Below are 119,413 nucleotides of genomic sequence, written 5' to 3'. Positions count from 1 at the left end.
ACTGTTCGTCAGTTTTCACCAACTCACTCTTGCAGTGAATATCCGCATTATACTAGCTGATGCTGTTGTTAAGCAGCACTAAATGGAAGACACTCTATAAACACCACTCTATGCGGCATCTGCTGAAGCATTGATAAATTTGTTCTAACCATTGCTGCATTGTACTAAATTCTTCCAAACTTTTTCTAACCCTCACGAACCTGGTAAGACAAACGAATTTTGATTTTAAACACACATTACCAAACAGTTTGCTAAAGTAACTTGATTCCAACACATTGAATTTTGCAACATGACAGTTTCTCAGGTACTGTATACAATGGCAAAGAGCCATCATACCACATACCTCTTTAGAAAATAACTGCTTTACTTATTTTTAGAAAAGCTAGATGCAAGCACATTGAAATGACGATACATTTAACAACATACCCATGTTCCTGGCAGTACATTAAACATCACTAGTGTTGATCACCCATTAAAACATTGCCAAAAAAAAAAGACGAAGAAGGAGAAAGATGCTCTTTAAATTTGGAATTGCATGTGGGTATCCAGCCAGGTAGCGATGCCACTGCTATAAAACTCATAATTGGATTATCACAGGAAATTCCATAGTCAAACCAGTCCCATTATCAGAAAACAATCAGTGGCTGCAAACATTCTCAGATTCAAATAATGCACACATGTTATAGAGAGGATGAGTTACAGTATGACATTGCAGGTAGCACTAAGAGGTTTACATGCAGCTCGGTGCATGCTTCAGCTGCATATTACTGTGTCGGTATTTTTACTGTGCTGTTTGGGTACTTCAGGAGAAACATTAAGGAATTTAATCCCTGTAGTCATTAGAAAGATACATATCTTTTATACAAAAGCATCTAATTAAAAGGAACAAATGGGGAAACCCCTTTGGATAACACACCTACTTTTATAAAAATTTTGATGACTTTGAGGCAAGTTCTTTGGCAGAGTAATTGTCATTCTCAGCTTCCAAACCAGACTCTTATGTAGTTTAAAGTGGTGGTTTTAAATTACACAGTTTTGCTTCACACGTGTTTCCCTTCAGGCTCTTGAAGTTCTTTTATTTATCCTTCAGTACAAATACAATCTATACACTGAACCAGCAAAAATCTCAAATATCTATCAGCTACAACATCCTTCTGATCATTTTCATGGCCCTCCTCTGAACCTGCTCTAACAGGTCCATGTCTGTCTTGTGCTGGAGCCCCCAGAGCTGGATGCAGTACTCCAGGTGGGGTCTCACCAGAGCAGAGGAGGCGCATCACCTCCCTCGACCTGCTGGCCACACTTCTTTTGATGCCGCCCAGGATGTGGTTGGCTTTCTGTGCAGCAAGTGCACATTGCCGTCTCCTGTCCAGCTTTTCATCCACCAGTTGTTCCCAAGTCCTTCTCCACAAGGCCACTCTCAATTCATTCATCTCCCAGTCTGTATTGGTACTGCAGATTGCCTTGACCCATGTGCAGGACCTTGCACTTGGCCTTGTTGAACTTCATGATGTTTGCATGGGCCCACCTCTCCAGCCTGTCAAGGTCCCCTGGATGGCATCCCTTCCCTCCAGCATGCCAACCGCACCACACAGCTTGGTGTCATCTACAAACTCACCGAAGGTGCACTCAATTCCACTGTTTATGTCATTAATGATGATATTAAATAGTATTGGTCCCAAAACAGACCCTCAAGAGACACCACTCAGTGCTGGTTTCCATGTGGACACTGACCCATTGACTGTAACCTTTGGATGCAACCATCCAGACAATTCCTTATTAATCTAGTAGTCCATACATCAAATCCATATAACTCAAATTTACAGGCAAGAATGTTGTGGGGGACTGCATCAAAAGCTTTACAGAAGTTCAGATAGATGACATTCCCTTGTCCACTGGTGTAGTCATTCCATCATAGAAGGCCACTTGATTAGTCAAGCACGATTTACCCTTGTGAGCCATGTTGGCTGTTTCTAATCACATCCCTATCTTCCATATGCTTCAACATAACTTCCAGGAGGATCTGCTCAAAGATCTTACTGGGCACAGAGGTGAGGCTGACTGGCCAGTAGTTCCCAGAGTCTGGGTGTGACCTGGGTGTGAAATTCCTTTTTCTCCAGTAACTGAGAACTTCATCTGACTGCCATGGCTTTCCAAATATGATGGAGAGTGGCTCAGCAACGACATCTGCCAATTCCCTCAGGACCCTGGCGTGTTTCTTAGACTAGGTTCCTTAGACTATATGTTTTTCAGACTAAAAATAATATCAAATATATTCTGAATCATCCTTGCAATTCAAATCTATATGTACATACTCACTATCCTTTTCTTTTCCATTTTCTTGCTGCTGTTGGTAAACAAACTTTAGTAAGAAAATTCCTCCAAAACAAAAGTACTCCGCAAGTTACTTACAGTCTTAATGCTTATTTTCACAACAATTTTGATGCAGCAGAAAAAAAGGTAGGATCAGAGGCTGGAAGATGCCAGGGGCGTAAGGTGTAATGGTTCTACAACTGCAAGACAACCAATAACTAAATCTTTGTGCCCTGAAACTACATTTTTCTCCTGCATGTGGGTGGATGAAGGAGACCACCACCCTGGCAAAGCATCTCTCACGCTCCCTTCTAGCACCTACGACGCTCCACCACCTGCTTGTGCCCCTGTCTGCCAACAGCCCCAGGGCGAAAGACCTCTCTGGAGGTCTGGACAGCTCTGCTGTTAACACAGCTGCTCCCAGTATGATCTCATGTAACTAAAGTTGGGGTTCTCAGTTTTATTTTAAAGTAGGATTATAAGTTATAAAGTCTTCATTTTAGATACGACAGAACTTTAGGTGGGCTAGTATATTACATTTTCCCCTTGTGCACGTGCACAGTATTACCTCAATTACTATGAAATCATACGTGATCAGTGTAATTTATGCGTGCATTGCAACATACATGCAGAAAGGTTGGAGAGGGTCCAGAGGAGGGCCGCGAAGATGATAAGAGGGCTGGAGCACCTTTCCTATGAGGACAGGCTGAAAGAGTTGGGGCTGTTCAGCCTGGAGAAGAGGAGGCTCCGGGGTGACCTTATAGCGGTCTTCCAGTACCTCAAGGGGGCCTACAAGAAAGATGGGGAGAGGCTGTTCAGGAGGGCCTGTTGTGATAGGACAAGGGGTAATGATTTTAAAATAGAGGGAGGTAGATTCAGATTGGATATTAGGAAAAAATTTTTTACCATGAGAGTTGTAGAACACTGGAACAGGTTGCCCAGAGAGGTGGTGGATGCTCCATCCCTGGAGACGTTCAAGGCCAGGTTGGACAAGGCCCTGAGCAACCTGATCTAGTTGGAGATATCCCTGTTCCTTGCAGGGGGGTTGGACTAGATGACCTTTGAAGGTCCCTTCCAGCCCTAACCATTCTATGATTCTATGATTCTATGATTCTAAGGGTTCTGAGTTTGTGTATGTACTACATGTTTGTGTAGCACATGTATATCCTACACGTACTTTTACTAAGTCCTTTCCTACAGTGACCACACAGCTTGTATGAACCTTGAGTTACAATCTTAGTGTTCCTCTGTATGCACAATTGCTGTTTGGACATACACTACCTTAACTCATTGTCTGGGAAAAAAACTTCACAGCTGTTGAAACAACAGCCTACTGAGACATGACGCTTAGAAGACATTTTCTGATGCACGATTTATCGTTGTCATCACAGTGCACAACAACTTAACAAGGTAGATTGCACTTGTATATGGCAGAACAGTTGTTCTCAACCTGAAAGAGACAACGTCAACTCATAGTTGTATGAAATTATTAGGAGTTACAGTAATCTTAAAATCCTTCTAAAAATAAAATCTATGCATGCTAATAAGAAAAAATAATCAGCATAGAAACTATTACCTGCCAGCTTTATAACTACAGTCATTATAGCTAATTATACATCTGTGGCAAGGGAATACTTTGCTTCCCACAATGATTTGGGAGTCTTCAAAACACTCTCAGGTAAGGAGAAAGAGCAAGGCACAGATTAACTTTGTAAGCTCTACAATTATAAAACATCTCTTCCAGCAATTTGTAGAAAGAGGGATGCCACCTTTTTCTTTCAGTACTTGCAGTCCTTCCTTTGATTTAGGCCTATCACCTGGCACTTTGTAATTCAGGAATTTTGGTGGCAGGTACAGATTCCGGTTTATTGTTAGCACCCCAAAATGTGTAAAGGATACTGAGCTGCTGGAAGCGTAGCACCTGTGAAGAAGGCAAAAGCAAAAAGCTTCAGTATGACTGGGAATTGACATTTAGCTCAGCTTGTGAATAAAATAACATGTGCTTCTGTCTGCTGGGTTTTAAGGAGCTTCCAGAACACATCTGAACCTCGGAACATAAGATACCAGAAATACTGAGACACCATAATGCACAATTACAGCAGCACAGAGAGTAATGTCTCTCCTTCAAGAAAAAAGAAAGAAAAGGAAAGGAGAACGTGGAAAAAAATTTAAGTCATTCAAAGTCTGGTACTAAAACTGCTTCCCAGAGGAATATGATTTAAATGCAGCTTGGCTGTCTCCTCACTGAGAGGCATCATTCACAGCTGAAAAACCCTAGGAGAAAGAGGATAGTTGGAAAAACACTTGAGAAAGGGCTGGAAGACATCAGTAATGGTGAAGAGGCCAAGTGAATTTAACTATTTAACTTGCTGTTCCTGCAACATGGTAGAATGTGGGACATTCAAGTCTTATCATTCCCAGCTTTTTTTAATGCTACAATTTTACTTTGTGATAATTAAATCATGGGAGCTTACACAAAGGAATGGGTGAGTAACCTGTGTGGAAAAAAACCCAAACCAAGAACAAATAATGAGATAAACCTGTAGCTTTAGTTAGGTCCAAGTTAAAGTCTGTCTTTAACTTGGTTAAAAATATTAACTTGGTTAAAGTCTGTCTTTAACTGTCACAGTCCCATACAACATCTTCGTCTCTAAATTGGAAAGACATGGTTTTAATGGATGGACCACTCGGTGGATAAGGAATTGGCTGGATGGTCACAATTGAAGAGGTGTGGTCAATGGCTTGATGTCCAAGTGGACACCAGTGATGGGTGGCATTCATCAGGGGTCGGTATTGGGTCTGGCGCTAACATCTTTGTCAGCGACATGGAGGGTGGGATTGAGGGTACCCTCAGCAAGTTCGCTGATGACACCAAGCTGTGTGGGGTGGTTGACACATTGGAGGGAAGGGATGCCATCCAGAGGGACCTTGACGGGATGGAGAGGTGGGCCTGTGAGAAGCTCATGAAGTTCAACAAGGCCAAGCGCAAGGTCCTGTACGTGGGTTGGGGCAATCCCAAGCACAAGTACACACTGGGTGGAGAACGGATTGAGAGCAGCCCTGAGGAAAAGGACTTGGGAGTGCTGGTGGATGAGAAGCTCAACATGAGCTGGCAACGTGCGCTTGCAGCCGAGAAAGCCAACCGTATCCTGGGCTGCATCCAAAGAAGCGTGGCCAGCAGGTCGAGGGAGGTGATTCTGCCCCTCTACTCTGCTCTTGTGAGACCCCACCTGCTGTGTTCAGCTGTGAGGCCCCCAGCAGAAGAAGGACATGGAGCTGTTGGAGCGAGTCCAGAGGAGGGCCACGAAGATGATTTGAGGGCTGGAGCACCTCTCCTATGAAGACAGGCTAAGAGAGTTGGGATTGTTCAGCATGAAGAAGAGAAGGCTCCAGGGAGACCTCTTAGCAGCCTTCCAGTACCAAAAGGGGGCCTACAGGAAAGCTGGAGAGAGACTTTTTACAAGGGCATGTAGTGATAGGACAAGGGGCAATGTTTTTAAACTGAAAGAGGGGAGATTTAGATCAGATCCAAGGAAGAAATTCTTCACTCTGAGGGTGGTGAGGCACTGGAACAGGTTACCCAGAGAAGCTGTGGATGTCCCATCCCTGGAAGTGTTCAAGGCCAGGTTAGATGAGGCTTTGAGCAACCTGATCTAGTGGAAAGTGTCCCTGCCCATGGCAGGGAGGTTGGAACTAGATGATCTTTAAGGTCTCTTCTAACCCAAACCATTCTATGATTCTATAATTCTACAGAAGTCAATGTGTCCTGTCTGCTATTTATTTTTTTTAAAAAAACTCCTTTTATGTTCTGAAGCTGTAAAGACAAATTATCAGTCTGCATAACAACAATATAAGGAATGGCTAGAAGCTTTCCACGGAAACTTCTTACATACTTGTTGTGATAATCCTGCTTTTTTCAGCACTTTTAAATTATTATTCTAAATGTGCATTTCATGGTTAATCACAATTGATTTGGACCTGCTCTGTAACTGACAAATCTTACACGTTGGCCTAATTACTGACCTGATTCTGTAGATGTAAGAGTTTAATGTCAGATGAAACTGTAAAATGAAGATTAGATTAAAAATAAAAAGGATAATTGCAGTGTAAGTTATTTCTTCACAAACACTTGCATGTTTTGTTACCACAGCCCTCCCTTTTGCTAATCAATGTCAATCCTCTTTTCACTAGCATAGCTATCGGAGCAGCATTTTTTTCGGTGAGATTGATCCCCTTACCTATCTTACCACGAAGTTGCATAAACATTCACAGCATTACTGACACCAACATTTCCGTGTTTTGTTGTGTTTTGTTTCGTTTTTAAAAAAAGGAAGTTGTACTTTTTTAGAGCATTAAAGGACTGTTTAAAGACAACTCTGTTTGATACAAACTCGAGTGCTGTCTCGGAAACGTAGAAAGTATTAACAGGCTAAGAAATGACAGCAAAAAAGACAAAGATGCCAAACTGTATAAAATGGCTTAGTACGAAATAAGTCCGAGATGTTAAATTGAGCCATCATGCATCAATTTCTAAGTCCCAAAACCGAGGTAACACGGGCCAGATCTTCCACTAGCTTTGAAGATTTTGCTTTCTCGGGTTTGCTTTCAGCTAACCTGAGAGAAAGGGCCCGTAAGCACAAGCAAGAGAAAGCACGCTCCGCCTGCAACCAGGCCGGGGCAGCGCCCCGGGCCCCCGAGGCCCCTGCGGCCGCCCGCAGGGAACACCGACGGGCAGCTCGGGGCGCCGCGCTGCCAGCTGGCAGAGAATCAGCCCAGCACTGGGCTGTTCCCTCACAGGTTGGTAGGAAAAACTGAGGCTTGGGGTTTGTTGTTGGTTTGGGGTTTTCTTTAAATAACCACCCCCAGGCCGAGCTTCCCACCTCCGGCCCCGCTCCAGCACCCACCGAACCGCTCCCCCTCGGCGGCAGCTCGGCCTCTCCCAACCACCAGCCTCCGCTTCCCAACCAGCAGACAAATTCGGAGACAAGAGAACTCAACTCGCCCCGGCCCGGCCCGGCCCGCCCCGCCCCGCCGAGCCCGGGCCCGGCCCGAGAACGCCCGCACGTCGCTGAGGCGGCGACGCCTGCGCGCGCGGTCGCCAGGCAACGCGAAGGGCGCCGTTAAGCGGGAGTCGAGCACCTACACGACCGATCGGCGGCTCTGCGGCCCCGCCCGCCGCAGGGCGGCCGGCGAATGGGCGGCTCGAAAGACGCGCCGTTGGCGCCGCGGATGAATTCGGGGCTCGACCGGCCGCGACTGGAGCGCGGGGGCTTTGATGGGCCGCCGCTCCGCTCCGGCAACCGCTGCCGCGGCGCCGTTCCGCCCATGGCCTCCGCGCTGGTAAGGGCCCAGCCCCGGGCGGCGCTCCGGCGGGCAGGCGAGGTGCAGCCGCCGGCCTGCGAGCGGGCACCGCGGCCGGCGGGTGTCGCCCGGTACCGAGGGCTGCGCGGCTGCAGCCGGTGCGAGCACCGCAGCCGCCGGTGGCAGCGCCCAGCCCGGGGGCGGCGGAGGGTGCGAAGCGGAGGGCGGCCGTGCCTCCGCCGCGCGGACACTGCCGGCGCCTGAGGGGTGGGCGGGGGGGGGGGGCCGCCCCCGCCCGGAGCCTGACGGTGCGCACCCTCTCCCCCAGGAGGACCCCGTCCTGATCCGGCCTTTCCGAGGCCACGGAGCGGCAGTGACCGGCGTCGCCTTCAGCGCGGACGCCGCGAGGCTGGGTGAGTGCCGGGGGCCGGCGGCGGGGCCGGGCGCCGTTTGCTTTCCGGGCGGGGCGGCTCGTTCGCTCCCTCCCTCCTTCCCACCTCCCTCCCCCGGCAGCCGGCGGAGCCGCCGGGCGCGGAGGCGGGGCGGGCTCCCGCGCCGGCCGGCCGGGCGGGCCGAGGAGTCTCTGCCCCTTCCTTAAGCGACAACTTTTTGAGCAAACCACAAGGCGGGAGGAGGGGTTTGTCCCGCGGCGAGAGACGAGGAGGAGGAGGAAGTAAGTGAGGGGAGCGCTGAGGCCGGAGGGGCGGGGGGCTGCTCCGTGCCTCCGCTGCTGCCCCGCTCCCGCTGGGAACCTCCGGGCCCGCCGCGGAGGGACTGGCTGCGACCTCGGCCGGCGGCTCGATCCCGAAGCTGGGAGTGCCTGCAGCTCCCTCCGTCCTGGGAGCGCGGCGGGAGCCAGCAGTAGTTCGCGGAGCTCCTCTCTCTTAAGGGGCTGCTTTTAAGCGCCTACCATGAGGATCCGCCTGGCGAGAAGATGGACGTGGGTCCGCAAAAGCTGCATGTTCCTCGGCTTCTTGACGATCGCTTACTTCGTGGTCGAGCTGTCGGTTTCTTCTTTCGGTGCCTCCCTCGCTGGGGAGAGCATCACCAAAGGGAAACGGGAGAGGCGCTTTTCTGACAGAGCAGAAGACGCTGTGAATTTGGCTCGTCCAGTTTATGACAAATCCCCGCCTGATCCTTATGCCCCTGGAGAATGGGGTAAGCCTTCTCGCCTGCAGCTGTCTCCTGAGGAGAAGAAACAAGAGGAAGAGCTGATTGAGAGGTATGCAATTAATATTTATTTGAGTGATAAAATCTCTCTCCACCGGCACATTGAAGATAATCGACTGAGTGGCTGTAAAACTAAATCTTACGACTACAGAAGACTGCCCACGACATCTGTTGTGATTGCTTTTTACAATGAAGCCTGGTCAACGTTGCTGCGGACGATACACAGTGTTCTTGAAACATCACCTTCAGTGCTTCTAAAAGAAATTATACTGGTGGATGACTTGAGTGATAAAGCGTATTTGAAGACTGAGCTTGAAAAATACATAAGCAGTCTAAAAAGAGTTCGTTTGATAAGAACCAACAAACGAGAAGGATTGGTTCGTGCACGCTTAATTGGGGCTACCTTTGCTACTGGTGATGTCCTCACGTTTCTAGACTGTCACTGTGAGTGTGTCTCTGGCTGGCTGGAACCACTGCTTGAGAGGATTGCTGAGAATGAGACTGTTATTGTTTGTCCTGTCATTGACACCATTGACTGGAAAACGTTTGAATACTACATGCAGACGTCAGAGCCCATGATCGGGGGCTTTGACTGGCGGCTGACGTTCCAGTGGCACGCGGTGCCTAAACATGAACGTCTTAGGCGCAAATCTGAAACCGACCCAATCAGATCCCCGACCATGGCTGGTGGCTTGTTTGCTGTCAGCAAGAAGTATTTTGAGTACCTGGGTACCTACGATATGGGAATGGATGTTTGGGGAGGGGAGAACTTAGAATTATCATTTAGAGTTTGGCAGTGTGGAGGCATGTTGGAAATTCATCCATGCTCCCACGTAGGCCATGTGTTTCCAAAGCGTGCACCCTACGCTAGACCGAATTTCCTTCAGAACACGGCACGTGCTGCTGAGGTGTGGATGGATGAGTACAAAGAGCACTTTTACAACAGAAATCCTTCAGCAAGAAAAGAAAACTATGGAGATATTTCTGAAAGAAAGATACTAAGAGAGCGTTTGAAATGCAAGAGTTTCAACTGGTATTTACAAAACATATTTGCCGAGTTGCACGTACCAGAAGATCGACCTGGCTGGCATGGTGCTATCCGCAGTGCAGGAATAGCTTCAGAATGCCTCGACTACGTCTTACCAGAACATCATCCTACTGGGGCTCACCTTTCTCTCTTTGGATGTCATGGTCAGGGAGGCAATCAATTTTTTGAATACACATCAAATAAGGAGATTAGATTTAACTCCGTAACTGAGCTATGTGCTGAAGTCCCTGAGCATGAAGACTTCATAGGTATGAGGAATTGCCCAAAAGATGGGTCTCCCATCCCAGATATTATTATATGGCATTTCAAAGAAGATGGGACTATTTATCATCCGCATTCGGGAAAGTGCCTTACTGCTTATCGTACAACAGAGGGGCGTGCTGATGTGCAAATGAGAACTTGTAATGCTGCGGATAAAAATCAGATTTGGAAATTTGAGAAATAATCGCTGCTGGAAGTACAAATCAAATGGACTGTGATCTCCAAGGTTTTTACATACGTGAGCAGAGAGCAACGTTTGATTGTATACCTTGGAATATCTTCAGATGCATCTGTAGTGGTGTAGAAACTGTATCTGCTGTGGTGAACTGTATTGAAAGTAAAAGTAAATTACTGGGGTTTAGTTTCTAAAATGTTGAATACAGATCTAATACCTTTTATTTTTGTAAAATTTTGATCTCTTATTTTCTTACTTTGGTCTGTCTTGATTAGGGTAAAACAAAGCCTTTTGAGTGGACGGAGGAGGGATTTTTTTTTCCTTGAAAAATATATTATTAAACTTGCAAGACTTTGTTACATGAAGTAAAGAATCTTTACTTACAGAAACAAAAGTTAAGGTTCTTGCAGTGGAATTAACTGACTTGCATTTCAGATACATATGTTATAATGTATCTAACACCCTAAGTAATGCTATAGTAGCATGTGATTGAATTGTCGTTGATATGGAAAGTTGAATCTTAAGCCTTGTAATATTCTGCAGTTTTCTGGGAATTTATGTACTCTTAAGGGTTTCAAGGTGACAATTGGCTATATTACATTGAAGTAAAGGAAGGGTTTTTTTTTTTAGTAGATGGGCTTTGGCACTGTTTTGCAGTCTTGTGCCTATTCTGGAAAACTTGCCTCATGAGAGTGAGTCAGGAACTCTTGTGCCTTTAAAGAGTGTGGTAGCAGTGGAACCAAGGAAATGCTGGTGATACTCCAAATGCGAAAAAAATAGTGATGGTTACAAGTAAGGATTCTGTTTAAAGGTGATGAAGGAGGAGAGAAAGCACAGAATTGTGTTAGCTACTCCTGTTTCTTAGCTATATATTTAATATTTATGTTGCCTCTGTGTAAACTTTTCCATGTTAACCCTAGCATCATAGGGACACATAGCTTATGTGACTATACCATGTATCCTTTTTTTTTTTTTTTTTTTGACTGGCAGTGGGGTTAGAGGAAGGAGACAGAGGAAAACTTGAATTGTTTTATTTTGCATCATGTATTTTGGCAACAGCCGGCATGTATCAGTCCTAGGTAGAGTTTTGAAATAATGCAGCATATGCTGCCTCTTTCTAGTCACAATAGTACTATGGGAGACCTTGGGTAAGGTTGGGAAACTGGAGTTCCTGAAGTGAAGGGAGTTGAAAAGGCAAAGGGCAGCTTGGAGGAAACCAAGATTTGTTGGTTAGGTGGTTCACAGAACATCTTATTTAGAATGTCTTCTATACCCTGTTATGCTGAGTTTTGAAGAATGTTGATTCTTGAATCATGTCACTAATCTGTTTTGAGTGTGATTGTAGACAGTAATGTGATACATATATTGTGTACTTGAAAAAAAAATCTTATGTTAGTATTTGTGTTTTTTAGCTTTAAGTTGAACACTTATCTTAATGTTTTGGACATTTCAGCTTTTTTTTATTACTTTAACTGAAGTGATAAATATCCTTCAGTAGCCACAGTATAGTAATTCTTGACATGGGGCTTGGTAGGTAGGAACTTGAGCTGGTGAGCAGTAAGAATCTGCATGCTTGAGGAATTTAGGTGTGCATTTGTTGCAGGTGTTAATAGGAAGAAGTTTTAAGAGGGAGCAAGTAAGACCTGAAAGAAGTGAAGATTTGCCAAAAGTAAAGTAAGAGTAAATTAAGATGTATTCATGAATCTTAGTGGTTTTAAAGAGTTGAGAGGTTTGGATGGAAGCGAGCTAAGATAGAAGGGAAACAGGAGGAGAAAATTTGGAGCTGGAGATGTGACGTTGAATCATGTTAAAAATACTTGCCACTGTGTGGCATGGGTTGTTGTAAGTCTTAAACTTATTTTTAGGAGGTTACTTGCAATTCGTTCCCCGCCCCCCCCCGACCCTGAGCTGATTTTCTTTTTTTTTTTCCCTCTCAGAAAAAGGGAACTTTTTTTACTATAAAAGGGAGACATTGCTGAAAAATTACATTCCACTTTGCAGTGAGGAATTCTTTTGTGGACCTACAAGTTATGAACCATTTATCAAATTTTCAAAGGCAGCCAGTCATTATGTACTGGGGCAATAAATTATACAAAGTATGTGCTTTTGTGAGAAGCTTGTTGTAGACTGTTACATTCAGTAGAAAGGACAGGAAAAAGGCCTGGGTTCTCCTACATGGCAGAGCATAAGTTGTATGTGCAATACATGTTTCCTCAGATGAAAGTACTTAAATGATGTGAATATAGACTATGCAACTTTTATGTGATTAACTTTTTTACGACTTGGCAAAAACTACATTTCATAAAGAAGTACTTTCATGTTAAAACTGACATTCAAAGTGTTCCTTATCTTTTTAAGTAGTGAGTCTAAGGGAATCTGCCTCTTAAAGTTTGAAAAGTTATTCTCTCTATATGTATCTGAACCCTTTCCCCTTCCCTCCACCATCTCTCATTTTATTTTGTAGTTATTTAAAACTAAAAGAAAAAAAAAAAAGGCAAAAGCAAATAACCTGGCCCTAAAAAATAAATAAAGGCTGGGAGAGGCTAGAGAGAAGAAAAAAAAGCTCTTACCATTTCCAGTTCCGCTAGTTTTGAACTGGGTTGCAGAAATTCTACAGAAATGCTCTAGTCCAGTTGTTTTTCAGTGTGTACAGATTTCTAGAAAGTCTGAAACTCTGAAAGATTTTCTGTTCTGTTAGACTTTGAAAATTTGGGGAACACTCCTATGTATTTTAAACTACTGATTTTAAGTGACTTAAAATAAATCGAATGTAAACTTAACACTGAACAAATGTGAGAGGGCTTTGGGGTTTCTTTTGAAGAAATAAAATCCAGAATGATAATTAAGTTTTGGCTCGTGTGCTGACTCTTTTCAATTCTCTTCCAGTTGTACATACAGCATACAATAAAAACTGCCATGAACTTAAACTTAATGAGACTTATTAAGTTTCTTGTAATGTATCCACTGTGCTTAGAATTCTAGATGAGTTCCCTTGACAGAGGTTCAATTAGTCATTTTTTTCCTTCAAGTAGGAAATCTTGCAAATCACTGTTAAATGTGTTTGTATTGTGATGTTGCATCTTATCGCTTTAAGATTTGCAGGGCTAATGTAGAGTGTGTGGCTTTGTGGTGGTGTTTAAATATTCACATACGTCATGCGTACAGCCCTGTACTCCATCTAACCTGTAATTCTTGCACGGAGTGAGTTAACTATATTGGAGATGCTTCAGGATTTGAGGGGGAAAAAAAAGGGTGACCAAGGGCCTGGCTGTTAAAGCCTGGCTGAGTTTGTCTCTTCTGATCTCTTGCACAACTTGTAGATACTAGTGTGGTGTTCTGGGAAATGGGAGTGTAATGTTTTATTCCATGTTGCAGCAACTTGTGTCTTCATATGTACACGCGTATATATGAAAATGTACACCATCAATATTCACAACTTATAAATTGAACTTGGTTTCAATGCAAATGCCATAAAAACTTTTTCATGGCATATGTGAAGCCTGGATACCTGTTTAAGAGAACTGCAACAAAGTGGTGTGTAAACTTTGCATGAGGCCAAGTCTTTTTTCTTTGGTATTATGACTCATCATCAGAAAAGCAAATTACCTAGAGGTGTGTCAGCTGTACTTAGGTGTGTATACGTGTACAGAAAGCACTGATGTTCAAAAAAAAAAAAAGGCACTGAGACAGCATGAACTTGAGGAGAGAAAAATGTGTAAAAGTGGAGAGAAGCCATTTATAAGATAACGTGCTTGAGTAAATTGGAGAACTATTGTTATACAGTAGGCAAAATCCTGTAAAATGGAATAAAAAGAAGTTTATTTGATAATAGTAAATTATACAGTAGATTTTTTCATGTATAAAATTGTTTTTAAGATTAGTATTGATCATGGAAATTATTACTGGCAACATTGTTTACACTCTAGACTCTTGTGTTTAGTGCCTGTGGCTGGCTAAGGTAAAATGTTTACTGTTACAGCAAAATGCTTAGGCATTGGCCATATGCACCAAAATTGATTTCAGCCTGCTTGAATAGAGAATGACTTGGCTTGGCTGAGGCTCCTTAATGGTGAAGAAACTTTGTTTTCTTGGCAGGATAGGGGACAAAGCTGAATATAGATTCAGGGTTTTGGCTTAGAGGTTCTTTGTCTGGATTTATGGCCCTCCCGTGCTGTTCAGATAGAGTCATATCAGCCTGTGTGCCTTAGGAAAATAAATCTGCAATGGGTCTGTCAATTACCCTTTCCTGTGCAGGTCCTGAACTTACTCCCTCCTTCACCCCTGGAGTGATGTCAGTTGGGCTGGAACTACAGCTTCAGAGGGAATAACAGCTTTTGAGTGTCATGGTAACGAGCAGGTGGCTTCGAGAGAAATCTACCTAAGGATGGGGAGAGGATGCTGTGTGAGCACAGGCAACAGAGTCCAGAGGGAGAAGAAGGAAGATGCTTATCCATGTCCCAGCGAAAGGAGAACTTTAGGTCACTGCTTGTATCTCATTAACCTTGGGATAACCCATCTGTAGGAGAGCAAGCTACAAGAAACCAGGCTTTGAATTTATTGTACTGTCATCTTTAAAAATATTTCTTTCACTTTTGAGAACTGAAAGCAAAGAGGGATGGTATTACATGGCCTTTGTGCAGTTCTTAAGGTACCACAGGTACTTGGTAGTTCGTGCATTATTTGTTTTAGAATCTATCAGTCTTGTCTCTTCCATTTTTCCAACCTGATGCCTTCAATTTCTATTTTAGCTTACATTTCACTTTTTCCTTTCTGTTTTATGCCACTCTAGATAATATTTTTCTGAATCAAAGGGGAAAGAAGAAACCATTCACATACAATTAGAGAGAGCCTGCAGTGAAATAGTTCTGAAAAGTAGGAGAGGGAAAAATATCCTGTACTTTGTCAAATTTAGGCCTATTTATATGGGCATAGGGATAACGTGATCCCACATTCTTTTACCAGAAGCTAATCTTTTGGGAGTAAAAATAATATCTCTGTGCCAAATCCCTCAAGAGATTTTAATATCTAATATTTTGTTCAAGTCTTGCCTTGACACGTGCTAATAAACAAACTCTATTCCTTTGTGCTATGTTGATGCCTGAAAGAGGTTGGGGAGAGAAGAGCAGTCCTTTTCATGTCCTCTTCAACTTCTAGGAGGTCCATGTTCTTCTTCTCCCTCCTTTTCTGTACTAGGGGTAGGAATTTTATAACTGAGAGGTGGGATTGTGTGAATCTCTTGTTTTTACTTATGTCCTGCATAGTAGCACTTAGCGGAGGTGAAGATAATAGGGGTGTAGGAATATCACAGTTGTCAGTTTAATTCAACTGCTCATTGCTTTTGTTGCTTATAGCTTCCTGAAAATGATCAAGCTCTGGTAGAAGCTGTGTCTGCCTTCTCAAGTGTAGATAGTATGGTCCACCTGTAAGTGACTGCAAAAAAAAAAAAAAGAAAAATCATGTTCTTTCTGTTATCAGACCAACAACTTCACGTTGTGTTTTGAACAAGATAAATTTAGTATTTTAAAAAATTGGTACTTAAATAGGATTATAGAATTATCATATTTGGATATTCACTTTAGTGTAGATATTTGAAGTGCTAGAAATTGTATCTTGAGTTTAAGTTGGATTGTCTTTTCAGAATTAAACACTTGATGCTTGAAACAAATTCCATCTTGGAGATCAAAGTGAGATCACTGAAGAATTTGTGAAGAATTTATTCTTAGTATTTTGTGTCACCAAATGCGGATTCATACTTAATGACATGTGCATTATGTTTGGCTTTTGATTTTTTGTTCTATATCTTTGAAGTACTTGTAAGCCAGCCAGTTTGTTTAATGTGTGGGAGAGCTACCTGTTAAGAATTAGTCTTTACTCCTCTCAGTCTTCTCATGTCCTTCCAAAAGCCTGGTGTTGGCACTGCTGGCTGCCAGACTTCTGCTCAGGCCAAGTATCCATTAAAACCCAATAACTGCACCCTCTCCCTGATACCCGCTAGATTCACTGGTGAATCCAAATCCATAGTCATTAGCTCTAATTTTTCTAAAAATACTGAGTGGACTCAAATACCTTTTATTTCTTGCCAGCTACTTCCTCTTTGGATAGGTTTCTTATGGTGTGGAAGCTGAAGACACAATGCAGAGCTTACAAATTTGTAGGCCATGTGGAAGCGGTGACCAGCGTACAGTTCTCACCAGATGGGCAGCTACTTGCCTCAGCTTCTCAAGACCGTACTGTCAGACTATGGATTCCTTGCATGTGAGTATGACTAGGCGATGCTGGCTATGCGTTTTATTAAAGTGCAACGTGAATATTGGAGTCTCTATCCAAGAAAAGCTTCTCTTTCCTTCACGCGTCCCTGGGCTTTGACAGATATTGGGGAGCACAAGCAACATGGTTCTTTACTGTGTTACTTTGTTCTTTACTAAGTATTCTGTAGTTTCAAAAGAAAAATATAGCGATACAGAGGTCATGATTTCATGTGTGTAGGACTATATTTGGTAGTGTTTCTCTGGCTTAAAGGATATATTTATTTTAATAAAGATCGCATGGCTGCACCTCATTTTGGGGAGGCAAGTGATGAAGGAAACAAAAAATAGCATTTTTGAAAAAAAGAAAAAAAGCCATTTGAATTGACTGGCGTTTTTTAGACTGTTCTCTAGTAGTAGTGTTTATGAGATATTCAGAATGATCTTAGAAACACTGGTGAGAAAGACTAACTTTTAAGCATTTTGTAGATTACTATATCAAAAAATATAATAAATTCTCTTTCAAATACTACATGGAGGCTATTGCTGCTAGTTAATTGCACTGTTATCTAAAATTGGTCATATCAAATACAATTATTTTAAAGTCTGTTAGTCTAATTATTAGTATTCAAAAAATGTTGGTGACACTAAGGTTTAGCCTGTGTAAGTTGCTTTTTCATTTGGATGAGATTCCAGATATGTGAACTTTGAGGTTTTTATGGGGTTTTAAACTCTTTCAGTTTAATATAATTGTTTTGTGTCTTGTTTTTCTCCCCACCACCTCCCCGCCCCCCCCCCCAAGTCATGGAGAATCATCAGTACTGAAAGGCCATACAGCTCCTGTTCGTAGCGTGAACTTCTCACATGATGGCCACTTTCTAGTTTCAGCATCCAATGATAAATCAATAAAATATGGAGCGTTCGCCATCAGCGCCTTTTGTTTACCCTATTCCAACACACTCATTGGGTTCGCTGTGCCAAGTAAGTGTTTTTATTCTCTTTGTAAAAAAGCAGAACTCCTAACAAAGAGTTTTTGTTTCCCAGGGCAGAACTAAGAAGAAAAAAAAATCTGTGAATGATAAATGATGATCTATCACTAATAATGCAATTTTAATAAATGAATCTTAGGCACACAAGTTCTATATAAATCTCCTAGTTGAAGTCTGAAAGCTCTGTGTTAATATGTGTGCATGTTAAATCTGTTGCTGGGTGTTAATTCTTTTACTTTAAAGGACAAATAGGGTCTTCTGTATTTATTTCCAGTCTGTATCCTGTCTTTCCTCAGTCTTGTATGGTTTTCTGCTGTATTAACTTATTTCTCAGCATTCGCTTGTTTCTAGATTTATTATGCATGGTAGGGGTTTTCTTGAGTAATCTTGGAACAGTCGTGGCATAAGAATGGTCATGAGTCAAAATGAGTTAAACTTAATTGGAAAAGGTAAAGAAATGGCCTTTGTACTGCAAGTTAAGATTCACGCTCTATTTAAAGGCAGATTAGCTCTTCAAAGACAAGAAAAGATTGTTCTTTGAGTTGGTGTGTTGTGTTTTTTTTTTTTTTCCTTCATGTTAATGGAAAGTCTGCAGCTGAGAGGCCCGATTTAAGCCTCTTGAGGAAGAAATTTAACACTGGTGAAGTTCAGAGCCTTACAAAGTTCCAAAGTATCTGATTGTTGAAAAGAAAAATAAAAGCTCTAGGAAATTGTATGCGGAAGTTCTTGAAGAGTGTTCTGATGTCCTTGTGCAGTTGCTCAGTATGAGAAATAATAATGATTGGTGAAATTATAGACAAATGAATTTTCCTGTTTAAAAACCTAGTCTGCTACTCTAGGAATAATCATGAATGTTTTGCTGGCAGTTGTAAGTCTAGAGGGAACTCACAGGAGAATATATGTAGGTTAAAATTAAACGCAAGGTTGTACTGTGTCCTCTTTGTCTTTTTGCCTGTAGTTTTTTTTATAATAATCTCTTTGGCCTGTGAAGTGACAACCTCAGGCTGCTGTTACCTCCTCCCCTCCACACCTGCTCTTGCTTGTGGCTCTGTTTTCAATTGTAGTTGATTATGAAATGGAGAGAGGAGGAGTGAGGGGAGAAATTTTTCTTTGCGGTTTTATTTTTCTGTGACAAATATAAGAAATTCAAATGTCTTTTAATTGTTACACATTTTAATTCTGAACAGGCTTTCCGGGTTCTGGTGTTTTTGCTACTTATGTCTCTAATGCTAATCTACGTAGTATCAGTTGTTTAATAATGTATACGCTTGCATGTTCAAGATTCTCACCTGATGGAAGACTAATAGCATCTTGCAGCGAGGATAAATCTGTTAAGATCTGGGATACAAGAAATAAAACTTGTATTGATAACTTCTTAGATTATGGAGGGTAAGTGTTTCTAGAAAAAAGGATAAATGTAAATGTGTAATTTTAATGAGAATAAATTCATGTTTTGTGGTATTAACATCTATATATGTTAAAGCTGAAAATAGGTCAAACTTCTACCACCCATGTCAACTAAAAGAATTAATTTCATGTTTCTCTAAAGAGATTAACTGTCTGCACTTATCTAGCTGTTTTCCAATAGTCAAGAAATAAGCCAGAGACAAGTCAGGTTCTTCTTGGATTTTTGAACATTTTCATGTTTTTCCTCCTTTTCAATAATGCTATTTGATAATGGATGCTTCAACAAGAAGAGGAATTTAAGAATTCACTACTTGTTGATGAAACAAGTATTCTGTTAGCTTCAGTGACCTGCCTTGTTTAGGTTTAGAAAATACTTGCTTTTCTTTATCTGTGGTTTTCTTAAAAATCTTGGAACCAGAGTTTTAATTATCAAATGCAATGGAATATTAATCATGTGTATGTTCTTCGCTAGTTTCATGGCTGCCATCTCTTTCCCAAACTGAAAGGTTGTTATAGCTAGATATTCTGTTCTTAGACAAAATTATTTTACTTGCTGCTTGTAAAGCCTTTGCAGCACTTTCTTCTAGGAACTTTGTACTCCAACACAAACTGAAGGTTTGAGTCAGAGCAATTATACTACCTTTTTAACAAAAGCCAGGTTATACAGTCTGATTTTTCATGCGCATCTTGTTTTCTTATGCTTATTTCTGCTGCTTGAAATACCTTATTGGAGTGTCCATACATGTGGATTCTACACAAATTTGTGGCAACTCAGTGTTAGTATTGCGGGTTTTATATATATGTGTATATATGGTTTATATATATATATATATATATATAAATGTTTGTATTTTATATATATATATGTATACACCCCCCCAGGTATTTCCATGGAAACATGTAATCAATCTATTTTCATTTATTATATTTAGATTTGCAAATTTTGTGGATTTCAACCCAAGTGGTACATGTATAGCTTCTGCAGGTTCCAATCATGCGGTGAAACTGTGGGATATGCGAATGAACAAGCTACTGCAGCATTACAAAGGTAAAAACAATGTAGATTGTATCTTCTTTAGAATAGAGCTCTTTACAATGAAATGTGATTTATTTAGATTATATGATTTATTCCTTACTGGGGAAAGTGGACAAACAGATTATATTGGCATTTTGTAAGTAATCTTTTTGTAGTCTAGCAACCCTAAAATCCAGTCTGAATCCTTAATATTCCTTTGCAATGCTTTTCTTAATTCTTGGAACAGAACTAAGCACGTACTTTGGGGAGTCTGGTATGCCCCAGCACTTTGGTTGTTTTTCCCATAAATGAAGTAGGTTGTTCTTTGGGAAGTAGAAAAGAACAAAGAAATGTACATTTCCTGTTAGTAGATATCTACAGTCTTTGAATATTTTCTTCTGTAAATTAGTTCACAGAGCAGGGGTTAATTGTGTATCATTCATCCTTCTGGTAACTATCTCATCACTGCTTCTACTGATGGTACCCTTAAGATTTTGGACCTCCTAGAAGGAAGACTTATTTACACTCTCCATGGACACAAGGTATGCACAATAATCCTCTTTAAATGGAGATCTTAATAGATTATTCAGTGTCTTTTCAGAGGGAAAGTAACGTTTATGCCACGTTGTCTTGGATCTTGCAACTTGCAGATAACCTTTAGTGGACAGCCAAAGTGTGTATTAATACACCTTGTCACAAGCGCGTAACGAAATGCATCAGTTTTACCTATGACCATGCAGTTAATCTGTCAATATTGTACACATGCTTAATGTTAAGTAATAGATCGTGTTCTGAATTAATAGTTCACCATCTTGATTGTCAAAGTCAGTTATTTGGTACATTAGCCTTTTTGTGTACTGAAAAACAGTGCTTTCTGAGGAGGGGGAAGCTTATGGAAGATAACTTTTGTGAGGAATGGCAAATGTTTTGTCCCTTTCCTCTTAATGCAAACAAACCCTACTTTTGATAATTAATCACTCAAACACATTGTCTTGAGTAATGTAATATTCGATAATTTTTCATTGCAGAGTTAAAGCATAAAATCTAAGCAAAATGCCACTGTTTTCCTAGTATTGATTGTAGTAATTTTAATGCAGCATCTTCTAAAGATGTGCAATATTAACTCTTCAATCAAGTTGTGTTGCAATAATTTCACTACAGTTAAATTGTTCCTTATTTTATTAAAATTGCAAAACTTATTTATATTAGATAACAATGAGTTTTTCTCTTTGGATTAAAATACCATGATTACACTAATAGTGTAATTTTACTGCATGCTATTTTTTTTTTTTTTTTTTCTTTCAGGGACCTGTATTTTCTGTGGCTTTTTCAAAAGGTGGTGAAAAATTTGCCTCAGGTGGAGCAGATGCTCAGGTTTGTGATATTGCCTCTTTAAATTAAATGTCTTAATGTTTGTTACAGTGGATGAGAGTTAAATGTAGTATATCACAGTGTTGTGGTTTAGGCTGACTGGCAACTAAATGCTACACAGCTGCTTGCTCACCCTCCCCCACCACCAGGGGATTGGGAAGAGAATTAAAGGGGGAAAAGGAAAGAGACCTGTGAGCTGCCATAAGAACAATTTAATACTACTACTACTAATATATGAATATATATATATGTATAATGATAATAATATACAAACAAGCAATGCAAAGTGTAATTGCTCACCACCCCTTGACCAAGGTTCGGCCTGTCCCAGTCTAACAATCCTGAAACAGGTAAGTCCTGACACTGCAATCCTGGATGAGCGAGAGGCCCAAAGAGAGAGAGAGAGAGCACTCCAAGAGTCCGAGAGTGAGAACCCCCAGAAGAGCAAAAGCCCTTCTTTCTGGTCAACCCTCATCTTCATACTGGTCATGATGTTGCATGATGTGGAATACTTTGTTGGCCAATTTAGCCCTCAATCCTGAATCTAAGATCAAACCATAAGGGGAGTTGTGGACCCTCTGTCCCGGCTATGCTCCCCCCTAGCCTGTTGTGCTCCTGTGCACTGTCGAGAACATGGGAAGCTGAAAAGTCCTTGAGGTCTCAGTGCCAACTATAAACATTAGTGTTACCAGCATTCTTCTCATAACAAGTTCCCGACTAAAACCAAAACACAGAGCTCCTCTAGCTGCTAAAAAGAACAACTAACTCTGTCCCAGCTAAAACCAGGACACGCAGTAACACACTAATTACAGTATACTGACATGTGTTCTGTCTAGTAGTGTATTATATAGACTTTGTTTAGCCTAAAGTTAAATTTGAGGAGAAAAATGTTAAATACATAATTTAAAAATTTCATCTTAACTACTTTCAATTGGATGTTACAATGAGAAGACCACAATACTAGCCACTTCTGGTGGCTAGTCATTAAAAAGAAGGAATGACTTTTAAATAGAAATATTCTAAGTGTTGCTATTTAGTGTCAACAAAGTAGTGTTGCAAAACAGTGTTAATGCCTACATGCTCTGTTAGGTTTTCACTTCTCTTAAAGTCACTGCTCTGTAATCATAAGAATCAAGTTGTACTACTGGGAAATCTTTGGCTAGAATTGGGGAAAAAATAATATTGTGTTAGCTTTGTTAATTTACATTGGTGAAACAGCAAAGTACTGGATTTTGTACAGGGAAGAGTTGTTTGAGCATTTAAAACAAAATTATTTTAAATTCAACAGCAAATCATGTAATTAATCTTCATCTGCTGTGATAAATCTCATAATTACAAAAATACTGTCAAGCTTTGAATCATCTCTATCTTTACATTCTCCAAAAACTTTTGTAGCCTGAGGCTTAGATTCAGAGTCTGAAATGTCTCTTAATATTAGTTGTCTTTTTCATTTTTTCCTGTTATAAAAGCTAAAAGCTCAATGTAGACACAGAAAGCCAAGCTGTAGAAATGAAGATCCTTGAACTTACCATGAATCATGTTTATATTCTGTTTTGTGGAGTTTGAAATATGTTTCAGCTCGTAACAGAGACAGTCTTAGAAAATAATAAATATTTTTTAACTAAGAAAATCCAGTGTCATTAGAAAGAATACAGTCTGTTTCTGGTTTTCACTTCATGCTTCAGGTAGCACACTTTCTAGAATGACTTGAAAGCACTCAAAGAAATTAAAACTGCTTTCTATCACAAGGCCTTAGTAAGAAGCCTCAGTTTTCACTGATAAAGCCTCTTGTCTTACCACCCAAGCTGTGGAAAGAACTAGCAGGGACTGTGAGGATGAACCACCGCCCACTGTACTTGAAGAGCAGGTTCGAGAAGATCTGAGGAACTTGAAGGTGCACAAGTCCATGGGACCTGATGAGATCCATCCGCGGGTCCTGAAGGAACTGGCGGATGAAGTTGCCAAGCCACTGGCCATTGTATTTGAGAAGTCGTGGCGGTCTGGCGAGGTCCCCGATGACTGGAAGAGAGGGAACATAACCCCCATTTTTAAAAAGGGGAACAAGGAGGACCCGGGCAATTACAGGCCGGTCAGCCTCACCTCTGTGCCTGGCAAGGTCATGGAGCAGATTCTCCTGGGAACCATGTTAAGGCACATGGAGAGCAAGGAGGTGGTGGGTGACAGCCAGCATGGCTTCACCAAAGGCAGATCATGCCTGACCAACTTGGTGGCCTTTTATGATGGGGGTGACAGCATCGGTGGACAAGGGTCGACCAATGGATATCATCTACCTGGACTTGTGCAAAGCTTTTGACACTGTCCCGCACGACATTCTTCTCTCTAAACTAGAGAGGCATGGGTTTGATGGATGGACCACTCGGTGGATAAGGAATTGGCTCAATGGCCGCACTCAGAGAGTAGTGGTCAACGGCTCGATGTCCAAGTGGAGACCGGTCACGAGTGGTGTCCCTCAGGGGTCCGTGTTGGGCCCGGCCCTCTTCAACATCTTTGTCGGTGACGTGGACAGTGGCATGGAGTGCACCCTCAGCAAGTTCGCCGATGACACCAAGCTGTGTGGTGCTGTCGACACGCTGGAAGGGAGGGATGCCATCCAGAGGGACCTCGACAGGCTGGAGAGGTGGGCCCGTGTCAACCTCATGAAGTTCAACCAGGCCAAATGCAAGGTCCTACATCTGGGTCGTGGCAATCCCAGGCACAAATACAGACTGGGTGGTGAATGGATCGAGAGCAGCCCTGAGGAGAAGGACTTGGGAGTACTGGTGGATGAGAAGCTCAATATGAGCCGGCAATGTGCTCTTGCGGCCCAGAAGGCCAACCGCATCCTGGGCTGCATCAAGAGGAACGTGGCCAGCAGGTCGAGGGAGGTGATTCTCCCCCTCTACTCTGCCCTTGTGAGACCTCACCTGGAGTATTGCGTCCAGTTCTGGAGCCCCCAACATAAGAAGGACATGGACCAGTTGGAGAGGGTCCAGAGGAGGGCCACGAAGATGATAAGAGGGCTGGAGCACCTTTCCTATGAGGACAGGCTGAAAGAGTTGGGGCTGTTCAGCCTGGAGAAGAGGAGGCTCCGGGGTGACCTTATAGCGGTCTTCCAGTACCTCAAGGGGGCCTACAGGAAAGATGGGGAGAGGCTGTTCAGGAGGGCCTGTTGTGATAGGACAAGGGGTAATGGTTTTAAAATAGAGGGAGGTAGATTCAGGTTGGATATTAGGAAAAAATTTACCATGAGAGTTGTAGAACACTGGAACAGGTTGCCCAGAGAGGTGGTGGATGCTCCATCCCTGGAGACGTTCAAGGCCAGGTTGGATGAGGCCCTGAGCAACCTGATCTAGTTGGAGATATCCCTGCTCCTTGCAGGGGGGTTGGACTAGATGACCTTTGAAGGTCCCTTCCAGCCCTAACCATTCTATGATTCTATGATTCTATAAAGCAGTACCAAGACTTGCAGTTATTGGAGAAGTGAAAATGTTAGCAAACTTCCAATATTAATTCTACAAGTGGAAAAAAAAAGGGAAAAAAACTTATTTCTTGAGCCACTTATGTTCCATACTAAAGGTTTTGTGTGAGAATTTTTCAGTTCTAAAATGAACCTTTGATTCCTAGATAATCCTGAATCGTTGACCTTACTTTTCATGAGTACTTTCTTATGAGTTTTATGATGGTTGGTAATTATACTTAACTTGAGAGGAAGTGAAGTGCACGTGTTAAATTAGGTCACGTGACAGAATTCATCTGAGAAGCTATGGTGATGGGAAAAGACCTGCACTATTAAGCTAGACTTAACTACCCAAATAAATGCCAGCGTACACTGGAAATGCCTGTCTTATTGCAAGGTTCTGTTGAACTTGGGGCCCCCTGAATGACATGCATGTTCAGTGCAGTCATGTAACTGCCTTTCTCCTGCTCTGGCTCCATGCTGTAGAGCTGGTGGCTGGTGGTATCATGGAGTGAGTAGATATTGTAGTGCAAAATCTATGAGATGACTTGTGTTTCTCAGCAGTTTCTTGTAGTGATTTCACGCTGCATGCATGAGATGAAAGATCCAGTTTCATCACAAAGTGCTTTCTTAGGTAAATGTTAAATTAAAAAAGTAGTCATAGCAGGTCTAGTAATGAACCCTGGTTTTATTTACCTTACATTTTTCTCTCTTGAAGTTTTTCCCCTTTTTCTTGTGAACTTGTGAATGTTCTAATGGGAGAGGGCTTACGTATTTTGCTGTAAATTTCACTTTTGTATTGTAAGTTTAAAAATGTGCAGTGCTAACCATTGTGTGGTAACTGCCTATGTATATATCTTTATCTATAGTAAATATAAGAACTTTATTGCTTGGTCTCCATTTTCTGTTGGTGTATAGACACATATGTACTCCACAAACATCCTTTTTTGCTGACCTGTCCACAGCCCTCTTCCAGGAAAATAGTTGTGGGATCTCTTCTCAACTCATTGTGATAAAATTAAGTTGATTTACTCTACATATAAAGTGAATTCATTTGAAAAGTTCTGCTGGCAGCTGGGCAATGTCAAGCTAATGAACAGAGGCTGGTCGTAAAAGTATTATCTTCTATCTCTTGTGCAGTATCCAAAATATACTGTCCACAGCGTAAATTGGAGGCAACTGATTCATTGTAAGTTTACCACAGATTACTTGCTCTATACACATATTATTTCAAGACTATTACATTTTCAAGCAACAAATAAAATCTGTTTTTCCTACATCAGAGAAGGAAAAACAGTATCTGTTTCTAGTTTCATTTTTCTTTCTGGTTGGTGCAGAGCCAGCTGAAAACTTTGTTCAGAACCACATTAAGTATTTGAAATAAGCACTGGATACTTTTTTTTTTCCCCTTCCTGTTTGCTTCTTTCCTCAGTCAAAAAAATCTAAAACATGTAAAGTTCTGAAGCTCACATTTTTCACAATTCTTGGCTATATGTGCACAGGACAAATTATGTCTTTCATGGAAGCAGGTAAATTATATAAGACCTTTTACTCTTTCTTTTAAGTGAAAGTTATACCCATTTGTTTGGAAGGTAATAGCCTGTGCTGTTAATTCCATTCTTAGCATATAGAAGAGACACTTAATTGTGTCTGGTGAGTGCTTTGATGTAAAGAGAATTACTTTCTCATGGAATAGTTATTTTTCTAGAGTTGTGCGTAGTTGCTTTTACACTTTTTGCATTGCAGTTGAGATACTCAAGGCATATGGGGATGTTTCCATGCTGGTTTTACTCTTACTAATTTTGTTATCCCACTTTCACTATTACTAATGTCTGAATGAGTTTGGGTGCATCTTTATAGGTGCTCTGTGTCTCCCAGTCATGGGAGATGTTGATGTCATGGGACATTACAGTCATGGGACTGTTGATGTCTCAACAGTCATGAAAGATGTTGAACCTGAAATGAACTTGTAACAATGCAGCTACTTTGGAATATATTAAAATATTTTTTAGGCTGCTTGGAATTGCTGTGAAGAAATCTGTTCTTTGTGCTGCTTATGTATAGTTTATTAATTTCTGAAAAATATTTTTAATAGTTCTCAAAAATACTTTTGGCTGGACAGACGGGGAATTTTGAGTCAGATCATGGTTCCAGCTTTGTTTCCTCTAATTTAGGGAGCAGCTATAAAAATCAATATTGGACTTTTGGAAACTGCCGTCTTCTAGGTGTTATAAACTTTTTCTTTTCTTTTTCCCCTTAGCACTTAAAGTAACAAAGATGGCACAAATCATGTAAACTCGTGGTAAACTTAATTAAATTGCTTATGTATACAATTGTTTTGTGACACGAGAGAGAGCAACATTGTGTGTTATAATTTGGTTTCCTGGTCTTACTCTCCATAAGGCTGGATAGACTACCTTCTGCTATCTTGCCTCTGCCTTCTACTACCTTACTTCTGCATTTGGCCAGCGTGTAACTGTTGGGTTGTTTGTTGTTGTGGTTTTGTTTTTCGTTTTTTTTTCCTCTCCTGTGAATGTAATTGGACAAGATTCAGAAAACGAATTCCTGTTGCTAAAACACTGAAACCAGGTGCTTTAGAGTTGCGGAACTCTTATCCGCTCAAACTTTCTCATTTGAACTGAAAGCCTTTATAGAGGACAGAAATGTGATGGCATATGGCCCCTTGATATGGCAGAAAATAACTTAGCACATTCACAGTCCAGTGGGACAGAAAATTGCTTTGGTTTATGATTATCGAGACATCTCTTTTTTTTTTTTTTTTAAAATAGATTAAACCACATCTATTAGACTTGGAGTATGAGATACTCTGGGGAAGTGCCTGTGTTGTAGAAGAGATCAGACTAAGTGATGACAGCAGGCTCATTCTGATGTCGCGATCTGTTAGTAATAACAGACTTCACTGAACAGTTATGTTTTGGACATCGAATAGGCTTCAAGTTGTTACTGATGTGATGGCTTCTTACAGGTATTACTATGGAAAACCAACTTTGATTCATTTGATTATAAAGAAGTTCTTAAACACCATGTTAGAAGAACACATATTGATGATCCTCCTCATCTTCTTGATATTTACCCGAGGTCACCTCATCTCCATGATGAAAAGCTTCAGTCAGTTGAGGTGAGTGCAATAAGTACTGTAATACAGGAAACCAGAAGCTTTTGTAAACATTAGCTGCCTAAAATTTATAGTTAAATGTCTTCTATGTATACCAGAGAGCTTTTTGTTATTATAACACCTTGGAAGTAACCATAGCTTATGAATCCACATTAAGGTTACTAGGCTTGCTGATGCTGTCAGATTTATCCTGATGAATTCCTTTCATGCTTCTTGTGTAAGCCTGTGCTCTACACCTGGTTAAAACAAAACATAGGCGATATCTGGTTTCTGATCAAGTAACACGGCAAACTGTTGCAGAAGATATGTGAATTTTCAATGAGCTTTAGGATGCTACTCAAAATATATCATTATAAGCAGGACAAGGTGGTGTTATTACTGAAAGTCAAATAGAATCATAAAATGGTTAGGGTTGGAAGGGACCTCAAAGATCATCTAGTACCAACGCCCCTGCCGTGTACAGGGACACTCTCCACTAGACCAGATTGCTCAAAGCCTCGTCCAGCCTGGCCTTGAACACTCCCAGAGATGAGGCAGCCACAGCTTCTCTGGGCAACTTATTCTAGTGCCTCACCACCCTCAATGTAAAAAATTTCTTCCTTATATTTAATGTAAATCTATCCTCTTTCAGTTTAAAGCCATTGCCCCTTGTCCTATCACTACATACCCTTGTAAAAAGTCCCTCCCCAGCTTTCCTGTAGGTCCTCTTTCAGTACTGGAAGGCTGCAATAAGATCACCCCTGAGCCTTCTCTTCTTCAGGCTGAACAGCCCCAACTCTCTTGGCCTGTGTTCATAGGAGAGGTGTTCCAGCCCTTGGATCATCTTCGTGGCCCTCCTCTGGACTCGCTCCAGTAGCTCCATGTCCTTCTTGTGTTGGGGACTCCAGAGCTGAACACAGTATTCCAGGTGGCGTCTCACGAGAGCAGAGTAGAGGGGTAGAATCACCTCCCTCAAACTGCTGGCCACACTTTTGATGCAGCCCAGGATATGGTTTGCTTTCTGGGCTGCAAGCGCACATTGCCGGCTCATGTTGAGCTTCTCATCCACCAGCACTCCCAAGTCCTTTTCCTCTGGGCTGCTCTCAATCCATTCTCAGCCCAGCCTGTACTTGTGCTTGGGATTTTCCTGACCCATGTGCAGGACCTTGCACTTGGCCTTGTTGAACTTCATGAGATTCTCACAGGCCCACCTCTCCAGCCTGTCAAGGTCCCTCTGGATGGCATCCCTTCCCTTCGATGTATCAACCACCCCACACAACTTGGTATCGTCAGCAAACTTGCTGAGGATGCCCTCGATCTCACTGTCCATGTCACCGACGAAGATGTGAAACGGCACCGGCCCCAGTACTGACCCCTGAGGAACACCACTCATCACTGGTCTCCACTTGGACATTGAGCCATTGACCACAATTCTTTGAGTGCGACCATCCAGCCAATTCCTTATCCACTGAGTGGTCCATCCATCAAATCTGTGTCTCTCCACTTTAGAGACAAAGATGTCATGTGCGACAATGTCAAATGCTTTGAACAAGTCCAGATAGATGATGATGTTTGCTCTTTCCTTATCCATCAATGCTGTAACCCCATTGTAGAAGACCACCAAATTAGTCAGGCACGATTTGCCCTTAGTGAAGCCATGTTGGTTGTTAGCAGTCACCTCCTTCTTTTCCATGTGCCTTAGCATAGTTTCCGGGAGGATCTGCTCCTTGATCTTGCTGGGCACAGAGGTAAGACTGATTGTTCTGTAGTTCACCAAATCATGGATTAGTTGTCCCTCTTTTCAAGACCTTTAGGTATTGTGAGAAGATCTTGATATGTATCTAAAAGTTTAGAAAGCCTTTCTGGGCTAGTGGTGTGTTTTATGTCACTATAGAGTAGTAGGTCTGTATAGTCTAATTTCCTGGTAACTTCATTCTACAGCTGCTTTACTGTCAAACCTTCTATCAACAACCCTTGGAAGTATTGGGAATTAGGGAACCAAAGTGAAATGTCAAATATTCTGTCAGTATTTGGAAAATCCTGTGTTTGTCAGATTGTCTGAAAGCTATGCTAAAATGATAAACAGTACTATGCCTTAGACAAGATCGTTCCTTGTGCTAAAACCCCAGCAACTGTCCTCGGTAGATCTGGCTGGCTTCTGCATGGTGATTACTTATACTTTTATCTCTTCTTTGGTATTCTCCAGATCCCTCTGATGTCCAAGAGCTGTATCTGATCTAAATCTAGGAAATTTTTGGTTGCTGTTATATGCTAATAGGGTCCTATAGAAATTCACCATTACCTGTTTTTGTTCATATAAAATGCAGATACTGATGCCAGGGCATTTGTTTCCTGCTCAGACTTTTAAAACATTGAGATTTGAGGATATTAAGCTTTTTCTTTGTGTATGTGTATGCAATATGAGTAGTATAAAGATAAATAGCTTGATAAGAAGGGAAACCCTGATAGAACCCATCACTAAATATTCTCATGTGTCTGCTTGTGTTGTCAAGTTGGATGTGAAGCTTTCTGATGCTTAGCATTTTGATCAGAACAAGAGCAGGAGAACTGCATGGATGAAAAGCTTCTTAAGCAAAATTCTCTACCAGACTGTCATATTCATCGTAAGGTCAATGAAGTTAAGTTTACTGGTAGTAGCCTTTAGTATATGTAGTCAGCGCTGGAACAAACTCAATCACAGCATTTGCCAGCAGATTTAAACCACTCTTGCTGCATCAAGAGTTTGCTTCCAGACCTGTTCAAATTGCATGCAGTTATAACACACTCTAAACAAACACAGTAGCTTTTAGCTGCAGGGTTCAGTTGCTTTCTTTTCAGGTCAATTTTTCCAGACTACTTCTGCTCAGATACTTGGCAAAAGTATAAATATTCTAAGGCAACTTTCAAAATTTTTTTCCTCTTCCCCGCTGCCTGGTCCCAGGTAATTAAGGACCTCTGGAAAACCATTAGTGAGTTCAGGCTAGGGTAAAACTAACACTAGGAAGCACCTCCTTACTGACACTGAAAGGACACATAAAGGAAACTTGGTAGTTGAATATCAAGAAATTATTTATCAGCTAGCTTTGGCAGATTTAACTTAATTTGATATCTGCATTTCTGCATGCTTGTAACATTTGTAGTAGCTTAGGCTTTTGGATTAGCTGTTCCCTAGTAGTAAGAAGGCTTTATGGCTTTGTTATTTGTCGTAGCAAAATTCTGGACTCTTGTGGTATCTTTTCTGACCTGACTTCAGAATTTTAAGAATAAGGTTGCTATGTTTAGTTTGCTATTGATATCACATTATTGTAGAATATCTTGCTCTCAAATAACATGCAGTATACTACATTTTTTGAGACAGAACAGTGACTGATAGATTCAACAAAACTGATACTACTGTAATGTACTATATTTTTGTTTGTAAATTAATAATAATAATTATAATCACATCTTGTTTTCAGAATTAATGTAATAATATAATAGTGTGAACAGTGTTAAAGTGAAGTTATCAAGTTATGTTGCTCCATATGTCTCTTCCTTTTTTACTGACCTTCTTATCTGTCTCAACAAAAATTATGTTGTTTTGTTGCAGTGAGGAAGAACAGACTTCACCATCTGGACAGAGACATAATTTATCCAGACAAAGCTAGTATCAGGTTACTACCTGTAGTAACACGTTTTAGTGGCACTAACTATGGTTGAAATGTTTCTGATTTTTGTCTCTCTTCAATTAAAAAACCCACATTTTTTCCAATATTTTTTTTTAACATCCCAACCTCTTTATAACAACAGGCAATAGAGAGAATTTTAGACAGTTCCACTGCAACACCAACCGGATCTTTCTATGGCTCATCATGTTTCTGATATACCAGGGGAAGGAGGAATTGAATCACAGACATGTCAGAGGGAGCTTTTTGAGGTCATCTAGTCTTGTTGCTAATAGTACATCAAGTCAGCCATGGCTTTGTCTAGTCAGGGGGCCTTGAAAATCGATGAAGCTTCCCCAGTCTCTCTGGGTGATCTGTTCCACTACTGTGCAGCAATTGTAATGACACAGTTTTTCCTAATATCTGATCTGCACCTCAGACAAAATGCAGAATGGCTTGATTTCTGTTCATTTTCTTTTTCATGAGAAACGGGGGAAGATGATTGATCTTAACTACACTGAAGTAACGATACTTGTAAGAGACTTGGTAACATATGCGAGAGTTACAGGCAGGCAGAGGAGGCAGCTCAAACATGGGATATTTAAAAGTATAGATGACCTTTTTAAGGTTTGCTACAAGCCACTACAATGTCATCTGGACACTTGAGATGTGTTACAATACATTGCTGTGAGTTATGCTGAGCTAATCAAGTTTAGTCCCCTCTATAGCAGGAATGAAGATGGATTGCCTTAGGATAAAACTCAAAGTAGTAGAATACAAAAAGTTCAACAGATGTACAGGTAAAACTCAAGAGGGAAGTAATTCTGTTGATGCTTTCTTAATTCCTAATGTTTCATGCCTCTCCAAGTTTCTTACTGCTTTTGGATAGTTGTTGCTTCTCTATCCCTGCTTGCCTCAATGTGGCAAGGTCCCTGCTATTCCAGAACATGGTCCTGAGTAAATGAACCATGCACACAAAATGGAGCTGGCTCTGAACCCAGTTGAATAAATTCTGAGCAAAGAGACAGTTATAGTGTTTTCATGCGTCACCAGTTGGAAATGCTTTTTTGAAGAAAACAGCTTACACCAGGGCATTAAGAATTGCAGGTATTCCCTGGTATTTTGCCTTCAGGATAGCAACTGAAACATGGAGCTTGTGTGTACTTTCATCTTGTCCCAGAACTTGTTCTTACTCTTCAAAGCTATACACAGAACCAGAAATATTTAAGATGCCTTCTCTAGTTTTCTTCTCTCTCCATACCTACTTTCCGAAGCATAATTAACTCTTACAAGAAATTCCTTACCTATATCTCCTCTTCTTCAGATCAGCAGTAGCCTGAATTTTAACACAGTGCTGAGTTTTATGTTCTTGACTTATAAATCTTTACAGCTGTTCTCCAACTGCACTGATCAATGGGATTCTTGAATATTCAAGTAAGTAGAGATTTAAAGCTTAAAATCATTACAGTTATTCAGACAATTTAGAAATGTAAGCAAATGACTTGTTCTCTGAAGGCACCTACTTTTTTTCCATTGACCATAGAGGTAATCTTGGGTGACCAGCTCAAATACAGGTGTCTAGCCGTCTGCCTAAATTTAGCTGAGATAAATCCCAGTCATTGTCTCCTTTTGAGATAAGGAGCTTTTGGAGATGTTTGAAAATAGTATGTTTAATTGGTAATGCAGTTTTAGTGCAATATACAAAAAGAAATGCATTCCACTTGGTGACGGTTGTATTTCCGAATTTCCCATGTTTTTACATAATTAATCTTTCATATACTAGAGACCTCTTTAAAGTGGATGGAACGTAGAAATAACAGTTTCCTTTAAAAACGTAGCATTGAAGTTTAAACACATTAAGATGTGTAGAGTTTATATCTTAGGCATGAAAATCTGCTGTTGATTTAGTTTCATCTTAAAATTTTTCAAGGTAATTTCAGTTGGAAATATTTTCTTAGATGAAGGAAATCCAAATATACACTAGGTGGCAGTAGAAATAAGAATATATGGCTTGCTTGGCTTGAGGGCTCCAGTCTAACATAAAGAGCAGCGTTCAATCAAATTGAAAGCTAAATTTTTTCTTGGTGTGTTGGGAGAGACTATTTCACAGCTAGCTACATCACTTCCTAGGAAACACTTTGTGTGACTAATTTAAAACTTTATCTTTTAATTTTATTAATTTTGTTTTTGATGTAACACTAATGTCTTATGAAATGTATTAATTAGAAAAATCAAGTGAAAGGTGAGGTGTTTTTTTGAGATTGGATACACTTTGTTAAAATCAACAGAGGGATACCTATACGGGCTAATCATTTTCTTAAAGTGTATGACTGAGAATCACATACTTATTTGGGCCTGCTTCTTTTGTTCCTCCCCTAGTTCTCTGTCCTAAGTCCTAAGCAGTGATCCTAATTCCTGTCTCTCACTTTTTAAAAATAATATACTTTGGTTTTATTCCTCTTCAGTATTTAGAAATCTCTAATTCCTTACATGGAAGATTGTGTAGAAACCTTCCTTAAAATATATTTTCATTTGCTATGGATCAAAATGTAATAACGGTATCATCATGTTAGAAGATAATAATGAAAATACTTATGTATCAGTTTACCAGATAATGGAAAGCTTTTGAAGGGTATTTTTTAAAACTTTTAATACATGACAGTTCTCTCTACCTTGCTTTTTAGTGTTCTGGTTTTTTCTTTCTTATTTTCTAAAGTTAAGTTTTTCTGGGTATGTTTGGTGAGATTATTTAACAGCTAACTACATCACCTTGTCAGGAAACGTCAAGTAATTTGAAACTTTGACTTTTAGCTTCATTCTATTACCTCATTATTTTTTAGTGCAATATTAAACACAAATATTTGCAAAAAAGGGTTTGGCTACAGCCTTCCTGTTTTTGTGCTTTGTTCTTTACACGCTTTGCTGGAGAGAGAGAAAGAGAGAGAGAGAGATCTCTTAATATGGCCTATGCCAATTCCTGCAACCCTAGTCAGTGTTTGCAATGCCCCTCATCCTCCCCTTGTCTCCAGTAGAGGTAAGCAGAACTATGTGCAGTGGAGACTTTCATTCCAGTGCCAGGATGTGACAGTTCCACATAAAGAGCATATTTTCTTAGCGTCATCATACCATTTATTTAGCAAACCCATATCAAGAAAAGCATGTAACTCATTCTACAATCTCTGATGTACATAACAAGGAGATATTATCTCAAAGAAGCTGTTTCAAGAGCTATTAGTAATAATATTACAGTAGCTCCTCTACATTAGAGTATTGGTAGGTGATAGACACCTGCTGTCCTTCTGCAGAGTTGTACAGGTGCATTGTCCTCTCTTCAGTGCCAAAATGATACATGTCAAAAAGACTTTAAGCTCAGCTGCCAGTAATATGATTGACACTCAGGTAACATATTTATTTCAGGACTGACTGAAGGCCAGATGCAAATGACCCTGGTTATGCTGGGCACTAAACAAATGTCCTTTAGGACAATACCTGTTGTTTGTTTAATCTAAATAGACAGGGTATATATAAGGAGGAAAAAAGTGAAATTTGCAGTTACTCTCTTCCTCATCGTATTACTGAAAGTCATAAGCAGAACTATATACAGAGGAAACTTTCATTAATCAAGCTTCTGTAGAGGAGAAACTAAAGGAGAAATCTGGTTAAAATGCTAGAACTCTCAGATAAATGGAAAGTTATTACTTGAACCGTGACTTTGGTTCTCCTTTTTCCCTTTCTTTCTTCCAAGTCCGTTTGACAAAACGGAAGAAAACAAGACTTGATCCTAATATCTACAAACTGAGGAAGAATTTTAATTTATCAGCTCTGATGGCTCTGTAACAGGACAGATTTTCCTGATTGCCTCTAGATAGCTCATTCTCAATTGATACCACTATAATCTGAATTAAAAGATAGAGTACGTACAAAAAATAGCTCATGGATGAAGAGTGACTTGCTGAAACTGAATGCAAGAAAGAGCTAAGCACTGCTAGTCAGAAAAGTGAACTAGCTTAAAAACAGAGTTAAGATCTCCCTTTAAGGCTTGTCTTCTCTGATTTGAGTGCTGCAATGTGTGAGGATCACTTTCAGCTTGAAAAATGAGGCAACATCTGTATTTAAATGTCTTTTTACCTTCTAAATTACTACTAAACTTTGTTCATCTTCATCCTCCCCCCACCTTTACTGAGGAAGATTGTACTTCTATTAGTTTTAACCTAAATTTCTGCATGTAAGTTATGGAAATGCAAATGAACTGAATGAAAAGGCTTCAAGCAGTACAAGATGCTATTGCCTGCCTTCCCTGGCTAGTAGTTCTAGCTTTAAGATCTCATTCTAGCTACTTAAAAAAATCACGGATCTCTGACCTAAAGCCTATATGCTGATACAAGGACCCTGGCATCAGGGGTTTTTTTGCTTGTGGAAATTGTGCTGAAGCTGTTACTAAGTGAGCAGCTGTGGTTGAGCCAGAGTTTTGCCAGTCTTCAGGTGAAATGGTAGGCTCTTTCTCCTTGAAAAGGCAAAATAAAATGGCCCTTGTATCTAACAAACTTCCAGCAACTAAAATATAACCCTGTCACTAGGCAAGTGTGACTTTATGTTTTTTTCTATGTTTCTTCCACTTTAAGATGGTTGGAATTAATGCTGTCTCTGATAAGGCTGCAGTTGGACTACTGATAAAAAGCTGAAAAGAAGAGAGTTCATTTCTCTGTACTACACCAGACTTCTTGGTGATTTGAAAGTCATTTAGTCTTTCTGTGAATTTTGTCGGTTCATAAAATAGTAAGAATAGTACTTCCATACATCACACTGAGAGGGCAAACGTATTAGGTTGTGATACACCTAGATAGTACAGTGGTAGGGAAAATGTGCACACAGATTTTACAGGGAGGGCATTCTGATCCTCAGGTGAAACAAAAAGATAAATAAAAGCAGCAACTTTCTCAGACTTTATATTCTCTTATATTTTGTTAATGCTTCACTTTCAGGAAAGGACACTAGCAAAACACTGCTGAAGTTATAGATTAACTCCTGTAACCAACAATAAATTAGTAGTCCAGATGTGATATTAAGAAGTCAAAATTGCAAATGTTGTGATGACACATATGATCAGCCCCTGGCACCATCCTAGTATAAAGCAGGTTTTCCTGTGGTTTTAGGACCAGCATGGTTTGTTTGTCTGGTTAACTTATCACAGATTTCAGTGTTACCTCCTACCTGTTTTTCACAGCAGTGATTTTTCAAGTTATTTTGACAATTGGAATTGGCATGTAAGAAACAAGCATGTAGGCAGTCTGTTTGGTTGTGATAGATGACTGAGGAACTTGAGTGTGCGTTGGGAACTGACCAATCTGGGTTGCTATGTGCGTGCTTACTTTCAGCTTTGGTGCTAATGACGTACCCACATCAGTAAGGCAACTTGGGACTGGCTTGGTGCACACCTTCCTATGCATGGCTAAGCCAGAGTGGCTGCAGCTACGTTGATCCTAGCTCAAGCTGAATGGTAGCAGGACTTACAAGCTGCAGTATGAGATTGTGAGTGAGGATGTGCCCTAAGTAAATTACAACAGGCAGGGGACCAGTGTAACAAAAAACGGAGTGCTGTATAGTTGTATATGGAAATCTCCCCAAACAGAGTGCTTCTGCTACCCTTAGGCTGTAACAGGCTAATTGAGCATCATTGCTAGAAGGCAGCTCTCAAGTCCAGAGTTATCCAGGGCAGTACACCACTTCTGCGTGGGACAGTTTTTCTGGTGGAAGGAGGAATAGGAAATACATCCTACAACTGTGCCCACAGGTGATTGACACTGGAAAGTAAAACTCAAAGATAACTTTCAGGAGCCCTTATAGTTGTTATGCACATGGTAAAACTTTCAAAAGCACCTGCAGGTGACAGTTACAGAGTTGGAAAGTTATCTGAATGCTTCCTACTGTTTGGTATGTCAGCAACATCATTTACCACTCTGTTAATTGCATGGCTTCAGCCTTGGGCAGGTTTTGCGCTAGCTGTCTTAGTAAATCAATTCAAACTAGCATTTGTAACTTCAGTTGTATGACAAATCAATAAAAATTAACTTCTTAATACTTGCACCTCTTGTGGTAGGAATCCTCTGAGTTTTGGATGATGGGTGTTTGTGAAGTATAAATTCTATTTCTGTAATAAACACATACCTGGATTCTTTTTCTGTATTATATGATTGCATTGTACACAGTCAGAGGGTACCATCCTACCTTTACAGATTTTAAAGCCTCTTTCCAGTCCTTAGTGAATAGTGGTGCCTTAATACAGCAAATGGTCCTTTTTATTTCAGTCTTATTTCCCTTTCTCTACTGCTGCTGAAATAATAATATTATTAATTCATTTTCACCAGGTCAACCCTGCCTTTGATGTGATTAATACACAAACACTTGACCCACCTGTCATAGAGATTAGTTCCTCTTCATCTTTCGGTACTCAAGTAAGTTGCCTTTTGGTGAGGGGGAAGAAAAAAGATGGGGCATAGCTTAAACTAATGTTATCAGACATGTGCTTTTTGTCTGTATGAATAAAATAGTTTTTTAACAACTGTCAACTGCTCAGAGCTCAGTATCCTAACTTCTCAAGCTTTCTTTCACAGTTCCCAAGACTAACCAGAAGATGGTGTAATAGCAAAGCTTTCATGTTGTACTAGTGATTTTACCCATGCACTAAGCAGAAAAGCTAATTATAAGCACGTCCTAATTATATCTAAATATTACTGTTAAAATTTGTGGCTTATTCTCAAACAGTTCTTGTAACTCTGTCTTTATCTAAAAATAATTGGAAACCTAAGGAATAGTTGCCTCACTGATAGAATTCCAAAAGTGATGTTTTAATTTTTCTCCTTTAAAGGCACCTAGTAGTTCTTTGGGAGAAAAAAAGGAACAAATTTTAAGAGAGAATCATAGGATTAGATCCTTCTAGTGTTAGCTTTTCATATGACATTGGTATGGCATGTGGGAGGAAAGGAAGGCAATGTTTTAATGGTAGTTTCGTAGGAGGAGAAATATGCTCTCCTGGTATGAAATCTAAAAGACGTACTGTTCTAGAATTAGCTTAAAATGAGAATTTCTTTTAGTTCTGATTCTGTTCCTGTGAAGGCATAAATTGTACCTTGAGCAATTTTAGTTACCATAACAAGAGTTTGTGTGGCTGAAGGGTTACTACACATGAATAGGGAGCAGGTGTGGTTTCTGCTGTTCTGTTTTGTCATGAATGCTTCATCAAAAGGTATGTTGTGAAGGTACTCTGTAAAATTCTTTAAGATCATTTATTGAAGATCATGAAACAAAGGTTGATGTCTAAAAGAAACTTTTTCTTCAAAACAAATAATGATATAGTTTTTATTTGAGAGATGATAATTTCTGTATATTTTAAGGTCTAGCAGTTGTTTTGTGTTTTTACCATGGAAATATGGTTCTTTAAGATAATTTCTCTGAAAAGTAATTTGCAGTCTTACAGAAATCTCTTTAGTAGGCTTGACAGTGGGTTGTGGTGGATATAATTTATTGACTACCTATCACTTTAAAATACTCTGTGTTCATTACTTCCTGATCTTAATACTGATCACAGGCTTCAAATGTATGGTTACACTCTAATTCTTTGCTACATACCTATAAATTTACCAATCATTTAATCTCCTTTGTTAATTCTTTTGATAGGAAAGCAGTTTATAAAACCTTATGGCCACAACTTGTAGGAATAAATTGACACACTAGAGACAGCATCCTCTTGATGACTGGCTGACTTTACAGTCTTCATTAGAAAAATGTTGCTTCAAAATTCATGCCTTTTGACTGTGTCAGTAATCATGATGTTGTTTTTTTTGTTTGTTTTTTCCATTATCTTGATCTCCTGTTCATCACTGATTTTTACATTTCTGTATCTCATTATTCACCATATGCATCTGTTTTCCATCTAGCAACATTTCTGTATCCACACAACTCAGACAAGAGCCTTAAGGACAACTACTGTCTGACACATGGCTATTGACACAAATCCAGAAACCATTTGCATGTTTTCTCTAGCATCTCTCCTCCCCCATAGTAAGTAACACTCTCCTAAACTTTGGTAACCTATCTGGTCCTCCTTACTTTCTAGTGTCAACTCATCTTTTACTGTCATCATCCTGTCCAGTATCTGTCTGCTGCATTATCAGCTTCTGTTGTTTGTGGAATTATTTCCAGTTTCTTAATCAGGCCAGCCATCCAGTCTCTTTCTCTTGTTTCCAAAGGGTTCTGGTTCTCAGTGACGTGGACCTTTTTCATCTGAAGCTGTCTCAATTTCTCTAATGTGTAGAGGCCCTTTCTATAGAGGCTTCATGTGTTCTTCATGAAAAAAATCAAAGGGAGAAGGGTAGATGCTGGATTTCTTCCCATCCCACCTTCACTTCCCGATTTCCTTTTGATGCTGTTTGTCCTCACTTGAATGTTACTGTGTTTGTGCATTATTTGTGTGTGTATTTTTTTTTTTAATCCTCCTCTAACTTGAGGTTCCCCAACCTCTAGTCTAATGCATCCTCATCTGCCATCCCTCCCTCTGATTCCAACCTCACTCTGGTTGCTCCTTTTCTGCTGGTTATCAAAGACAATATCATTGTATGCTTTTTTCTTTTATTTTTTCCTGCAAACTTGTCAAGACCCATCTTAAAGCTGCGTATGGCTTTTTGGTTCTACTTCTACTGGAAAAATGCTGTTCAAATCACTAGAAATCGTTGATCAGGCTGCCAGGTTAACTTACAAATGTCCTGTCTATACCTTCTAATTCTTTTTGCAGTGTTTTGCTTTAGCTTAAGCAGTTCTTCTGCCCTTCTGATATGTGTAGGGAGAAAAATGGACTCTGCACTCATGTATCTTTAATGGTTCTTGTTCAATGTCTTTATCATGCATGTAAAACTGCAGGGCTTTAAGGGTTATTTACAAAACACCTTGGCAAGTTCCTGCACCACTGGAAGTAGCTAATCAACATATTTACTTTAATTTTTCTACTGAAGAAGAGAGATACAGCCTTTCGCAGATCACTGCCTCAAGTATTTAAAGACAGACTCCTCTGGGATAGGTAACAGCATTGAAGCTTTTGTAGGATCTGTGATGAGTTCCCTAAAGCTCCCTGAAATATCTTCAGGGAGACTGGAATTCTATACAAAACCTCATAATGTTTTGTTGAATGGCTATCAAAATTCCTAATGTTAACTGAGCAAACTCCCATAGATTTCAAGCTACTCCAGCAAATAGGAGAAAGTATTCCCCCTATAGAGAATCTCTTCTTCAGTTGTTGGAACTGTGTCCTATCATGCTGGTCACACGGGCAGGAATAGCATGTTACCTAAGATGACTTGTGGCAGAACACAAAGGTATTCCTTTTCTTCCCTCCTGTAAAAATTTGTTAATAAAAATGATAGATCAGTTTATGTTGAGAGGGGTGTTTGGAGTCAATTCATCTAACCTCTCTGTTAAAGCAAGACAAACTTGGATCAGGTTCCTAAAGGCCTTGTCCAGTTCATTTGTTAATATGTGTAAGGATGGAAATTTCACTGCCTCTCTGGGCAGCTTGCTCTAGTGTTTGACTGGTGAAAATATTTTTTTCGTAACAAGTAGCTAGAATTTCCAATGTTCCAGCATGTCCGTTGCCTCTAATTCTATCATAGTGGTCCTCTAATAAGTATCTGTCTCTGTCTTCTCTCTATCCACCCATTCGATATTTGAGATGGCAGTAAGATCTCCCTGTATCCTTCTTTTTAAGGCTGAACAAACCTTGTTCTCTGCCTTTTCTTGTATATCATGTGTTTCAGCCTCCTCACCATCTTGCTCACCCTCTGCTGGACTTGCTCCAGGATGTCAATGTCTGTCTTGTATTGAGAAGCCCCAAACAAGGACACACAACTGCAGATAATTAAGGTGCAGCTAAGTATCACTGTCATCTATTCTTGACAACAGTCTGCCTGGAGAAGATTTGAAAAACAAATATTTAAAAATTGAACACTCTTGATTCTTTATTGTGAATTTAAAATATGTGTTTAGATATTTTCTTAGCAATTCATTTGTATTTTGAGCTTTATCTGTCTGAGGAAATACTGATATTATCTCTCTTCCCACTCCTCCTCCTCTTTTCAAGGAATTTTAATTTGTTGCCTCATCAAAGCCAACAATCCATAACAACTTCCACACTTAAAATGCCTACTTATGTGGGTTTTTTTAATTTACTTACTTTTATTTTCTTACTTCAAAGACTAAACCAAGATATGTAGGTACAAATGTTCTCATAGGCATTTTTCCTAGAAAACACTTAAATTGTTAAACTCTCTGAACTCTAAACACCTTATCTTTTCAGCTTATGTTCTAACTTAAAGCTGTAAGGCCAGTTCTTAAACATAGCGAAAATCCTATTTTCATCTAAGATTCACTCTGATGCAACTTCCTTTGTATACTTAGAGAAAAGAATGTGGTTATTGTGTCAGTGGAAAAACTTCAGGGTAATCTTTGGTATGGAGCTGCTTTCTTTTGGACCTTAACTGCAAAAACATTCAGAATTTCTGTCCGTGTATTATTATTGTAAGGCAAATAGCTTTGTATTTGATTCACTTATTCAATTCTCCTGTGTGTTACTGAAACCAGTACAAAACCAAGCTATGTATGCTTAACTAACTGGTATTTACGTAATGCCCTGATTTTTCCCAATGGTAGGAGCCTTCATATGTTGCAGTTGTTAAAAATGAGGTGCATTCTAGCCTTTTACACTGAAAATGTTCACTGAACTGGGGTCAAGGTTTGGGGACTGGGGGTGGTGTTTCTTTCTCCTTTCCATCTCATTAAAGACTCTGAAAGCATTACTGCCTCTCTCACTCCTTCTCTGTGTGTCAAGTGGCTTAATATTGCTTTTGTTTTCTGAACTATTGAAAAGGAAAACTGCAAGTCTTGTTTCCTTTTGAGACTATATCCTCCTGTTTCATCCTCTGATTTTTTACTTTTAGTTTTGAGGGAGGTTGGGTTTTTCAAGTCTGTAAGGCAATACATCGGTAACCTCCGGTCCCTGATAAGCTGTTGGGAACAAGGGAAAGTTGATGATGTCTCGGTGGTTTTTACTGACAGCAGCAGGAAATCACAGTAGAGGCTCTCTAATGTTCCATCCCCTGACCTTACTCATGTAAACAGGATTTGGAGGAAGCAAAGCAATGTACTGTAATCTGGACGTCAGAATGTCTGCACTGGCTGGGAGTTGTTTGCTGTTCTTTCTCTTCCAGTGCTAGTTAATACTGAAAACAAGACATGTTTATTGTTCATTTACAGTATGATTTCTACGAAGCTAAGACTGGATTAATTATTGAAAGGGGAAAGATAAAGATTGTTCCTGTTTGGAGCAAAAAGAACATACTATATTTTAAAATAGAAAGTGACCAAATAAATTCTCCCCCACAACTTGTAAAATATGTGAAAGCAAATAAAAGCATGTGCAACTTCTATTTCTCAAGGTAAGATGTTGTTAGTTTATCTGCACTGCATTTGTAATAAATGTCTTGATGCAAAAAGTGGAAGTATCTGTACTCTCAATTTATCCTATACGCATTGCTTCCCCAGTATGTATTTCAGGGTTTAGGTATTTTTGACACAATTTTTTCTGCCTTTATTTTGGGTACAACCAGAAAAAAAACAAAACTCCAACCTAGAAAACACCCCATGTATTTTGCAAAGACAGAATTATGAATGCAAAATTTGCATCTATTCTTCCATCTCTGTGTACTTGAAGGCTTACACAACTATTCTTCCTCATGGGAACTTATTTTGAAAAGATCTTGGAGTGATGTGTCTTCTTTGCATGGCTTAACTCCAGAATCCTGTAGAAGAGGATGACAAAATTTATCTAAAAAACTAAAAGCACTGTATATTTTCCTTACCCTGCAGCTTCAAATTTATTCTGATTTACATCCTTTCCTGGCTCCAGCCTCACATGGAAATAAACACCAACTGTCTTCAGTGAGGTTAAGAGTGGGAGAAAAGGAAGAAAGGAAAGAGAAGGAATTTTATGCATAGATCATCTCCTCTGGGGCTCGAATCTAATTCAGAAGGGAACAGCCAGTAGAGCAAAGCTCATATGGCACTTCACTGTGCACAGTAGTTGCCCTTACTGCTTGTTATAGTTCATCCAAAAGCACAACAGTTTTCTGTAGTTCATGGATACCAAGTTTTCTTGGAACCTTGGACATGTAGCCTTTCACTTAAACTCCGATCATTGCGTGATATTCTTTTTTTGGTTTTTTCTCAACCAAAGGAAAGTTCTGGCACTATCCCTTTGAAAGGAAGTCTGGAATCATTGTCCTCTCAGAAAAAGAGAAAAATGTCCTGCTTGTGTTCCCTGTTGAAAACTCAGTTGCTAATTAGACTGGGTTCTGCATTGATCAGTGATCCTACCAGTAGAAAGGCTTTGATAAAAATGAACACTTCCCAGTCTCTCCCATCACCTTACCTTCCTTGCTCCCAGACAGAGAAATAAGAAAGGCCACTCCCTGAATAGCTATGGATTTTTTCATATATTGCCATTCTTCTGATTACCAGTAAGTACATATTTGAACAAACTGCCAACTCTATGATCTGAACTCCAAATCACAAACACAGAATGAAGCTAGGGAATAATATGAAGAGATCCTGTTTCTCCAAAGTTTTGAGGTAAAAACTCTGCACCTTTTCCATAGGTGAGCATACCAAAAAATCTCAAACAGGCTCTGAATCTCTGATGCTGGATCTTATAAAAAGATAGGATGAATGCTGTAGACAGAGAAACTAAGAAGTGTTCAGTGCCACAGAATAAAAATAAGAATTTTTAAACTCTACTTTTGTGTCATAGAATCATAGAATCATAGAATGGTTAGGGCTGGAAGGGGACCTTCAAAGGTCATCTAGTCCAACCCCTCTGCAAGGAACAGGGATATCTCCAACTAGATCAGGTTGCTCAGGGCCTCGTCCAACCTGGCCTTGAACGTCTCCAGGGATGGAGCATCCACCACCTCTCTGGGCAACCTGTTCCAGTGTTCTACAACTCTCATGGTAAAAAATTTTTTCCTAATATCCAATCTGAATCTACCTCCCTCTATTTTAAAACCATTACCCCTTGTCCTATCACAACAGGCTCTCCTGAACAGCCTCTCCCCATCTTTCTTGTGGGCCCCCTTGAGGTACTGGAAGACCGCTATAAGGTCACCCCGGAGCCTCCTCTTCTCCAGGCTGAACAGCCCCAACTCTTTCAGCCTGTCCTCATAGGAAAGGTGCTCCAGCCCTCTTATCATCTTTGTGGCCCTCCTCTGGACCCTCTCCAACTGGTCCATGTCCTTCTTATGTTGGGGGCTCCAGAACTGGACGGAGTACTCCAGGTGAGGTCTCACGAGGGCAGAGTAGAGGGGCAGAATCACCTCCCTGGACCTGCTGGCCACGTTCCTCTTGATGCAGCCCAGGATGCGGTTGGTCTTCTGGGCCGCAAGAGCACATTGCCGGCTCATATTAAGCTTCTCGTCCACCAAAGACGAGAGCTTCTCGTCTCGTGTCTTTGCAAATGAATCCTCTCTGTCGAATCTTGCTCTTAGACAGGTGATTTTTTTTTTTTTTTTTTAGTGTCATCTTGGCTTACAATACCCTCCACACAGACCTTTCTACTCTGTGGATGCTATGCAGGTACAGCGTGTGGGGCTGGGGGAAGAGCATAGACTGCCTTTTCCCCATAGCTCTGCAGCTAAACACATTCAGCTTCTCTCAGGGAAGGAAAGTCTCCCATCTCTTCTGGAGGCTACACCTAATCCATCTGGAACAACCATGAGGCAGTAGAGACAGTCTCTTCTGTTGCCCAGCTGGGGGTTTTCCAAAGGTTTGGTGTATGTGACAGAAGATGAGCCATTTTGTTCATAAGTGCCCAAAGGATGAACTGTTTGGTGTATTAAACAGTGATTTTTCTAAACTTGCATTTTGAGCCTCTGTAGAGGCGCACGCATGTTTGAAAAGATTTGTGTACTTAATCTTAAAAGCAATATGCTTTGATACTACTAGTGTCAAATAACACTTAAAGATCAGATACATGCAGGTGAACTCAAGATTTGTAATAAAAGAAGAATATGGTCTAAATGGCCTTTGCGTTTTGCAGCGATGCTATAGAAACACAGCATGTAACTGCTGGCTTACATGGAGAGAACAGGAAATGTGTTGTGCCACTACATAATTAGGTAATAATGTCTTGATGTTCCTTAATAGGCTTCTTTATATTCTTTGAGGGAACTGGAGCTTGAGAGAAAGTCAAGTTTTCATTGGAGACAGAATTCTGAATTTGGTCACTAGAGAGTGCAATAATACAATATTTCCTATACTATTTTTAGCCTGCTTTCTTGGGAAATGTACCTTACGAGATTGTACTGTTTATTTGTCTGTCTCTGTCCCATCTTCCTAATAATTTTTGAATCAAATAGTTGGAGAGTTGTTTTTTTTTTAACCAAGTTTGGAAATAGGCAGTTGGTAGAATAAGGAAACGCATTAGTGCTGCCACTAAAGAAAAAGACAGTGGGATGTGACATTGAATTCACTGATACTGGGCTAGGCATAGACTAACTACTGGTGACCTGTGCTCTAAGAGTGTCACAGCACATACGGGAAGCTTGAGTTACTGTAGGACAGGAAGTGCAGGAAAGGGACCTAACAGGAAAAAAAATCTACACCACGACTACTCCCCCCCTCCCCCCCATACCCATATAAAAGGTTAAGCTTCAGTTTTCAGTTTCCTCATAAGGCAGTTTGTTTCATTATGTTGCCTTTGCCCAGTAGTGATGTTATTAACAGATGCTATTGCTGGACTACTGGTGCTGTTTTGTAAAACAACTGGTTTGCTATAGATGGCAATAGAACTGGCAATATTTTGCTTTGTATAGGGTCTTATTCATGGCAACGGTGCAATGTTTCAGGAATGCTTTTCAAGTTGATCCGTGTCTGTATATTGTTCCTTTAGCAAATCAGCGCATTTCTGGGAGCTAGAGGAATGGAAGTTCCAGGTATTATTTCTCTTTCAACTTCCTGAGATACTGTACATGTACGCCCTGACCTTGCCTGCCCAAGCAGTGTTTCCCCCTGCTTCGGCTGGGAATCTAAGCTGTATTCACAGTTCTCACAGCTGATTCTGTGGCATGCAGAAAATGCCCGACTGCTATCAGCCCACACATCCAATAACAACTGGTTCCTTCCTCTTCCCGGGGAAGAGTAACATCCTCTGAGAAGAAGCGTCCCCTGAGGAATGCAGGAACGGCAGCAAGCCTTTCACACAGGAAATTACTACTATAGCACTTGTAGAAAAGTGTTTCTGTCACTGGGATTGTCAGTCTGTAATGAGCTTCCTGCTGACCTAGTTGATGATTTACTACTGATCTAAATGCCATTTGTGAGCCATTTAGCTTAATGGAACTTAATGAAGTTAGCATTCAGTAGCTCTTACTCTGTAAACACCTGTTTTGATTATTTTCATTTGGTAGCATAAGTTAAGTTTTGAACTTCTTAGTATTAACGGCACTTTAATAATTCTGAGATCACACATTTTGTGGGACTGAGAAACAAGGGAATGTTTGGATTAGTTCATAGTGCGTGACTCTTAGAGAAGATTGCAAGGTTTTGTTTATCTTAGGTTGGATAATAAGGCTGTGCTACAGATCAAGCATGTCAGAAAACAAGATATTAAAGCTAAAACACTGCCCTTGAATTACCCTTTGTTCTTAAATACCAGTGGAGTCTAAGTTTAGTGCGGCATGGTTGCAACTGTGTGGTAGAACCTTGAATATGAACTGAAACATATATATCTACATAACCAATATGATGTTCAAAATGGTTAATGCAAGTTGGTTACAAAAGCAAACACTTTAATACTCTTTAAATCTCTTCATATTTTTCCTAAATGACAGTGCTTGAACAAGTGCTAGCAAATTCTATTTATCACTTAGATTACAGTGATATCTAAACCCAGAGGGTGCTTTCTGCCTAAAAGCTTGCCTGAGTGTTTTCCAAATATATCAATTGTTCTAATACAACACATCTCTCCTTGCAAACCTTGCTGCATTACTATCTAGTTTGCTGTAAGAGATGTAGTTACTTGCTTCATGTGAGATAATGGAAACACTGAGTCGGATCCAAAAATTACATAGGTTGCTTAAAATGATACTGAGACTTTTCAAATAAAATTCAGCACCAGGGGCAAAAATGTCCCTTGATCAGATAGATATTCAGTGTAGAAAAACTCTGAAAGCATCTTGGTTTGTATCTTACACCAAAATAGTTTTGGAGTCAGAAATAGGGTAGTACAATGCTAAAGGATGATTTCAGTCATTTTAACTTAACTGTTTTTCTCTGGTTAATTCCGTCCAAGTAAATTCCCTAATCTCCTCCGCTATCCAAACACTAATACCAGCATAAAGGAAATAATGCGAAAAAAATATTTGGAAGTTAAGTAGGAGATTAGTGCTGGCTGTAACCTAACTGAGGTTGACTGATGTCTATTGAGCCATGTATCCGATGTGACTGTGCCATAACGTATATAGATGTTATGTCATCTTTCTTTAAGATGCAATGGGAAAACATAAGCAAAGTAGGTGGTAGTGATGGCTTCCTTTTGTTCAGGCAGTAGGTGTGTTGGATTCAGTTTTTCACTCTTAAGAGGACTGAGCTTGCTTTCTTCTGTTTGCATATATGTAACCTAAATAGCAGGTAACTGAGACAGAACCTGAACGGAACCAGCTCCATCTTTCCTGCTTGAATTTGAAGAACTGTAAAATAAAATCTGGAAGTATATGGCATCAAAGGAAAGCAAGTGAGCAGCAGTCCTTTGTTAGTGATTAGGCTATTCTGGAAAAGAAACTCTGAATTCCATTGCCCTTATGCATTTTGCAAGAAATAGCATTTGGAAAAAAAAAAAAGGAAAAAAAAGTAAGAGCTGTGTGAGTGACATTGTAAGTGGAGATACATGGCATCACTGTTCTGAAAAGCTGTACCTTTTTTTTGTTTGAATCCCCTCACAGTAGGGGACTCTGGTTGTTCCAGCTTGGGTTGGTGCTAGGGAGAGAGAGAGAGAGATGCTGTCCTCTGGCGTGTTCTAACTGCGTGGAGATTGTACTTCCCGAATGCCAAGATATCAGTTCCACACTGCACATCAGATACCTGAAGCATAGACATTGCAGTGCAGCTCTGAGTTGACTATTACAGTATTTTTATTGTTGTGCAAGACCCTTTTTCTCGACATAGAGTTTTAAGAGAATTAATTACATTATCTTTAACCTATTTGTAGATAAACCAGTATCATAGAATCATAGAATGGTTAGGGTTGGAAGGGACCTTAAAGATCATCTAGTTCCAACCCCCTTGCCATGGGCAGGGACACCCTCCACTACACCAGGTTGCTCAAAGCCTCATCCTACCTGGCCTTGAACACTTCCAGGGATGGGGCATCCACAACTTCTCTGGGCAACCTGTTCTAGTGCCTCACCACCCTCGGAGTGAAAAATTTCTTCCTTAGATCCAATCTAAATCTGCCCTCTTTCAGTTTAAATCCATTTCCTCTTGTCCTATCACTACCCGCCCTTGTAAAAAGTCCCTCTCCAGCTTTCCTGTAGGCCCCCTTTAAGTACTGGAAGGCTGCTATAAGATCACCCTGGAGCCTTCTCTTCTCCAGGCTGAACAGCCCCAACTCTCTCAGCCTGTCTTCATAGGAGAGGTGCTCCAGCCCTTGGATCATCTTCATGGCCCTCCTCTGGACTCTATCAGATGTTCCTCACTGAAAAGGTTACTCTTCCAAGCCATGAGTCATTCTTAATTGCTGTTTCCTCATTTTTTACATATCTTTTTGGAAGTATGGACACAGAATTCCTGTCCATTTTTTTGCCAGCATAGTGTAACACAACAGTACTACCTCTCAGTACTTTCAGCTATTATAACTACATGTAGGAAGTTACTGTAATTCTTCACTCAATAACCTTATCACATCAAAGTTTTATCATTTCACTCCATTATATATTATATCACTGTAATTCTTTTCAATAACTCTGCTTTTTATCGTGTATTACTCAAGTGCCTCCATCTCTGGGATCTTACCTATGTACGTAAGGTTGCATTTGGACAGCTGAATGAAGTCAGATTGCCAAGTAATCCTGACTATTTTAGACAGTAGTTTCCAGTATGCCTTGTGTCATCTGTAAACCTGAACTTCCTGATCGCTGGTATGTTTTACATAGGACTGAGAAAAGAATGGATTTCAGTGGAATCACTAAGCCCACCATAATTCTGTAGTAACCTGATTTGACCGTTTTTGAAGAAACGCTAGCTAGATAATTGACTTCATACTGCATTACAACCTAAAACATGTTAATTAAAATTGTAGCATGCATATTATGGTTTTAAAACCCCGCAGCTTTTATCAGCAACAGTTTGACTAAGTATTTCATTAGAGGGGTCTTGAGTTTAAGAGACCATTTCTTTTCTTTCTCAAACCGTATTGATTTACTTGATGCTATGCCTTAAATCTTTGTTAGTTATGTCCTAAATCAACTTTTCAGTGTTTTTCCCTGACACAATTCTCAAGCTGACTGTGACCACGCAGTTATCCTGTTTATCCTTTCTAACTACGGATGGAATGTCAGCTTCTCCACTCCCCTGGTATATCTTCATTATTCCAGGATATATTAAAAATCAACATCATTACCTTACTTGTTATTTCAAAACCATTGAGTTTCAACTATGTAACCCAGGATTTAAAAATATTTATATACAGTGTAAATTGTTTAACAGTGTTTTTTATCACGTTTGGAATAGAAAGTATTTTGCCAGAAATACAATTAAAGCATTTATTACCTTCCAAAACGGAAGATAAAAATACTTCATTAACCACTTCAAAAATTTATGCATCACTCTTTGACACCTCTAGCTAATAAGTATGCCACTGCTAGGACTTCTTTTGTTCCTGCTATTTGTAAAGTACAAATAATCCTTGAGTGACAGAAATAATGTAGCCTAGCTTCCTACGAATCTGTTTCACAGCTGACTGTAATGTTTTATTTGAAGCTTTTCCCTTGCTTTCAGGTAATTATAACTTCTGTTTCTCTTGTATGCATTCTCTGGTCTCCAGTAATGTATAAACTTATGCCAGAGCCTTTCTCCCAGTGAGACTACTTACTGATTTCTCTGCTTTAGCTGGCAATCTATTCTCAGGAAACTTATATGAAATCACCTCTCTCTAAAATATCTCTTCCTCCAACCCCTTAAATCTACAACGTTTGAAACTTAAAAGTGAGGTGTGGGGACAAGCAGATGGAAATAGTAGTCTCAGCATTGTTTCCTTAGGAAAGTGAGCTAAAATGACATTTTTATTGCTGCTAATTCTAATGGCTATAGAGTTTTTGCTGAGGCCTTCAATTATCCTGATCAGCTGTGTTTCATCACTTCTAATTTATGGTCATTTGTATTATTCTGCCTTTTACAGTTGTAAAAAGCAACAGTATATTTTATCTGTGAAGGCTCTAAATCCCTAACAGGAATTTGGCATTTAGGACTTCAATGCCAGCTGTTGATCTGGGTTTATAGTGCCAACTGCTTTCGATTTTATTGTCGTTTTAACATCAAGTATGGAGTGTAGCACACAGTAGGTATATGCCTTCTTCCATATCCCACTGAGTTTGATATCCCCACATCTTGAGCAGACCACTGCCTATCATAACTGATACTGTACAATTGATTACACATTGTTTAGCTCTTCTATGCAGTTGCAAGCACAGTCAGCCTTAATGAAATAAAATTAATGAAGAGGACATAACAGTATGATATTCTGGCTTACGTGCCTTTTAGTATAGTTGTGTTCATACTTCTTATCTGTACCCCAATGGATGATATTTAATGAAGTTGTTCTTTAATGCTAATTTAGTGAAGTAGTGTCCTGGTTTAGCCCTGCCGGCAGCTTAGCCACCATGAGGTCACTCACTCACTCCTCCCCCTCAATGAGGTGAACAGGAGAAAAAACATAACCAAAGGCCTGAAGGTCGAGATAAGAACAGGGAGGGATCACCACCAACCATGGCCCTGGCCTAGGGGACAAAACAATTTAATTTGTTAACAGTTCATTCAGAGAGGATAACAAGAAACAAAGCCAGATCTCAAAAAACACTTTCCCCCCACTTCTCCCTTCTTCCCAGCTCTACCTCCGTCCTCAGTGGCACAAGGGGACAAGGAATGGGGGGGCTCCAGGTCAGTTCATCACATGTTGTTTCTGCCACTCCTTTTTTAAAGGAGGAGGATTCCTCACACTCTTTTCCCCTATTCCAATGGATCCTCTCCTCACAGGACAGTCCACAGACTTCTCCAATGTGAGTCCTTCCCGCAGGATGCAATCCTTACCCTTCTTAGGGTAAGGGAGCTGCCACCCACTCCAGCATGGGGTTCTCCACGGTCTTCAGATGCCTCTCTGCCTCGTCGTCAGCCTCCAGCAGCTCACGGAGACCATTCTCTATGACTTCTTTCAGGCACAGGCATCTCTGCTCCAGCATGGGGTTCTCCACAGGCTGTGAGTGGATCTCTGCTCTGCCATTAATCTCCATGGGCTGCAGGGGTCCCGCTGCCATCTCACCACGGGCTGCAGGGGAACCTCAGCTCCAGCACACCTCCTCCCGCTCCATCTTTGCTGTCCTTGCTGTCTGCACAGCCCTTTCTCTCAGGTCTCAGTCCTCTCGACAAACCTTGGCAATCCCAGCAGGACGCATTCCTCCCAGAGGGTGCCCTGGGAGTGGGGTGCTTCGGAGCTCTCTCAGCTGCACCACTGCAGCGACGGCCCAGTGTGGTCAACTGCCCGCTCAGGAGGCCGGGGGGCCAGCCCCTGCCTCCTCCCTCTCTTCAGTGTAGGTCCAGCCCCTGTTTGGGCTCCTTTGTCCCAGTCTTAAATAGACCATTGGCAGAAGCACTGACTGGCTTAGCCCTGGCCTGAGGGGATGGGGAGGGTCTGACCCGGCCAGAGGCCAGTTCAACCGAGTTTAGAGCCAGGGAAGCTTTTCACAGCTACTTACAGGGGCCATTTCTGCAGCCCCTCCCATGCTACTAAAACCCCATCACATAAACCCAGCACAAGTAATTAAGTATTATTTATATATTTATGTATCTTTCTTTCAATGCAGTTATATCCCTAACTGAAATCTAAACCATACAACCAAACTATTTAGAGAAATGTGCTTTACTTTCAAAGAAAGTGTCAGGTGGCTGCAAATGCAAGGGACCGCAAACACATTTCGGAATCTGAGCTGCTGTTCTTAACAGGAGTATCTTATATGTAAATGTCAGGTGTTTAACTTGACTGATCTCTAGAAAAAAATTGTGTTAATGGTGTCCATTATTGTTATTAGAAATTATTTTCCTTAAGATGCGGGGACATAGATGACAGGGAGCACCAGTGATGCTGTGTGTTTTCATTAGAGTATGGGAAAAGATATGGTCTCTTGCACCTTGTGTGAACACACATTGCCATATAGTCTTGCTATCACCAGGCTGCTGCTCTTGTTAATAAAATACCAAAGTAATTTTCCTTCCAGAAGTCTTGATCTTATAGTATTAGTACAAGAAAGAGAGGTTTTTCTAAAAACAGAAAAGTTGCTGAGAGACTTCAACTTAGTCATCATTACAAAGCAAGAGGGCTTTAACTTGAATCTATGATAGTTCTTAACAAAATTTCTGTTCTGTTGTTCAGGAAAGCATGACCTCAATGCCAAAGAAATGGCAAGCAGAAATAAAATAAAAGTTTCCTATTTCTCTTTGTCCTGCTTTAACAAGAGGACCAGATTTCTACATGCAGTAGTTATTGCAATATAGTGACATGGGCAAGTTCTCCTGTTGTGCTTCAGCTCCGAGTTGTATGTCTACTGTTTGTGGAACGTGCTAGTGCTCCTGTTTTGACTGCCAGTGTGATTAGTCATGTTAAAAGGATGTTCCTTTAAACCAAAATGAAACACTTGATGATGTAGGTTCATTTTTGTGTCAGGACTTTGATACAGCATTCATACAAGAACATACTGAATTGCATAGACCTGTATAAAGACAACTGATGCTGAATACTGTTTTAGACTGGGACGGTTCTGATCTGGATGTCACTAATACAAATATAATCCCAAGACATTTTTTGTATGCTAGAGAAATAGGAAGGTGAGCAAGTTAAACAATGACTTAGTATCTATAATTATATTGTCATATTTTTTCACATTTTGAACACATAGAGAATACTAATGTTAATCAAGGTTTTAAGTTTGGCAGTTCAAAACAAACGGAAAATGCCAAAAACACCACAAGTGCTAGTACCATACCAGCAAACAATTAAATATGGAATGTGTGCAGAAGAACGGAATGGATGTTGAACAAATTAACTTAAACCTGGGTTGGATGTATGACTATATACATATATATATAAAAATAATACACTGTGACCAGTGGAATTTAATATTTATCTTCAAATGGTAAAGCCTTTATTTAGTGTTTTCCATTTATTTTCATAATACATATATATGCACAGTTTTAAAGATTTACATGTTATATAGGACACACCTGTAGTTTATTTCTATTCTAAGGTAACAAGAGTTTGTAAGGTATTTCAGATATATATATATGTGTGTGTATATGCATATATATGGAATATATCGGTGTATATATGCATATACATACACACAGATACAAAAATGTTTTTTATATATACCTATATATTAGATGTATATATAGCCTTTTTATATATATATCTCTCCTTATATTCTAAGGTGATATTTCTTTATGTATGTATTTTACTGCCCTGTGTGATGTTATGCTATTTTAAAAAAAAACACAAATGACGTTACTATTTTCTACTTGTATACATAAAACGAAGACAGATGTGCCAAATCCACAGTGAACCTGTTCTTCAGAAGCTCTTCTGTGCAAAAGGTGCTGCATCTTGCTGAATGAAGGAATAAGCATCAGTCTTGTTTCTTGTGCGTTGTATATCTGCTTGTATCACCTTTTCTGGTCACATAAGCACCACTACAGAGAATGGAAACTGTAAGTGGAGTTTTCTCTTTTACCAAGAAAGAGTAATAAGGTGTTAGAGTGATTCGATTTGGAACATGAGGTTGTGAATTGTCATGGATTCTAGACCAGGTTGCTTCCCTTCTGCTGTGTTTGCCAACTGCCTCTGAGCACCTCGGTGGCAATGAGATCCTGAAACGCATTCAAAGAGTCACGAAGCAGAGCTTCTGTAAGATGTTAGCGTTGTAGCACTTTGCTGCTGAGAGAGACAGAAGTTTATGATATTGGTTTGTGGGGATTTTTTCTCCCTCTCCTTTTGGGTTGTAAGGGAGGAAAAGCTGACTGCAAAGTAGCCAGCCGTGTCACCTTGCTAATAATATGAGTCAGGATCTTGATCCACGCAACATTCCCACACAAAGAACTGAGAGAACAGGGACAGAAATTTGAAAAGTCATTACTTTCCTTCTCCACCCTTCTTAGTGCCTCAGGGTTCTGTATTTTTACTTTCTCCTAGTGTCATTTGCAGAACTAGAGAACAAACTCCTAAATTTTAACTGACTGCTTTTGTTATTTTGAAAATACTTTGTCCATATTTATTTTAACTAAAGTCAATAGGATTGTAGAAATGACCATTGTGATATTAAGAGCATCTGTTGAGGCAGAGTGGGAAGGTTTTGCTCTTTTACTTGGCTGGAACATAATCTGTACAAACTAAGTTTTGTCCATATTTATACTTTAAATAAATAAACAAATACTCATAAAACACATTCGCCATGGGAGATTTTGTCAGTTCCAAAATAAGAGTTCAAAAAAATTGTTCAATGAGAATGGTATAGATGCAAGCTCCTTCTTGTACCTGAGGGTCGGATTCAGTGATCAAAGACCTCTTCCAGTAGAATGTTCCTGTGAAATTTAAGAATAACAAATGTTCTTGCAATTTTAAGTCACTGAATCTGCCACCGTCCCAACCCTTCCCCCTTCCCCGACCACCCAAATTCAGTCACAGTGGTGTTGCCATTTATCCCACACTGACATTTAGTCACCTCCAATGGTTTCTTAATTTTTGTCACTTTAGGTGGGAAGAAATTTGCTAAAATACAAATACCAAGTGTCAAATAGGGAGAAATAACTCTTTAGAGCCTGGTAGCTAAAGAATTGCTTGAGTGATGAAACCCACTTTCTTGGCTTATCACAGAGATTATTTTTTCTTTTTTAAATTGAATTCTGATTTTAATGAACTGGCAGAACTGCAGAACATATTCTTAAATCAATAAGGTGTTTATTTTGGTTTCCTTAGAGTTCCAACTGTCACAGCCCAACAGTGGGAGAAAATTATGAAGCATTTCAAAATAAAGCTATTATTGGCAACCTTAATGCTTTAACTGTAATTTTTATCGTTGAATTCCTTTTTTAATAGAGCCAAGCAGAACCTATCTACCTACCAATCTTATGTGCCAACACATTTAGCATTTTAATTGGCACTGAACAATGTGTGTATTTTGACAGAAGTTTGTAATAGAACACTAATTAAAATAAATTATTTTTCAAGAGTATAACAGGCGTGTCAGACCACTCCAAAGTTAACATTTCTTGGATATTTCTATGCAATTCTCGAATTTCTCAGTTTCTGCAGTTTCCTAATTTGATTCCTATCACAGTAAATTGTAAAACTCAACTGACTTAAGTACAAAGTTATGCTAGTGCTGCCAAAGCAATTTTTGAAAATTTCACCTCTGAACTAAGCTCAGCAGCACTGTGTATTGAGTTTTCACCTGGACAAATTGGACAGCTTGTCCAAACCTTCAGTGTATTACTAATGCTGAGCACTGAAATAGCTCAGTGTAGACTTTTGCTTCTTTCTCTAAGTATTAAATGAAACCTAGAAAAGCAGATAAATTTGACTTTTCAAGGAAAATTTTGAAGCTTCATTTTGTACTTATGGAAGTTTTCTGTGATGCTATTGTTAAAGTATTTGATGTCCTTGTCAAACCTTCATCATCCATTATAAGTGTAACATTTTATTAACAAAAGCCTTGATCAAATGCTGAGGAACAGTGTTCCTCTATTACGTAGTAAAATATTTTTTCCTGGCTATTGTCAGGGGATTTCAGTTCCAAGCTGTGAAATATTGGGCATCTCTCTCTCTCTCTTTTTTTTTTTTTCCTCCTAATAATAGCATTGTCTGTTTGGCAAAGTCTTTAAGCAATTGTGGTGGCCCTGTTGGATTTAACTTTGGACCTTACTATGCTGGATTGCTAACTTAGTTTCTAATCTTTTTACTCCTTGATGTTTTCTTGTAAATAATCTGAATTGGAGAAGATAGTTTGCTGCATAGAAGTAGGAGTAGAAACCCAACGGTATTGTCGATAGTGACCTGGTCAAGTGGTATACCCTCCTGCTGTTACCCCTGCTCTGAAGGGAAGTCAAAGTTACCAGATCTCAGCTAACAAGAGAAGATTTCTCTGCAGAATCTTGGTGTGGTCGCCCTGCACCTCCTAGTTCATTCTTATTAAGAGGTGGGTTTTAAGACAGAAGTGTGTTCCTTTAGCTCTTCTCATTGACATACGGTGTAACTTGATCAAGATTAGTTTTTCCCCAACAACTTAAGAGTCACTTTTCTGAGAGAAATCAATTACATATTGTAAAGTATATAATTTAGTTTGAAAAATTAAACTTAAGAAAAATGGCTTTGGTTTGATTTTCCTAGGAGTAAACATGCCTTCAAGAATGAGAAATTCTTTTGGGTTTGTTGAACGGTATCTTTTCATTGTAAATTCATTTTCAACAATACCAATGAATATACTAGGTGACTTTGCCAGCCATTTGAATGAGATAGATGAAGTGCTAGCTCTTATATATATTTTAAGACTCTGCCCAATAAATCATGCTGTTACCATCTATTGTTTCTTTGGAAAGTTAACTTAGACTGACTTAGCTAGCTATTGGTCTAAAGCAGAGACTTTCAGGCAGTTTCTTAAGTAGTGGGAAGAGGACAGGACAAAGTCATAAGCAGGCCATCCAGAATCACGGCTCTCATTTCTCTGAGTAGATGTGTTCCTGGTGAGGATGCTATGCTCTCACTCACACTCTGAGGTAATCCTGCCTCCTTCAATCCATATATTTGATGCTTCATTCATCTGATGCCTTCTGTGACCCTCCACAATATGCTACTTGGTGTATAGGGAGTTTGCCCACATACTAGGAAAACCCTAAGCTTTTTTACTTCTGTTTTTATTCGTCAGCATTTGTAGTATCACATATAGTAGAATATTCTATTTTTAGTACTAGAAAGGAGGCCTTGTCCATATAGGGTTATTCATTTGCTGTCATTATTTAATTTCTAGTATCTATTTAGTTATTTTTCCAGTTTCTGTTACAAGTATTCCTCCCGCCCTCCTTCAAGCTACTTTTCCCTGCCCTAGTATGGGTAAGAAGTTCAAGCAGAGTATGTAATATAATTTTTATTAGGACTTTATATGGGTAAAACCAAGTCATCACTTGAAACTTTAATACTCATTTTAGCTATAAGATGTTCCCTTAGATGTGCATACATGGAGTCCAAAGTAATTTGCCTAAACTAAAATTGGCTACTTTATTTTATAACTGTGAATAGTGGGAATGTTTCTATGGTTTCATGTTATCTGTCCTCAGCTTTACAAAGCTTCCTGCTGAAGATACATTGAAGTTCATTTATTACCTTCCTTTACTTTTATTCCATAGGGTACATATTTTTATTTTTAGTGGATATGATGCAAGTATTTTTGTAGTTTATGAAAGTGTTTGAATGTGGTCTTCCTGAACTGTTATACTTAGAACTGGTTTCCTGGCAAGGAATTTCCCACCTTTGGAAATTGAATCTTTGATGATTTCTGTCTAGTTTGTATGGGATGTTCATGACATCTATGTATTTATTTATTTATTCATTCATTTATTAATTTTTCAGCAGTATTGCTTGCTTTATGGGGGAAACCCCTATTTTTCTCTAAATACTTCAAATGTAGGGGTTTGATTAGAACATATTTGAGGGGGCTGTGGTTTTTTTTTTTCTTCCTTTACAAGCTGCACAGCTACTGTATTTAGGTACTGTGTTTCGTTTTAAGGATTGGATTTTTCTAAATCCAGTGGAAACAGTGTAGGTATTCAGTTTTTGAGGCTTCCTTTACTGAATCAGACTCTGACTGTATGAGGAACTATTGATATTAGAAATTAACATCAATGAGCAAACACAAAACCCCAAATTTTTCAGGATTTAGGTAAAGCTTAGGTAGTACTGATGGTCAAAGAATTTAGAAAAATATTTCGGAAATATTATTTATTTCTAACTGGATGCGCTCAACTGTTTATGGACTTCTGTTAGTTTTTTATTGAGGAAATATCATTTTTGTGTTTCTTGGAGAAAACAAGACTTATTCTTGGTTCTTTTTCTGTGTTCTCTTGACATGAATGGAATATGGAGAAAATGTTTTGTTCCGTACTAGATTCTGTACACCTGGAATTGCAAAATACTCAGTGTATTGGATGTGCACTGTTTTACAGTGTTTTCTCAGACCTTAAGCAGCAATGGCAAATGAAACTTTGGGGAAAAAGCTGACATAAAACTACATAGCCAGTTTCTCATTATGTGTGTGAAAGAACACTTGTAAAGTATGATGCAATTTCTTTACATAAAACTATCTATTCAGGATATCTTGAGATATGCTTGTGAACAAAAGAGTATTATTTCATGCCCTCACAGCAATGCTAAATTTAACATGGCTGTAATCCTGATAGAAATAAATAAATCTGATTAATGAGACTGTAGCTGTAAATGCATCAGGATTTCAGTTAATTTCATACTGATATTTAAAAAAAAAAACAATTTAACAACTATTTTTCATTGTACTGTACTTGCCTTGTGATGTCTATAAATTCAGCTAGCTTAAGGTCGAGTTTGATGTTTTCAAGACTAAGAAAGTGCTATTCCATTTTAGGTGAAAATGCCTGTTTTACTAAGGAATGCAGTCTGATAGTCTGGCTTGATTTGTTGGCTGTTTGTATCTTGATACCACCACTTGTGTGGTCAGGTTCTAAACTAAGAGATGTGCTACCTTCAATGATGATACCTGTGCTGGAGAGGAGGAGAACAAATATTTCCTTGTCAGATTGGATGAGGTGCACTTACATTAAGTGTTCTCAATTTTGGTTTTTAGCTTGGGCTTTTTTTTTAAGAGCTCCAGAAGACTGAGACGCATAAGAAGCCAGGAAAGACTTTCCATTAAATGTGAAAATCTGTGTTATGAGTTGTTCTGGAAGAGGTCTGCTCAAGCTATAAATGCTTGGTAGACCTTTGTTTTAGATGCACTGCATAGTTTATCCGTGTTTTACTGCTTGAACGCAAAACTTTAACTAAAGTTTGCAGCGAAATTATACCAGAACTACCTTATCAGATAGCAAAGGGCAGAAAACTGCAGTTTGGCACATGGCAGGTTTTTGCTGTGCTGATTCATGTGCGTGCGAGAGGAGAGGAAATGAAGAGTGCTGTCATCAGCTGAAACTACAGGGAAGTTCTCTGCAGTAGAAACTGATAAAACAGATTGTGATTTAACATACTCAGTGTTAGCCTAATAGATCAGAGCGCTCTGTTTTATGTGGATCACTTATTGACTAAAAAAAAGAACACCTTTCAAAGCAATAGAAGCAGTCTGTGAATAATTATGGCCTATGAAAAAAAGGGAGAAAAAAAACATCTCCTGAACGGTTCAATTTAGCACATCCACAGTGAACCATTTTAGTTTGAGGGCAGTTTCACAAGATGGAGGAAAAAGCAGTGATAATCATAATACTGTTACTTCTCCTGAGAAACTTCACATGATTTCAAATAACCAAAACCACAGGAAATCAAGATCTGGTAAGGTGGGAGACTACTCTGTTATGCCTTTGCTCTCTGGTCTTTTCGAGCTTAAAGCCCTACTTATGACTAATTGTTTGTAGTTGTTTTAGTCACAGTATCAGGAATGTTTTAGTATTGGTAGGCAAATGTACCATGTGTTCAAAATTTAAAGGATTATTTTTAAAAAGCAGACCATGCCAATTTTTGTGATTCATTAGGAAGCTTACCAATGTCACTTTTTCATATAAGCCCATCTTAATTATAAGATCATTAAGATATTCATTTGGAAGCTGTTGTGTGTATTTTCTGAATTCGAAACTCTTAGAAGATTGAAGACTAATGATTTTCAATTGAATGACAGTCTTGTACTTCTCATGATTTTTTCCTTGAGGGAATTTTTCTTCACTATAAATAAAACTGCTCAGACATCTTTATATATGGATGCATTTTACTCAGATTCTATTCTTATACATCATGAAGCGAAGGGAGACTGGAATGCAGTGTTTGTTTCTATCTGATCTGTAGATATTTCATGGGAAAACATTTGGGAACAAGCAGAGGTGATAAGGTTATGTGTAAGGATTTTTTGTGAGTTGATTAAGTACCACCCACAGAGTTTTGGCTATTTTGCTTGACAGAAAACAAAGATGAGCAATTATGGCTTGCTGTTTGTGACATCATTTATAAGCTAAATTTAATTTTCTATTGAACATCCGCTTGGTAATGTCATGGTAATAACTTCCTATTGATTAATTAAATCTATTCCTTCTCCTCCTTATTGTAACTTGCATGAAGTTTCCCAAATGTGAGTCCATTTTATTACTAACAGGCTGTGAATGGAAACACTATACACACTTTAATTTTCTTTTTAGCTTTGCTTAGAAGTAACAATTTAAAATTGATTGCCTTATTCAAATTTATTCTCTCAAAATAAGCTATAGCTCTGAAGTCGTTCAGAATAGTTTGGTTTTTTTTGAATGAGGCATTTTTAACACATTGCTGGCAGCATATAGAATTGTTGTTTATGAATTGGTAGTATTTAAAGTACTGTAGAAAGGGGCTAATTTGAAGGAAAGGGAATATCCAGTTCTTGAAACACTTTATGTCAAAGAGACTGTGGGGTAGAAAGAGTTCCTTAAAAAAGAACCTTTTTAAAAAAGATTATGCTGAATGGAAGTGGTGGACATGAACTGATCAGTATCCAAAGTAAAGGAAATCAGTACTGAGACTAGTGTCACTTGTTTATAACAAGGTTTTGGCATTTGAGTGTCACGTTAGATTTCAGCAGTTTTGGCTCCTTCACTGAGCTGGAGGAGATTGTAACTTAGATACTAGAAAAGGTTAAAATATAAAGCAGGCACCTCTTGTATATAACAGTATACTTGATCTCTGACAGCATTTAAAAATCTCTACAAATTTCCAGAATATGATAAAAATAACAACTCTTTTGGCACAACTTAGATAAGTTGAAAATTTGAAACTTTCTCATTTCATTTCTTTCTTACTAATTATGAAAGTTCAATTATTTGCTTATCTGTGTTTGATCCTTTCAGATTTGACAAACATCGAGCCTTTATCTTATTTATATAAGGACTTTTGTGTCGCATTGTCCGTATATATCTTTGAGTATATAACAGAAGAATCTGAATTTCCTGTTTAACCCACTAAACTACATGAAGACTTTTCCAGTACTCTGACTTGGCAATGTTGGTAGCAATTTACTGAGCTACAAAGCATTTTTCACAGCCTATTGGTCTGATACATTGAAGCTTGGATCAATTTTACTGTAAGAAAAAAATATTTGGTGAGATTTTTAGTAGCTTAGCATTTGCTCTGTTTACGTGAACCGACAACTTCCTTCCTTAGGTTGGAAGAATCCATTTATGTTTGCTTTAATAGCAGAATTTGTAATAACTTTGTGGTAACTTAAACTGAAATCTCTACTTATTTTCAGTCTGAAGTACAGCAGGCTTGTTTGCAAAGAAACTGAGAAACACTAACCTGAGAGCACAACTGTTTTTAGAGGAGGAACTTGTCATTGTCTAATAACATCAGATTGTTTTCTTCTTCTGCTCCATTAATTTAAATTAATTTTAAATCTTAATAATTTAAATCGCAGACAGAAATTTTTTGAGTGCCATTGAATGTTAAATCTGTTTTTATTATTTTTAAGTACTTGAGAATTAATAGATTATCCCTAGGACACTGAACTTGCAAAGCAGTATGCCTTAAGCAAAGTCAAAGAGTATCGGTTGAAGTTTATGGTTACATCTGCTTTGGCTGTTATTTAATTATATCATTCAAACAGCAAGAAAATTAATGTACTTCTCAAAACGTTAATACAAGTAGCCTTATTAACATTAGATGAACTATGCTAGATTTATTTCCAATGAGCTTATTGATAATCGTGTCTGGGAAGATGTGGGTTCCAGCCTGGGTCTTTCTCACACTTCTGGAACTCACATCCTTATTCCTCTTCAGAGCTAAGGGAGTGTGAACTTTGTAGAGCTGTGATAACCTCAGGTAGGAAACTCTGGCAAAGGCTTTCCTGAAGCTTTCAGGAGCTTAGTTACTGCCAAGACCCCCTACTTCTTCGTTAGGTTTGATTAAAATCAGCAAAAGGTGCCAGAATTTTCAGAGGACACATACAGGTGTCTACAAAGAAGAATTGCATAAGATTTACAAATTGTTCCTGCACCAATTGGCTGTTTTTCACTGATGCTTTTAGCTTCTCTCATCAACTGTCTGCGTTTCCTAAGGCATGTGATAACCAGGCAGGTTTACTGCTGCCATGCAGAGTATATAATGCTTGAACTCTGCTTGTCTTTCTTGCAATGTGTCCCATCTACCCTGCCTCCAATTTTCCTGAAATTTGTTTCAACTTAATCAGTGAGCCCTCTACCTCTCTGTCAAATTTAGCTAGTCCTGGTTAAGGTTTGGAAGCTTCTGGGCAAGCAGTCAAGATTGACAGACAGAAGCAAGGTTTCTGTAATCTCGCTATCTTTCTATAGAAATCTCACTAATAAGTCTGTTCTAACAAACTCTCCTGTTGTAGTTAAATGCAAGGATGTTGTTCTTTATAATATGATTGGTTGTAAGGCGGGAATTCTTTACTCTATGGCAATGTTTTTTCTTTAACATTTGAATGCCAAATAGAGCTTAATCTTTTCTGTGTTAATCAGCATTTGAGACTATCTCCATCTTGTGAGTTAGTAAGCATGCCAAAAAGCTTCCATTAATCCTTTTTCCTGCGGACCTCAGATATAACTTGATAAGTAAGAAATAACACAGTCAATGTAAGCTCTTCCAGAATTGAATTAATGGTATCTCATATAATGAAATCTGCAAAGGGAAGGTATGGTCAGCTTTAGGATGCAATAATCTGATATACTTCATGCTCATCTAAAAGTACATGGGTTGAATTGTGAGCCAGAATATTCTGAGATATCCGAAACACTTTAAAGCAAGGAGCTAAATCAAAGTAAAATTAAATGGGAAAATTGTTTTTCTTTTCTGCCTAGCTTGTCAAAAAATCAAACCATTTATATTCTGTTTCATTGTGTGCTAACAAGTGACTCCTCCACGACGTGCAATTCTTTGGAATAATTTGAAGTTGACATCACAAGATTTTTCATACTGAGAAGAAATTGAAATTCATGTTACTGGACAGAAAGATGTAATTAAACCACCTAGTTAGGAGTGCAGAAGTTCTGCATTCAAATCCTTTCTCCTATGGAGTTTTTATTCATTTTATCCCCTAGCTATTTAATAAAAAATACATAAAGCTTCTCAGAGGAACAGAACTTACTTGCTCCTGACTGAGCATCCTGACCAATGAACTAAAGCTGGTTTCTGTTGACCAGTGGCAAAACACAATCAGCATGGCTGGAGAGGGCACCCTTCCTTCTACCACTTCATGCCTTTAAAAGGCAACAGCGTAGCAGACCAAGTATTGCGCTATAAGCCAGGACTTTAAATAGCCTTAGACTGAGAAGGCCAGTTCTCTGTAGTCCAATGCAAATGTTGTAACCATTAGTACATTCCATAGAACAGCCTCGGATGTTTAATGTTTGAAATCTGTAGTTTGATGTCTAGCACGCTTTTATTTTTTGACACAACCCAGTATCAATACAAATCACTGATGGATTTCAGTATTAGTTGCATCAGACCTTTATTACTTGACATGCTTAGTTCCATTTGCATAAACCAGTCACCAAGCCCAGAAAAGAGGGCTGAAAGGGAACTGGAGGTATCTTCTAGTTCATTTATCTGTTTCTTTCATCATAATGAAATCAATGAAAGTGACATATCACCAAATACCATGAGAACCCTTGAGAAGGGTTCCATGTGGTTTTAGAATCATAGAATCATAGAATCATTAGGGCTGGAAGGGACCTTCAAAGGTCATCTAGTCCAACCCCTCTGCAAGGAACAGAGATATCTCCAACTAGATCAGGTTGCTCAGGGCCTCATCCAACCTGGCCTTGAATGTCTCCAGGGATGGAGCATCCACCACCTCTCTGGGAAACCTGTTCCAGTGTTCTACAACTCTCATGGTAAAAAATTTTTTCCTAATATCCAATCTGAATCTACCTTCCTCTATTTTAAAACCATTACCCCTTGTCCTATCACAACAGGCCCTCCTGAACAGCCTCTCCCCATCTTTCTTGTAGGCCCCCTTGAGGTACTGGAAGACCGCTATAAGGTCACCCCGGAGCCTCCTCTTCTCCAGGCTGAACAGCCCCAACTCTTTCAGCCTGTCCTCATAGGAAAGGTGCTCCAGCCCTCTTATCATCTTCGTGGCCCTCCTCTGGTCCCTCTCCAACTGGTCCATGTCCTTCTTATGTTGGGGACTCCAGAACTGGATGCAATACTCCAAGTGAGGTCTCACTTTTGTAGCGTTGGAAGTTAATGCCTGAAGTATATGCATGGGCATCTTCCCCTGCCCCTATCAACCCCATGCTCTGCTCTGCATGGGCTCTTGCTTAGGGGCTGAGACCTGTCTTTGCAACATAAATATATTTTGGTACATTGCAAATATAGCGTATTTCAAATATATCAAGTAAGACTACAACTTCCTCTTTGCATAGCTAATGGATACTTTCATCAGCTGTCAACAAATTTCAGAGAAACAGTTAAATTGTAACTGTTTAAAAGTTTGATTTTGTAATCGTTGTGGCTATTGGAAATATAATTAGAGGTAATAAAACTTGACTATCTCAGTTAACTTTAGTTTATTTTTACACTAAAATGATCTGAAGATACAAGAAGTTTGCAAAGAAATCTCAAAAAGACATTAATAAATCAGGTGAAGTTGTTATGAAGGACCTTCTAATAAATGAGTGATGTGCCTTGAAGTTCTTAATGGCACTTTTGAGGCACAAACAAAACTAGAAGTGATATGGAAGATCATGCTCTCTCACTTGCCCTGGGGCAAAGTTTACACATCAAAGTTATTTCTCTCTTAACTTTGCATTGTGTGGGTCTTTTCTGTTGATTCCTTCTCCCATTTTCTGAAGGAATCAGTTTCTCAAAAAGTAATGCCACTGAGTAAACAACTAAAAACTGTGTTGTTGTTTTTTTTTTATTATGAAAGAGGTTAATTCATACTAAACAAAGGTTTCATACTATGAAGTTGTAAGGAACTCTTGTGATCATCTAGTTACATATGGATTTTTCATCCATATGACTGCTGTGAATGAATTAGTTTGTGAACTAGAGCTATCTTTTTGAGGAAAACTCCGGTCAGCAATAGTATTTAATATAGCTTCAATTCAAGCTCTAGTAGCAAAACATTTAGTTCCTCAATCATATATACCTGTTACGTGTTGACGTTGAAATTGTGCGTAAGCAGTGCTGAGATTTCTCTTATTGCCTCATCCATCGCAGCTGAAATTCTCTCTTAGGTCTGAACGAATTGAAGTGTTATGAATTGGGCCTGGCACAAGCAGCAAATCTGAAGGCCCTTGTGTGTGTGCATATATGTGTAAATAGATTTTTTTTTTAAATTAAAAGCCAGACTTTTCTGCTTATGTTCTTGTATGGTTCCAATTAAATGAAGACAAAGGCAACTGAATCTTCAAATGGTGTTTCTGTATTCAAGGATGATGTCAGTAGTGAAGATCTGCAGTATCCTTCTGCTTCAGTCTTGGCAACAAGTTCAAAAAGGAGGTCAGAGAATGGGAGCGAATCAGCCACACATAATGCAGACAAGCAAACAGGCATCTCCCCCTCCCTGGGTAGTGCTTTGGAGCACATTGTGGAGCAGCTGGATGTTTTAACTCTAGTAAGTATGCAGTAACAGGTAACATTTGCAGTGGAAAATGATAACGCTGACAATGGGGAAAAAAAAAACAGGAACCACGTTCAAAGATCAAAATATTAAAGTCTAAGGGGTTATTTTGAACAGTTGTATAGTCAAGTGACTGTTTTGTTTTATTCCTTTCAGCAAATATTGATCGCGTGTATTGTGCTTGTTAAAGTGAAAATTTCCTGCTACATAATCATAAAGATTATTGTTGTATTTTTAATACTGGAGGAAAAGTCACTATTTTCAGTAGTGAGATCTAGCGCAGATTTGCCAGAAGCCAGTTGTTTAGCAGACATTGTCAGATTCCAGCTTGAACAGTCATGCATTAGCGGGGATTGCACAAAGTAAATTGGCAATGTACCATTAAATCCCTTTTCAGTCTTGGTGTTCAAGGTGTTGACTTAGGTGGGAATATAGGCAGTGGAATAATTCCTAGTGTCAGTGAAACTGCACAAACACTAGTCTCAGTCAGTGACTCAGTCACTTGTTTGCAAATGCTCAGTACTTTTTAGTAATCCAGATTTAGCCAATCTATGGTTAAGATACTACTCTGTAGCCTGTAATATACTAACATTAAACCAAATCAAAAGGGAGCGGCTAGGGTTTTTTTCTGTGTTCTTTTGCAATATATATGTTAACTCAAGAAATAAATTTTGAGAAGTATGGAGTCAAGTCATCAGTTGAAAATGATTTGTGTAGTAAATTGGATTAAAAAGAAACTGCCAGCCTGTGTCCAGAAAGCTACCTTTTCTGATGAAGTTAATCTCTTGTTAATAGTATATTTTTTTTCTCACTTCCTTTTTTAGAGATGCCTTAGAAGTTTCTTCTAGGTTTTTGGAAGCTATCATTGGGGTCACCAGTGATGGCTATTTTTCTATTGAAATATGGATGCAACTCTCACATAGTATTTCAGAGTAATTTATAGATACGTGTGTATATTTCTCTCTTTCTGTCTCAGAGAAAATATTTTGGGAAAACAATTTTAAACCTTTATACAATCTCCATAGATATAAAGCCATTATTTTTAAATACGGTTGTAAATAGTGGAATAACTAAGGAAAAGCCATCTTAGGATATTTTTTCCCTGTTGAGTTAAAACAATTTTTCTTATCTTACTATGTTGCACACTTTTTATAATACTGTGTGAGTAATATAAAAACAAATTGAAATTACTGTACTCTTCATGCAGACTATTTCAATCCTGGAACAACGTCTGACTTTGACTGAAGATAAATTGAAAGAATGCTTAGAAAATCAGCAAAAAATGTTACTTCAGGGAAGACAGGAAGAATAAGATGAAAATGAACTGTATTGATGAATATGTTTCATATATTCACAAGGAAATATGAATGTTACTTCTTTGGATTTTGCTATAAGCAAAAAAAAATCCTCCTTTTCTAACAAGTCAATGTAATAAAAACTGAAGAAAAAAAAATGCAACACATTTTAAACATTGGAAGCAAGCAGATATTCTGATTATATATTTAATAAACTGTAGCCCAGCCAAAACGAATAGGGCTCTTATTTCAACCTAATAAGACCTTTGAATACGACTAAGTAACAAATGACATATTTTCAGATGAATAGCAATTATTAAGGAAGTGCACTATGCAGGTTTTTTAACTCAGGTAAGGATTGTGAAAATAATGCTCTTTGTGCTAAGGGAACATTACTTAAGCATCTAAATTAAATAAGACCTAATTAGCCCTAACTCCAAAAATGCCAGAGGTTTTCTTTGTCTCTTACATACTCTCAAATATTTTACCAAAAACTAGTGACAGTTACTCTATATCTTCTGAATGTTTTAGTGATGAGCAAGAAGATGTAGCGTAAAAACTTTTAGTTAGAAATACGAAAATGAAGTCGCTTAAACTTTGAAACTATAATTACATCTGTGTGAATTCAGCTGCAAGACTGATGCAGTCGAGCACTTCTACTTACCTCATCCCCATCAAAATTCCTTTTTCATATTTAGAAAAATAAAAATCAGCTTCTTATTTCTGAAGAATATATTTGAACCAAACACAAAATGATGTGAAATCTATATCATAAATGCAGCAGATTCTCGTCTTCCAAGGACTTCCACAGGTGCTCAAGCTTTGCATACTATGAATGTCCCCCATCAGTTAATGTGTTACAAATGAAGCCATAAATCAGGAAAGACTTTGCAATGTATGATGATTTTTGGTTTTATTTTTAATAAAAATGCAATTTTTAGAAAGACAATTGTAGGTCTTGTTTTTAATAGAAAGCATCTATGCTTCTTTATGTCTACATATTATTTTTTTTAATGGCAATTGCAGAACACCTGTTATAAATCCACAGTCAAAACTAGGTAGTCGCCCATTTCTGCAACCTCACATTTTGTATGTTGAAAAATAGGACACTTGAAATGGGGGGAGCGTTTTAATCCAATTCTGCAACTGGCTGTATATAGATAAAGCCCATTTCCTGGGCTGAACCTCATTAACATCAGTAGAGTTCAGCTTAAGTACAGAAGCTCACTGTGCAAATACTGTTGCGGTTCAAGCCAAAGCAATGAGCAGTCAATTTTTCTTTTACAACTTTTCATTTTCTCTCATAGTTACCTTCAGATAGACAGACATCACCTCGCTTGGTAAACTCTGAATTTTTCCAATGAGTACAACATATTTTCAGCTCAGTCTTAAGTAGCACTGTTTATCATGAAGAAGCAGTTTCTTCTTATAAAATTTTGCATGCAACTATTTCTATGCAACAACCTAGCCACAGATTTTTTGTGAAAGGATGGTCTTATCTATTTCAATGTAAACAGCCTGACCTTTGATTATGCAATTGTTTATAACGCTATATAACATATAGTTATGTAAATACTGTCTTTTAGGTCAGATGTACTTTGCTTTTTGCATTTGGAAATACTCTTGTGGTCTTTGCCTTTTCATGGCTCCGTTAGAAGACACAAAACCATGTAGCTATTAAAATCCTTTGCTTGTTTCTTGCTTTTTTTTTCTGAGTAGACTATATATATATATGATTTAAATCTGTAGATTTTTTGTTGTGAAGCTTTTCAGGATTATTTATCAATAAGATTTGGAAATTTCTTTTACTTCTGTATTTTTTAATAAAATATCTGGTGAAATTTTCCTTTCTGCCTTAGCTCCTATCACTAATCCTTCTTCCTTTTCAGTACCTATTATCTGGAGCGTTTTCTACTTAATCCAGTTTGTTCTCTGTGGTTTGAGAATCTGGTGAACTAACATAACATTTCCAAATTAAGCTATGTTCTTGTCATTCTGTTGGGTGGTCTGTTGGTATTGAAACTCAACATGCATGACACTTGGAATGTCTGTACAACTAGAGATGGTTGGTTGAGATCACAATGGAGGTATTTTCCTCAAGCTGTGATGGCTCTCCTAAAACACAATCACAACCAGCTAATGTATTGTTTCTTTTAAAGGAACATTAGTGTGGGTGAGTTATCTCATTCTCTTGATCCATATAATTTTGAATAAAACTATGAAATAAAAAAACTTCCTTAAAAGCATGTGAAGAGGCTGGTTAAAGTCTCACAAGCATTTATGGTAGGGTTTATGCTCTGGCCAATAACTGATGACTAGAATAATTTGAATTACCTCATAGAGCTAGAGGAAAATGACTGCTGTTTGGCCTTAGTTGTGCTTCTGCACCATGTGAAAAAATAATTGCAGAGGTCTTTAAATTATTATGAAAAGTGTATCTGTATTGCAGACTGCAGGGAAGCACTGAAAATCCGTTCTTGTTCTAAACAAGCTGAACTATGTGCTTGATGCAGTCCAGCTTTCCTCAAGCTAAGTTATCCCTCTGATAGTAAAGGTAAATAGGCCACCCTGTTGGAGAAAGACTGCATCCAGGCCAGCTACTGCGAAAATGACTCAATTACTTAACTAAAAAAACCCAACACCGATGTCTGAATGACATGCAGTAGATCCCCATGGTTTGTGGGAGAGAGAAAGAGAAGGTGGCAGCAGGAATAACCTCTTCTGCCAGCGTCGCTGGGAGACTGCCTCTGGAGGAACCCAACTGCAAATTGCTGAAGTGTCCAAGCATTACGCAGTAGCTCAGCAACTCATCGTACGTGCTTCTGCAGACATTTCGAAACAAAAGCGCTCTTCCAAATTGAAAGAAATGCTGTCAGTTGCTATAGTGTCTTAAATTTTATTTGTAATTCCCATCAAAGTTTAGTGGAATTTTAATGGAATTTTTAACTTGAGCATTGCATAAGGCACAATGCTGAAGCAATAAAGGTATTTTTTCTCAGTTTTTCATTTTGGATGGCAATATACACTTCCTTTGGGAGCACGTTTCAGCATTCCTAGTTATCACCATGGGGACAGACACCAAATGGCTAAACGTTGCAACGTTGAGCCTTAAGGTGCTTCACTTTTTCTTTTGATTTGAACATACAGATTATCAAATACCAGGACAAAATCAGACTGAGACATTACTTAATGCTAGTAATCCATTGTGCTTTATGGATCAACCTGACGGCTCAAACTGCATTCTGGATTTTCTCTTTTTTATTTTTGGAGGTCGATTCATTTTTGGTTTGGGTTTGTTTTTTTTCAAAGACACCACTACATTCTCCGAAAAGTCTTTGGTATTTACTTTTTACTACTGTGGACACATCTTTTATAAACTTTTAGTTTTGGGAAACCAGTTCCCATTGCATTTGGAGGCAAATGTATCTGAACAACTTCCCTCATCTTTAGGGAAATGTTGTTTCTTGCTTTTACGTGTGTAAGATAATAATTCATTGTTTCATTATCATCATTGTTATCGTGAGAAACAAACTTTTGCTTTAAATTCTGATTGAACGAAGCTGGCTGGAGAAATTGTGGTAGAATAGGTTCTCCTTGCCATTTTAAGATGGCCTGAGAGATCCCTGTAGCATGAGGAATTCCAGAAATACAACTTCCCACCTTTATTTATTTATATTTATTTAAATAAATAAATACACTGTACTATTTTTAGGGTAAACAGTTTCTTTTTTTTTTTTTCTTGTGAATTATTTTCATTGCCATATCACGGCACAAAACCACTCTTGAGTTTTCTCCTGAGCGAGGGTAGCTGGGATCTGAATGTATTTCCAAGGACATAGCTTTATGTAACCTGTTTACCTTGTAAGACTTGTAAAAATCAGAAATTCTGTTCTCTTTGCCCCAAACAATTAATGAATATGTATGTTCACATTGGATCCAGGAACTGTATGTTTTTGTCAGAGTGCCCCCTCAGGGACTTCAGCACGCTTCGGATGCATAATACAATTGAAGCCGTTTCTTTGTGAGAAAATAGGTTAATGACTTGCCAAAAGGCAGATGTTAATTGGAAAAAGTGCATACAAGTCCTTTTCTTTAGAACGTAAATGGGTTGCATTTGTTATGACTTGCATCCAAGAACAGGTGCAATTTCAATTGACTCAGATAACAGGATGTGCTGATGCACTCACTCCTCACCAGTTTCACCAGAAATTTTAAATCCAGCAGGACAAAAATAGTTTCTAAACCAGTCAGTGAGCAATAAGCTGCATTTGTGACCTCTTACAGAGCGTATTTATAACTTGGTATTGTACTTACACTTAAACAACTTAATAGTATGAAAGTAAGGCCTTTGTTTATTTATCAGTGTTGAAGAATTTTACTGGTGAGCACTGAGGAATCTTACAGAAGATAAAATATGTCTTCCCTTCTAAAATGTTTCTTTTCTAAGAGAGTCAGCAGTTCTAGTCAAGGTACCACCAGTGTATTTGTAAATGCAACTTAAAGCAGAAAAATTGCTTATTTTCAGTAACATTTCCTGACACAAAGCTGCACAACCATATTAAGCCTCCCTTCATTTTCCCTGTCTTCAGAAGCAAAAATTAATAAAACAAGTGGCAAAAGATCATTTGGATGTGTCAGGGTCACAAAAGCTGCTGTTTGATAGTTTAATAATTTAATTCCAAGGGTCTCTGGAAATTTCTAGGCTCCTCATATGAGTCCACTGGAGCTGGGAGTCTGGTTTGGATCCATGTGCCTAACCTCGTCCTTCCAAAGTCACTCTCTCTCACCTGAGGACATCTGAATATAAAATTCATCTGGCTGGGAAGCAGCGATGGTCTAGACCAGTCAGTGCAGGAACATCTAGTTCAGGAATCTCATGGGTGCTTTGGCATTAACGGAGGTACCACATCTGCTGGCAGCTGGGGCCACACCGTTTTCACACGCCTATAGCAGGGACTTGGGCATCAGGGTGCTCAGGGTGCTTGCAGAGGCAGGAGTGGGCTGAGAAGAAATGCTGAGGGTCTCGATGCTGTCTAAATAAAGGATTAGGCAACTCAGAGTAGTAGTTTGGTTTGTAAGTCCCTTTATGTCCTGTGCCCTTACAGACCTGGATAAACCAGAGGGACCTAACTTCTCTTCAAAGCTGCTAAAGAGAAAGCAATTGCCCGGAGAGAAGAAGACAAGACAACCATTAGCTATCTTTTTCATCCTTTTGTGCTTTGTGTTGTAATGAAATCCTACCTCTTTCTCCAGTTTTTCCCTCCTCCTAATCCCCAGAGGAAATCCCTGCTCCTTTTAGAGAGATAAAACCTTAGGACAAAGAGAAAGAAGCAGGAACTGCCTGTCTCTGTGCTAGAGGGGCTCACTGAAGTCTTTCCTGGTGGCAGAGGTGGAAGCCAAAGGCTTACGGCACTTATTCCAACACCTGTACGGAATGTCAATTCTCTCATAAGATTGAGAAGAAGATTTATAAGGTTCATAAGCAAAGCATGTTTGCAGCAGTCTGCTGTTCGTTTGGACTTTATGAACAAGCATCATAGAGACAGAAGTCTGGGAAGGTCAGAGCAGTAAAATCCTTTCTCTGATTTCTTCTAAGGAAGGTTCAGGTGAGCCATGTGCAAAGGGTCCTGCTGCTTCGTGCTGCCTTCATCTCGCACATCTCAAAAAGAAACATTTAAGATGCAATGTGCTTGAGTGATGCAAAGAACAAAACTCTCCTGGCAGCAATTCTTCCTCATGAGAACACTTACCGGACACTTTTAAATTGTTCTTTTTATTAATATTTTCACTCTATGATACATACTGGGAGCACAAGACCCAGGATGTTCGCTAAAGCCTAAAAAGAGCAACTTGAAAGAGAAAGATGAGATGGTTGGTGAGAGTTTCTGACTGCATCCAAGTTCTGCACTGATTACTGGGAATATTCTGTTAAAATTAAATGATGCTACACCTAAAAATTGATGTTGTGAGCAAAATCAGGGTTTAGCACTTAATCTGCAAGACTTGAAAACTCTTGTACTTCACAAGACCAGCTTTCACTTCTAGGAAAATTTTATAAATGTAAGGAGATGCCATGAACTTTTCAGTTAAGCGGTGAGCGTAATCAGGCAAAGCATAGCAGATTATAATATTTGATTGTATGTAACCGTACTGAGTGGTTTTGGTCTGCGCTGATGTCTTTCTGCAGCTTCGTTGCTGAAACACTGTGAGCTTTCGTGCAGCTTCTGCAATCTATTCAGTATAGAACAGGCCTATAAATAGCTTCAGTATTGAAAGACTATGAGAGGTTCATTAGGGAAGTTGTGACAGCCTCGTTCGAGCCAGGGCTGATATAGTATCACTTCAAGTTACCAAAGAGTTTCAGCATGTGGGTTTAAGCATGAAGCTGGGCTTTTGGCCATCAGCAGAGTAGATGCCCCCTCCGGTCATCCCCTCAATCACCCCTGTTGCGGATTCTGGCAAACTATGCTGCACTTCTTGCTGCCTCCGGGCACAGGGATTTCTTTCCACATGAAAGCAGGGCATGCAGGAGCTCGTGGTCAGGCCCATCTTGTCCCAGCCCTGGGCCAGGATGTAGGCAGGGCGTATGCGGGGGGCCGGGGCCACAGGACATCCTGCCAGCGGTACCTACCTGCCAGCCCAGCCGCAGCCAGGGAGATTAGTCATCTTAAAAATCACACGCAGGCACAAAAGTACTTTGCTGACTCAATAGGAAGTCGCTGGCTGAAATCAGTGAGACTTCTCACATGATTGAAGTTACATGCTGAAAATGTCTTGATCTTGTGCGCTGCGTTCACATAACTGGAGGGCAAAGAGAGAAAATTTGAATAGCAGCTGATGGCTGTTTTTCTTTCAAAGGTACACGGGAAAACAAATACAGCCGTTACAGCTTAAGCTTCTGGTTACTTTAACTGGGCACTTTGCTATTTATTTCACAGCTATCTGAGTTAGAGCCTCCCACTTCTTTGCTGCTGCTCAGGTAAAGGAAGAGTGTGTCAGACTAAGTCTCCAATTTGTATGCAGACCTTATCCTACAGCCTTTTGGGTACTTCTTTGGAAGAGATACTAGAATGAGAGAGGTTTCTAGTATCATTCAAAATCATAAAAGAGGAAATATCCCTCATTTTGTCTTTTTTTCCTTTTGTAAAGAAAAATGCTCTCGGCTATTCAGCTATTCCAAGTTGTGTATGTGTTTTCCACATTTCTCTCTTTTCTCTAAATGCTCAAGTTAGTCATTTCAAAGTGAGAGAGTTATGCCCTTGATGCATAGTCTGAGTATTGGGAGGGAATTATACAGATTTTTCTGTCTAATGGATTTGGGAGGAACAGGGAGGAATACAAAACTAACAATCTGTAATATCTGAAAAATGCTATTCAGAATGAGAAAATGATGGATACAATAAAATCACTCTATCCTCACCCAGCATCTCACCATTCCTTTAACATTTGTGTACATTGTAGGGTAACAAAGCTGAGCCTTCAGCACTCGTCGTGAAAAAACAGCCTGAAATGCCTGAGGTCTCATTTTTAAAATTTGCCCCATATAAAGAGTCACTTACAAAACTATATGTAATGTAGCCCATTAATGTTAGCACTGACACACTCAGTTTCTTCTTTTTTTTTTTTTAATTATTTGAGGAACAATTATGCCATAAGAAACACTGGCTGGGAGGTTTCCAACAGGACAGGTTTTTGTCAGAGAATGCCGATTTGTCGTCAGCAAAATGTTTCGCAGAAGCATCTCTGTTTGGATGAACTTCCGATGGAACACAGGCAGGTTTCCATCACAAGCCTGCCTGATTTCCTGCCAGCTTGCCTGGCAGCTCTCCAGGCTCCACAGCTCCGGGATGGCTCTGCACTGAACCTGTGATTCTTCCTGCCTTCTTTTTTGTTGTTTTTTTTTTTTTCTTTTCGTTTTAAATTAGAAGGACAATGTCTTGGGAGAAACACACATTGGCTCTGCCTGGCTTTTTCTGTTCATTCAGAATTAGGTATTTTGATAATAAGGACCTTGCACAGCCCAGGCCCTCGGTCTGTTACATGAGAGACCTAGGGCAGCTTTCCTCCCTTCCAGAGAAGTTGTTCAGGTTAAACTGCCCTGGAAGTGAAATATTTTTTGTACCACATTAATCTTAATTTCCGAGCATTTTCAGGAGACCTTCCAATGCTAATATTGTCTCCTCCTCTCTATTTTCTAAAATGCCTAATTGCATTGTGGTTTCTCTGTACTAGCAGTGCCCTTCAGCGCTGTCTCCTTCACTCACATATCCCAGGCGAGTTTCTGGTAGAGGCTGCATCAACCTCTCTAATATCTTCTAGGCACTCGTGACTGCTGGAATTGTGGATGTGAGCTGGTTTCTTTGGACCTTAGGCACAGATATATACTCTAGAAAGCTGCCTCAGTGACCAGCTGCTTGTGCTTTGGCTGCTGCTCCCTGGTTTATCTGCTCCATCTTCCCTTGGAGCCAGAAATATTTCTCTGCACTTCTGTCTGATTCACCTGGGGGGTGCTCTTTGTTTCATTTTTTCTCTTTAATGTGGGGTTATCTGAGGGCAGGACCTTGTGCGAGCATGTGCCCAGGATCCTGGGGGCTTTGTAGGTGAAGCAAGCTGGGGAAGGCAGATAACTTCTCTTACACCTGAGGGCTCACACTGTAGGCAGTCAACTTTGTCAGTCTTTGTACTCCAGACTCTGAACTTTTAACAACCTCCTATATTGTCTTTTCTGTTCAGCCCATGAGTTTCATCAGTATGTTAATTGTGTCTGTGTACTTGGGTTAACCTGGCTTTGAAAAGCATCCGACTGAGAAGAGACATTTGGCCAATATCGAGAAGATCTGGTGATTTAAACTCTGGAGTTGGTTTGGTCTTTGTGTTACCAAACAACAGAATACAGCTGTAAGCACCATTTTAATATTCTCTTTAAGCATTAGAGTATCTTGTTTTTTCCAGACCTCTCAGTTTTAATGATATTTTCTCAATCAGGAAACCTGTTACATCTGAACGCACATTGTTCAAGAGGCCAACAGGATCAGACTGTATTGCTGTCACAGCATGGCCAGGAGCTATAGAAAGAATGGGGAAAGAAAGACAGGTGCCTCAGTGTAATTTTCTAGGTGATGCTGTAAGCCCTGCCAGACCCTGAAACCTCCAAGGAGAAGAAAAGGCTTTAAGTTTTAGGGAGGTGAGTAGAAGACGCAACACCAGCAGAAGCTGAATGCAGGCAGAGAGAAAGAGGGAGAGGACAAACATGAACCCCATTCTGCTTAAGTACAGCCTCTGATAATTAGGTTGAACAGTCTTCCGAAACATGCTCACAATCTCTGCCTCCTTCTGCACCAGTACTTTGTCCTGCCTATATTGTCTGTCCTGCTGTAGCCCATCAGTTCTTTGCTTATCTCTTCCTCTCTCTATTTTCACCCTCTCTTCTCTCCCATCCTTTTCCTCTGAAAAAATATTTTGCAGCCTACAATTAGTGCACTTGGCTGAAGTCTTGTTGGGCATATCAGGAAGTTTTCTGGATCACTCATGGGTGGAGTTTCCCAAAAACATCAATTCGGTATTAGTGTTGTATAAACAACAGGCCTGCCAAACCCTGAATAGTGTGAAGCAACCTCAAAATCATGTGCCTCCTGGCAGATTTCTCTCGTGGGTTACCTCACCCAACAGAGACGCTGCGGCCTCCCCCCCCAGCAAAAATGACCACAGGTATAACCTCAGTGTACATTGGGAGGAACCTACCTCGTGTTGTTCGCTCATTTCTTTTGATCAGCCTGGAGCGTCGGTACTGGTACTGTTCAGCAGCTGCCCATGCAAGTGGTCATTAAGAAGCCATGATGGGTAAGGAGGTTCAAAGTGCAGACACATTCTCAAAGTGGCGTGTGAATTACCAAGCTCATTTCTGCCAGATGTCGTGGGACGACGAGCTGCGTAATAATGACGTTGCAGCAGCTATGGGATCGAGTTTGAATCAGTATGTTGTCTGCAAGAGGATTTTAAGTAAATATCACAGTTCATACAGCACTAGTATGGCTTGACATACAGAATCACTTAGCTCATTTGGGAGCCCTTCCTCCTGGTCAGGAAAGTGGTGGGCAAGATCTCCTGCAATTATTTAAACCACAGACAAACAGCCCTCATTTCCTGCATTTCTTTTTGTAAGAGACTGTTCCCACAAATTTCACAACATTTGCATAAAATTTCCCATGCTAGGTATCCATTTCAAAAGGAAATTTTCCTGGACGTTTTCAGCTTTTTCGAAGAACAAGATAATGTGTGACACCTCACACACACTTTGCACCTTTCCTGATGACCTTCTGGCATCAGAAAGCATATGGACAGCTGGTGAGAGTGAACTGGTGTAGAAGACATTTCTTCTGAGGACACAGCCAGGCAGCTCATTGAAAGCTATCACAGAGAATGACCCAGATGGAAAGCGGATACAGTGGGACGGAGACTAGCTCAGCATGGAGACTGAGACTGGGGTAAGGAGACAGAAGATCTGAGAACTGCAGAGTGGATGGGGACGGCATGAGACACTGAGGAGTTCAAACCAGGACCAAGGACATTTGTAGCGTTGGGAGAAGTCCAGCTTGGGGCAACAGGAAGAAATGACCCTGGTCCATTAGACCCTGTTTCCTACCATTTTGCAGAGCAGCCTCTTGCTTGATTAAACGTCTATTGAGCGCTCGCTTGGTGTCTTCCCCAACTATGGACTTTCCCTGTGGCATGAGTGAGCATGTAGGATAACACCCTGCTACTGCCGTTGGCTGCTCCACCTGCTCAAGAGGCAAAGGTCAATGTGGTGAACCTAAAAGCATAAAGAAAATGGATACAGAGAAAACTATGTGGAACTGTATATTAACATCATTTTCCTAAGGCAGCTCTTGAGAATTGAATTTTATCTCTGTATCTGTATCATCAACCTGGCAGCTGTACTCTGTGTAGGAAGCAGTGGGATGGAGATGTGAAAAGGCTGGCAAGGAGGGGGATGTAAAACCCAAAACCTGGAGACTGCAAAGTTATAAGCAAGTGTTTTGAATTCTCAGTTGAGATCTGAGAGATGCTGCAAGGGAGAAAGCAACAGAGTCTGAAGCAAGAGACAAACAGTGAAAAGCAATGCTGTAGGTCCAGTCAATAGCTTTTGTGTCAACAGGAAGATGAAGAGGAGAGGAAAGGACCTTTAAAGGGAAATAATTAGTTCTGCATTAGAACTGTGAAAAGTAGAAATGTGAAAAGCTGCAGATGAGGTTGCCTGCTATCCTGCCTAAGAAAAGGGTTCTGCTATCTAACCATGGTTTTATGAACTGTAGACCATGTTTATTTGCTGCACTTCCTATTCGATTTTATAACGGTGAGTGCGTCCTTCTGCATTTTTTAAAATCAATTCGATGCTTGCAGATTGATTTGCCACACTAACATCCTCTCCCTCTCTCGATCTGTTCAGCCTCTAACGAACAGCCCATGCTGCCTTCCTCTCATGTGTTCGCCACCCTGATGACTCCAAGACATTTCCCAGCCTCCTAAGTAAATACCCTGTGGCATTTTTCCCTTGCCCCCTTCGTGCCGGTGGCACTGAGCAGGTGTCACCTTGGCTGCCGTGCCCACTGCTCCGTGCCTGTTGAAGGCAGGAGGTCTTGCTCACCTCCTAGATGCTTCCCCATGTGTATTCCTCAAGCACAGGAAGCTCCGTGCCTGGAAAAGGTGGTGAGCTGAGCAAAGCATCCTCAGGGAGCCTGAAAGGTTTGATTTCCTATGAAGCCCAGCACTGCCTCTGAGGAGGCTCTGCCTCGAGCTGTGTCTGCTGCTTCCCACTTCTCTTTCTCCCGGAGTCCCTGGCGTGGTGCGCAATGCCTGGCTGCATGGCTTGGTTTGGAGTGTAGGGCGAGGGTTGGGAGCAGCAGCCTCAGGTAGATGCAGGGGCAAAGAGAAAGGAAACCTGCTCAGTGAACTAGAAATTCCCACACTCTGTTGTCAAACATGCTTGTTCACTGGTGTGGAAAAGGGAAGCTGAGGAGGAGAGAAATGAGTTTGAATGCATTTTAATTGGGATTATGGGCATGTGGTGTGATGCCATTTGTTCTCCCCTTCCTGCTCTGCAGTGGGGCTCTAACACCTTCACACGTTTGCCTTTATTTGTCATGTCAAAAGGGGAGACAGCGAGCGGCTTTTTTCTCCCCCCTCTTTGGGGCCATGCTAACAGCTCTCACTTCGCCCTGAACTTTGCCAGAGGAACAATCACGATTTTCAGAAAAAGTGCAGCCATATTGCAAAAGCAGATTAAGCAGCTCTGACTTATTTTTATTAAACTTTTCAGCTGCTCCTGGGAGGACCTTTGCTATTTGCCAGCGGGAGAAAGGGGACGTGATGTCCACGGTACCACATAATTCACCAGCAGCTGGATAGTTAGGTTTTATCGTTATGATAGTGTATTTAGTGTTTTGTAAAAAGCTACTCAGGGAGTTGTTTCCTTTGCTGTACAGCAGTTTGTTAGCTGTAAAAGTCAGACATAAGCCTTTAATTACGCCCAGCATCTCCACAAAAGCAATTTAAGTTGTCTCCCCTGCCTCATGCAGCATCTTGGGATGCTCTGCATTTGAATGTGAACAAGCTATTGTTTAACCTGGCTTTAAATCATTACAGAAATGTTCTGTAGCATCCACTGGGAAAGCCTGCTCCCATCTGCCCTGTTCATTTCTCACAGTTGCTTTGGGATCCCAGGCCAGTAATCACAGAAATTTTGTTTAAAGGTTAAGCACAGAGTGGTGTTATCTTCATACGCTGTGCAAGCTAGTCACAGGTGAAGGTGTGGCTCAGAAACGTTTAAAGAGGAACGTTCACATAAACATCCTTCCATTCATTTTCCAAAACACAGTATAGGACTTGCAGGGGACTTAGAAGCGAATGCCCACTTAAAATAAAACATCTCTAGCATGGTTGAAGCCAGTCCCTCCTCCTGCTTCCCCTGACACAAACCCTCCGCAATAGACTTCGGTCAGCTCAGTGCCATGGCATCCCAGCCTGACCCTAACTCTAAGTCTGTAGGTCCTGAATAAAAGAGGAGACGTTTATTTTTCTTCTGAGAAAGATGCATTTTTTATTATGACTTAGACTTGCAGAAAAAGTATAAAACATTGCCTAATGTTATTCAGTATCATATCCTACGTCTGAAGCTCCTTTAGTCCCAGAGTTTCTGTTTCAAATAACGATGAAAAAAAGTTGTATTAAATTTACATCAAAGGAAAGTCGGGGAAGCAGAAACATGAATAACAAACACATGCATAATGTGATTCTGAACAAAGAAACCTGTGCCGCCAGTGCAGGGATAGGCTGCGCAGGAACACATGTACGTCATTGCAGCATGTTGCTAACACGTGTGGGGGTCATCCAGATACATTCAGGGGCAGCTGAGACCCCTGTTTGAAGGTAAATTTGATAGAATGTGGTTTGTAGGTACTGTGGCAATGACTGCACTTTACATCTTTATAGAGTGGTTACCACAATCCTTTATGAGTTATCCTGCGCAGGCTTCCCTATACAGGGTGTGCCAAAGGGAGAGTGTAAAGAATATGTAAATAGTCAGTGTAAAGATTCACTGAAAAAAAATTACAGATGATAATGACATTCTGAAAGTAGTTCACACACATCTTTATAAAGAATGAAAAAAACAAATGTGTCACTCGATTGTAATGAATTTCACCCATCCAGACCTCAGAGCTCCAAAGCAGTTTAGCAGTTTTCCCTCTTCAGAGCAATTCAGCAGTTTTCCTTCTTCAGCAGCCTGCAACATTACCAGCTTTTCCAGTGAAACACAGAGCATGGCCGAGGGGCCGCAGCTCTGCGTCAAAGTGAAGATGCCTTTGCCCAGAGCAACTGGAAGGCTCTGGATTCAGGATCTTAGTTCAGAACTCTTCCACAGGAGCTGAGGACATGCTAGTCTTTTGCAAAGGTAATTCAGACTGTTCATTCTGAAAGTGATTTAGCATTTTATACTAGTTACGCAGAAATAGGTGTGCTTGGCATTTGTTAGTAATACTCTGGTTTTGGCTTGGTTTTGCCAGGTATTTGGAATCTTGAACAGACGCTGCCTATTACTCTGAGTGTATTTCTGCTTTCCTTCACTAACAGCTCTGGCCCCTGTTCTGCTGTCCTTCATGTCACCCTCAAACTGAGGCAGCATGCACTGACTGGCTTGTCTTCATCAACAGATTTTCTGAACGTTCAGCATCCATAACATTGCAGCAGATTTTCAGAAGCGGGCAGCCATCAGTGATGGTAATTGCATTTAGGGCCAAATTCTCAAAAGAACTTGGCATACTGCCCCGAATCTGGTCCCAGGCATGGATACATAGTGCTTTCCAGCAGGAATCACAGCTCTGATTTTGGGAGTCACCTCATTCTGTGCTCCACAGAGGAGTCCCAGCTGGGAGGTGTATGGTCAGGATGAAGGCGGCAGATAAGTATCTGTCACATGTGGTGATGCTGGTTTTTGATGCTTGTGGTGCCAGAAAAAGACAGAAAAAATGAGAATCCAGCTATTACAAAATGATAGTTATGAACAGGAGGAATCCATAAATGCAATATGCAATTTATGTTAGTAAAGTCAGGTGGCAGGCTCAGTGCATGTAGGGATTGAGGTGAAAATAGTCACTTAAGTTTTGGCACATTATAGCTAAATATACTACAGCAGGTCTTTAAACCTTGGACTCCTAAATTACTTTTAAGGGATCTCCAAAAGGTACCTAAGGAAACCAAGTTTTATATTCATTATGCTAGGATCTTAAATTTCCATCTATATTATCACTGAAAGATGCTTAGAGCTGCACAAATTCAAAACAGCTGAAAAAACCCCTGAACTAATAGAATTATAATCAACCTTAAAATAGTAGTTTTCAAGACAGTGATCACTAAAGTCAGTTGTAGAAGTAGGTTTCTTGAACTTCTGCCTCACCAAAGACAGACCCGAGGGTAAAATAGGGTGGATGAAATCACTGAACGTAGGACTAGGACTATGCAAGAGCCTGTCGGCCCTTCTGATTGCCCTTTGAAAACCATCCTACCTACTTTGGGAGCAGAGTAAATGAAGGAAGTTCACCAACTTTTTGACTAACCGAAACAAATGTTAAAAAGACAAACAAGGGAGCAAACAAACGAAGAAAAAAGTCCCCAAGCCAAAACCCAGCAAGGAGCCAAAGGCCCCTGCCAGTCCCTCGAGGCAGGCAAGGTCACTGCCTGGGAATGCCCTCGCAACTCGCAGGCAGGCAAAGCTGCTCCAGCTTGGATGTGACGCAGAAAGCCATGACAACACGGCCACACACCGCTGCTGGCACATGGGGCTCGGCTTGAGGATGAGCCTTCGCTCCGTGGCCGTGTTTCGGTGCATGGCTATCATGGCTTGGGCTGCCACTCCCCAGCCCTACAGCGAGTAAAGGCGCTCGCAATGTGCCTCAACGCCTGCACAACGTCCCGCCAGGCGCGCAGAGGGCTGCTGAAGCCCTGCCCTGCCAAGGTCAGTTGGGAATTTTTGTCACTGCCTTTGGTGCAGGCAGGATTTCCCCCCATGGACACCCGCCTCCTCCCAGATGCATGTGCATACGGGTGTTTATGTATATATGTAAGTACAAAGTACTTACAGGAAGGCATCTTCTCTCTTTAAATGTTTTTCTTCAGCTTCATATTGCGTGAAGTCAGACCCTCACCGTCACAGCCGTGGTTTCTCACAGTATAATGGTGTTACAGAGCCCTCCTTGCTCCCGATCGCTGCAATAACAATCAGGCTGGGAGGAAGGGGAAATGAGCAGTGTAGCACACGCTGTACCTTCCAGCCACCAGCTATTGTTAAGAGCACGTTGCTCCAGACAGAGTGGCAGCAAGGCACGGGGTGGGAAGCAGGTGTAACCTGCCAGGAACACCAGTCTAGCAAAAGTCAATTTTTAATTCACACAAGTACCTCTACTCTTGCCACTAAACCGAGAGGTTTTACATTCCTGTTGCTCAACACTCAAAAGCTTAACAAACGCCTTTATGGCAAAAAAAGATTTCACTTTCTCTTGTCGGCACTTTGGTCATTCACCTCCAAAGCCACCAATCTTTTTTTCTTCAACTCTCTAGCATAGCATAGCATAGCATTTCATGTGCAACACTTTGCTCTCAGGAAGTGCATTTCCAGACACTTTGCTATAGTTTGGGTTCTTTACAGAAGAGTCTGAAATTTCTCCTCCTGTCTTGTCCTGCTTGTCTAGCTTTTTTTTTCTTCTACTCTCTTCAGAAAGTCCCACTAGCAAAAGCTGCCTAGGCTGCGGTAGCCCCAGCAGAGTACTTTGCTCAAACCAGATCTACACAGGTGTGTAGCCTAGCATGACTGGCCAGTTTAGACTGCTGCTGGGTGGCCCAAGCCCAGTTCAGTTACCTCACCCTCTAAATTCAACTGTGGTGTGTTATTGGACAACTAGTCTGCCCTTGCTGAGCCTCTGTGCTATTCTCAGACACCCTCTAGGATGATTTATACTCATCAGTGTGGTGGTCCTTGCCAGAGTGCATGAAGCCAGCAGCTCACATGTTCAAACTCCTTCACTTTAGCACAGGATTTACTGTCCTGCAGTGCAACATTAAAACCTATTTGTGATCAGGTTTAGTTCACTGTGCTCTTGATCTGCAGCCTTTATTAATATCTCATTTTCAGGTACCTGCCTCTGTTTGCTGAGCACTCACACACCGTGCCATGCAATATAAATGAACATGTTCAGCCCAGCTGCCACACCATAGAATCATAGAATCATAGAATGGTTAGGGCTGGAAGGGACCTTCAAAGGTCATCTAGTCCAACCCCCCTGCAAGGAACAGGGATATCTCCAACTAGATCAGGTTGCTCAGGGCCTTGTCCAACCTGGCCTTGAACGTCTCCAGGGATGGAGCATCCACCACCTCTCTGGGCAACCTGTTCCAGTGTTCTACCACTCTCATAGTAAAAAATTTTTTCCTAATATCCAACCTGAACCTATAAACAAGCATGATGAAAAAACATCACATCTATGCCTGCTACTACGCATCAGGACATTATCACTGCCTCCTTTCCTCCACCAAGGCCTGGAGATGAAGCAATACCTCGTATACACCCCACTCACGGAATGCCTTCCCTGGCTGGCTGTTGCCTGTCCAGGGTTATCCATCAGCTGCAGGACACAACTGCTTCGCAAGGGAGGCAGTGGACCGTGAGAAGGTGTGGCATTTTCTGTCCCTTACTAAGCATTTTCTCCACTTGTTGATTCTCTTTTGCTACAGGATCATTTTTGAGAAAGAGAATCCACCCCTGTCTCCCCCTCCTCCCCCTCATGCAGCAGCTCTCGACTCCAGTTGGACTCTGCTTGGTTTTCTTCAGAAGTTAGCTCAACACTCTGCCAAAGCCCCAGGTATCTTCCCCAGCAAGTCGTCTCTGACCATCATCCTCCCCTTCCTCAGCTGCTCTTGCATCACTTGCCAGTGATACTGCCCTGTTCCTGGTAGCTTAGCTTATTCGCCTGGACCGGAATGATGCTGAAAAACAATAGGGAAAAAAAAGCTCAGAAACAGTCTTTCCCAAAATACAATTTTTATCTCATTAACATATGATTCCCCAGTCATCTGCACTTCTGAGTTCTGTAGCTATTTTGTTTGTTTCTAATACGTGTGATTTAACCTAGAACTATGATTCAGACTACGGGACAAGGACTGGAGATTCTGTATTAGTAATCAGTTTGGCTTTATTTCGCCCAGCGGTGACACTGGACAATAAGCAACTTACAAGCAATTTTGGACTGAACAAGATACATCTGTCCCTGCGCTGCGGTGGAGACTCATCCGCCTGTGCCCCAAGAGCTGTCGTTGTCTCCTCATCTATCACTTCCCACTTATGGCATCACTTCATCCAGTCAACAGTAACTTGACGCCTGCACTGCCAAGAAACTTTGAAAATTTTCTGAATTTCAGACCAGGAAAGGCCATAAAGTGCACTTCATATGTCAAATGCCCCAGAAACTGGCTTTATGCTACTGCCAGCCCTTATCCAAAATATTTGTGGATATAGTTCTACGTTGTTTGTTGTTTTTCTTTTTGCTGTGCTGTTTTTGAGCAGTGGTATAATGTACTCTAATAAATCATTTTATGTTTTTCTTTGCACCTGTCAGCATTGCATGTCTTATGTCTGATTAAGAAATGAAGATGGGAAGGGGTAAGAAGCCATCCCCACCTGGGACTTGGCTGGCACAGTTCAGGCTGCAGCACATAAACTCAGTGATGCAAAGTCCAATCTCCCCTCTGCTGTAAGTGCCCTTGTAAGAGTAATGAACTTGCCCAATTCTTACAGAGGTATAATGACACCAGCCTCCCTGAGTCTGTTTGTATCCCAGTGCCTGGGCTGCTGAGCTGTCTGGGGGACAAAAAGTGCCATCGGGACAATGGCTAAAACCAGCTGGGATTCCTGGCTGGGCTGGGGGGGCACCGCACAGACATGCCTGTAACGCTTCCAGAGCCAGATGAGGCAAGAATTAGGATGGCTGTGTCCCCGTGGGGCTGAGACTAAACCCATCAGCTCTACTCAGATCTGGCTGGGACATGAGTGCACAATCTCCCAACATGGAAAAGGGGCTGGAACATGGGGTAGAGAGACCCAGGCTGTCTCCAGCGTGGCTCTGTTGGAGCATGAACCCTACACCTGTGCCAGCTCTTCTTCAAGCCACTGAAGTGCCAGCCCACGGCGCTGCACTACCAGCCCAGCGCCTGCAGGATTTATCAGCTGGAAAGGGGATCCTGCCTGGGGAGCACCGGCTCACTGCCACTGCAACCACCGCCTCTCTTCAGAAACCAGAGTGCTGGGAAGGTAATGCAGCAATACATAAACCCTCTGTGAAAATTAGGAGCAGTTGTACCTGTGTTGTCTGTATTATTTCCATTACCAGGAGTAGCCAGCCTCCTGCAAAGGAAATTCCTATGTCATTTTATAATGTCAGGAAAACAGACACTTACTACAGTAACCCCTGCGCTAGCTGCTCCATCGTCATGCCTCGCAACTCAGGTACAACTGATCACAGATGACACGTATCACTGGAGAGACTCTTACCCGCAGCTCCCATCTTCACAGTATTTCTCTTTTAACTCCTTGTGCTGTATAGCATGCTTCAGCGTTGGGCTTGCTAAAAGCACTCGTGGTTTTGTCCTGTTCTGTTCCCAGAAGTCGATGTTGACTTCAGAGGGAGCAGCGGTGATGCCGGTGCTGACTGTCTCTGAGAGTCCTTCCTCACGGAACATTCTGAGAATCTAGACGGCCAAAAAAATCAAATTTGGCTTTTAAAAATCAAATTATCTAAAATAATAAAAGGAAGTTATCCATGAACATCTTGCTTTGAAGCACTATTTATAAAGATTAATAAAATATTTATGTATTTTACGACTCCATTTGTGATGGAATTTCTAATTTGTAGAAAAACTTGACACTACTGTAGCTTGTCTAGATCGAAAGGAAAACGAATTTCAACACGTTGAAAATCCCCCCAAAGTGGAAATTCCCAGTTTTAATCTACTCTGAAGATCACACAAACAACAGTTCATCTTTTTATGGCAGCAGATCAGAACGGCATCATTCCTTTCTTCTATATGGCAAAGATGATGCAAAATAATAGCTGGAGCGAGAAGAAAAAATAATCTGTGACTAGTTGGAATACAAAGAAAAAGAGCTTTGCTGAAATGATCTTTTCAGAGCATCATTACTCGTAGCTCAGAACCTCTCAGTGTGAATTTGGCATAAGCTGTGCTATGCCAAAATTCTGGCTTCAAACTTCAGGCTTGCTTTTGCATCACTGACAGCTAGAGGTGCAGAACCTGGCCCTGGGCAACCTGCTCTGACTGACGCCTCTCTGAGCAGGGGGCTTGGACTGGGTGGTCTCCAGAGGTCCAGCCTTCACCTGTTGCTTAAATAACTGCTTTTCTCCAAACCTTAATCACAGCCTGCCTCCCCTTGGCTCTCTTCCCTGCTGTCTTCTCTCCAGGAGCCACCTCTTCACAGCCAGCTCAGGGAAAAACAGTGGCCACAACTGTCCCCTGCCAGGGAAGCCAGCATCTGGCTGCACTTCTCCGTGCCTGCCATGACCTTCGTCCTGCCTGGCTGGCCCTTGCAAATGGCAGCGTCCTCCTGGAGGGAGGGTGGTATTGCAGAGGCTGTTTTCACCACCCAAACCAGTGAGATTTTGCAGCGAAATGGCTGGTTTGAATAGCCTTTTTGGTCAGTGAAGAAGGTCTGTGCTTCCAGGTGTTTGCAGGGTGCAGGCATGGCAGCCACTGTGGGAGCAATACTGGGCCACACTGCCAGGCAGAACCAAAAATAGCCAATTGATTCATAGCCACTAAAGAGCGAATGGCTTAAAAGTTATCCTGCGCTAATGGCATCAGTTCTCCATGGACCCCCTTCCAAGCAGCTGAGGTGAACAATTCATTCACCAGAGTTGAAACGTCCTCAAGTGCAAAAGCAAATGCAAAAAGAAAAGGCTCATAAGATCCACCAAAAAATGCAGAAATGTAAGCAACTGCCCTGAACTGAACATTTTTTAACATAAATGAAACATTTTTTTGCCATGTTGGACTTCCAGTGATGCTGCATCTGCTGTGCTCATTTGGCAATTTGTGAGATGAATTTGAGACCTGGGACATCTCACCCAATTTGTATTCATTTTGAGGCAGAATTTAAAGCAGCTCTTTCTTATGGAGAAGGAATTAACTTTTTTTCCCCCTCGATGATATATTTAAGTATCTTGCACACTTACTTTACAATCTCTTTTAAATTAAGCTGTTACCTCCTTGACATGTCTACTTAGAATTAACTTTTTTTAGACCAATATGAATGATATCATGTCTTCGCTTGTCTGAGGAGGACGAGAACATCTTGTAAGAATAAAATTCTCAAGATCTTTCCAGAGACATGCTTATCTACACCCTGTAAGTAGGTTTTTGCGTTCTGTGTTCGTGGCGAGTTTGGAAGTCATAGGGGCAAACCAAAGCATACTGCTATAGCTGTTTGTGTCCCTGCGAGCGTGCGTGTGAGCATCATATAATTAGGTAACTGGTGGACTAAGCAGCTGGTATTTCTAGCCATCTTTACAAGATAAAAAATTAATTCAGTTTTAATCTAATTTCTCCAAAATTGGAAATTTCTCTGATCATAGTGTCTGCTATGTAATTCCTAATCTCAGGTAGTGCAGTGCTGAACGGTGCTGCAGGCCACAGAGAAGTATTTGATCTGTGGGCATATGTTAAGATATGTTAACAGTAGCAAATCGCCTTTCATTTATACTAAAGCAAAGAAAAAAAAAACACGTCTGTTATGTAATTAAAAAGTGAACAAACAAAAACTCGTGCCCAAGGTAGTGGGCACTGAATGGTGCGGGAGAACTAACAGCAAATCGGAACCCAACACCTCCTGAGCAGGAAGTGTTTTGCATCAGCTGCAGGGGCCGGGAAGGCGCGCAGGGGCATCTGTCGTCCCTGTGACCAGCTGCAGAGCTGCACCCCAATCCGAGATGCCCAGCTCTGGGGCAGCCCCTTCACCGAGCACTCCCAGCGCCTGTCCTCCTCCTGGGTGAAGAGAAGCTATTCTTTGTCACCTGAAAGCAATACTCGGAAGAGGATGGAGGCTAATGTGTCTTCCATTGTTTGAAGAGTTCACAAGTCTTCCTTCCCTGCTCCCCCCAACTCAAACAGGCTGGAGCCCCTCTGGAAGGCAGCCTGGTGCAGAGGGATGCAGAGGCACTCCCAGGCCAGGGCTGGTAAACTCCCGCAGGGAGTTGAAGGAGCGTTGGGGCACCAACGTGCATCACTGGGGATTTAGGGCTGCACCCAGGGAAGGTGACCCAAAAGCCACTCCGTAACTCCCAGCAGTGCCTGTAAGGCCACAGGTGTTTGTCTGAACTGCAGCGTTTTCCACTGGAGCCACCAAACCAGAAAAGCTGTGCTCTTTCGCGAGGGCAGGAGCATCACTGCCACGGCCGAGCTGACTGTGTGGAGCTGTCTGGTGACAGCGGGGAGCCACCTCCGTGCCAGAAGCCCCGACACGAAGCCAAACCACTGACACCAACACAAACCACCCGCCTGCCTTTTGGTAGGGGCCAGGCCCTGCATTTGAGGCGATGAATCTTTTACTGGCAGGGGGTTTTACAGCCTGCTGAATCCGTTTCTGGGTGCGTGTGAACACAAGCTGCAGCAAATTGTTATTTCAGTATCCTGGGCTGCACCCAAAGAAGCGTGGCCAGCAGGTGGAGGGAGGTGATTCTGCCCCTCTACTCTGCTCCCGTGAGACCCCACCTGGAATACTGCATTCAGCTCTGGAGTCACCAACACAAGAAGGACATGGAGCTACTGGAGCGAGTCCAGAGGAGGGCCACGAAGATGATCCGAGGGCTGGAGCACCTCTCCTATGAAGACAGGCTGAGAGTTGGGGTTGTTCAGCCTGGAGAAGAGAAAGCTCTGAGGAGACCTTCTAGCAGCCTTCCAGTACCTAAAGGAGACCTACAAGAAACCTGGAGAGGGACTTTTTACACGAGCATGTAGTGATAGGACAAGGGGCAAAGGCTTTAAACTGAAAGAGGGGAGATTTAGATTAGATCGAAGGAAGAAATTTGTCACCCTTCTTAAGGGTGGTGAGGCACTGGAACAGGTTTCCTTCCCAGAGAAGTTGTAGATGCCCTGTCTCTGGAAGTGCTCAAGGCCAGGTTGGATAAGGCTTTGAGCAGCCTGGTGTAGTGGAGGGTGTCCCTGCCCATGGCAGGGGGGTTGGAACTAGGTGATCTTTGAGGTCCCTTCCAACCCAAACCATTCTGTGATTCTATGACTTTGGAGCAGCACTGAGGAGAAACTGCTGTAAAGGATTTTGTAGTCCCTGGGCCTGATGCTGCATACATATCCCATCACATTAATCATCACAGGTGTCTCGCTGACAGTATGTGGGTTGCAATGGGAAACCTGCTTAGTATTCTGCCAACAAGCAGAAGTTGTCAATGTGCTCAAGGCCAAATATCAATATCCTAATTCCTCTAAATAGTATTTTATTTTAAAATTCACGGTCCAAAAAATAGCAATAATAGGAGTTTTGGTCTACGCATGATGGTAAGTTGCCTTTATGATTTCAAGATTTTCTTTCCTAGGCATGAAGGCTAGAAAGATTTGTTTCACATACATGAAAACAGATTGTCATAAAATTGCAAGGCTTGAGGGGCTAGGGCTTAGGGGAAGACATCATATGTCATGAAATTCATACTGAAATTGGGAGAGTGAACCATACTGCAGTATAACTGCAGCATAGGTGTGCAGAACTGCAGTAACTCCATTGTCACAAAATACAGTTATGCAGTAGAAATGTCTCTCAAGTCTGTATTTCATGCAAGTCAGAAACGACACTACAGCCGTGGAAGTCAGCCAACAAAACCTGTGGAGCCTGTGCTACCCTCCCAAACCCTCCATATTACCGGTACAAAGGCACACGGGAACTAATAGACAACTGCCACTCAAAGCTGCATTGAGGCTGTGTTTTCACAGGGAGTTTGTCCTGGGGAATATTAAGAAATCTTTCCTTTCAGTTTCCATATCAGGTTTTCAGATCAGCGCTCTTCCCAGCCTCTCCTCCTCCGGGCTGCTCGCAGTGTGGAGTGCTCTTTTCCTGTTTACCCTCACATCCCTTTTTATTACTAGGCAGGATTTTTTTTTTTTTTAAAAGCACACTCAGGCGCCTGCTTGTTTTTTCTAAAGCTCTACAGGGATTTGTTGGCGTCTTTTGCAGCAGGTCATCCTGTTTTCAGACAAAGTTCCTGTCTTGTTAAAAACAATCATTTCTGGATGTCTCTGTATGGCTCCTGCTTTTAATCATCCTGAGTTCTTGAGCCATTCGAGCCACACTCCAAATATTTAGGGTGTGATTGTTTGTTTGTTTGTAACTATTAAAAAAAAAGAAGAAGAAAAGGAAAAGAAAGGAAAAGCCCACAAAACATTTTCAAACTGCCGCCCTTCTGCAGGGCAGGAGACCTCTGTGTCCTGCAGTAACACAGGCCAGCTGCGCACAAGCGGTGGCACGCTCAGGACAAAGGCTATGACTAGCAGGCACAACGGCGACAGCAGCGATGAGCCCCTTTACCACCACCCAAAAAGCCCTTGCTGCTCTGGGCAGAAGCAAGCTGACTGCAGACGCCAGAGTCCTGGCAAGTGCCAGCCAGCACAGCTCCCTGCAGCCATGCTCAGCCCCGGGGAGAAACCCACAGGGCACGGCTAGAGGATGGGATGGGCCAAAGTAGGGCTGGCCCATCTTTTGGGCATAGTCTGCACTCCAAGCACCTAGACAAAAAAAAAAAAAAAAAGAAAAAAAAAGAGCAACACTGTCTTGTACGAAGGCAATAATTTGCAGAGCAGATCAAAGTTCTGCGTGGCTTTCAAACCCACAGACGGACCGTAATAGGGCCAGCATAATGCTTTAGAACTTAGTGGGTTTTAATTCTACGTTCAGAGAAAAACTCAAGACATCCATCTGTCATATTTCATCTATTTTAATTCTGTACATGCCCCCTACTACTACAGCAAGGGCAACTATCCAAAGAGTACCTCCATGCTGACACCACCTCCTGTGTCAAGGGGACAGCTATCGTTTTAATTCTTCTGAGACTGGGACAGATATTTCATATGGCTTCCTTTCCGACAGAGGCAGGAGATTATTCTCTATGGTTCCTTTTATAGCCAGCAGTAGAAGGTATCCTCTGTTAGGGGACAGCTAGTGCCCCTAAACTGGGATCCTTTGCTGACCTTTGCTCTGTGCAGTCCCTCCTCATTACTCTAGTGAAGGGGGCCAGTGTCCTGCCTTTTAAAAGCTAGAGGTTGTGAATAAACCCTCAAAAATTGGTGATATAAGATGCCACAGTATTTAACAAGCATATTTAGCATCCTTCACACATAAATAGATGGAGGGAGTCGGTTCACAGAAGGTGATATGTCTCACCTTAAGCTGGTACAAGAAGTCAAGCCTCTTTTATCGAGCCTCAGAAGAAGGGCTGGGTCTATCTGCCAGGCTGTGCTGTAGTCTGCAGTGCTACGAGGAGAACTCACAGGAGCACAGGACTGAATCTCTGAGCTCCTCACCTAGCCCTTTCGTGTCTCTTACCTATTGGGAAATGCTGATACTACAATGGCAAAAGAAAAAAAAAAAAAGATAAATAACATCCTCTTTGCTATCTTCCAATTTGCACTACAGTAAACAGCATCTTAAAGGGTCTTGGGTCATCTCCTCAGAACCGAGGGGAAGCTCACTTTCAAGTGTACCTCCAGGGCTTAGTGTACTGTTATGTTCCAGGAGGTGACGAAACGTGTTTCAAAATATGTGTGTTTAAAGGTGCCACAGCCTGCAGCTCCATTAAGAGTCCATTGTTTGCTTCCTGATGCTGAACACTCATGCAAAATGATCATCAATCAAAGTTTCAGGCTTTGGTAAATTTACCCCTGACAGTTCTTATAGGAAGATGTTACACAATCCCTAACCCAAATGCTTTGATCTCCTAAGTCAAAGTCAATATGTCCAGCTGGATAAATAGCATTAAGCCCCGCACTGCTTCCTGTGTAAGTGATAAAATATTGATAAAATCCTGACTTGCAGAAGCACAGGTGCTTTAAATCAATGGAGTACAGTTCACCAAAGCTATTAATACCACCTCTGGAAGTCCTGACTGGAAGCAAAAAGCTTTGAAATTTTCATGCTCCTCAGTTTAGAAATGGAGCTTAAATTAGGTCGTTTTTAGGTGGCCACAGCCACTGACCCATACTCTGGGCCAGTATCACTCAGAACCGTGACATTTGCTGAACTGGACCAGAATGCCAGGGCTGAGATTCAGCCTCCGGCACCGCCAGCCTCCCTGCACTGCAACGGGATTAGCTTTCAAGGATGTGCTCGCAGAAACAGATTTACAGCCCTGTCCCTAGTCCCTGTCCTAACCAGTGCTCTCTTCACATGCATTCGATGTGTCGTTGTTGTCATCCTCCCTTTCAGGGTCCTACCATTTTTCAAACCCCACTTAGTTTCCTCAGACTCCTAATTGACCACGGTGAGAATGCTTCCTCCTCCTCCTCCTCCTCTTATTGTGGGCTCACAGACCCTTTTCCAGAGCAATAGTGAAAAAAAACCCACCCTGGTGGAGTTCAGGCAGGTCTCCTTCTTTCCCGCTTACCCACTTCTCCGCATCAATAATCTGTTACAGATCCTGTCTTACTGCCCATTCCCCTCCTCCCCCAATAATAATGACATTCTTGAAAGCTTGAGATAAATATCCTGTTACAAAACAGATGATCAGGATGAATATTACTTTCATCCTCTAAGTCACTACTTGTGGGGGAGTGGAGATAGTCTGTTTAGCCATATGGATGGTTTTCCATCATTCACAAATGTCACTGACAGCAGGGCAAAAAAAAAATTCTTGACGTGAACTTTGGGTTGCTTCAGTTGAAGTGGATTCTTGGAAGGCAAAATTCATCCTGGTCCAAGGGCCACTCCATAGCAAATATAGCCCACATGTTCTTATGAGAGCCCTGAAAACATACGGGAAATTCCAGAAGAACACGGACCTTGATTTAAGAAAACTCTTGGATGAAATCTTTGACATACAGATCTCAGGAATTCATTTTGATTCTTCTGAAATTATACACTCACCTTCTTTCTTCCAAGTATATATTGACTGTAGGTTCCTAGAAGTGTTATCTCTTCTGAAAAAAAAAACAACAAATTGCTTCCTAGAAACTCTTCTTTGGAACTGAGGGAAGGAAAGGAGTCAGAGAACAAAGTCCTCCCTGCCACTTCTCAAAAAGCATTTCATACTTCCTCCAAAAGTGAACTAGACCATGCCCACAGAGGACTGTGAGGTGCTCTCTTACTCAGCAGCAGAAATTAAAAACAGACACCTTGAGTTTCAACAAATGCCCTTGATGGGCAGATTCTGAAGAGCTAAAGAAAACAGTTTCCATCCAAGAATACAATGGCTAAGGCATTTTCTCCTCATGCCGGTAAGAAGAACTCAGATAAAGATTGGACTAGGTGGGCAGCCTGTTCTCTGACAGAGAGACCACATTTCATGGAGGGCAATTATCTCAGGTACAGCAGCCCCATTTTGTCTAGACCTTGCCCCTTCCTCCCTGAGCTCAGCCACAGTTCATAACCCCACTCCGAGCAGCGAGCAAAACGTCTCCTGGCTGCTCCCAAACAGGCTCTTGCTCTAAGGGGTGGCCTTAGGCAAAAACAGCCTCAGCAAATGCTCAGTTCCCTCCTCACTGGCCCACATAACACTTTCATCAACCCTTTTATCAGCGTGCCTCACGACAGTGCATGTAGGACACAGATCAGATGCCCAGGAATTTCTCGCAGGCAAATTCTTCAACCCATAGTGAATGGAGGCAGCTCACGTGTTTGGAGGCCTGAGTATGAAGGTCAGGTGGGAGTTTGGGAGCAAAGGAGACAAGTGGCACAGGTTTGGAGCTGCACAGATCTACAGGGCAGCTGTTGGCATAGGGGAGGTTTTGGGGTCACCTTCACCTTACTTATAATCCCTGGTTGGAACTCGCCTTGCCACAGCTGGACCTGATCCCTCCAGCATGTTTTTCCCATCTCATCTCTACTGTCTCTGTGGTCAGAAGTTCATTTTCCCACTCTTCCTAAAGTCAACGTGCTGAATCCAGCTTAATGGGTGATCAGAGCCCCTGATCAATTCCAAGCCCCGAGAATAAAAAGCTCTTGGTTAACTGCTCTGCAATCTTGGCCTCATTTTCCTTCTAAAGTAATACGCAATATATTTTTGCAGGGACTCAGCTGCAAAATCAATATGGGCTATGCTTATAAGAGCAAAAAGATGATCAACATCACGGGTCCTATTCCAGGCACTGCTTTTGCCTTACTATGTCAGCTAACCTTGCTGTAACACCACTCAAAGGGAGGTGAGGCTCTACACCTAAAATGATTTTCACAGCTCAGACTGCTGTTATTCTAATGGCTATGAATTTTCCTATTGTCTCTTGCTACTATTTCAATGTTACAGTAGACATTTGTTGTGGAACATATTGATGAAGAGAATTGGGTCTATTTACCTACAGTTGCCTCGTCACTAAAATCAGAGTATCTACTGCTCTATTTGTTTCCAGTCCAGCTTCTAGCTCGAGAATACTGATCATCTTACTCAGATGAGATAAATAGCATCAAAGTGATTGAATCAAGTGATACCTCCTCGATAGAGAGGGATAGGTGTGCATCTGACAATTAGCAGATTGTAATCAGTATTTCCCCATGGCAATATATATCTTAGTTTTACCAACTAATAATGCAGTATTCACACATTTACTTTTGTAGGTTTTCAGAAAAAGAAAGTCCAGCTAACAAAATCCTTCAAAGGAAATATCCTGTTGCACATTTCTGTATTGCCCTGAAGCTGAATCATGTGGGTAGGTGACTTCTCCCTACCTGTGTGTAACAACTCTTGTCCACCTGCCATAGCAGAGCCACCACGTGTGTCGTTAAAGAGTCTCAAAGAAGCAGGAGCAATTGTTTTTAAATGATTAATCTGTGTCTGAATCTAAGAAAGATTAATTTTATCAGTGAGTATAGAGAGCTCTTGGTATGCAAGAACTCATGCTTATTTGCCTCCAGTTTTCTCTGAGTAACTACATGAATCAACACGGGTGGTGGTTGAAAGCACTGGGCTAGAGTGAAGAGTGCTCTCATCCCAAGCACTCAATGCAAAAGACTTGGTTCCTTTATTTACTTTGCATAAATCCTGGGGAGGAAATATGAGGCACTGAGAGTCCCTTTGTTTTTGCTCATTGGATTTAAGCAATTCCTCCTGCACAATCAGAACAATGAATCCCTTCAGTCCATCAGGCTGTGAGTGATATAAGGCCATGGATTCACGCTGCAGATCTCCAGAACCTTCTAAGTTTTGGAGAAGCATTTGCATGATTGCAGTGACTTGAGATTCAAACTTTGAGTCTGCTATTTTCAGAGACAAGTGATAAAATGTACCCCCTTATGCTAAGAGTCTAAGCTGGCATAATGTACATATCATTAAGCTACAACATCCAGGCTGAAGTTGTCCTCGCTAATTAGGAAAATTCCTGGCCAAAAATATATTGGTTGGAACCTAAAGAACACAGGTTATCCCAGTGATTCTTCACTACCGTCACCAGTAGAATCCTCATCTTACATACTTCCAGTCTCAGTAAGGACTTGCTAACACAGCCTATGTGCTGTGTGTGGACCAGCACCCAGACAACTGGTAGGTTCAGTTCTCCTGTTGAATGCATAGAGCATGTAACCCAGCCAGTCTCTCTGACCGACTTCAGAAAATATCCTTTTTTTAGGTGAAAAACATCCTACAGCCATTTGTTGACTCTCCAAGAGCCATGGACAAATGCTGGTTTGCTAGACAGTCACTCAGGCATGTCAGCTGGATGTCCAGCACCATTCAGAGTTGTGACCTGGCTCATTAATTGTACCATGTAGAAGAAGAGACAGTATATCAAGGTCATGATCGTTTGAAAGATTTCATATTTATCCAGATAAAAAAAAAAAAAAATCCATTAGCTAGTTTGACTGGAGTTTTCTGGTACCAAAGGCACAGCTTGGAACAAATAAGAAAGAAAACAGTTATCAGCTTTTTTTTCTTTCATATTTAATCTTTAGAGAGAAAACTCCTCTGAAAATGCCATTTGGACACTGACCAATGACTAATTTTGGTATCTTGCTCTTGGGAGGCAAACCAGTTCTCCTTTGCCTCTGTAACACATGTAGAAAAGGAGTTACCTCTTAATTTAATCCACCATACTTCAGTGCAGTACCGAACATACCTTCAGTATTTACCTTGAATATAGGCCATAAGGAATTTCAAGTGTTAGTTTGGAGATTGCATTGGCATTCTGCAGACCAAGAACTATATAGGCAAAAAAGTCAGGCAAATGAAAACTCAGGGAAAAAAAAGAAAGAGAAAAGGTGTTGAGGGTGGGTGTGATGATGAAAATGCTGATGGGCCCTTGCATTCAGTGGCAGTAATTAGCTTTACCATAGTAAATTCCAGGCATATGGCATAGCAACTTTCGCACCCTCTTATATGATTTAAAACAGTTCTCACAAATGTTCGTCTCACTGTAACTGTGAAAAATCTCCTGTTTTCTGAATAATAAAACCGCTCCAATATCTTGCCCTGACAACTGATGCTTAAAAAAATGCCCCCCAAATCCAGTTAAGGCAATGATGTGTGTTTAATGCAAGTGAACAACAATTAGTATATTTTTGACTGAAAAGAACTCAGTTAAGCTGCCAGATATGTCAAAAGTTCCTCGCTACCCTGACACTTACGTAATTGTTCTGCGAACACCCACACGCCGGAATAGACCTACTCCACCAAAAATTGCAGGGCTGACTCACTGAGCGTTCGTCTACGTATCTGAAGACCTAACCATCTAGGATACATCATCTATAGCGTAATTCTAATGTGATTTCCCTGATTCAATAAAGTTACACTTCACTCAGGGAAAAAAAAGGATAATCTTTATCTTCGGGATCCTGCCCACCTATCACGGAGGAAGCAGCCAAGAATGGCAGCGCTGCAGAGAGTATCTGCTCTCCGAAAAACCTGCCCGAGCCCCATATAAGGGCAGGCCTGGGATTAGAGGTGGCTGGTCATGGTCTTCTGGATTCTCCTTGCTGAAACGAGATACTGAAGCAACTGTACCTATAGCCTACTTGGTTTTGACCTCTGTGCTGTGTAATGTTCGCCTTTATGAATCCAGTTATTACAGCTGGCCATGAACCTTCTTATCTGCAGGACAGTGCTCCCCTCTCTGCAGCTCACCCTGACCCTGTGCTGAGGCACTGACTTGGTACAGCCTGGAAAGGGAGCAGTGTACTGCTGGACCCTGGTCCTTGCTTCCTGCACACTTCTGTCTTATTCCCATTCCAATTCCAATGTGATCCAGAAATGCTTAACTTCTCTGATTCGATGGGACTGCCACATGAAATAAAGCAGATTGCAAAATGGTACTGGAAGTAAAAACAAAGTAACAAACCAACATTTATAAGTTACCGGAGAAAACTTCTAAGAAAACAGTGGGGAGACTCCAGTGCATCACTGGAAAGCGTAAGGGTGTAGACATCTCTACAACAACCTCTTGGGAACACTTGAACAGACATTTATGTGCACAGTTTAGCCAGAATAGGAAACTTTGTGAAAATGGTTTATACTTTACAGCTATACTACAAGATTTACCTTTGCGGTATGCTGGTGGCACCAATGTATCAAATGAGTAACATAAACCGTGACCATGAACCGTACTGTAATCATCATGCCATTGTGCTCTGATGTACCAAGTGACGACCTGGTATTTGGATGGGACAGTTTTACCATTAAGTCCTCATAAATATCTAAGCATATTAAAGCCAGGATAAACTTAACAGCAGTAATTCTCTTTTCAACATTTGCAGAGATCACACTCGTACACACCCAGTCTTCAAAGTATGTCGTATACTGCAAAGCTCTTAAATACTGAATCAAAGATGAAGAAATAACTACCATCCCCATTTATGGCTATACCTTGAGAGGTATGCCTTTCGAAAGGACTGTACACCTTAAATATATTACTTTCCTAGTAATGTGCATAACCCAATACTGCCCTGGACATTTTTAATACTGCTCCATGTTTAGGGCAGTTTCCTTTCCCTATTTGTTCTATTTACACCAAATTCTTTCTACCGGTTTCCCTCTGCCACCAACCAAAGTCTCTCGAGCTTCCAGGTGAAACTACTAGGTTCATCTGTGGGACTGAGGAGCTGTGGTGACTGACTCCTTGAGACTACTGTAGTTTGGGCAGTTTTCTTTTTATCTCCTGCTCATTTTTGTTTTTTTCTTTTTGGGAGGAATGAGGGGTGGTGTTGCAAAGCGTAGCAAACTAAACCAGAAAGCTAGACCTTTGTACCTCAGGACAGGAAGACTTACGTCACATGCTGTTCCTGGGAAGCCAGTAACGCTGCTAGTGCTTCAAATTCAGCATATGATTTGAGCCCTGTTTTTTAACAGAGTAGGACATTTTAGCACCTACGCTGGGCCATAGGTTTGATGCTTCCCCCTCAATAAGCTTTTACCAAACCATCTGACAGCAGCAGGTCACCAGGGAAACCCCCAGCCTTAGTAAAAAGGAAACGCTTGCCTCTGTTAATGCATTTACCCCACTTGGTACAGGTCCTGCCTGGCCTGGGAGAGGTCCCCATGTGGGTTACATCTGTGAAAAGTAAAGCAGATGTGCTAAATGGGAGTTGCAGGTGCCAGGACATATATCTGCCCCCGTCTCTCCCCCTGTGACATCCTGGAGCCAAACTGTGTGCTTGGCTTCATCGGGTCCCCAGGACACATTCCAGTGGCCATATAAAAAACAAGGCAGCGGAAATTGAATTGTTCATGCCTGGGTTGGACTCCTAATTGCCTCTCTTTGGAATCAGAACATAAGATAGCTGCGCAGCATTTCTTTTCCTGAATATGCCTGTCCCAGGATGAAGATCTTTTTCTTACGTAATTTGCTGTCTCTGCTCTGCTCTCTGCACAGCTGATTTACTCTGCACTGTGCAAACGCAGTCCTTGTTTACTCTTTTCACGGTCTAGAACAAGCCTTCAGTCATCCCAGGGGCAGGCTTTATTCCCATGGTCAGAACAAGAGAGAGATTTGGGATCAGGGAACCTCGTAAACGCAGAGGAAAATAAATCTTTAGCATCAGGAAGAGAGTGCTGCTTTCTGTACTTGCTTGACGCTGTCAGGTTTACTTCCTCACAGGATGAGTGAATGGGATGAAAACGGGACAGTGCTATTGAAGGAACATACTTTAGTGATAGCACTAATGCCTCCACAGGTAAGCCCACATGTTAGTGCCTAGTAAGTCCTTCCAAGCACATCAAAATGGGCAGCACTAAAGAGATTATAGCATTTTCTCAGCAGCCTCATCTGGTGTGATGTATGTCCCCAGTATAGCCTGATACAGGCTGTCCCCGAGAAGCAGACAACAGCAGAGTGAAACACACCAGCATGCAAATCATGAGTACGCGCTTTGGGCACTACTGAACTCTTTGGCATTGGCAGAGAAGTAATATATAAGCACATTGTTGGCCCTATATAAATAGCATGATATTCCTGCATCATGGATCAGGACTTTTGAATAGGAGTTGCTGTTTTCCTCAGCTAAGGAAGGTAACAGAATCGTACGAATCTGGATTCCAATTAGTAAGTTAATTTATTAATTTAATCACTATCACCAAATTTGAGGGAATATCAGTATTTTTATTTAACCACAGTCTTAAAATTTAGTCTGCTTCTCTTTTTTTGCCTCTATTATACAGCCCATTTTTTATTTGAAAGCTTTCAAATTAATATGTCATTAACTACAAGAAAATTAGCCACACACATAGCCTTCTGTTCTCTTTATGTTTACTATTTTCAAGATAGAGCTGCCCACCCATGCTATGTTTCTGTTGTCAGTAGAATGTAAAGCACTGTGAAGTGATATACAGGTCAGTGCCACCAAAACTGCCACTACCAATGGCAGTACCTGGTGGGGAAAGAAATAAAAAAGAAAAAAAATAAAAGAAAAATATTAGAATGCTGGCCTGTGTGCTTGGTCAATATCCAGTGAGCCTGACTAAATGTGTGCCTTGCACTGCCCTCCTGCAAGCTTTGTTTTATCCTCTAAGAAAGGAGAACTCTACAGGCAGTAGCGATCTGCTGTCAAACAAAACTGCTCACCTTTGTACACCCTGAGGAACCATTTGGAGAACTCATGTATGAGCTACATTCAGAAGGGAACTTAGTTTATACTACAAGAAGTCAAAAGAAAACAAAACCTCTTGAATAAATGCATGCCTGTAGTAGCTGTTAAGTATTTTAAAGCATCGCTCCTAAGTAATTGCTAATTACATTACTTTATTACGAGGCACAATTAAATATGTGCTTGAGGTCATCCCGCTATTTGCTGTTTCAAGGAAAGCACTTGAGTCAAAAGGATTTCCTAAATGGAGTCATTCAGTGGTTTATTTCTCCAACTTCAGGAATTATTTTAGATGCAAATAATTGGACATTGAATAAGAAGTTAAATGTCATTTCCATAAATTGTTTGTGCTTTACATAAAACAAGCAAAATGCTTTATAGGGCAGTTTTGTTCTCCCTTTGAGACACCCTGCACTAACCAGTTCTGCACTCAAGGCACCGTACTTTATGGCCAGTTTGGTATAGGACGATTTGTGTATTTCTGGTTTCAGATAGATCATTCACGCAAACAAACACAGACAGACCATTAATTCTCATGTTTACCAAAATTAAAACTAACAGTGATAGGGACTTACAGATAAACTTAAGAGGTGAGAATTACAGATGGTAAGGTAAGCATCTGAAAGTAAGGGTTGGTTACACTACTCACCATTTAGAGACAGTGAAGGCAACTGAGCGGCTCCGGAGTGAAGTTTGCCTGTTCTGAAGAACTCCTGAAAGTGCCTATTAAGAGAAATAACTAGCTAAAACAACATCTAAAGCTCAGTGACTACCTAGCTGAATCACAGGCATCTGCTGGTTCTGTCAAAGCTGACAGTCAAGATTCTCAAAATTCATGCCTAAGTATGACCTGTCAGTGGAAAAACCTGTCTGCACTACGTTTTCCAAGCACCTGCGTTTCCAGAATTGAGTTGGCACCTCAAACAAAATCCTTTTGTTTCATGCTCCTTGGCTTTCTCCAATAGGGAATCCCAGAGCGTACTTCACTTGCTGGACATCAAACAGTGCCGAGACAGAAGGTGTCTCTGCCACTTTGATTCAGGTCATCAGTGGGATGTGGAAAAGCAAGGCTGGAGTCCCTGCTTTGCATGTTGCATCAATCAAATATTGATTGATGCAACATGGGAAAGGTCCGACTAAAGCAGCAGAAAAAGCCTTTCCTATTTTAGGCCCTCATCTTCTCATAGAAAGACAGGCTCCTATTGAATTCTGCTCCAAATCAAGTAGAAGAGAGGACTGAACCTGCACCTTTAGAGGAAGAAAACACTTATATAAGGAAAAAACTTTCCCATCCCTAGTGTCTAATGCAAGAAGAAACTTCATTAGTATTTCACCTCCTGAGGATGCCTCTCATCGCTGCCTCAGTATCCCAGGCTGTGAAGCATCTCACAGTGGCCCAGTTGGCCTGGTTTCAAAATGTCATAGGTACCTGCCTTTTTGGTACTTCTCTCTCTCATTACACTATGTAGGTAGACTGGCTGCCTAATTCAGGGCCAGGCCTTCTGTTACAGGGGAGAGACATGAAGGAATCTGGCAAAGCAACACTGAATTCTCATCTCCATCCTCCGTGCAGGACTCTTTTTCTCTGTGTCTGCATCTCTGGCCGAGACAAGCTCAGGTTCTATGCACTCCTGGACATCTATTTAGGCCTCTACACATGCTAAGAACGAACAGAAGGTGTATGGTCCGAAAGTCAGCAAAACAGCCTTTTTGTGATGAATATTCTTTGAGCTGGGCTGAAGAGTTTTCATTCACAGCCAAAGAGGTATAAAACCAAAACAAAATAAAACCAACCCTACCCAAGAATAAATATTTCAGGGTTCAAAAGCTAACTCTGCCAGTGACTGGATGAACAAGTGGATGGATCATGGTTAACAGGAATAGGCTCTTCTTACAGCCTAGGTACTATAAAAACTTCTGGAAGTTGAAGGATAAGTGACCTCCTGGTAAGGGCTGGGCTGTTAGATCTGGGGTCTGACAAAACATCAAACACTAGCGTGGTTAACTGAATCTGCTCCTGCATCCCTCAGCGCCTGACAGGACAGCGTGGTTCAGACAGAGAGAAGAAAAAAGGGCGCACAGATTCCTGTGAACACAAAGAACGGCGTGCCACGTCGTTTTCATTCTCCTTCAGACTTCCTCGGTTGGTGTGTGCTGAGGGACGCACCACTACAAATTCAACAGGTGTCATTTGTATTCCACTCTGCTGCAGCGCAAAATCTCCTGCCTGGCTCCCAACTCACCAAATGCCACCCTCAGACTGCTGCCACGCAATGAGCTGGCTATAGCCATCATTGTTACAAGTCCCTGCCCCAGCTCCACTTGGGAAATACAACTCTCTTGAGTGTGCTTTAGCTAACGTTTTATTGCCTTCATATGCTTAATGCTCATAACATTTCAATCAGATCTGACAGTACTAATGATAGAAATCTTTTTAAATGCTATCATTATTTATTGTTGCATTACTACTAGGCAGGTATCTCAATGGGTTTGATAAACTGCTTGCATAATATGTAGCTTTCAGTTAAAACGTTGAATGACTAAGATTTTTATTTTAAACCACTGCCATAAAACATCACTGAAAATGCCCTGAAGATGATAATCAGAACATATTTTCTTCCTAAAATTTTGCAGTCATCAGAGAGGCAAGTTTACTTTATATGAATATGGAAGTGTTTGATGGAAGTAATTTGGGGCTTGTTTTGTTTTCTTTGAATCCTAACTCTGCAAAGTGCTAATGTTTTCCTGTGCATCTTTATTTTCAAAAATATAATCAGAGTACAACGTAACCCCAAAGAACCATGTTAATTAATAACATGGATTACAAGGAACAAATTGTATTTATCAGTGCATTAAGCTTGCTGGGAATTGTCATAATGTTATACTAAAATTGTCCCTGTCTTTAACCTTCAGGTCACAGTCACTATAGTTTAACATAATGCCTTCTGCGTGTTTTCTAAATTGATCCCTTAAGTGACAATTGATCATTTGAGAATTCTTCTGGCCGTTGGGATCCAGGTTAACAGAGAAAACACCACTTACTATTAGAATAAATAAGTAATAAGAAATGTTCGAGATGGTTGTAAGACAAGCATCGAATTATACTGTGCCCAAAGAGGTAGCTACAGTCAAGGTGGTTTGAGAATTTCTCTGTTTCTCATGCTTTGCAGAACTTCTGTCTCCAGAATTTCCATTTCTTAATCCTTAAATCCATGGTTAGTAAGGCTGAGGTGTATGTTACATTAGTTTTTAAAATTTGAACAAAAGTTGATACTGATGCATTTGAGAAGAAGGATAAACATGGTGCAAATTTTAAGGAAAAAAAAGTAAAAGTAGGACTTAAATTATGACCTGATTATTCATTTTACTAGGACTGTGCTATTTGCCATACATAATACAGAGTGCCCAAAAGTGCCAGCCTCAAAGAATTTGCTGTCCTGCCTGAGCGCTGACATGGGTTAAATCAGAAGACTTAAATATAGCAGAGGGGGCAAAAAACACAACAAATAAATAAATAAAAACCAAAGACTCCTGCTTTTGATCTGTTGCTGCTGTGAACACTTAAACACCATACCCTGAATACACTGAGCTAACAGCAAGTGAAGCACCTGGTAAGAGCAGCCAGAAACTCTATAATGGTGGGCAAGGCGGACTGGACAATTTACCCCCACTGCGTGGTGGGACAAGGTATCTGGTGTGTATCCAGCGAGTTGCACATCAGCCTGGCCAAATCCCTCTGTTTAGGGTCAGGGCAACGTTTCTACAACACTTTAGCCCCGCTTTCAAGCAAGCCTCTGAAACAGGTAGCCAGCAGGGATCCTCTCAAAATCCCTGCTGGGGAGGACGTCGTTAATGCCATCTGGGTGTCAGCCTTGCCCGAAACTGCAGCGCAGGATGCGCCAGCTTTCATTAACATCAACGGATGTTTTCTGCGCAGAACACACAGGGCCGTCCGTGCCGCTCTCTGTTCCCAGGGTCAACGCTCTCCAGCCTCTCGCTACCCAAGGAACCTCCTTCAGCTGGGGTTAAAAATAATCAGCCCTGAAGCACAGCAGCACTGGAAACGAGATTAGCCTCTCCAGAACAATTTTACTCCCAGGCAGATGTTGGCAACGGGATTAGCGTTTAGGCCAGGCGTCTCCCGATTTATTTTCGCTCCTCGCTTTTCACTCGCCCATTTGCTAAACCTGCATCTTGCAACAACGCCGCCCGGCTCAGCCTCCGGCCCCGCTCCACCAGTCCCCGGCGCCGCTCCGCCCGGTCCCCCCGGGCCCCAGCTACCCCGGCGCCGCTCCGCCGGGCCCCGCAGCCCCCCTCCTCCGTCTCCCGGTGCAGCGGAGAACGCAGCGCCCTTCCGCTCGGCCGGGGCCGGGGTGGGGGGGGGGAAGCGCTGGACGGCGGCGGCAGGGCCCCACCCGCAGGCCGCCCCGCGGAAGGAGCCGGTGCGGTGGCCGGGGGCTGCCAGGTGCGGGGGGCTGCCAGGTGCGGGGGGCCGGGCCACACCCCGCCGGGCCGGCGGCGTGGCCGGCGCTCCCCGCGCCGCCGGGGGTGGCCGCGGGCTCCGCGCTGGCGGCGGCCCCACGCCGCACTCGGGCGAGCGCAGTTCCATTACCGAGTACCTGGAGCGGCCGGCCGCGCCGCGCCGAGGCGAGGCGCGCCGCTTTCTCCGGTCACGTTTTCGGGGTGGCCCGCCCCGGCTTTAGCAGCGCCCGCAGGCTGTTCCCGAGGCGGTGCCGGCTCCCCGGCTGCGCTTCGTGCAGCGAATAAAGCCGGGCCGCGTAGGAAGAGATTAGCTCGGGGTTTACCCTTCACCCGCGCAGGGATCAGCTGAGGACAGAGGCTACCCGCCACCCTAAAAATGGGATTCCCGGAACGCCCTAATGAAAAGCCGGGCCAGGATCAGCGCTGGCGAATTAGGGGGGACGGGGCCGGCCCCCCTCGAGCGTCGAGCTTAGGGAGAGAAAACATGGAGGGAGAGAAAAGGTGCCTTTTGTTCCGCTCGCGGCTGGTGCCGGTGCCCGCGGAAGGGAAGGGAGGAGAGAGGATGGCCGGGCCGGGCCGCGCCCCCTCACCTGCCCCCGCCGCCCCCGCCCGCCGCGCCGCGGCTGCCGCTTGTTTGCACTCGGCTTATCCGGAGCGGAAATTCCTTTCCGTTTTTGTGAATGACAAACTCATTAACGATTCATCAACACAACCTGTTCCAGCCGGCCCGTCGCCGCGGCAACAGCCCCTTCCGCGCGCCCCCATTGGCTGCGCCGGAGAATGTATCCATTGAGACGTCCCGCGGTTGTACCCATTGAGGAGCCGCCGGGCGCCGGGCTGCGCGGGGCCGCGGCCGAGGGGCGCTGCGGGCGGGCAAGGGGCAGCGGCACCGGCAGCGCCGCGGTGTTTCCGTGCGGAGCGGGGGAGCCCCGCTCGGCGGCACGTTAATTGGATTTCATTCACTCGGGGCGGAGGAAAAGCCCAAGGGCTCGGGCTGCAGCGGCGATTAGACAGGTTCATTCAGGGATTCATTGACAAAAAAAAAAAAAAAAAAAAGAGGAGAGCGGGCAGGCTGGCTGCGCGCACACACACACACACGCACTCTCACACTTACACGCTCACGCACACACACACACGCCGGGGCTGCTGCTGCTCCCTCCCCGTGACTCCACCGCCGCCCGGCGCGGGGGAGGCGGCGCGGGGGGGCTGCGTGATTCATTTTCCTGGGGCGGAGGGAGATAAGTTGTGCGGAGTTGGAGGGGTGCAGCCCGCCCGCCGAGCCAGCCGCATGTCTCTGTGAGAGAGAGGGGCGCTTCCAGAGCACGCTCGGCTCCCCCCGTCCTTCCTCATGCTAGATACGTTCAGACCCGTCCCTTTCGCGTCGGAAATGGCGATTAGTAAATCCGTGGCGTGGCTGAACGAGCAGCTGGAGATGGGCAACGACCGGCTACTGCTGATGGACTGTCGGCCGCAGGAGTTGTACGAGTCGTCCCACATCGAGTCGGCCATCAACGTGGCCATCCCCGGCATCATGCTGCGGCGGCTGCAGAAGGGCAACCTGCCCCTGCGCTCCCTCGTCGCCAGCAGCGAGGAGGACCGGGAGCGCTTCGCCCGCCGGTGCGGCACCGACACGGTGGTGCTGTACGACGAGCACAGCCGCGACTGGAACGAGAACACGGGCGGAGAGTCCGTGCTGGGGCTGCTCCTCAAGCGCCTCAAAGACGAAGGCTGCAAGGCGTTTTATCTGGAAGGTGAGAAGGGCCGCCGGGGGATGGGGGAAGAGATCGCTGCCTGCGGGCCCGGAGCTGCGGGGTGTCGGGATGGGGAGCCCCAGGCTCGGCGGTGCGGGTCTCTGCCCGAGGAAGGCCGGGGGGGGGCAGCGTCCCCCGGCCGTTGCATACCGGCGCTCATGGAGGACACACAAGCTGGACAGGGGGCTTTTCTCCCTGCCCTCTCCCCCCAACCCCCAGCATCCCTGTCCACGCTTTGTTTAAAGAGACCCCGAGGACTGGAACCGCTATAGCAGTGTGGGGAGGACAGGGCTAACGGGGAGCCCGGCGTGAGCCGGGGAGGACAGGAGAAATTGCCACCGAGACACCGCTCCGGAGGTCCTCGCAGGGCGAAGGGGCACGGAACTTTAATCTCGAATGTGCTGAGCCCTCCGTGGCAGCAGGCTTTTTTCTTAAAACCCTCTTTTAGGTCAGTCCGTCTGTTTGAGAGCGTGACTTTTTTTTTTTTCCCCGAGGCTCGAGAGTGTGGGAAACATGCCCCTTTGCAGACAGAGCTGTGCCAGGGGCCTAGATTGTCTTGCCATCTTGTATCTGGTTGTATTGCCCCCCACCACCCTTTTTGCTTTTCTCCCCAGGTGGTTTCAGCAAGTTCCAGGCCGAGTTCGCCCTGCACTGCGAAACTAACCTAGACAGTTCGTGTAGCAGCAGCTCTCCTCCTTTGCCAGTCCTGGGCTTGGGAGGCCTCCGAATCAGCTCTGATTCCTCATCAGACATTGAATCTGACATTGACAGAGACCCCAATAGTGCCACCGACTCCGATGGCAGCCCTCTCTCCAACAACCAGCCTTCCTTCCCGGTGGAGATTTTACCCTACCTCTACTTAGGCTGTGCCAAGGACTCCACTAATCTGGACGTTTTGGAAGAGTTTGGCATTAAATACATCTTGAATGTTACCCCCAACCTGCCTAATCTCTTTGAAAACGCCGGCGAATTCAAGTACAAACAGATCCCGATCTCTGACCACTGGAGCCAAAATCTGTCTCAGTTCTTTCCTGAGGCCATCTCCTTTATAGGTGAGACCCGGTTATTTGCTAACAGCTATATGTCAAACGGCAGCATTCAATTTATTTTGCGAAATTCGGGAGATTTCGGGCGAGAAGCTGTAGCAGCATTTCTGGCAGTCTCTGGGACATGCCCTGCTTTCTGGTTGTAAAGCCGGCGGGCTAGGGGCGGTTTTGGGGGGTCATTGAGGAGCCCAGGTGAATTGTAAGCGACATTTGCAGGTTGCAAACGCACGCCTGATTTGGCTGGCTGGGGGCTTCCTCCCTGAGCCGTTTGTGTCGAAGCCGGGGACTGAGCAATGCGCAGGATGGGGGGATATTTTAAAGTCTCTTTCTGGCCAGGGGAAGCAAATGAACCCGGGGTCGATAGATTATTCGTCCTGTTTTTGAGAATTTTTTCTTGTGGTGTGTTGTTTTTTGGGTTTTTTTTTGTTGTTTTTTTTTTTCCCCTCGAGGTTACTGAAGAGCAGTATAATAGAAAGAAACGATCTGGGAAGCTAACTTTAGCTTTTAAATACAAGTTATTCATAACCGGTATCCCTGGCAAATGTATAGTCAGAGCTTTAATTAAATCTCGTGGTAATAATGATGATATACCTCTCGGGCTGGGTGCCTCTGTTAGCCAGCCCTTAGACGTTGCCCGTCAGTTTCGGAAACACATCCCCTTGGGCTCAAGGAGTTCTGGTTAAAATTTGCACTCCTTCGTTTCAGAGAGAACTAAAATCGCCCCATCGGGGTGCGGTGGGGTGGGCATCGCATTATCTGTTGGGAAGCTGTGCTGTAGTCCGGTTGAATGATACCGGTAATAGTGGAGAATGTAGGTAATCTGAGCCCAGCAGGAAGAAATGTGGGCTGGAAGCCACAAAGAAACTAATCTCCAGGCATTGTAATGCATTTCCTATTACAAAGGAACCCATTTTCAACCAATGTTGACATCCTGTTCCTCCTAATGGGCTGTCCCCTGTGACTTCCCTCATTCTTTTAAAATGCCTGAATACCTCCATTGTTAGCTGCACAACAGCTGGAGAATAATTTAATAGACCTTTGCAGTCTGCTGGTCTGTATAAAAGGCATTCAGTGACATATTGCAGGATTTCCATGCTGGGGCAAGGGGACTGTAAGAATTTCAGGCAAATCTCCAGGCGAAAAGAGTGTCTTTTAAAACTGACTTTTAAAACGGTGTCATGCAGCGTATCCTGCTCCCTTTGTCTCGCTCTTAGTTTTCTCAGCTCTTGGACTCTGGTACATATACGTAGGGGGGGTGGATTCTCCTCTTGCCCTGGTTTTAAGCCGGTGAAGTTTAACTCTTGCGTGTCACTGCCGGCCACTGGGATCAGAATCGCCCTTTCTTCCTACCTGATGCTAATCTCACTTGTGTTGTGAGATCAGTTACCAACCCCCTGTCTTATGTGTCCTTCTCTGCCTCTTTGTCTCTCTACAGACGAAGCACGGGGGAAGAACTGTGGCGTCCTGGTGCATTGCTTAGCAGGGATCAGCCGCTCAGTCACCGTGACGGTGGCCTACCTCATGCAGAAGCTCAACTTGTCCATGAACGATGCCTATGATATTGTCAAGATGAAGAAGTCCAACATTTCACCCAACTTCAACTTCATGGGTCAGCTGCTGGACTTTGAGCGAACTCTGGGGCTGAGCAGCCCCTGTGACAATCGAGTGCCGAACCAGCAGCTGTACTTCACCACTCCTTCCAACCAGAATGTCTTCCAGGTGGATTCCCTGCAGTCCACGTGAGCTCTCACCGCCTCCCTTCTCCTGTCCGTTTCATGGGATCACTCCTCAATGGTTCCTCTTTGGCAGTGATAAAGAAAATGCAGCTTTCTCTTTTTCTGGCCTCTGCTGTCAAAAAGCAGCTGCCAGGGCAGGCTAGGAAAGGTTACACAGTATGGAATTGCAAAGGGAGGGAACGTGGTGAGCTCTCTGGGAAGGACCGCGGCGACCAGGCGCCAAGTGAGCAGCGCGCTCATCCCCGCTTGCGCAGTGGCTTGGGTCCAAGGACTGCCAGGGGCGTAGGGTAAGGCTGGACAGGCTGAGCACGTGTTCTCTAGAGACTGCAACTGTCCCACTTCCCTCTCTGCTTTCGGATCTGTGATACACATCTTTGTCTTCAGTGAAGACTGGTTATTTTTGTTTGTTTGTTTGAATTTAGAGAAGCCAAAGAAAGAGATTTCAGCTTAGTGTATTTGGAGTACTTGTTTGCCAGGAGCTTGTTGGTATTCTACTTGATCAGTGTAAATATTTAATCTTAACTAGATTTGCTTTTTTTTTTCTTTTTGAATTCACATGTATTCAAGAAATGAATCCAAGGGACATCTATGGTTTTGTTCTCTTCATAAATTCTGCTTTATTTGTTTGCTTTTTTTTTTTAATTGCAAAGAATGTATTTGCAGCATGCTTAATTTTATTGTTCCACTGAAGCAAGGTTTCCATGAGGGAGAAATGGCAACGGTGAGAAGTTTGCAAATCATGTTTTGTGAGCAAATACAGTCTCTTCTTTCATATATTTTTCTTTTCCTTGTGGTGATTTTCTTTTTTTCTCACGCTCTTGATGTAGTTTCCACATGATATATATATATTTTTTAAATTAAATTAATTTTTTGCCTTACCTTTTGTAAATAGATCATCTGGGAGGAGATTTGTCTTTGAATGCGAAAGATTTTTGATCACTTTTTAAAACTTTCAGATGTGCTAAACAGTGCATTACCTCTGTACAAATTCTTCAGGGAGCTTCACCTCAAATGCAATATTTTGCGTCTTTTTTTTTTTGTATAAAACTGGAAGTATGTGCAAGCATTTGTACCTGTGTGTACGCACAGTGAACCTGCACACGGTTGCCAATAAGGGAGAGTCTAATTCACGGTGTAAAAGTTTTAAGATGGAATTTATTATAAGAATGTAAAACCTTAAATTATTAATAAATAAATAACTATTTTTGGCTATTGAGAACCTGGTTGCTTTATTCCCCCCTTCCCCTCTGTGTGAGTGTGGTTAATTGCACATACACATATGGTTATGTTTAAAGGTAATGATTACTTTCAATAGCTTTTGTACAGGCCCTAAGACAATAAAGCCTTGATTTACCGTTTGGTCCACTGGTGCCTAAATGAATAAACAGTGCACATGCTGGATTCTTGTCTTGCTTTGGTGAAGGGAATGCTTTTGAAGGCCTTTAGGTTAATTGCAAAATATTCTAGCATCCCTTTGCTACCCCAGGGATGCGTCTGACCCTGGGCCATAAGCATCTATCTTTTTTTATTACTTTTTATTTTTTAATTTTATTTTTTTTTTTAAGAGTAAAGAGCTGCTGTTTTCTGGGTTTGTTTACAAGTTTTGGCCACTCTATTACAGATGCCAGGAGATGAGTTCATGCTCTCCTTATCTGTCTGGCAGGAGCTCATTTCACAGATGCATCAACAGTCTGCAGCCTGTAAATGATTTTTCTGTTGCTGTTCAGCCACATTGCAACTCAGCAGGTGAAGGCAAGGAGGAAAAGTCTCTGTATACCCTTAGTCACCTAATTTCCTCTTCGGAGCCTTCAAGTACTCCTATCTCTGCAGAAGGAAAAAGGGGGATTATAGCAATTGCGTAACTTCCTACTGAGACTTATTTTCATGAATATCCTTCCTGATGAGAAGTGGCCCAAGGTACCGTGCTGCCAAAATCAGGGTACAGTGCCGCAGCCGTGGGCTGATGCCACAGCTGGGGCTGTCGGCTGGGGTTCTGCAGAACTCCTGCCAGCCAGAGCAAATCTCAAGTAATTTTAGAAACTGCAAGTGTGTGAAATAAAAAGCAAACAAAACATGGGAAAAAAGTGAGTCAGTGTCTCATGCAGTAGTGGCCTAGATTGAGTGCATAAACTGTGAAAGTAGAAGTGGGTTGCAGTTAAACTTGGCTTGTGCTAATCCGGTTTTGAACGGTTTCCGCTCTTGGCATTCCCGATGCTGCTCTGTTCAAAGTGGAGATTTGCAAGCAGCTCTAGCAATTTCCTGTCCAGCTGCAGCTCAAGTGACTCCCTTTTTTTTTTTCTCTTCTGTATTTTTTTTTTTTTTAATATGGTCTGTGGATAATTTTAGCCAGTTTCCTCTTTGTGGGTTATTAATCTGCTTTCCTTGTAGAACCTACATAGCTGCGTCCCTACTGTTCTGCTGAAGTCAACAGATGGCCTCCACGCCACTTCCTCTCGTTTCGCTGTGGGTTTGTTGTCAGGCCACTTCTGAAATTAATAGTGTTTTCTGGCCGGCTGCCACAGGCCATTACCACAAAGGGGAAGTAACACATCTGAATAGCAGGAAGCCGGGCAGGGTCACAGCGTGAGCTGAACCTGTTGAGCGCCATCGGGCCTCTCCTGTTCAGCAAGTGTGGGGCTCCTCTGCCCTCCCCCCTTCTTTCATCCGCCTCGCCTCGCACGGAGAAGGGGCTGGCGCCGAATGCCTCAGCTGTTTGCACCGGGCAAATGTTTCCGGCTGAATGAGTTGCAAATGTTTGTTGGGACTGGGTGCCCGTTAAGGTGCGGAGGTGAGGAGCAGCGATGCAGCCTCAGGGAGGAGAGCCTTGGCACTCTCTGCAAGCTGCTTTGAAAAGTTAGTACTCACAAGGGCTTCCTGCTTCCTTCCTGCTTCACCCGATGGCTCACACCAAACGGGTACTTCTGCAATTCATCATTTTTCGGGATGAGCAAGCGCAGAAGGCCAGCTTTGCTCACACTCTACAGCAGAGTTGGGCAGAAAACTTGTTCTAGATTTTTCCTTGAGCAAAGCCTGAGCCAGGGCTGGAAGGCAGAAACTCTGGCCAAACTTGAACCAGGACTGGGTGCAGAACAACTTCAGCCACAGGCAAAGCTGAAGCAGAACGGGAGCCAACCCTAAACTTGCTCCAACCCCCAATTGTGCGGGTGGCGTTTGCATTCGCTCGTGTGCTGGCTCTTAGTTATAAATGGTTTGGAGGGAAAAGCAGTGAGTGCCCTCATCAGCGGTGCTGACTCTCCCCACCCAGGCTCCTGGGTAACTGCCCCAGCATGGTGAAGGGAATGGCTCACGCTACACGAGCACTTGCCAGCTTTTCTGAGGTCAGGCTCTGCCTGCTCCTGCAGTTCCCCCCAGCACTTCTTTCAAAATAACTGGCTTCCTCTCTCCCCTCCCTCGTTTCAGTACTTGCTGGAAAGGGGCAGAGGTCTTGGGCTTCTGGGGGGTTTGGCAGATATTGCAGTTCCTCAGCTGGTAAAGTAATTTGTAAAGGGAAGAATAAATCCTTTGTGCCTGTAGGGACAGGCCTGATGTGTGCAGGAGAAAGTGTATGGGGGGAATATGCCCCATTTGCAGCTAAAAAAATCACAACCTGCTTCATATTATAATGTAGGAGTGTGAAGTACTGAATTCCCTCAGAAGCTGTGGAGATCTTAGGAAGGAAAACTGCACCCTCAGGGGCTGTCAGAGCTTTCTCACACGACCCATCTGTGCCTTTTAACACAAAGGGTGAAGTTATGTCCTGTGGCATCCATGTCCCCTTTGCTTTGGGAAGGCCAAGGTTTCCCTCAGTGTTTCGGTGCACGTTAGCACTTTGTTTTCCATTTTCTGTGCAATAACATCATGTATCTCACTGTGCTGGTTCCCTTTCTTGCATTTCCTCTTTTCCACTCACATCCTTTGAAACCACTCTATGGCCACCTTCAAAATGTCTTCCACCTCCTTCTGTTTTTTGTTGTTGTTATATCCATCACGTTCTCTTTACTCTTTCTCTTTCTTGTCCTTTTTTCATGCTGCTCTTCCCCCTATGCCTTCTTCCAGACCTTTTCCCAAACTCCATGGTCCTTTCTTTCTTCCTTCTCTTTCGTTTTATTACCTTGTCTTTTTTCCCCCATTACTCTCTTCCTGTTTATCTCATGTTTCCTAAATCAACTCCAATTTCTCCCAGCCTCAAACCTCCCTTCTTCTTTTTGTTTTTACAGTGAAAAACAGGATGAGTCCCAGGGACTCGGTCAGTTTTAGTGAGCTTCGGAAAAGGTGCACATGAGAGAAAGAAGTAAGAAAATACGACTGCTGTCCTCTTGCCAGTTCCTGAAAGATGAGCTTATTCTGCATCTCCACTCCCTGTTGCTGTCTAGATTTGGCTCTGGGTGGCTTCCCTGGGTCCTCTCTGTATAGCACCCAGGACTCTGCCACTGCTAACAGGAAAGGTGGGCATGAGGAAGCAGCCTTTCTACGGGGCCCATCCAGTGTCACAGGGTACTCACCCCTCTCTGAGGAGCGAGGAGGAAAGTGGGGAGAGACCAAACACCTGGCTGCCAAAGGCAGCTCTGCTAACAAAACTGAAGCCAGGCTTAATGATCGTGTGTCTGGACAACATTTCTTCAGCTTCTTTTGCATTCTGAAAAGCTTATCCAAAAGTTTTTCCTTGTTGAGAGGCATGATGACGCTTTATTCAGAGCTCAAGGAAAAACAATTGCATGTGAACATTTAAGCAAGGCTACAGCTTAGGCCATCTCTCCACACCACTATAAATCACTGAAAGCTTTGCCTGAGTGAAGATGGTGGAACAAATTGCTAAGCTTAGTTCAGTGCCCCCCTAGACCTTGAGCGTGCGTGTTCAGCATCACTCGGTTACCCCAGGAACACAAGTATGGGGCCAGACCCTCCCATCATGCAACAGTGCCTGTGAGTGACTCCTGGGGCTCCAGCAAGACGCTGCATTCAAGGAAGGTGGCTGAGTTTGCTCCAGACACCTCATCGCCAAAAGGAAATGAAGGCTACCCACTGGTGTTTTATCACGGCGGGTGGTGACATTGGGGTTATACGGACTCTGCTCTTTCCTTCTCTCCTAACAGCTGGAAAGGGATGGTGCTGCACCATGCATCTCCTTTCTTCATTGCCAAATTTGAGAGATAGGCATAGCACAGGCAGAAAGCTGGTATGGGAGCTGCTCTCTTTTGAGTAAAGTGCTTGTCTCTGTAAGGAAAGGAAAAAAGTGTGTTAGATGCTTTCTGTTGTTTGTTATCGCAGGGATCTGCAAGCGCTGAGGGAATTTTGGAGTGCTCACAGCCATAGCTTTTCCTCATAAGGCAAAGATGAAGGATGTTGACTTACCACAAACACAAGGAGAAGATTATCAGATGGAAAGTGGGGGTATGGAGTCTGTTTAGGAAATATTTCTTAATGACAGAAGTTGCATTCAGGACTATATTTGAGAGATGCAATGGAAAGCGCGCCCTGCTCTATTTCACAGCTGCGATCCCCAGGACGCAGGAAGCACACAGAAATGCTGGCGCTCTCCCATCCTTAGGCTGTTCCAGCACTGCAGATACCAGCGACATAAAATGATACTACGTGGGAGGTCTGTTTACCATAATGTGGAGACCATGGTGAAACACTTTTTGCTCATTTCACCAGAGGCACAAGTGTTTTGGAAAGTCACGCTGCTGAGATCTTCCACCTTACCAAATGGGCGATGTCCTTGCCTAACTCCAAGACTTTTGTTTTAATGAACTTCTCTGTTTTTCTGCTGAAGCCATATTTTGGGGCATTACAGAAGTCTCTTTTTTCATCTTTTTTTTTTTTTTTCCCTGCTGACTTCAACTCTGTAGGAAATAAATTCCCATCTGCAAGTGAAGCCATCTGAAAAACAGATTGATGGCTGATACTTGGTTTGCTCAGGGCAAAAGTTCTTTATAGTTTAAAGGTGGCATTTTTTCCCTTTGCTGGGAAATGATGTCCTTACAAAAACAGACTGGAAGCACTAGTTTTCAGTATTTGTGAAAACACATTAACTGTTCAGTTGGTGAGTTGGACACTCAAATGATGTAAATCAGCATAGCAGCAGAGATTACTAGTGGAGACTCTACCACAGACTGATAGTCATAGAATCATAGAATTTCTAGGTTGGAAAAGACCTTAGAGATCATCCAGTCCAACTGTCCCTAATCTCCCATTAAACCATGTCCCTAAGCAGTTCATCCACCCTATTCTTAAACACATCCAGGGATGGGGACTCAACCACCTCCCTGGGCAGCCTATTCCAGTGGCTGACAACCCTTTCAGAGAAGAAATACTTTCTAACATCCAACCTGAATCTCCCCTGACTAAGCTTATATCCATTTCCTCTTGTCCTATCACCCATCACTAATGTAAAGAGCCCTTCCCCCACCTCCCCACCATCCCTTCTCAAGTATTTGTAGGCTGTAATCAGGTCTCCCCTCAGCCTCCTCTTCTCTAGGCTAAACAGCCCCAACTCCCTTAGCCGCTCCTCATAAGTTTTATTTTCCAGCCCCTTGACCAGTTTAGTCGCCCTTCTTTGGACCCGCTCCAGGAGCTCAATATCTCTCTTAAAGCGAGGGGCCCCAAACTGGACACAATATTCCAGGTGCGGCCTCACCAGTGCCGAGTACAGGGGCAGGATCACTTCCCTGTTCCTGCTGGTCACACTATTCTTGATACACGCCAGTATCCCATTGGCCTTTTTGGCCACCTGGGCACACTGCTGGCTCATATCAAGCCAGTAGTCAACCAACACCCCCAGGTCCTCCTCCGCCAGGCAGCTCTCCAGCCACTCTTCCCCGAGCCTGTAGTCGTAACACTTTTGAATCCCTTGAAGACGTTATCTGCCTCTATATAGAGACTGTTATGGACATCATTGGTTTTTGTAGATCCTTTTTTTCCTGCGTACAGTAATATTTTAGGATTCTGAACTAGGCATAGAGCTAGAAAGTCAAAACACCTCAATGTGGTGAGAGAATTTTTCTTCTTATCTTAAAACGATAATTTTAGAGTTCTGGGGACCTACTAACACATAAAAAAATAATTTAGAATCAGTGAGAGAGTTCAGCTATTGCTCATTGATAAGGATCTAAATTGCATTTTCTGTGTCAGTGTTTCTTTCACATTTGTTTGAGGGGTTTCTAGGCCAACCTTGCTCTCTGTGAAGAAATGTAGCGCAGCACCTCTCATCTGGGCTGAAATTCAGCCCATGCTGAAGCCCAGCACTAACCTGATATTCTGTTTAAACATTAGGAGTTCAGTAACACTCAGACTCTGTTCAGGATGTTTTCGTTACAAATACAGACAAAAATATATACAAAATAGAAACAACAAATAAGTCTTTCACCCACACCTTTAAAATCCCTCACCCAGTTTTGTTTTTTTTTTAAGTGAAATTTTGCAGGCTACTATATGTGAACAAAAGCTTTTTTATATTTGCTAATTACTGTCAGAGCAGACAGCAATGTCTGTAATAAAGGTGGACCGATGCTTCCTCTTATAAGAAGGCTTCCTTTTCAGATGTTTACAACTTTGCTAGACTTTGTTTGGACTCGAATATAAATGCCTCAGGCTGATCTATAAAGATGAAAAGAAAAGAATATCCCTCTGAAAATGTCGTCCTGCAAGACTTGGCCCTTTTCTCTAAAGAGAATGCCTTGTTTTTTGTCTGTGTTACAAAATCTGTTAATGTTTCCTTGAACAGCTTCCGCACTCTGTGCCTGAAGGAAGAGACACGAAATCTGGCAGGGTGTGTCGGGAATGCGCCTGGTGCTGCTTCCCTGAAAAGCTCAGTTTGCCCGAGATTTGAGCAGTTGAAAGATGGTGATTTGCACATGCTGAACAACTGTGTCTTGAACTTTCTTTGTAAGGTAGCAGCGACAAAATGTAGCAGAGCCGGCTCCTGGTGTCGAGCAGCCTGCAGAAACGCCAGCCCTACCGAGGAGTGAGGGCACAGGCTTCCCCCAGGCTGGGGAAACAGCACCGGGGGACTCCCCAGACATTGCTGCCTCTGCTAAGCAGCAGCCTGGGAGGAGGGAGGGGATGCACGATGTTGTGTCAGCGGGGTAGAGGATTGTGCAGTAAGTCTGCCCCAAAACTGGTAGGTTTGATTGCACAGCTGTGCTGTTTCTGTACCTGAGCAGTCCCAAACACAGCTAGCTTGAGTATCTCTGCTCTGTGCAGTGTAAATACTCTTTACATCCCTGTTTTCCCTGGGTGAAATATGGATGAGATCAGTCATCTAAGAACAGTTTTGTAGTTAGACAGAGGAGAAAATGCACTTCAGCTGGCAAAGAGTGGGGTACCATGGTGGTGTTACTGGAAAGGCCAGAGACGAGAAAAAGTAGCTCTTTCTGGGGTTTGTTGGTACTTACGCTTTGTACACTCTGAGGCATCTTAGGTGGCAGCTAGGTGCACGAGTTCTGTAAGCTTCAAGGTGCTTGACATTGCAACCTTAATAATATTCCTCTAGTAGCGTTTTTTGCTTCGTGCCAGCAATACATATTTCAACCTCTCTGACGAGATCAAAATGAATGGCATTCCTATGGCTTT

The 119,413-nt window shown here is 41.9% G+C and overlaps 3 protein-coding genes across 4 annotated transcripts; all 3 read left to right on the top strand.

Annotated features, from left to right (window-relative positions):
• The first annotated feature begins 7,619 nt into the window (after positions 1–7,619).
• POC1B (POC1 centriolar protein B) lies at positions 7,620–68,114 on the top strand. Its single transcript, XM_086609987.1, is given in 14 exon segments — positions 7,620–7,653; positions 7,943–8,027; positions 16,352–16,523; positions 17,316–17,416; positions 17,419–17,494; positions 18,784–18,891; positions 19,842–19,957; positions 20,334–20,360; positions 20,363–20,466; positions 21,230–21,298; positions 27,739–27,891; positions 37,877–37,963; positions 66,515–66,697; positions 67,911–68,114. Coding segments are annotated over 14 exon segments (1,401 nt in total). The 5' UTR covers positions 7,620–7,638; the 3' UTR covers positions 68,016–68,114.
• On the top strand, positions 8,526–10,277 carry GALNT4 (polypeptide N-acetylgalactosaminyltransferase 4). The gene has a single exon (XM_009984906.2). The coding sequence runs from the start codon at positions 8,526–8,528 to the stop codon at positions 10,275–10,277; it is 1,752 nt and encodes a 583-aa protein (XP_009983208.2).
• A 39,543-nt stretch (positions 68,115–107,657) lies between the features above and the next one.
• On the top strand, positions 107,658–110,849 carry DUSP6 (dual specificity phosphatase 6). 2 transcript variants are annotated; one of them, XM_009981764.2, is made up of 3 exons: positions 107,658–108,060; positions 108,675–109,112; positions 110,542–110,849. In XM_009981764.2, exons 1-3 carry the CDS (start codon positions 107,658–107,660, stop codon positions 110,847–110,849), a joined length of 1,149 nt encoding a protein of 382 aa, XP_009980066.2. The 2 variants fall into 2 exon arrangements, with proteins under 2 accessions (XP_009980066.2, XP_086466508.1); XM_086610382.1 differs by lacking the exon at positions 108,675–109,112.
• Positions 110,850–119,413: the final 8,564 nt, after the last annotated feature.

Source organism: Tauraco erythrolophus, chromosome 4 (assembly GCF_009769465.1).
Source record: "Tauraco erythrolophus isolate bTauEry1 chromosome 4, bTauEry1.pri, whole genome shotgun sequence".
Lineage (NCBI taxonomy): Eukaryota > Metazoa > Chordata > Aves > Musophagiformes > Musophagidae > Tauraco > Tauraco erythrolophus.
This window is presented reverse-complemented; position numbering and strand designations above follow the sequence as displayed.

Excerpts from the sequence above, each read along its gene's own strand:
- DUSP6 (XM_009981764.2), top strand. The coding sequence starts at position 107,658 with ATGCTAGATACGTTCAGACCCGTCCCTTTCGCGTCGGAAATGGCGATT. Across the intron at positions 108,061-108,674 it reads CAAGGCGTTTTATCTGGAAG|GTGGTTTCAGCAAGTTCCAG; the intron begins GTGAGAAGGGCC and ends TTTTCTCCCCAG. Across the intron at positions 109,113-110,541 it reads TGAGGCCATCTCCTTTATAG|ACGAAGCACGGGGGAAGAAC; the intron begins GTGAGACCCGGT and ends GTCTCTCTACAG.
- GALNT4 (XM_009984906.2), top strand. The coding sequence starts at position 8,526 with ATGAGGATCCGCCTGGCGAGAAGATGGACGTGGGTCCGCAAAAGCTGC.